The sequence below is a fragment of the Terrapene carolina genome, unplaced genomic scaffold (genome assembly GCF_002925995.2).
Source record: "Terrapene carolina triunguis isolate 2854851 unplaced genomic scaffold, T_m_triunguis-2.0 Scaffold231, whole genome shotgun sequence".
NCBI lineage: Eukaryota > Metazoa > Chordata > Testudines > Emydidae > Terrapene > Terrapene triunguis.
In genome coordinates this window covers 15,335,095-15,479,273 of record NW_020664582.1, presented here as the reverse complement: position 1 = coordinate 15,479,273, position 144,179 = coordinate 15,335,095, and the positions used below count along the sequence as shown (strand labels likewise).

At 39.4% G+C, this 144,179-nt stretch overlaps 4 protein-coding genes across 9 annotated transcripts in view; 2 read left to right on the top strand and 2 right to left on the bottom strand.

Annotated features, from left to right (window-relative positions):
* CLTC (clathrin heavy chain) overlaps nucleotides 1-32,921 on the top strand; it is a 54,544-nt gene extending 21,623 nt beyond the window's left edge. Inside the window, exons 3-33 of one of the 2 annotated variants that reach the window (XM_024211260.2) lie at nucleotides 1,383-1,651; nucleotides 2,141-2,302; nucleotides 3,443-3,556; nucleotides 4,059-4,232; nucleotides 6,647-6,844; nucleotides 7,912-8,112; nucleotides 9,293-9,445; nucleotides 9,999-10,121; nucleotides 10,600-10,737; nucleotides 11,304-11,468; nucleotides 11,619-11,799; nucleotides 13,888-14,051; nucleotides 15,943-16,068; nucleotides 16,830-16,972; nucleotides 17,489-17,723; nucleotides 18,520-18,642; nucleotides 18,766-18,911; nucleotides 19,191-19,374; nucleotides 19,927-20,119; nucleotides 20,730-20,887; nucleotides 21,239-21,403; nucleotides 21,590-21,697; nucleotides 21,856-22,023; nucleotides 22,396-22,545; nucleotides 23,003-23,134; nucleotides 23,327-23,437; nucleotides 23,708-23,878; nucleotides 24,179-24,400; nucleotides 25,967-25,987; nucleotides 29,561-29,636; nucleotides 31,472-32,921. In XM_024211260.2, coding sequence (XP_024067028.1) covers nucleotides 1,383-1,651; nucleotides 2,141-2,302; nucleotides 3,443-3,556; nucleotides 4,059-4,232; nucleotides 6,647-6,844; nucleotides 7,912-8,112; nucleotides 9,293-9,445; nucleotides 9,999-10,121; nucleotides 10,600-10,737; nucleotides 11,304-11,468; nucleotides 11,619-11,799; nucleotides 13,888-14,051; nucleotides 15,943-16,068; nucleotides 16,830-16,972; nucleotides 17,489-17,723; nucleotides 18,520-18,642; nucleotides 18,766-18,911; nucleotides 19,191-19,374; nucleotides 19,927-20,119; nucleotides 20,730-20,887; nucleotides 21,239-21,403; nucleotides 21,590-21,697; nucleotides 21,856-22,023; nucleotides 22,396-22,545; nucleotides 23,003-23,134; nucleotides 23,327-23,437; nucleotides 23,708-23,878; nucleotides 24,179-24,400; nucleotides 25,967-25,987; nucleotides 29,561-29,636; nucleotides 31,472-31,596 — 4,799 coding nt within the window. In that variant the 3' untranslated portion in view covers nucleotides 31,597-32,921. The remainder of the gene's footprint in view (nucleotides 1-1,382; nucleotides 1,652-2,140; nucleotides 2,303-3,442; nucleotides 3,557-4,058; nucleotides 4,233-6,646; nucleotides 6,845-7,911; nucleotides 8,113-9,292; nucleotides 9,446-9,998; nucleotides 10,122-10,599; nucleotides 10,738-11,303; nucleotides 11,469-11,618; nucleotides 11,800-13,887; nucleotides 14,052-15,942; nucleotides 16,069-16,829; nucleotides 16,973-17,488; nucleotides 17,724-18,519; nucleotides 18,643-18,765; nucleotides 18,912-19,190; nucleotides 19,375-19,926; nucleotides 20,120-20,729; nucleotides 20,888-21,238; nucleotides 21,404-21,589; nucleotides 21,698-21,855; nucleotides 22,024-22,395; nucleotides 22,546-23,002; nucleotides 23,135-23,326; nucleotides 23,438-23,707; nucleotides 23,879-24,178; nucleotides 24,401-25,966; nucleotides 25,988-29,560; nucleotides 29,637-31,471) is intronic. The other variant, XM_024211261.2, reaches the window with a different exon arrangement.
* Nucleotides 32,922-38,488: 5,567 nt separating this feature from the next.
* On the bottom strand, nucleotides 38,489-41,782 carry PTRH2 (peptidyl-tRNA hydrolase 2). The gene is made up of 2 exons (XM_024211246.2): nucleotides 41,607-41,782; nucleotides 38,489-39,170 (listed from the first exon to the last, which is right to left on the bottom strand). Exon 2 carries the CDS (start codon nucleotides 39,147-39,149, stop codon nucleotides 38,631-38,633), a length of 519 nt encoding a protein of 172 aa, XP_024067014.1. The 5' UTR covers nucleotides 39,150-39,170; nucleotides 41,607-41,782; the 3' UTR covers nucleotides 38,489-38,630.
* A 245-nt stretch (nucleotides 41,783-42,027) lies between these two features.
* VMP1 (vacuole membrane protein 1) lies at nucleotides 42,028-126,474 on the top strand. 4 transcript variants are annotated; one of them, XM_026656526.1, is made up of 13 exons: nucleotides 42,028-42,110; nucleotides 48,444-48,580; nucleotides 54,715-54,816; nucleotides 57,889-58,024; nucleotides 60,788-60,878; nucleotides 62,988-63,098; nucleotides 78,978-79,145; nucleotides 84,205-84,336; nucleotides 102,333-102,413; nucleotides 107,757-107,873; nucleotides 109,998-110,059; nucleotides 124,213-124,315; nucleotides 125,649-126,474. In XM_026656526.1, exons 3-13 carry the CDS (start codon nucleotides 54,741-54,743, stop codon nucleotides 125,790-125,792), a joined length of 1,221 nt encoding a protein of 406 aa, XP_026512311.1. In that variant the 5' UTR covers nucleotides 42,028-42,110; nucleotides 48,444-48,580; nucleotides 54,715-54,740; the 3' UTR covers nucleotides 125,793-126,474. The 4 variants fall into 4 exon arrangements, with proteins under 4 accessions (XP_026512311.1, XP_026512314.1, XP_026512313.1 ...); XM_026656529.2 differs by lacking the exon at nucleotides 42,028-42,110 and adding an exon at nucleotides 43,490-43,519; XM_026656528.1 differs by lacking the exon at nucleotides 42,028-42,110 and adding an exon at nucleotides 47,270-47,331.
* A 15,673-nt stretch (nucleotides 126,475-142,147) lies between these two features.
* The window catches only part of TUBD1 (tubulin delta 1), an 11,410-nt gene continuing 9,378 nt past the window's right edge, over nucleotides 142,148-144,179 (bottom strand). For both annotated transcript variants that reach the window (XM_026656581.1, XM_026656582.1), the window contains exons 8-9: nucleotides 144,006-144,179; nucleotides 142,148-142,427 (exon numbers count right to left, since the gene is read on the bottom strand). The exon at nucleotides 144,006-144,179 is cut by the window's right edge and continues 10 nt beyond it. In XM_026656581.1, the coding sequence (XP_026512366.1) occupies nucleotides 142,325-142,427; nucleotides 144,006-144,179 (277 nt within the window). In that variant the 3' untranslated portion in view covers nucleotides 142,148-142,324. The remainder of the gene's footprint in view (nucleotides 142,428-144,005) is intronic.

The following is a 144,179-nucleotide window of genomic DNA, read 5'->3' as shown; positions in this document are numbered from 1 at the left end:
ACTGTACTCTAGTTCCCTTACATTATCCCTTGTGTTAACTTTAATGCCCCATACTTGAAAAATAGCATTATGAAATGGTGCAAAACCAGAAAGACATGAGATTAGATGAACTGTAGTATCTCTAGCACAACACCAAACTTCTCATTATTTGCAGTTCAGATGCAGCATTCCTTAACCTCTATTTCCATCCTTGTATGCCTCGGAACATGGCTATCTTGTTAGCAGAGTGACTGTCAACCAAACCAAAATCTGTAGTAGACTGACACCCTGACCCATATGGGACTCCTTTCTTAACCTTTAACTCTGAGACCTAGTTTTGAAAGTATGCAACATAAACTTTTGACAGCTAGCTTTTAATAGCCACCAGTGCAAATAAAATAGCCTCTGTTTTGCATCTCTTACAATAAAGATCATATAAATGTGATTAGCTAGTCCTTCACTGATACATGTGTCTATTAATAACGGGAATAGCTTGAACTTTCTGCTCTCTACATTCCCCTAATATTAGCAACTAGCTGAGCCAGAATTTGTTTTTTGGCATGCCACTTCAAACTCTTTTTGTTCCCTTTTAAAAGTAGTAGTGATTCTTCAGCATATGCTACTGTAGAATGAATCTTAAGTAGTATTCTGGTGGCAGAAGAAATACAATGGGTGGCAGCGTCGTTATTTTGGACATGTGTATTTACCCTTCCATGTAATTCAAAACATTTGCCTTTCCCTATCCTCTGGAGCTTGCCTCAGTCCCTTGTTCTGGTTCTCCCCTCTACCCTCCCTGTCCCCTATGTAGTTTATATTCATCTCTGGTCTGTTGCAGCCAAAGATCCTTTGTTTTGTTAACCTGTTAGCTTACCAACTTATAAGTGTTTTGGTTAATGAAACAGAATTACAAACAAACCTGACAGAGCCCACTTTTTGACCCTTCCATCCTTGTGGTTTATTATACTTGAAACAGATGTGGACAGATTTTTTTGTTTTTGACACCTAACCAGTTTAGTGTACCTTTATACTTTCAAGAGCCATTCAACTGAATGTGTTCCTAAATATGTACATTTAAAAATTTGGTTTCCTAAAACTGAAATTGTTCAGAGGCTTTGTCACTTAATTAAAAAGCTGTTTCCACCATCTGTTCAAAATTGGTTAAGCAACAGCCAATTGAGAGGTCAGGGTTTTTTTGTACAGCCATGTGCAGTAATAACATAGCTTTAGAAATGTCTGGCTAATAGCTTAGCTGATCACTATGAATGTCATAGGCAAGTGCAGTACATTATGGCATCCTCCTAAGAGGAAGGCTAGATGCTAAGTCTAACTTCATAGTGCAGCTATCATGGTATTTGAAGGAGAGAACTGCTAACTCAGCTTATTGAATTGAACTTGTTTTTTAGCTGGGAAAACACTTCAAATCTTTAACATTGAGATGAAGAGTAAAATGAAGGCTCATACTATGACTGATGACGTTACCTTCTGGAAATGGATTTCGCTGAATACTGTTGCTCTTGTAACTGACAATGCAGTCTACCACTGGAGCATGGAGGGAGAATCTCAGCCTGTGAAAATGTTTGACCGACACTCTAGTCTTGCAGGCTGCCAGATCATCAACTATCGTACAGATGCTAAGCAGAAATGGTTACTTCTGACTGGCATATCTGCACAGGTACTTAATAGTTATTGATGACACCAGTCTGGAAGGCCAAAACTTGACTGACACCCTTTTTTGTAAGCTGCATAACTTCCCTCAGTGTGTAATGATATTCTGATTCCTCTATCTTGTTACAAAGACAACGAATAGTTGATTCTAGATACAACAAATTCTATGCTAAGGCCAAAGACCGTCTTAAGGTACCCCAAGTCTCAATTTAACTCTGAACAAACTTTATTTGGAGACTATATTTTTCTTCTACATCCAATGTTTTAGCTGGCCATTTCAGTTTTGTATCTGTCATCGTTCTAATGCAATGGATTTACTGTACAACTCAAATCTGATTAGCAAACAATTAACCAGTTTACAGAATCAAGATGCTGACTTAAGAACTCAAGCTAAACAAGATGACTTTGTTTTTCACACTACAATCTGCCAGTACTTAAGGTAGTATTGTGAGGGGGGGAATACTTTGTCACTAACTTCTCTTTACGTTTTGTTTAGCAAAATCGTGTTGTGGGAGCCATGCAGCTTTATTCTGTAGATAGAAAAGTGTCCCAGCCTATTGAGGGGCATGCAGCTAGTTTTGCTCAGTTCAAGATGGAAGGTAATGCTGAAGAATCTACTCTCTTCTGTTTTGCAGTAAGAGGTCAAGCTGGAGGCAAGGTAAGATCTGATTCTGGATGCTATCTACCTCATTTTGCTTTAGAATATTTAGCCTGGGAGTAAACGGGATTTCAAAAAGCAACCCTAGAGAGGTTAGACTATATAGTGCATACATCTATATACTTTCACTGAGTTTTAGTGTTTGCCTTTTCTCCTCTGTTTTGGAAGGAAGTACTTGCTTTATGTAGGAATCTTGTGGCTTTAAGTGATCTCTAGCCTCAAATACCTTTTTATATGCACATGCGTAAATCTTAAAACACTGCTCCTAGCAGAATCCCTACCAGAACCCTTGGGTAATTGCAGATGAGTCTCCAAATGGGTTATTAATGAATAAACCTATATACTGGGGGACATGAAAAACTTTAGTGATATGACTTGTTCAGATGTCCAAGTACCCAAAATTTGAACTGAGATAAGGTAAAAGTTCTGGTGCTTGACTTTGAAATGGACCTCAAACTTTTTTAGATGGCAGAGCTCTTCCTACTTATCCTCCTGATACTAGAAAGTGTGCACTTTTAATTCTTAACTTCAGAGGATTCCATTAGGAGCCAAACTTGGGTTCTCAAAACTATTTGGAATAGCAAATGAGAGTTCATGACTGGAACAGAATAAAGTGGAAAAGAAAACTTGTCTGAATGTTTGGCTTCTGGCTGACAATGATAATAAGCTGCATGTTTGTGTATTTTATCAACTACTTGAATTTCTGTGTGGAATGCTGTCAGATTGGAGGTATGTGTAGAAATACACAAGCTAACAGTTAAATGGCAACACAACTGAGTAGCTAATAATGGCTTTTCATAGCAATATTGGGAAGACAGTTTCACCCAGAGTGATGGAGGAACTTCTGATGGCCTCATGTATATGGGAAGACCTGTGGCTTAATGTGGTCTGTGAAGTAGCTAGATCACAGAAGCTTTTCCTTACAGTAAGATCAGGTGACTCAACATAGCATTCTTGCTCACACAATCTGAATTCTGTGTAAGCTTGATAATGAGGCTCATGTGGCCACAAACAAAGCACTTACGTCTGTTACCACTTTCTAATCTGACTACAGTGCCCAGTGAATTTGAGCAACCATGTAGCTATGCAATATTTCAGGAAATAGATAGGATTAATCAACCAATCTCATCTGTTGTACAGTTGCATATCATTGAAGTTGGCACACCACCAACAGGGAACCAACCATTTCCCAAGAAAGCAGTGGATGTCTTCTTTCCTCCTGAAGCACAGAATGACTTTCCTGTAGCAATGCAGGTATGGTAGATGTCCAAGACCAAGATGGAAGGATATGAGATTGAGACTCGGGGATATGGTAATATAGCAGGATGATAAATATATAGACACTCCTGTGCAGCTACAGAATCTGAGGTTTTGCAAAGAAAAATACATGTCCTAAAATCCAATAAATTTAGCTCAGCAGAGTTTATACTTTAAGTCTTTTCCCCCCCCCCCCCCCCGAAGCCTTAAACTTTGTAAGTTTTTAATTGCTGATTATCCTTTCCCCTTTATAGAACAAGTATCCAGCTATTTTGGTGTATGTAAGCCCAAATGACAATATGATAAATTAGATATTCTACTATGCTGTCAAGTGTGCACAAACTCACTCAAGCACAATTCAGTAAGAAACCATACAATCACTTTGTGCAATCAAAACAATTGTGCTCCTTCATGCTAACCATTGTAACATTACAACAAATTTGACTTTAAAGCAAGGTTTTAAATACACTGATTATTCAACCTTACTCTTGTCTTGCAGATTAGTGAAAAACATGATGTGGTGTTTCTGATAACAAAATACGGTTACATCCATTTGTATGACCTTGAAACTGGCACCTGCATCTACATGAATAGAATCAGTGGAGAAACCATATTTGTCACTGCACCTCATGAAGCAACCGCTGGAATTATAGGAGTTAACAGAAAGGGACAAGTAAGGAAATTCTGTTCCTAGAGCACTTGGCTAGGCTGTTCCAGCAAGACTAGAGTGGGAGGGGAATGGGAACAAGTGATAGTCATGATGCCTCACAAGTATCCTCTTCACATTTCTGTTCAAACACTCAGTCTTCTAGGAGAAACTTGCAATGTGTATACTGACTTAGTCATTTGAAGTGAAAGTGCCTCTCTCCTTCATGGAACAGTTTACAGGCTGGCCTCTAAATGAGATACTAGGTGATAACTGATCAGAGTTCATGAATGTTTGACTAGCATCAGGTTGTGTGTGGAGAGGGGTGTAGTTTTTGTTTTTGGGACCATGTTTAACATTACTGATATTCAAGTGCTCTACTTTTCATTATCGTGTCTAAATCTGCCTCTAGCAGCATACCTTTTTGGTAGGTGGGGGTGGGCAAGAGTTAAAGTTCATAGTGGTGTCACAGTGCAGAAATCTGCACCCCTTTTATGAAAAGGGGTGGAATTATGATGCCTGAACAGTGATCATTGGTGGCTCAAATCTTAAGTTCTGGTGCATAAAACAGGAAAGGCAGAAAATAGTTGTAATGTCTTAATTGGGAAGAATTGTCTATTAAAATAGACTTGAGTTTACCTGTATAGAAATTTTGTCTAACTTGTGCATAACTTCTGTTGTGTGGAAAGGCCTCTTGCTGGTATAAGAATCCCTTCATTCCACCTAGCTGAACTTTTTTTTTTTTTTTAAACAAGTGTAATTCAATATTTAAAGTAGAAAGGTAACCTGTGTCAATAGTTAACATGAGCTGCTGCCAGTGCTGTCCTTGAGAGTCCAGATCTTCTATAAAGGTGGTAAAATCTTACCACAAAACAAGGAATTTCTCTGCTGTAGATCAGGCTCTTTGGGGGAAAAACTTGCATAAATTCTTTCAGTTCAAAAGGGTAGTTAGTGCTGCATGCCTGCTATATGGCACTAAAATGCAGAAACTTAAGAACTCACTGTTTAAACATAAGGCAATAAACATGGTAGAATAGGATATCAGAGAATTCCTCAAACTTGATATCAGGGTTTGTAGAATTACTTGAGAATCTGTTTAATCCCACAATCCTACTTAGTATTCATAATTTCTCCCTCAGATTGTCTAATCTTTCCGTAAAATACTACTAGAAAAATTCTCCTGGAAGCAATGACTGGGGGAACTTTGGCCATTACAATGTCTGAATCCCAAATTGCTCTGTCCTTGTACATACTATCACATGATCTGCAGTGCTAGATGGAGAGTGCTTTCTAGTGAATGGGAAGAGCTTGTATCTGTGTAACTAGGAAAATCTAGTCTCTGTACATCTGTAACTATTAGTGTCACTATTTCCAGTTAGGGTTAGGTATAGAATGCAGATGCTGAAGAACATTTCTACATGTAAGAAGTAAAATTGATACTGATTTTGGTTTTGTGCCATAGTGGTGGTCTTTGCAGCCCTAGATATAGGTTTAATTTTTTTTCAGACTTTTATGCTAGGAATACTGTTTTAGGTGGCTTTCTGAACCCTTGAAAGGAATAGACAGTATGTCTGGTTATCTTGCAGATGAATAGAAGCAGTCTGAGTCTCTTCAGAGACTCAACTAATCATTCTGGCAAAGACACGTGATGGAGAATTTGAGGTCTCCTTCCCCTCCACACTTTTTTATATTTGCAGAACTATCTTAATTGGAGTAATATATGGGGTGGGCTAGCTTCTAAACTCTTGTGGATGAAGACTGAGGACATTCCCTTAAGGGTTTCTTATAGCATCTAATAGCAATAGAATTTTGGAAGGAGAGACTTGCTAACTAAGCAGTAATTCTGCAGTATTTCAGTGCTATGCATAAAGCAAACTATGGGTTCTGAACAGTAGGCTCTGTCTGGAAACCCTAGATCTTAATGTTTGGATAGGGAAACATCTTAAATTGACATTGCAGGCAACCAGCATATTCAACCTTGCAATTTCAGGAGACAACTCAGTTAAACTTTTGGAAAGTTATTAAACCCTAATTCACGTGTGTTACTCTCTAGAATTCTTTTGGGAATAAAAAAAAAAATTAATGAAATGAGATGGTAGGGACCTATTGGGTAACTTAGTGCCCATCCCTTTTGTCAGTGAAGGAATTGTTCCATGGTGCTGTCGAAGTCAACTGGTAGGACCAAGAAATGGGGCTTGGACTTCAGAGCTTGTCCTGCAGAAATAGCTTACCGCAGTGGTAAACGCTTCCTGATATTCAGCCTAAATATTCCTCTGCTTACTCCTACCTTCACTCTAAACAATTACTTTTTTTGTTGTGGCACTATTGAAAATGCTTGCAGAATGCATCTACTCTGAGCAGCTGGTATACCTTACCTTAATTGCAGCCTGAAGATGCACTGATTGTAAATATGTCCCTTTTTTCCTCTAAATCCAATTCAGGTGCTCTCAGTATGCGTAGAGGAAGAGAACATAATTCCTTACATCACTAATGTGCTGCAAAATCCTGACCTGGCTTTGCGAATGGCTGTCCGCAACAATCTGGCAGGAGCTGAGGAACTCTTTGCCCGAAAATTCAATGCACTGTTTGCCCAGGGAAACTACTCGGAGGCAGCAAAAGTGGCGGCAAATGCACCAAAGGTATAAAGTGTTGCTGAACAGATGTTTATCAAAGCTGGAAATGTACAGTTAAGCATGTTCTTAACCTTTGCAAGGTTAGGTCTTCATCTGAGATGTGCACTGAAGTCAGTGACTACTCACATGGGTAAGTGTTAGCAGGATCCACATTTTGCTCTTGGAAGTAGCACTACTGAAATGGCTTGAACAGGTGCGTTCACCAAAGCAATTTGCTAGGACAGACCTCTTCAGTGGATCTGTTCATACTGCAGCAGTGGACACAAATATAAAAAGTCAGGCCTTCAGCCAGACTAAATTGAAGGAACAAAGATAGGTGGGGAGAATAGTACAGGACAAGCATAGTAATCTGGATCAAAGTTGATATTGATTACAAAGTTTTTTATTTAAAAACAAATCTTGCAGGATTAGAGGGGCACTAGTTGGGTTTAAAGAAAAGGATTATGGGAGTAAGAGGAGCCTGGGTGTAAAATGAGATTGAGCTTGGGCATCTGAAGCTTTAGAGTGTTAAAGATAGGATAAGGGAGAAAACCAGCAGCAAAGAGAATATCCAGAGTCCACATGAAATCTGAAAAGTCAAAGGCTGAAGGCTCCTCATGACAGTAGCTGTTTGGACTCCTTTTTTTTTTTTTTTTTAACTACCTCTCCAGTGGTGTTCGTTCCTCTGGAGTCCAATAGTGCTTGCCATGCATACCGAACAGCTGCATTGCTTCTAGAACTTGAGGTGTTCTTTTTACTGTCCTAGTTATCAAGATAATAAATTTCTAACTAGATGTTAAAGGGATGTGTGCAGAACTGTCTCAAACTAAGGCTGAAACTTTATCTCTAATGTATCTTATGCCAGTTCTGGGCTGGTACCAGAGCATACACAAACAGTGTCACAACTGAAGAGTTAAGCTACAGGAGAAAATGCCACTCTTGTTAGTGTAGCTGCTAACCAGAGCAGGTGAAGAAATAGTTCTTATATATGCCAAGAATTGTCTGATCAGACAACATACAGTACTGAAAACTAATTTAAAAAGTCACTCAGTAATGGAGCTGGTGAATAAAATGCATCCTCTAACCTTTTTAAGGGAATCCTGCGTACTCCAGACACCATACGCCGGTTCCAGAGCGTTCAAGCACAGCCGGGTCAGACTTCTCCCTTGCTCCAGTACTTTGGAATTCTACTAGACCAAGGTCAGCTGAACAAATATGAATCCTTGGAACTCTGCAGGCCAGTGCTTCAGCAGGGACGCAAACAGCTTCTGGAGAAATGGTTAAAAGAGGATAAGGTAAAGCTGCAGTGCATGTGTGTGTGGTTTTTTTTTTTTTTGTTTTTTTTTTGTTTTTTTTTTTTTTAAATAAGTTGGGGTAATCTCTACTAGTAGCAGCCATGTCATGGCCACTGCAAGGACTAAGACCTGTATCCTGCACAAAAATCAGTAATGTGACTTATGTGCATTGCCATCTTTGAGAGAGATGTCTTGTAGTGGAATCACCATTTTTCTCCTTGAATATAGGATATAGACATAGCAAGTGTTTCAGTGTAAACAATACATCTCCGTGATGCTTTTACATTAATCTACTACCCACTGACAACAGTTCCTACTTCCCAAGACACACTCCCGCCTTGACTCAGCACTGTATGTGCGAAGAATATCATTTGTTAGGAGTGTCCCTTCAGAGACTTCTATCTTCCCTATTTCTGAGACTCTTTTTTTTTTTTTTTTTTTTTTTTTTTTTTTTTTTTTTTTTTTTTTTTATTATTATTCAAGGCCCTTGTCATGCTTACTGTGACTCATCCTGTGCTGTGGGCAGGGACACCTTCTCCCCTCCCCTCCCCAGCCACTCCTTAATTAGCTGGAGGGAGATGACACTAGCTAATGATGTAAGCCAGTCCTTCTCACAATGCTGAACAAGTACACTCTTGCCCCAATTTAGAACAACCAGAACAAGAATTTTAATACAGACTACTGGATTGTTGCCAGTGGACTCTAGTCTGACTCTATCAAACTGGGATTTTTATGTAAATCTCACTTAAGGTGGTGTTAACCAAACCTGGAGGATAGAGGGAATAAAATCCAAACAAAGGCAAACTGAAAAATGATCCAGTTTATGCTGAAGTAATAAAACAAGGATAAACAAGTGTCCCTTAATCTTATCGTAGGTTGAGATTTAAGGAATGTAGCCCATTGTATTGCTGCCACCACTACCTGAAATATTTTTGTAATGCTAAAACTTTGGCCCATGAACAATGACCAACTAGGATGCATTTTTCATAAAGCAACTTAGACTGTTAAGTCCACAGTTACTAGAAAATACTTTGACATCTTTTCAACCTGCTATATGTATATATGAAGATTGTTATCCCAGCATTGTACCATGAATGCTCTTTCTACCTAGAATATGTAGATCTAACTTTGAGTCTACATTTATTAAAATGTTATTTTTAACTATATTCTTTCTAAACAGTTGGAGTGTTCAGAGGAATTGGGAGATCTAGTGAAGTCTGTGGACCCTACATTGGCACTTAGTGTCTATCTAAGAGCTAATGTTCCTAACAAGGTCATTCAATGTTTTGCTGAAACAGGACAAGTCCAGAAGATTGTTCTATATGCTAAGAAGGTGAGGCTGTGCTAACTACATATAGATAACATTTGCAGTTGAAACTGTAAACCTTATTGAATTCAGGAGCACAAATTAGGGAAACTACTTCTGTTTAAGAAACAGACTACTTAAAGCAAAACTTCTGAAATATGCTAAATTAGCCACATTGGTTTTTTAAAAACTGTGCCACTATGATATAATTGTTTAATCTCATAGGATACCTATTTTTCCAGAACATTTAGCTACATATGAATATTGCATTCAAGACTATCATTTTAATTAGCTGAAAACTTACACTTTGGCCTACTTAAAAGGGGGTGTGTGGCACTCGAGTTAAAATCTTGATTGAGCCACTGACTGATCTTGGGTAATATCTCCATGCTTGTCTACCCATGTAGCTTTTTTACATTCCCCACACAGATCAGAAAAGTGCTTTGAGATATAAATGAAGAATCTGCACTCATTTGGATAAGAACTGATGCTTTCATGTAGCTGCTTCTTGGTTCTGTATCTGAGACTTTATTTAGCTTCTCTTGAAGCACTAACTCTCTATTGTGGCTACTTTTTACAGGTTGGATATACTCCAGACTGGATTTTCCTGCTGAGGAATGTAATGCGAATCAGCCCTGACCAAGGACAGCAGTTTGCTCAAATGCTAGTTCAGGATGAAGAACCCCTTGCGGATATCACACAAGTAATAACTTTAAATATCTTGAAAATCTTAAGACTGTTAAGCAAATGAGTTGGGATTCATGCCTACCACTTAAAGTTGCCTGTGGAAAAAGGGTATTAAATTGCCTCCTGAAGATGTGGCTTTTCAAAATTAAATTTTCTAACATTGAAAAACAATTTAAATTAAATAAGTAAACTAAGCTTGTTTCAGCAGTGTTTCCAAGGAAGTGATAACTCGGGTACCTGGCTCTGCCTTGTGAGGTTTCAAGCATAAGCTGTTTGCCTCCTCATGAGGACGAGAAAGTTCAGCTATCCTACGTACTTACAAGAACACAAGTCAAGTGCTTCCATTGACTGGGATAATACTAGTAAAATAAGCTAGATCTCATGACTGCATCTAAACTTTCATATTTAGAAGTAAACTTGTTCACTTCTTGAAATGGAACATTTTCACTTAAACTAGTACTGCAGTTCCAAAAAGTACACTTTTCCCCCCCCAGATTGTGGATGTTTTTATGGAGTACAACCTAATTCAGCAGTGTACTGCCTTCTTGCTGGATGCACTGAAGAATAACCGCCCTTCTGAGGGTCCCCTGCAAACACGTTTACTTGAGATGAACCTCATGCATGCACCTCAGGTATGTCCTATAGATGTCCTCAAACTGAAAGTTGAACAGGTTTTTGTATCTTGTAGCCAAACTTCCATCAGCATAGGTATGAAAAATGTTAGAAGACATTATAGTAGCTTCTGGGTTTCCACTTTTAGCTTAATGGCTGACTAGTTCTAGACAAAGTTACATTTTAAACTCCATGAAAATAGTATCTAATTATTTCAAAAGGGGGTTTTCGTTCCCTATTCTGTAGCTAGGATCTACATATTCCAGGTCTAACAACTTCCCTGTTTATACTGTGGTATAATATTAAATATCAAGTTAAGCCAACAACTTTTTGTCCCCCGCACTCCCAAAAAAATCTGGACCTGTCTCGAAAGTTCATGCCTAGAACCCTATAAACAACCCTGGCTCTAATTCTAGTATCCTAAGTGACCTCTTTAAAATAGTTATAGGATCTTCTGTAGTTTAGTTCAAGACTTCATTCTGATTTGGGGTAGTAAGTTGTTTTCCTGATGCGTCATATGCAGAATCTAATGTACAAACTCCAGAACTAGAATAAACCCAGTCTTGTTCTAACTGTCGTTTTATAGGTTGCAGATGCTATCTTGGGAAACCAGATGTTTACTCACTATGACCGGGCTCACATTGCACAGCTGTGTGAGAAAGCTGGCCTGCTGCAGAGAGCATTAGAACACTTCACTGACTTGTATGATATCAAGCGTGCAGTAGTTCACACTCATCTTCTCAACCCTGAGGTACAGAATCCAAAATCTTATATAGCTTTGGCTAGCTTACCTTTCAGGATCTTAAAATTATCTTTCAAATTGCAATATTTATGTAGCTTTAAAATTGGTACTTAATATTTTATATGGAGAATCTTTGTAATGATCTTTCTATCTCTCTAGTGGCTGGTGAATTATTTTGGCTCCCTATCAGTAGAAGACTCTCTGGAGTGTCTGCGTGCCATGCTTTCTGCTAACATTCGTCAAAACCTGCAGATTTGTGTTCAGGTAGCTTCAAAATACCATGAACAACTGTCAACACAGTCACTTATTGAGCTGTTTGAGTCTTTTAAGAGCTTTGAAGGTAAGATGCAATAGGAATACTTTGTTAAGCATTACTTCACTTTCTTAAACATAAAGATCTATTATATTGCAGATGTAATAGTCTGTATGCTAGTGTGTATAGGAGTGTTGAGTCCATTTGGCAACCTGATAGACATTAGAAAGTTTCACATTGTAGGGCTTGTCTGACCCTCCAAAAGCAACAGTTTGAGAAGTTGGACTAAATCTGCCATTTTGACTACTTCACTGTCCAGTTGCACTCCTGCCACGAAACTTCTCGGGTAAACTTTATTAAGTTAGGTAGATTCTTGGTGGAGGCCTTTAGAACAGGGACTGGTAAAAGGATCTCCATGGGGACAAGGGCAACGTGTGTCTCTGCATCAAACTTGTATACTTGAGAAGTAGCTGCCAGCTCTCCTACCTTTTTTATGCTTTTCTGAACTGTCTCTGCTGGTGGCTACTCCTATTTAGAGCTTAGTTCTGTATACTTGTATCTCCTCTACACTCACCCTCTTGTTGGTTGGTTTAGCCATTCCCAATTTATTTTTCAGCCCTTTGTGACTGAACTTTATCCACTTTCAGCATCTATACAGGGGGAAAAAATATCCTAAATGGCTTAGGTGGTACTGCAGATTTTGATTGGCATGTTGGCCTGTTCCAACTCCCAATGGACTATTGGGATCTGAAGTTGGGATAGGAATAGATGGAGACATTTTCCCTTGGAAAGCTTTTCTGCCTTTCCTTGTATAAGGGAACATCTTGCCTTTGCCATATAGGTGAACAGGGTTCCCTTTCAAAGCTGCTTTCTGTATAAAAAGCCTGTAAATAAACAGCATTGCCAAAAACTCACTATCAAGCATTGGCCTTTTGGCCATTTATTTCAGTGGGACTTCAGAAAAATGCTTGTTCAAGTGTTTATCTGACACAGCAGTTGCTTTACACATGTAATTGTTAAGTAACACTTGACCTTAATCCTATCTTTGTGTGGCCTGTAGTAGCTATCACCGCTCTGTTTTACACTGCATTTGAGGGCAGTCAAGTAAGGAGTGTTAACTGTTTGCATAGCAGGATCAAACTTTGTGCAAGAGACATTAGATACATGGCAAAACTGAGCTAGATGAATATTGCACACTTATAAATGTGTACCTACCAGGGAGCATCTTGGAAGCAGAGCTGCTTAATACTTTTCCAAAGTATGCCATGTATTCCATCCTCAACCACATGGGGAAATTAGAAATGGAAGTGAATGGCTGTTTCAGTTGGCATGCTTGGACCATGGTTCAGCTACAGCTTGAGTGTAGAGGACCAATGACAGACCAAAGTGAAGGAAGGAGTGACTCTTCCTGACCAGACTGGACTATAAATAATGCGTCTGACAAAGTGGGTATTCACCCACGAAAGCTTATGCTCCAATACATCTGTTAGTCTATGAGGCCTGGTCTACACTAACCCCCCAATTCGAACTAAGGTACGCAACTTCAGCTACGTGAATAACGTAGCTGAAGTCGACGTACCTTAGTTCAAACTTACCGCGGTCCAGACGCAGCAGGCAGGCTCCCCCGTCGACTCCGCGTACTCCTCTCGCTGAGCAGGATTACCGGAGTCGACGGCGAGCACTTCTGGGTTCAATTTATTGCGTCCAGACAAGATGCGATAAATCGAACCCAGAAGTTCAATTGCCTGCTGCCAAACCAGCGCATAAGTATAGACGTACCCTTAGGTGCCACAGACTTTGTTACTTTTTATAAATCTTCAGTTACTTGCCTGGAGCAGATGGACTTGTGTAACCTATGCCCTAGGGAGAGGGATTTGTGGCTTTGCTATTGCTTGCATTGCTCCAAAGAGCCTGATAAACTATCTTCTGTGCATGCTTTCTCTGTCACTGAAGAGATTACAGTACTGCACTTCAGCTACAATTCCACTTCTGTGTGTGGTGTTCCATTCACTGTTTAGCTTCTCCAGTTCAAATATGTCTACTTGGCCATCCCATGGCTACTCTGCTGCAGTCTGAGACTTAAGAGAAGTCCTTTGAGCAAACTGTATCGCATAATCAACATGATTTTTATTTGATATGAAGACCATTAATATGGAGTCTTTTGTTTCCCTTAAGGTCTATTTTATTTCTTGGGCTCAATTGTAAACTTCAGCCAGGACCCAGATGTTCACTTCAAATATATCCAAGCTGCATGCAAAACAGGGCAAATTAAAGAAGTGGAAAGAATCTGCAGAGAAAGCAACTGCTATGATCCAGAACGTGTTAAAAACTTCCTCAAGGTAAAGAGTCTGACTAGCACTACAGTATTTTCTATTTTGCAGCTGGATTGCTTGTTACTTAGTGGTGTACCCTAATGGGAGTAGATATCTTGAACAGACACTCTGGATTGCACAAAGTCCAAAACAGAGTTCTTAATCTGTTTCTAATATGGAGACCTTCTGTAATATAGGAAAGATGAATGCCGTTCCTCAGGCTGCATGTGCATCCATAAGTTAGCAGATATTATCTGTATTGGAGGATACTGCTGAGCCAGTCTGTGTTCCCTAGCATCTTAGAGGTGGACACATTGAATAAACAGTCTTAACTAGAACATATGATGCCAGCTTAATTTAATTACATGAGCTATGAGTGGAAAAAGTTCAGTCTCTCTCTTTTCACACTAATAAATGCTGTAATCTCCAATCCCACTTCAGTTTCTTACTACTACAGGATAGCCGTTCTGTGAAAGTAACTATTAGAGAATTAGTGGTATCCATAACCTGAAATCAGTAGAGCAAATCTTCAGCTTTGAGGATGGAAAGATACCATGTATGAAGTTGCCAACTGGCTACTGATTTTCATTGTTACACTGTCTATAGCCATGTCAGTCCATACGACTAGCTAAGGTTGTTTCTAAACAGACTTGCCAGAGAATCAGCCTTTATCTGGGAACATTTCCTGCCTTCACATTTTGTCCTGGTTGTATAGCCATTTAGTGGTGTGTGACAGCAAAATCTATTAGCATAATACACCTATTGCTACTTAACACTTCTCACATCTGTTGTGCAGAAAAACTGATTGATGTCCCAGAAAATAAACTTTAAGAGAAAAATGTTGCTGCTATTGGGGGAAGGTTTTTGTGTATATAACTCAGCAGGTCTTTCTATTGACAACAAATTATCCTCAATGAATGGTTACTGTGTCAACAAATTCCTGATGGAAGCTATTATTTTTTGTGCTGTTCCTTGTGTCTGTGGAATGTGCAGGACATGTACCAGGTAAATCCTTCCCCCCGCCCCCAAGATTAGGTCTCCCCATCTGTTAACTCCTTCAGTGTCAGTTTGTATGTAGAATTACATTCTGGGATGTGCATGTTAAACCACTTTCAGTAGCTGGGTCTGACAAGGTTGATTCTTCAGGGTACTCTAAATGTACAGTATTTGGCTCCCACTCTAGCTTAATTAGACCTTTTGCCAGATAATTTTGGGGCATTCATTCCCAAAGGTCTCTGGACATGCAGGCTACTGATGCACGCTCTTATTCATTTTATTTTATTTTGACCTCTGCAGTCACAAGTCAATGATTCAACAATGCAGCAGTTGGATAGGTTCTTAAGATAGATGTGACTCTGCACAGGTATCCTAGTTAAACTCAAACAGTGGTTTCCTTGGATACCAGAGATTCTTCAGATTAAGGTGTGAGGTGAGAAACAGGAGCTCAAATCATGCATATCTGGTTGTCTCTCACATGACTGAGACTATATCCTTAAAATGGTTTAGACTCCTATTGCGATCCCAGAGTGTGAATCCTGCACGCTGAACACCAGTGGCAGTTCACAAATGCTGAAGTATAGCTTAGGTTTGTAATACTCGTTGTCCTGTGTTGTAAAGCTGTTTTGTAGATGTGGGTGTGTCAAGGACCAGTGAGTGAAATTTCAGGTGGTTTTTTGCTCTAGGTATTATAAACAGGTGTAAACCTTGACAATTCACTATATGTGCATGAACTGGGAACAATAGTAACATGCTGTCAGGTAAATTAGTTTAGGAAACCAAAACCGCTGAGAGTTTACTGTTTTTAAATATCTCTGATCAGACTGGTCTCCTCAGACTTGCCTCATTTATTAACTCTCTCCAGTTTTAATGTAGTAACTCAGCTCTGTTCTTCTCTTTTTTTCTCCCCCCCTCTTTGCAGGAAGCAAAACTGACTGACCAGTTACCACTGATCATTGTATGTGATCGCTTTGACTTTGTCCATGACCTTGTGCTGTACTTGTATAGAAATAACCTCCAAAAATATATTGAGATTTATGTACAGAAGGTAAGAGCCAAATGTCCAGAGGGACTTAAGCCATTTGGACAGAAGCTTTTGATATGGTCTCATCCAGTTTCTTTTCGCAAGAACTGTCATGGCTACAAATGCATGCAATACCAACACCACAAAATTCATAATCTAAATCACTTCAAACAAATCCACTTCCAAGTTTGCTATCAGACTTAGAGGATGTTAACCATGTAACTTCCTTTGTGCTCTCAACAAATAGCTGTATTATCTTTATCTCCTATGTGATAAATTGGTTCTGCTTCTGGCCACCTTAATATTGAAAACAGACCCTTTTCTGGGAAGGAGGGTTCAACCTCCAAAATATTCTGACTTGACTCTTCATTATTAATTCCTTCTGTTTGTACAACAAACCATTCCCCCTCCATGAAAGCTAATATAGCTGCTGCATTTGAGGGGAATACCACAATAGCCTAAAACACTTTTCTTTCCCCCATAAGAATGAGAATAGCACATTACATAGTTCACATACTTAGCCCTGTTGCTGAAGTCTGAGGAAGTTGTAAGTTCTTGCCAATCTTCACATGATTGAGGCAGATACTATGGATTTCTCAACCGGTCATAGTCTTCAGGAGCTTGTCTGAGTCCAGGCAGGGAAAATGGAGCAGGCCCACTTGAAGTTGAACAATATTCTAGCAATTCTCATACATATAAATGGATTCTCAGGGAAGGAAGATGCAATACCTCCATGGTTTGGTACTCCAATTTGTCACTTTAGTAAAGTGTTCTTGTTGCCCTAGGTGAATCCAAGCCGTCTGCCTGTTGTCATCGGGGGATTGCTTGATGTGGATTGCTCTGAAGATGTGATAAAGAACTTGATTCTTGTTGTGAGAGGTCAATTCTCCACTGATGAGCTTGTTGCAGAAGTAGAAAAAAGAAACAGGTATCCAACTCCACAAATAACAATCTCTGTACATGGTTTTGAATTAGAGCTAATGTTTCTGTTCCCTCAGAATAAACTTTATCAATTTCTGATTGGTTAAAGTCTAGGGCCTAACAAACTATCTGAAAAGGGGGAAAGGGTTTAGACCTTCATTAGGCTACTGCACTTACAGTGATTTAAATTATAAAAGACAAATTATAGCCTTGTGACAAGTTTCTCCCTTAGCTTCCAGTAGTGTCCTGTATGGGACACTGGGTGAGCTAATGGAAAAATAGATAATCTTTAATTGTAGACTCTTGAGGTACATCTGGATGCTTTGATGGCATTGCAATTAACTTAATGGAAGTGGCTTTGGTTTTTGGCATTCAACGAACTTGATAGCTTTCAATAAAGAAAACTAGAGATAAATACTCATCCTCCTACCATTGTGTGTAATGCCTTCAGGAAGAAACTGGGGAGGTCTCTGGGTTGGTAGATCCTGCAGGCTTGTTAATAAAACTAATATATTTGTTCTAGGCTAAAATTGCTACTTCCATGGTTAGAAGCAAGAATTCATGAGGGTTGTGAGGAACCTGCTACTCATAATGCACTGGCCAAAATCTACATAGACAGCAACAACAACCCAGAAAGATTTCTGCGTGAGAATCCCTACTATGACAGCCGTGTTGTGGGGAAGTACTGTGAGAAGAGAGACCCTCATTTGGCATGTGTGGCTTATGAGCGTGGGCAGTGCGACTTGGAGCTTATTAATGTGCGTATATCCAGTGAGTTCAGGAAAATGGGGTGGAATCACCCACAAAGTATAAAACTACTTGAGTGATCTTGAAGAGATTTTATGCATTACTGCAACAAACTTCTGCTTTTGCAGCTAAAGTTACAAGTGGGAATTAACTGGCATAAATATAGCACCATGAACTTTAAAAAAAATTTTTTTTTTTAAAAAGGCATGTCCCTGTTAGTCAGATTACTTTTTCATCTAAAGGAAACTCTTCCAAGGATCTGATCCAAATTTGAAAGCCGTGAGACTCCTTTGAATTACCACAGTGACAGTGTGTTGTGGAAAGTCCTCAGATTTCTGGTGTAAATCTTGAAATGAGCTTTACTTACTGCCAAATTCACACCACATAATTAGAAGTTAACTTGTTGGTCTCCCCAGTCCCAAGATTTGGAGATTGAGAAAGTGCTTGTCAGTGTCTCCTAAGTACACCTCTACCTCGATATAATGCTGTCCCCGGGAGCCAAAAAAATCTTACTGCATTATAGGTGAAACCATGTTATATCAAACTTGCTTTGATCCACCGGAGTGCACAGCCCTGCCCCGCCCCCCCCGGAGCACTGCTTTACTGTGTTATATCCAAATTTGTGTTATATCAGGTTGCGTTATATTGAGGTAGCGGTGTATGTTTCACCCTGGCTTAGCGCAGGGGGCTGGACTAGATGACCTCTGAGGTCCCTTCCATCCTTAGATTTCTATGAATCTATTAAATTAAAATTTGCTTTAAGTAATTTCAGATGACTTCACTTATCTACCTTTTTTCTCATTTTAGGTATGCAATGAAAACTCCCTCTTCAAGAGCCTCTCACGTTACTTAGTTCGCCGTAAGGATCCTGAATTGTGGGGGAGTGTACTGCTGGAAAGCAATCCTTACAGAAGACCACTTATTGACCAGGTATAGTCTCCCTCAAACTTCCTACTACTTGTAACATAATGACGGAACAAGCTATAATTGAAGGTGAAATATTCGCAACTTGCTGACTATAGCTTCTCCATGGCTTGATTCTTCTATCTATAGGTTGTGCAGACTGCACTGTCTGAGACGCAGGACCCCGAAGAAGTGTCTGTTACTGTAAAAGCTTTCATGACTGCTGATCTTCCCAATGAGCTCATTGAACTGCTGGAGAAAATAGTTCTTGATAACTCTGTGTTCAGTGAACACAGGTGGGTAAAAAGTTCTAAGCCATACATAGGAAGCTACAACAAACTTCACTGAAGCCATCTAGCTCTGTGCTAGGGCTTGCTGCAGTAAAATTCCAGCTGCTTTGGGGAGTAAACCTTAATTTTAGGTTCACTCTTTGGTTTGGGGATGAGAGTTTAGGATGGTGAAGTCCTTGGATTTGAGTTTCATACAGTATTCACCTCTCTAACAATAGCCAGTGATTTTAATCAGTGAAATAACTGACTCAGCACTCATTAATAGCCTTGTCTATTTCTTACTAGGAACCTGCAAAACCTCCTCATTCTCACAGCTATTAAAGCTGATCGTACTCGTGTTATGGAATATATCAACCGTCTGGATAATTATGATGCTCCAGATATTGCTAACATTGCTATCAGTAATGAGCTTTTTGAGGAGGCTTTTGCCATCTTCAGGAAATTTGATGTCAACACTTCAGCTGTGCAGGTATCATAAATTCTAGTCTGATTCTCCAATTAGGAAATCTTTAAGCTCTTGAGACAGCATAAAAGCCTGAATGGTGGAGTGTGCTTCTGGCTCTGATGTGCATCTTTTTTGAAGTGGACTACCAGCAGTAGCATCCCCTTCCAAAGATGACAGGACAGTCACCTTCCTATTGCTTCCTGGCTTATCTAGTGGTTTTTTCCCCCCTCTTTCCATCCCAGCCCCCACTGACATTTGGTCTCAACTTTGATTATACAAGCCTTGAGTGGTGAAATCAGAGCTACACAGCTGAGTTTAGACTTTAGCCATATTCTACTTGTGCATTCTTAGGCTTGCCCCTTCAGCTTCTTGAAGGTGGAAGAGAAGTTAGCAGTTCTTGGGAGAGTCGTGCTGAGCATTAGCGAGACTGGCTCTCAAAGAACCAACAAAAAAACTTGATTACTCCCTGGTCTAAAGAAAAAAACAAACTAATGTGTTGAGTGCAACCGTTAGTTGTCTGGAAACCTAAGATTAACTTTCTGTACTGATGGTGACGGACGTGCATCATTTTCTCAGGTATTGATTGAACACATTGGAAACCTGGATCGTGCCTATGAATTTGCTGAACGCTGCAATGAGCCTGCTGTGTGGAGTCAGCTTGCTAAAGCCCAGCTTCAGAAAGGGATGGTAAAGGAAGCAATTGACTCCTACATTAAAGCAGATGATCCTTCCTCCTACATGGAAGTTGTTCAAGCTGCTAATGCTAGCGGTAGGATTTCCAGTTTTTTCTAGTCTAACTGAATCTTCTGTGCTGTTCTCATATGTTCAGATACCTGAAGTTTAACCAAAGCATGTCAGCCGTTTTAGTCATTTAAATGACACTACAGTCTATTATGGGTAGCTCTAAATTCTGCTGAACTAGAGAAATGTGTTCCATCTTGTGTATGTCTTGTATCTCAGAATACTAAAATGATCAAAGGTCAAAACTCAGGTTGACAGTATCATCAAATGAGTATATATCACTGCTAGCTGCTCTGCAGTTTTTACTGCCCTCTCCTGGTCAGCTGTTCTGGCTGCAGAGTTAAATTTTCCCCAGGCTTCTGAATTCTGTGCAGTGAGAACTGCTTTTAACAACTCTAATAATAGTAAAGTAAAATGCAAGTTAACTGATAGAGCTTTAAATGTTTCCTGTTTTCAAGGGGGAAACAATTAACTCAGATCATCTTTACTTTAGCCAGGACCAAGGTGTTTGCTACCTGCAGAAATTCATTGTAAAACTAACTTAACAGAGCAAACTTCCAGTCCTGTTTGTTCTCTTAAACTATAGGTGATTCAATCATGAAAAGTTACCATTTTTAATTTGAAGTTTCTTTACCTAGGGAACTGGGAAGAGCTGGTGAAATACTTACAGATGGCACGCAAAAAAGCGCGGGAGTCCTATGTGGAGACAGAACTCATTTTTGCTCTTGCTAAAACAAATCGTCTAGCTGAGCTGGAAGAATTCATAAATGGACCTAATAATGCTCACATACAGCAAGTGAGTTTCTACTCTTGGTTCCCTAGCTGTCATAGTAATAGGATTTTGGGGTTCAGCCAACAAAAATGCCAAGCTTTGGCCTGCCAAGAATTTATTGGGTTTAATGTAATTGACTTCTTCTTCAAGAAGTCTAAAAAATACAAATAACTTGAGGCAGAGCTGACTTTTGTCTAATAGCTTTAGACATGACTAGCGAATGGCTAGAACTTGCTCAGACTTGGGGATGGATCTAACTTGAGAAGTATCTCCTTAAAATAAAATCCATTTGTCACTAATATATAAATTCTATTCATATTATAGTATAGGTACTTGTGGCTTGTTTAGAAGGCTAATGTTTCAACTTAATCTTAGGTTGGTGATCGCTGCTATGATGAGAAGATGTACGATGCTGCTAAGCTATTGTATAACAACGTGTCAAACTTTGGCCGTTTGGCATCCACATTGGTTCACCTAGGTGAATACCAAGCAGCTGTTGATGGTGCTCGGAAAGCAAACAGCACTCGAACATGGAAAGAGGTAAATTACCCTGTTTTAAGAGTTCAGCTCAGTAAAATATCAAAGGAGGTTGCCTCTGAGATCTCACTGATAGGTATATTAGGATTTAAGAAACACTATGTTGACAAGACTCTTCAGTATACAATTGCATAGAGCTGTGCTTTTCATAAACGGGACAAAACTTTATTGTTATCCCCTGAATTTCAGGTTTGCTTTGCATGTGTTGATGGGAAAGAGTTCCGTCTAGCCCAGATGTGTGGACTTCATATCGTAGTGCATGCAGATGAATTGGAAGAGCTCATCAACTATTACCAGGTAATGAAGAGAACATGTACTAGATACTCCTGATTCTAATGCTACTGAAAGCATCAACCAACATACCTACACAGATGCTATTGTAACTCAGTGTTACAGGATCACCTTTGCTTCAAACTTGCTACAGCTGGTCTTTAACTGCACCTGTCTTTTTTAAGGATCGTGGATACTTTGAAGAGCTGATCACTATGTTGGAAGCAGCACTGGGACTTGAGCGTGCCCACATGGGAATGTTTACAGAGCTAGCAATTCTCTACTCCAAATTCAAGCCCCAGAAGATGAGGGAGCACTTGGAACTATTCTGGTCCAGAGTCAACATTCCCAAGGTAACAGTCTTGAAACTATGTGAGGTGTCTTTAAGCCGTTCTGGATAGCATGTAGAACAGTTAGTTGCATAAAAAGAAACTAAAGTAAATTTTAATAAAATTACAAGATTTTCACACTTAATAATAAAACCACCTAGTCAATTAAGCTTCAACACTAATGAAATACCAGGATGAAAGTAAATCAGTGCTCTGAAGTTAAGTGATGGATTTCAAAGCTGAAAGAGTGCTGAAAGCTATTGATGACAGACCACAGGTCGAAAACCACTAGCCTGTTACGCAGGAGGTCAGACTAGATTATCATAATGGCCCCTTATGGCCTTAATTTATTTGATCTATTAAATTTGTATTTAAACACTTAAATTCTGTGTACAGGTGCTAAGAGCTGCAGAACAAGCCCATCTTTGGGCAGAGCTGGTGTTCTTGTATGATAAATATGAAGAGTACGATAATGCCATCATCACAATGATGAATCACCCAACAGATGCATGGAAAGAAGGACAATTCAAAGATATCATCACCAAGGTACTGCCTGATCCTGTGAGAAATGCCTCTTTTAAAGACAACACCATTCTGCATGTTTTATTTGTGTTCTAGCTAATGGTCTCCAGATTAGAAACTATCCTAGCTTAAAAACTACTAGTTTCAGCATAACTTTTTTCTCTACATCACTATGTTAAGCTTATGTCAGGGACCCTGGATATATGGTAAAATGCCAAGTAGACTTACAATGCCACAAATGACTGATTGGATTACCCTTTGAAGATTTATATTTAATCAAATATAACAGAAAATAGAGTACACTGAGCAAATCTGAAATCTCTAAAGCAAAATTTCTTAATGCTGGTAGGCATGTTTCAGGTAACTTAAGCATCTTATTTTCATTAGAGGTAATGAACCAGAAAAACCCATGCAGAAATATATAAACTCCATAGAACAAGTATGTAAAGATCTATTAAATGATCCTCTCTGCTGTCTCTAGGTGGCCAATGTGGAGCTGTATTATAAAGCAATCCAGTTTTATTTGGAATTTAAACCCCTGTTGCTCAATGATTTGCTGATGGTGCTGTCTCCCCGGCTGGATCATACACGTGCTGTAAACTTCTTCAGTAAGGTAATTGGTTTTTATTTTCCTATAATTATGAAAGACTTTACAAGTGGAGATAAAGCATTTGGCTACGTTTAAAGGTTTGTGACGCCAATTGAGTAAATGACAGTGAATGTTTGTCGCAGATATATCTACAAGCTTATAGTGTGCTATGCTGCTATATTCAGGATTCTCATGTCAAAACTTCTTCTCTTAAAGGCTAAACAGCTTCCACTTGTTAAACCCTACTTGCGCTCAGTTCAAAACCACAACAACAAATCAGTGAATGAGTCTCTGAATAATCTCTTCATTATAGAAGAAGACTATCAGGTAGGCTTTTTAAAATTTTGTGCCCTTGTTGTTTAAAACACCTTTCTTTAATGCATGCTAATTGGTACAGATAATGAACTGGTATAACTATGCATCCACTAACTGCAATAACAAAGACTGCAGGATTACTTAAGATCTGAAAATCGACTCAAGTTTGAGCAAAGGAACTCTGCAAACAGCTCAGGTGTTATCTAAAACATAAATTGATTGACCCTTTCTGGAATGCACTTAAGCACTGAGGTTTCAATGACTAATTCTATTCCAATTCAGGCTCTTAGGACATCTATAGATGCCTATGACAACTTTGACAACATCTCCCTTGCTCAGCGTTTGGAGAAGCACGAGCTGATTGAGTTCAGAAGAATTGCTGCATATCTCTTTAAAGGCAACAATCGCTGGAAACAGAGTGTAGAACTTTGCAAGAAAGACAGACTATACAAGGTGACAGACTGGAAAATGTAACATTAAAGCTATGCAGACTGATGTTCACAGCTTACTTTAATATCAGTGATCCTACCCCCTCTGGTGGTGGTGCTATAATGTACTTAAGCTGGTTTTGCATCTTGGAAGCCTAAATCCCCAAGATCAAGTGGTATGGTTGGGTGGGTGTAGGTTTTTTTTTTTTTTTTTTTTAATGGCTCATTACTGCTTTGACCAAACTTGGTATGCCTAGCACAGTTCCTGCTCCAGTGTGTTAGGTGTGACTTTTTTTAATGAGAGGTTCTCTTGTCCTTTTTATAGGATGCAATGCAATATGCTTCAGAATCCAAAGATACAGAGTTAGCAGAAGAATTGCTGCAGTGGTTCTTGCAGGAAGAAAAGAGAGAATGTTTTGGAGCTTGTCTCTTCACCTGTTATGACCTTCTAAGGCCAGATGTTGTCTTGGAAACTGCATGGAGGCACAACATCATGGACTTTGCCATGCCCTACTTTATTCAGGTCATGAAGGAGTATTTGACCAAGGTAAGAGCTATTTCTGTTGGTTGAGACTGTTTTCACCTGCCACGAACATTGGCTTTGTCAAATGTCTGTCTTGACTTATGTTCACTCTTCTTTTCAGTTCATCCGGGGGGCAGGGAGCTTCACTTTAAAGTCCTACCTGCTAGGAAAAATGAAACATCCACACATAGTTCCCTAGCTACCAGTTAGAAGAACCTGCATCTGTAATAATTCTCTGCTCAATACAAAGATAATGTGATGCTTGCTCCAAAACTTTCTCCTTGTCGAATGGTTCTTAACCCTAGACTATATGGAAGTCTGGAAACTACTCATGTATTATGGGTTAGCATGCCCAGGTTTAAAAATAAAAAGGCAGTTAAGTTGACCAGAGTATTAGAACAAGATGTTTTATAGATACTCTTGAATCTACACATGTCTGCCATGCTCTTAAGTGGAAAAACAATGTTTTGGATAGCTCAGCAATTACTTGAATAGTCAAAGGATACAATTTGTCATTCTATTTCAATTCACTGTAATCCTCTCAATCTAGACTCATTTTGGGGTGGAATCTCTGGAAATTTAAGTGTTATGAAGCAGACTACTTGAAGGTATATTCAAGGACATGTATGGGTCTAGTTCCATAAGACACTCAACTCTAGTTTTAACTAGCCTCTTTTCACTCTTGCTTGCTCTTTTTGTTTTGAAAGATCCTTTATTTTCAGGATGCTTTCCTTCTAGCAAAACTCTCCAGATAAATCTGACAGACTATATAGGAATTTTTTTCCTCTGGGGCTTTACGTATGTATAAACCTCCAGAAAAAGTCATAAGCTATTTAACTGTAGCACCTGTCTGTTCTTAGTGTTTTCAATTCCAGTGTCACCGGACTCTTCTTGGACAACTTCAGCTACGCTGACTTTGCTGAGCATTTCTTTTGTCAATCACTTTCCATCCATCTTATTCTTTGGACTCCCTAATTTTTATGATAAAGCTTCTGCAGCTAGGGACTTCTAGGTAATCTTATTTTGAGTAATAAAACAAGTAATGCATATTTTGTTGCACAGAGGATTTGCCTGTTAATGTTCAAAGGGATATTTTTTTTTTTTTTTTATGGCTGTTCTAGAGCCACTTGTTGCAGAGTCAAACTAGTGCAGAGAATTTTTGGCAGAAAGCAACTGGTGTTAGTGCTTTAGAAACCACTTTTTCAAGTGTATCCTATTGGTGGTTATGGGATACTTTGACATCTGTCCTAACTAATATCAATGTTACCTTTTTTTGAGTGTGCTAGTCTTGAATTAGAACTTTTAGTGCATATATATTAAACCTCTAGTATAAATGGTGTAAAAGGATTTACCTTATTGTATTCTTAGTTTGACTTATCAGTCAATAAGCACTAGTAACCAATACAAACCACAGTTGGCTTTCTGAAGCCGATACTTCTAGTGTTTCATTTGTTTTTACACTTTTTTTTCCCTCTTGTATCTATCAATTAACTGTTTCTTCCCTGATTCTTATGTTGCTAATTCTACCGTTATATGCTACATATGGAATTTGGTTTTTTTTCTAAGCTGCACTTCTGAATTCCTTTGCAGGTTGATGCAATAAAGGAAAAGGTGAAAGTTGATTCTTTTCCATCTTTAAGTCTGGAGGACTAAGTCTAAAGAAACTGCATGAGTTTTTTTTTCCTTCCTACCTTTACTACACTGCTGCTACTGCTTTTTTCCCAACAATATCTCACTAAAGCCTCTGCAAATTGTTAAAACTACAATAGTTAGAACTGTAGGACAAAAGTAGATATACTTGCTACTAATCAGCTAATAGACTCCCTTCAGGAAGGGCAGAAGGCTGATCAGTTGGATCACAGTCCAAGTACTAATTTAAAGATACTAATGTTGACCAATACTGTGCAGAAGAAATTGACTGACTGTACAAACAGCAGGAATTGACAATAGCTACTTTCTCTACAAAAAGCAGTAACTAAAGCTATTCCAACTCTAGCCAGAGACTCTAGTTTAACACTGAAGTTGTGTACATTCTGTAGCAGCAATTTTTGCAAACTTATAAGGACTGTGATCCAATCTGATCTATTGATTCTTACTAATGTGTGTGCTGACAGTAGGCAGAATAGATACTAGCTGCTTCAGAAGAGACTTTTCCTCATGTTTTTCTTCAGGTTTCCAGTTCTTATGGTGCTAGTCTGTTTCCATGCAGTAACTTAAACCTTAAGCTACTGTATCAAGTCTTGTTTTTACCCTTCCCCCTCCTAGTGACCTCACTTTTGCTCAGCTACAAGCAAAGACTGCCTTCAGGGCTCTTCAGCTTTTTAAAAAAACCAACCTCTTGCTACCTTTCTAAAAAAACCCTTGTAACAAGTGGTAGTGCTAAAACTTGAACTCTTCTGATGCCTCTCTGGCACTTGCCTATTGCTGCTCAATTATGCCCAGCTTGAGGGCAGATTCCAAAGTTTCTGTCCATCTGTTTTCTGTACCCTATATCCACTCCCAATTTTCCATGGAACATGAGCCATGCTGGCATAGTTTGTGTAAAATTTGTCTGTCAAACGTGGTTGGGCAAAGGGCAAGCAAGCTTATGTAAGGGCTTGAAGACTAATTCAGTGCAAACTACCTTCTGCTGTGTTTATACATCCATCTTAGTCACCACTGGAACTCAAGGCTAACCTGAGTAAAATGCATCACGTAAGGTCCTTCAGCAGCTAGTAAGTGAGGCAGTAAGAAAGCGTGTGTGTGGAAAAAAGGTAATTGAACTGCAGTGTCTGCATTATTAAACAGAGCATGTACAACAGTCATTGCAATTACATCCCACTATTCCTGGAGCTACAAAGCATTGCTGTGGGCTGCGTGTGGTTTTTTGGGGGGAGCCTGTATGGCAGTCATCTTCAGATCTCACTACTTGCTTCAGTACTCTTGCCTCTTTTTCATGCACACATAACACCAAAATAACATTGAACGCATGTTACTACTTTTCCTCTGCAGCTTATTGCAGTCTTTGTGGAAAAGCCTTTTTAATGCAATTTTATTACTTTACTAAAGCAGTGTAACAGGGCACTGAACCCAGTGATGCTTAATCAAGTGGTGTATAAGGATCACTGTCTTCAGACCTTTAACAAGCTCGTGTTCATTATTAAGTTCCATGTTTTTTAAGGAGGCATCTAAACCAGGTCAGATAAAGGAAAGGCAAACATTAGAGACTTCAAACAGAATATTCTGGGCTAGGGGTTAGCCAAATCTATGGAAACCTGAAACTTTCTGCTTAGCTGTTGCTGCTGCTCCAATATCCCACTGTCCTATGCAGCGCCTATCTGGATCTATGCTTGAGCATTCCAATACTCCCAGCTATTCTAGTTAATCCCATTTTATTCTTGAAACAGACTTAATGTTGAGTGCAATTTTTTAATGGCGTTCTTTCTCTTGTGAATCTAACTTGACAAACAACTTTCTTCAGTGAGGTGTTTTGCTAACTTCTCAAACAAGATTCTGCTACTCACCCCGATCGATGTTTGAGTGAAAGATGCTACAACTCTCAAATGCCAATACTTGTATTTCTGAAATCTATTTTATGCATGAACTGTGCCCTGATAACTGGGTCACAAGTGAATATGTGGATTCATAAAACCATTAGACTCCATAATGTAGCTAATTTTCTCTGGATGAAGGACAGCTTGCTTCAGAATGTTTACAACCAATGCTAGTTCTGTGTGCTCAGTTTGGCAACACTTTTTAAATGCTCTCATGGACATCTGGCATGGTTCAAACAAAGATGCATCCAAGTTTTGGAGTACCAACTAGGGAAGTGACCTCCTCAGAACTCTGTTTAATATCAAGGACAAAAATGTGATCTCTTCTAAAGATGTCAGATTTGACATCTGTGGGTTGTGTTCCTTTGAGTTGTCAATACTTAAGGAGGAAACTACTGGCACTATGACACCACCTTAGCATAACTCCAAATAGTAACTTTCATAGATAAGTGTTCTACATCTTAGGATACCGAAGATGAAGTTGAAGTCTGTCTGTCTGTCTCTGGTAGCTATTATGACTGTGTAGCAGCTAGATGACTCTTAATAAAGTGGTGTGGAATAGTTAAATATAAGCCACTTCCCATTACAAAGCTATAGTTTCTATTCAGAGGTGGGGGTTGGGGGGGAGGGGGAGAGGAGGAAGGCTAGCCAACTAATAACAAAAATACACTAAGATCTAATGTGCACCTAACCAGTCTTCAATAGCCCTAACATGATCAGGCTGGAAACACTGTTTTTTGCCCCAAATATTTCTCTGATCCACACATCTGACTTAGTCTAGCCTCATGTGCAAATACAATGGGAGCTGGGCATTTATGCACCTAGGCTCTGGTACTCTGCTCTCTGTGCAGCGTGGTTCTGAAGAACTTGCCCCATAGTTTGACTTTGCTTTTTAAGTCTCTATCCATTCCCTATATCTGAAGTTAGAAACTGCATGAGTGAACAGACTGACTTTTCCCTAGGGCTGTTAGTGAAACTAACCTCTTGATGCTCAAGTGAAATGTCAGATGCTGTTGTGGATAGATAGTTTATGAATACCTATCAACAGTATTCTGTGCCCTTGTAAGAATTTTCTCTTAAATAGAAATTCTAGACCTGGAGACGTTTGTCTAGTTCAAGGGTTTATTTGTTGTGAATGAGAACTGATAATCATCCGGTTGCTGCACACTCTTGTTGAAGTGTGGTACCAAATGTGTGTGCACCAAGTTGAACAATCTTATGTTGTCGTCACAATAGATTGACAAACTTTCTCTCTACGTTCTAAAGCTGCTGGAGCACTAAAATGACTCCAGTGAACTTTCCTTACATCATTTTAAATATGGTCAAGGATTTAAAAAAATAATTAATAATAATAAAAAAACCCCAACTAATTGGTTTCCCCAGGCTGGGGAAAACTTGCATGCCAAATTCCAGCCTGGTGTGAGCTTTTACAGCTGTCCTGTAAATACTTCAAGGGGGCTTTCTCATGGAAATGCTGAGGACAGACTTGACTGCAGCAGTATCAACATTGCTGCTTGAATTTGTAAGCAGTGGTCTTTTCTTGAGGGTGGTTAATGTACGTGAAGGCTTTTCCACGTCTCTGCCAGAAAATAAGTATCACTTCTCTCTAGAGAAAGGTGGTGGTTTAATTTTTGGGCCTTCATATTTCCAGGTGGATAAACTGGATGCCTCAGAGTCGCTGAGAAAGGAAGAGGAGCAAGCTACAGAAACACAACCTATTGTTTATGGTAACCTTTCTTTTGATTCACTTATCACTATTAGTAATCAGTGCATTAATGTCCAGATATACAATTATGCACTAAATATTGGTATTGATATTCCTTCCAAAGTTCAATGCATTACCCTGACAACCCATTTCTCCCTACCCATATCTAAAGAAATAGCCCTGAAACTGGGAAGCTTCTGCTAATTAAGCAGGATGGTGTTGGTTTGAGACTGTAGTCTGACCAGCAGTATCTAAATTCTACATTAACTCTGCCAAGTCTGCTTTGAAAGGAATCCAGCAGTTTGTGGTGCTTCACTGCCCTTGTAGGAGGCTGGCTGAAGATTGTATAGCCCTCTCTTAAATCGCACATACCCCAACCAAAGGTAAATATTAATCATACTCCACAGGATTAGAAATCTGGAGAAATACATGCTTATTCAGCTTCATTCCACACCTGTCTTCCCCTTTAGTGCCCCCCTTCACTCTTTCCATATTTTAGCTAATCCCCTAGCTGAATCCACCCAAACTAAAAGAAAAACCTAACAATTGCCACCTTAACATTTTTAACTTTGTATTCTAGCATAGCATCCTCCCATGTGTGTAGGTATTCTTAATTGTAAGCCTTTTGGGCAAGGGAATGTTTGCTCCTCTGTATAGTGCCTTGCACAATGGGGTCCTATTTTTGCTTGGTCCTTGAGCACTACCATATGATTAAACTTTTGTGAAGCAAAATAGAACACAAGTATCAAGAGATTTTTGTTCTGCTATGGAAAGGTTGACTAATCAGACTCTGATCTGTGGCAATACCTATAGACCGTCTTGGGTGGACTTCTACATAGACACACATACAATTAATACCTAAACTTGCATTAAAATGCAGAAAGCAATTGAGGTAGGTGAAGGGCTAATGTGCATAATCACTGGCACTGTGCATAAATAAATATGTAAGTCTGTGATGGAAAGTAACTTTCAAGTAAACTTCTCAAATGTTTATGAAAAAGGGGATAAACAGTATAGCTTTTTTTATACTGAGCACCTATGAAAGCCTGTACTTCCCTCTGTTTTAGTAGAAAATCAGTGTTGCATAACTACTTTGTCGAGAGAATCTAGGCAGGAACAGTTCTGTGACCAGAATACTGAGCTACTGTGAGTATCTAGAAGATGCCTCAAAGTCCCTAGAGTATACAGTATTGCCTTCCTCGCTATTTAGTTGGTTTGTCAGTAAAATTGACAAAGTGGGAGTACACAGAAGGCTGTTACAGCACTTGGGTGTACATTTTAGGCTGGGGCCTGATTGTGGTGAGCCACTATATAAACGGTCCATGACCTAAAGAATGCATAATCAAGCCTAATCCAAACTGATCGGGGATTAGAGGGACTGGATTAGGACATTGTGTAGGCTAAGGTGGATAAACAGCTCACTGAATCATAGGAAAGTAAACTTACTTTCCATTCCATCTCCTGCAGTAGATGCTACAAGTAGCTTCTAAAAACTAAAGCAAAGCATCTAAATCCATGTACTTCCTTAGATCTTTAGAGGAAAGATCCTTTAAACATGGCTGCTTCTAGAAAAGATGCTGATAGCTCCTTTCTATAAGCTAGCAGAACATAAAACTCAAAGGCAATGGAAGGTAGATTACCAAGGACTCTGCAAAATGTTGAGGTGGTCACAAATAGCCTGATCTCTATGGGTAATCTCATTTCCCTAAATGTATTTTACCAGCATTATTGTAAATAATGAATTATTGTACATCTTTTCTACAGTTCCTGGGAAAGAAAGTAGAAATGAGGCAAACTTTAGTAGCTAGAGCAGACTGAAATACTTATAAACAATCATTTTGCTCTTCCCATTTTCAGGTCAGCCACAACTAATGTTGACAGCAGGACCCAGTGTTGCAGTTCCCCCACAAGCACCTTTTGGCTATGGCTACACCGCACCTCCATATGGGCAACCTCAGCCTGGTTTCGGGTACACCATGTAAAGTGCAGTGCAAATCAAGCCGGAGCTAGCATATTTTCTTACTGAAATTCCACCGTCCCTCCCAGCTTCAACTCAAACAGGGAAAAGCAAGCATTTTGCCTTGTGTTCTGGTAACCTTTATTTCATGAAGGACTATGGTTTTCTAGCGCAAACTGTTTGGATCACACCTATGTTGAATCTTTTTTCACATTCCATGTCATTTAGATTTTACTTTAAAAGGGGAATAGCTTAAATGTTTTTGTTCAAGTGGGCTTTCTTTTTTGCAGGACTGCTTCTTAACATTAAAACAGGCTGTTGCGGAGATTCCAATTTGCACTCTGTAGTGTTAAGAAACTCTAATATTGAATCTTGCGTTTAGTGTATGTGAGCAGCTTACGATATGTACTGTCTATCTAAATGCATTTGTCTCATTGTATATTCAAAGAAAATGCTAAAGCAGAGATTTGTATTTGAACGTGCAAGACTGCCGATGACAGACAACACTAATCAGCATATCCTACTCTGGATTGCATAGCTCTTAAAATGATTTAAAAATGCGTATGGACAACCTTGCCTGATCTTTAAACATGAGTAAAATTTCCCTTAACCTATGCAGGTTTTCCAGTTTTGCTTATAGAAAACGCTAGTGTTTTGCTCACTCCATATGTAACAGATGACCTTACGTTTGTGCTGTATCCTGTGCTTTTTTTGTGGGATCATTCCATTCGGGAACAGAGCACCATGATTCCAATCTGTGTATTTACTAACCCTGCCCTGAGGTTTGTGTATGTTGGATATTGTGGTGTTTTAGATCACTGTTTTGAGTGTACAGAAGAGAGAATTCAAACAAAATATTGCTGTTCAGTTTTGTCTGTGCAATTTGAAATTACTTAAATTTAAAAATAAATTACTGGACTGTGGACATCCTGTATAGTGGTAGTTTCACTTCTGTATCTTTCTCTTCAAAACTAACAATCTCCGGAATAGTTGGTCTCAATGGTTCACTTGGTGTCAGGGGCCCAAGTTCAGACAGCATTCCTAGGTTAAGGGAGGAGCCATCATCTTAGCAAAACAAATTGAGAATGGAGACTATTGGAAAGTGTCTTGCACTGATGGATTATGCAGTAAATATGTATTAATGCTTTTCCTATAGCGAGGACTATACCAGACAGTTGAAAATAGCACTTTTCAAAAATTGGCTACATGTGGTCAGCTACAGCATATTGACTGGGAGATACTTTAAGGTTGTAGTCTGTTTCAGTTAAATTGACAAAGATCATGTTTTAGGTATGTTAAGTTGCCTTAATATATTTAGCTTCAAATAAAATTGACTTAAATGTTTGACAATGCTGAATACTGTCATATTTGAGTATGCAATTTAATGCATCTGTTGCTAGAGGCACTGATACCCATACCAAATCAACTCATGAAAACTTAGCATTTCTGTTTCAGCTATAGCACAATCTTAATATCATAGTTGCTGGTTATGAATTTTGTTAAAACCAACTTCTGCTGAAAGGAACTTTAAATCTAAGTGTGCGCCACTCATTATCACTTTCATTTTGATGAATCAGGTCTGTCACTTTAAGACTAAGTTACAATATGCTCTACAGTATAGCTCTTGAGTCTATCTGAAAATTGGGCTGCTGCATTCTGCACCAGTTTATCCATTAAGGAGTGGTTCAGTGGTGGCATGTCAGCAGTACTCCATAATCTGTATCTACTTCTTTGGTTTCTAAATTGCATTTAAGGTGGTTGTGATGTATAAGCACCGCATGCATTGTCTTGCTGCTTGAGACAACTTCTTTCCTAATGCCATACTGTCACAGTTCCATCTACTTATCACAGCTGAGCACCCTCTGTTTGGAGTAGAGGAGCTGGCAGTACAGCATTCTCTGAAAGGGATCCTCAGCTCTGGAATTGGCTTTTCTAGTCCAAAATGGCCTAAATCTTGACCTGTGGAGTGCTAAGCCATGTTTACATAGGCTGCTGTGGAGGTGGGTCTTTGCCAGAAATGTATGGGTGAGAAGAGTTTGCCTGCAGAGCACCAGTCTAATTTTGTATTTAATTTATGGCAGGGGGGCACCAAGAGGCTTGGTTGGATCCCCTTATCTAAAATGTACAGATGAGCTAATTTGCCAAAGCTGGAAGCTTGCCCAACTAATGTACATCTGTGCTCAAAATAAATTACTCTGGCTAGATAGCTGTAAATGATCAGACTCAATTAGTGGAGCTGTAAAGCTAGACTGCTTCAAATTGTCATGACAAATCAGACCATGTCCCAAGGGTTTGGGTAGCCTTTCTTAACTCTAGGTGATCGTGAAGAGCAGAGCAAGTAATGAAAGAGTAAACTTGTACCCATTTTTTGGTGTAGATGTGTTTTACTTCACTAGGTTTTAAGATAACCCTATCTGACTGGGAGGGGAACTAACTCTTTCTCTCTTCCTGTTTGGGCCATGTGGTGAGGGCATGATATTAAAGCTTGGTTCTGCTGCTTTAATCTGATTGAAACTCTACCTTACTATGTAAATCTGAGGCTAGATAAACTTACTCTTGAGCTACCACCAGGGGATACATGAGAAAATTGGTTTTAAAAAAGTGTTTCAGCCTGGGGCTTTTCAGAAAGAGAACCACCTAGGGTGACCAGATGTCCTGATTTTTATAGGGACAGTCCTGATTTTTGGATCTTTTTCTTATATAGGCTCCTATTACACCCCCCCCCACCCCCATCCTGATTTTTCACATTTGTTGTCTGGTCACCCTAGAACCACCACCCAGAACACAGCTTATACATTTAGTTGCACTCTTGAAGTGGAAGGAAACTGTTAAACTAATTCTCTAAGATTACTATTGCATGTTAAAACTAGCCACTAGTAACTGGGGAACATAGTTATGGTACTTCATAACTATGGCCTACAGTCCAGCAATGGGAACTACAGGCTTTCCCAAAACTGTCCCAGTGTTATACATGTATTTACTGATTCTGCTTTGTTTCATTGGTTTGTATGTCTTGTAACTGCCCTATAGGAGTCTACTCCAAGGTTTCTTATTACTGTTGTGGTAATAGGACCCACTCAGCCAGGTGCTTTGTACATTCTGTTGTGAACAAGGTTACATCTGAACACCAGGACTGCAATAAACTGAGGCTGAACTAACCCCTCCCTTCCACTGTGGTCTCTAATGCACTGCTGCAGAACCATACAGTAAATTTATCCAGCTTACCCCTGTTAAATGGACATGGCAACAATGAAAATCATGATTAAACTAGCTGATCCAGTTCCTATTCACTTGCAATAGGTATCTAGACCTTTAGAAGAAAAAGCTTCAGTTTCTAAACTGCTGTTACATTTAGCTACATTATTTGAGTGAGTCAAAGAACCACCACATCAATATTTTGTGCCAAGACCGGTTCATGGATAAAGCACATGTGCCTGTAAAACATGAACTGAATAGACAATTATGCCATGGGTGAGGGAGTGGAGAGACCACCCTCTAACAAGAATGGATATGCCTGTACAAGAGAAACTTACCTTAGTACCTTCCATGGAAGGTACTAAGGTAATCTCCAACTCCAGTTTTTAAAGCTATGTTTAACTTATTGCTAAGCAAACTAAAACCTTCACATCACAATATAAAATTAACTTACTTGCAGTTTTCATGCTATTATGGTTTCTGGCCTCTGGTAACAACTAAAACTCTCTACTTAAATTAGACAATTGGAAGAATTCAGGTTGTCTCATAGCTCTCTTGTGAGAGAAGCTGTGCAAGTTCTTTACCAGCTGTAGGGTCAGTTACACTTGAGGGGCTGGGTGTCTTTCTAGTTTGATATCTGAAATAAGCATTTATTGGCTTTGAAGTACTGTTAATCAAAGATAATTTAACCATTCCTGCCTCTGGCATAGGCACACCTACATAGCTTTACCTGTCACTTCTCAACCAGACTTGAGCTTTACCTGAACAAGGCTGTCTACTAGTGTCTTTTTAGACTTTGTATCCACACCAGCTGCTCTTCAGCCATAACTTACTTGCAGATTTAGAGCTGAAGCCACCAAAGATGAGAAGAGCTGCTCTATAGTCAAAATATACACACACTAAACAGGAAGGAGCTTGTGTTCTGGGGGCTTCTCTAAGTGGCCCCTTTCTACATTTTAGTGAGGACAATGGTCCTAATATTAGCAATCATAACAGCAGCCTAGACAGACTATATTAGATAAGGGGATCAAGGCCCAGTTTAGAGCTGAAATTTATTCACAAGCTGACTCAAACAGGTATTTGGATATTTTTCTTCCTCTCTCTACCCATGAAAAGCGAATGCTGCTTCAACCAAATTAACGTGGGGTAAGAGGAATGCTGCAAGTTCTTGGCTCCTACAATGCTATAATCTTAACACATTAGCTCTATGAACTACTAGGCAACTCTCATTAGGCACTGCTGCTTTGTGAAAGAGCACATGCAGAGTTATGTTCTGTCCCTCTGAGTTCAACATGAAGGGAAGTTCCAGCAAATTATCCCTAATCTAAGTAGGGAAGGCTTTTGTGACCACATCAGGGAGTCTCCCTGTGCACAAAGCAGTGACTGCCAAGTAATACCAAGTTCTTATAGCACTTTTTAGTGGTAGATCTCAAAGCACTTTCCCCAAGTCAATATTACTTTCCCCATTTTACAAATTGGAACCTGAAGCTCAGAGGAAGTGACTTGCCCAAGCTTATTTACCTGAGCTGGGACTAGAACCCACGTCTCCTGAGGGTTCAGTAGTCTATTCAGTATGCCACACAGCTCTGATTGGTTAACTCCTCCCACTTATTGTAGCTACTTGTATGGACCTTGTGGTAATAGTTGAGCACCTCAAACAATAAATCACCACCCCAATAAGTTAGGAAATAGCTCTGAGGCTTAGATCAATGCCTTAAGTACAAATTTATCATCTACCTTTGCAATATAGCCTTGTGTTCAATGCCTCCTTAAGTTCTGTGCTTGCAGAATTATAGTCCAGTTTCTGAATATCAGGACCCTAAAGTCCACCTGCAAGTCACTTAAGGTTTTCCTTAAACCCACACCAATTACCTTTTGTGTTGGCTAGGTTGAATTTAAGCCATGCATTTCCCCATCCAGAGCAACCTCCTAAGAGCCCCTTTGTCACATGCTGCAGGGGATACGGCACAGGGATGGGGACTCAGGAGCCAGCTCCTATTCTCACCTCTGCCACTAATTTAGAAAGTGATTGGCCTAAACTCACCCACTGTCTCATTTTCCCCCTGCCACCCTTCTTATTTAGATTACTTTTAGAAAGCACTGCTGTGCTTCCTCCCCCCCCCCAAGAGACTTTTAAACAACAAGCAATTACCTTAACTCTCCCCCAAGACCTCACATTCAAGAATTAATTTAACCACTAAAGGGCAGTTTTTCCAGTGACCACAGCTTTGTCATGAAAACTATGATCAATTACAACACAGGTTGCTGCTCTAGCACTAGCAGCATGGTTAACTCTCACCCAAAATTCAACTTTTTTTTAGTGTAGATCCAGCAGAATGCCTTTTGCTCTATTTTATGGGGCTGTGTTCTACCTTATGCTACAACTTGACCAGCTAAAGGTGTTACTCTTAACCTGCACCAGGAAAAAGTCACAGATTGGTTTTAGTTAGCTAAATCCAGCCTACACATGACCACTTTTCCTAATAAAAAGGAAACCAAAAGAATGAAACCAGTCAAAAATAATCCTCACCAAAGGGGGAAATGGGGTGCAAGGTACATCAACCCCCCAGGTATTTTCATGTTAATTTCAGTTTAGCACTGATACAAGGAAAAGTGGAGAGAGGCTTATCCTAGTTGGCACTGTTCCAATTTCCTTTCAGAGTACTATTACACAAACCAACCAGCAGGGGGTAGTGCAATAACATGGCTTGCACCCTCCATCAAGGGCCACCTGTTGCTTTTCACTATTGTTTCTTAAAGGCAAGGATAGAATGCTGCAATTGGAGTTAAGCTTCAGTCTTATTTGATTACACGATGTTGCATCAGTTGATTTATTGCATAAATGTTTCATGTAGAGACAGTTGCTAATGTGGTAAGTTATGGTTTCAGAGCTCTGCTGTTATTTCATCTCCCCAAGTGCATGCCTCAAACTATTAAGGGAGCTATTTTCCAGATATTCTTCTAAAACATTTAATTTGCAATTAACCCTGGTGGCACAGGGCAAGCTAAAACACAACACCCAGATATTGGATGGGGGGGGGGGGAGGAATCAGTGACATCATACCTATTCCAACATGCTAGTCTACAAGGAAATTAGAACCCATCCTTTTTTCAGCTGCCTTGTATGTGGAACTGGGAAGAGAACCTGACTGTTTAAGTACCTTAGTAGCATAGGAAACAAACTCTGCTGAATTGGTCTCAGAACTTTTCTTCATTCTGTTTTACTGAGCTTAAAGTCAAGCTCCTAATGAGTTACCACCATCCAACATTGCTTGGCACTCTTCTAAAGAATAGTGTGGTTAGGCTTGCTCTTTCAGCATGGGTAGTGACATCTTATTCACCTACCATTTCCCCTGCAAATTCTGTTGGATACTGGATTCTTCCCTTTCTGTCTTGGAGTGTTGTTGCATGCTATTTAACAGGTGTTGTATTTCATGCTAGAGATGGTTGAAATGGTTGCTGTACATAGCTTATTTTTATAACCTAAAATACCACCTAACAGTGTTACATATGTTACAGTTCCAGGGTTACCGCACTTCTGCAGTCTCCTCAAAGGTATCATTTTAGGTCTCAGGCATTTAGCTGCCATCTGTTTGGTTCAGGACTTGTGTTCCTCTCCCTCCAAAGGAGAATTTTAGGATTGCTCTTCCTTTGCAATTCATTGTGCTTATCCCAGCAGTTAAATATTTAAAAAAAACAAAAAGTGACCATACTAGGCAAGAAAAGGTCAAAAGATAGACATGCTTTTTATTTTTACTCAAGCAGAACCATAGAAATGAAAACATAGCTTGGATTTTATCCCCATTACTACTTTGGTGCTGAAGTATACAATTGCTCCAATAAAACTCAGGCTTGTTCTCCATCTTAGAAGAGTTTGAGATGGCCAGAAACTTTATCCACTACATCAGCTGGTCCTGGTCCGATACCTAGTACAGTCCGGGAGCCTGGTGCTATCTGAGTACGACCTGCATCTTGGATTATACTCACAGTTAGTCCCAGCTGTTTAGCATCAACAAGGAGTTGAACTAGGGACTCTTCATTAGGGGCTTTGAGAACCACTTTTGGCTGTCCACAATACTCCCACTGTTTAAGCAGCTCAGGATTTCTTCGTTGAACTTGCTTGTAGGCAGAAACTGCAGCATGAGAACACTGTGCTGCTACTTTACCCTTTCCCATCTTTAAGTCATTACGGACTATCAGCACCATCTTGTATTCTCCAGACTCTCCCATGATACTGGCTTCGTTCCCCAGCTCATTTGCAAACAGAGGCATTTTGGCTTTGGATGGTCTAAAGAATCGCCCGCGCATGCCCCAGCCCACGCATACTCCACATGCGACTCCTGCAATTACGCTGAGGACACCCGGTTTAAAGAGAGAATCCATAGTAGCAGATTGGGAGATTGACTAAAACAAAAGAGATGTTAAGATTAGCTTAATAAAACATATCCTTTCATTTTATATTACACCTTTCATTGGAGCACCACCATACAGCACGGGACGGTGTAGTTATCAGAACGCAGGTCTCCTGAATCCTAGTCCCCACTGCTTCCTATTAGAGGATACTCATCCAGGTGAGAATGTTTAACTCATGTTAACATTTTACAATATCTTAAGGTTTTGGTTTTTTTTAGCTTTCTGGAATCATGACCAATTCTTTATCATTGAGAAACAAAGGGATATTCGTAAGTGGAGAATCTATTCCATTTTCACGTACTATGAGATTGGGAACTTCTGTTCTCCCTATCTACCTCCTCTACTCACACATCAACAAAAGTGTTATGTTCTGATTGCAAAAATCCTCATTGCTGATGAGGCACAAGCCAGAAGGAACTCAGATCAACTTCTGGATTCCATGTGGCATTTATAGAGCTGGTAATTAGGAAAAAAGTTTACTTGCATATACTCAGTAAATATTTACAGAACAGATTGGAGCTGGTGCTAGTGAGATAAACATGAAACCATATTATGCCTCTTTTCTGATCTCTGGAGATGCCCAGCATCCATAACCATAATTTAAACTAACGAGAGCTGCAGTGCTCAGCACCTCTGAACGTTAGGTCATTGTGGGCACGTTCTTGGGAGTGTAGGGAAGCCTCACGGTAGTATGATGCTATGTGGTTCATATACAGCAAATTCTAGTGTCACAGTTCAGTGGCTACCAGACATGAACTATGTTTTGCTTTTGCTTTGTGGCAACAATGTTGAATGGAGCAGTCCTCCCCAGGAAATGCATTGTTAGAAATTCTGCAGCCAAAATTTTGCTTACTTGAGGAAATGTAAAAAAACACCAAAAATCAACTGTATCTGAGGCTTAGGGGAAGAGGGATAGCTCAGTGGTTTGAGCATTGGCCTCCTAAACCCCAGGTTGTGAGTTCAATCCTTGAGGGAGCCATTTAGGGATCGGAGGCAAAAATCTGTCTGGGGATGGGTCCTGCTTTGAGCAAGGGGTTGGACTAGATGACCTCCTGAGGGCCCTTCCAATCCTGACATTCTATGATTCATGGCCAGAAAGCATTATTTGCTTTAGTAGCCAAAGGGGAGAAGCTGCAACAGACTATAAAGATCTGGGAAGTAGGAACAAGTGCTAACTGTAGCACAGTTTTATAGTGAGGTCATGTTTCTTGCTCCATGGAGGATTACATATAACCAGAATCACTCTCTGCACTTTATGATCCAGTGTCACAATTTGAGATATTTTGTTCTCCTTCAATATAAGAAAAGTTTCTCTCTATCCAGTGCGTTATGTGCTTTGTGTGTACAGTTTCCCCACAGTCCAGACCATGCTCTATAAACAGATCTAGTGATTAGAGAAAGAACAGCTAGCTAGTCCCTACCTGTCCTGGGGCACCACGCTGTGCCCCAGAAGTGGCCAGCAGGTCCGGCTCCTAGCTGGGGGGCCATAGCAGTCCATGCGCTGCCCCCATCGCAAGCACCGGCTCTGCGGCAAATGGGAGCTGGGGGGCGGTGCCTGCAGGTGAGAGCAGCACGTGCTGTGAAGCCTCCTGTCCCCCCCGCAGGAGCTGGACCTGCTGGCTGTTTCCAGGGCGCAGTGTGTTGCCCCAGGACAGGCAGGCAGCCTGCCTTAGCCCTGATGCGTTGCTGACCAGGAGCCACCTGAGGTAAGCCTGAGCCCACCCAAACCCAGAGCCCCCTGCTGCAGCCGAGGCCACACCCCCAGCTCAGAGCCCCCTCCCATACTCTGAACCCCTTATCCCTAGCCCAGAGCCCTCACCCCCCCTGCACCCCAAACCCCTGCCTCAACCCACAGACCCTGCTTGCACTCCGAATCCCTCAGCCCCACACCCGAGCCTGGAGCCCCCTCTCGTGCCCCATCCCCCAACCTGGAGCCCCCTCCTGCACCCCAAACACCCCCAGCCCAGAGCCCTCAACCCTCCCACACCCCCAATCCCTCAGTCCCAGCCTGGAGCCCCCTCCTGCACCCCAAATCCCTCAGCCCCAGAGCCCGCATTCCCAGCTGGAGCCCTCACCCCCACCCCCTGCCAGGAACTCCCTTCCCGCACCCTGATACCCTCATTTCTGGCCCCACCCCAGAGCTCACACGCCAACCCCCTACCCCAGCCCAGTGAGGGTGGGGGAGAGCGAGCCACCGAGGCAGCGGGAATGTAGTAAGTGGGGGTCGGTGCCTCGGGAAAGGGGCGTGGCTCGGGTTTTCGGTTTTGTGCCAATAGAAGTTAGCAACTCATCTCCTAGTGTCTCACAGGCCCCTGCGGACCAGGGTCCCCAGCCTACGTGGGCCCCCTCGGTACAGCCTGTCAGTGTCTCATGCCCCCACACACGCTGGGGAGATGCCGGGGCCGCCCCCCCAGAAAGGGGCCTTACCTGGAGGGAGGCCGCTCTGCTCCACTTCCCGTCCAGGCCCAGCGCCCCCGGGGCGAGGGAACAGGAAGCTGTATCACCTCACCTGAGACCCGCCTCCCGCTCGCACCAACGAGGCCGCTGCTACCTACCCACCACGCGCGAGCCTAAGGCGCTTCCGGCCACTTTCCCCCAGCAGCCGTCGCCCGCCTATGACGTCACGCCCTCACGTCTCAATCGCAAATTATTTTAATCCGGGATGTAGCACATCGTTGAAACGTCATCAACGGCCAACGGGAAGGAAACTGAAAAATAAAGGGGGGGAAAAAAAACCGAGCACGAATTTTCCGGCCTGAGCGGAAGTAATGTGAGAGGACAACTTCCGGGAGGCGCGCAGGAAGTGATGAGATCAGCGGTCACTTCCGGTAGGTGGAGTGGGCGAGAATTGCCCGCCTCCCCCAGTTCTGTGTTGGCTCGCGCCCAGCAGGAGCCGGAGACGCCGGGTGGAGAAGCCGCAGCTGGAGCAGGGTGAGTGCGGGCCCCCGGCGGCCCCTGGAGCAGAGATCCCCGCCCCGCAATAAGACTCCCCCCGCGTGTCCTGCCTCAGCCGCGGCGTCCCCCGGCTCTGAGCCTGCAGCGGGGACCCCTCATGCCCTGCCCCGTTCCCTGAGGCAGGAGGATCCGTCCCCCCTCCCCGGGGCCAGCCCTTCTTCCTACGGGGGTCACCCTGGAGCAGGGAGCCTTCCTCGGCTCCTCTCCCCCCTGTCCCATCACTGAGCATCTCCAGGCGGGAGCCTCATGGGCGGGGAGCGGGGGGCAGGTAACCCTGCCAGGCGAGCCGAGCCCATGTGCTGTTTTCCCAGCAGAATCCTATGTGATCGTGCGACACTTTATCTGCAAGCTAAGTCCGGTCAGCCCGGCAGGAGGCTGTGGTGAGGACTGGAAACTGGCTAATAGCCCGTGAACAGAGAGCGATGCTCAACGGCAGTCAGTGGAGCCAGGGCAGGTGTGTGTGTCTGTGCTGTATTAGGTCTGTCCTTCACTAACGTCTTCATTAATAACTTGGCAGGAGCGAAGGGTCCACTAATGAAATTTGCAGCTAATACTACATTGAGAGGCTAGAGACGTGTTAAAGAGGATCTGGATACGTAGGCAAGAAATAACAGCAAAATAGGCTTCTTCTTGGAATTGAGGGGAAGGAAAGTAACTGTCAGTGTGAACATTCAATGGGAGGCAGAAACCTGAAGAGAGACTAAGGGGGAGAGTGAACTGCAAACTAGAGATCAGTTTGGAGTGACATATGACAGCCAAAACAGGACATCATAGTACTAGGCTGCACGGGCATAATATCATAGTGCAGGGAGCAGGGAGGCTCCATATGGCTCTTGTGTAATGGCTGGTTACATTACCAGAGAGAGTGGAAAATTGTAGGGAGCTCTAAGAAGAGCAACAAAAATGATTGAGGCTGTAGGGATTGACTCATAAGGAAAATATTAAAAGAGCTAATTCTTCATAGCTTGACTAAGAGATGAGTAAGGTTAGGGACATAACAGCCTATGAATATTTAAAGAGTGCCACATTGGGAGTATGACTAGAAGCAATGGGAGAAAAAAATAGGCTGAAATACGGTGAAAACTCCTGCTAGTGAGCTGTGTTGCTGCGGAACAGTCCGCCAACGGACATGGGAGTCCCATTGCTTATGACATTTCAAACCAGATTGGACAGAACTCTGGAAATTGTAGAAAAGAGAATCCTTGTATTGGCCCCAGGGGGAATGACTGATGACACAATAAGTAATTTCTCTTTCTAGCTGTTAAGAGTCTCTGTTCCCTAACTACCCCTTCACCGGGGATTCGCCTTCCTCACCCTCCAGCAGCAGCAGCATTACCCACAGCACCATCTTCAGCAGTAAATGCCACCCTACCTATTGTACCCAGGTAATAGTCTATTCCCTTTGGCTAGTGACCAGTGTTGGACTTGTATTTTGGACCCAGACTCTTAGCTCTCATTCTCTCTCACCAGAGCCAATGTCATTTAGTGATTATGGCAGGGTATGGGGCATTAGGACTCCTGCATTATCTTCCAGCTCTGCCACTGACAGTTTGTGTGACTTTAGACAAGTTGCCTGATTTTGACAAAAAGTAGTCTGTATGATTACTTCGGCAGCGACTACTGTTTGCGCATGAAACGGAGTAATTGTGAGCACAAACTGCCAGTTATCTGATCTGTACTATCCTTGATTTACAGACAGGGGAAACTGAACTTCGGTAAGAGGTGTCACAGTGAGAGAACTGGAAATACCACCGTCATATACAGTATATTGTACATGCAGTTCTTTTTCAGAATCTAGTTATCTTCTGTGCCTCAGTAGGCTAATCTATAATCTAAGAAAATAACACTTGCTTATCAAATGGGTTTGCTGGTTTAATTAACTTTAGTTATGTGCTCTGAGCATCTTGGAGGGAAGGTAGTGCAAAGGAACAAAGTAATATTACTTAAATTATATTAAGCCCATCTAGGCATTTGCTCTTTGCCTTTACTTTCTCCTTTGGGCTTTTGATCATCTAAAATCATTACAGTCTTGATGGTGTGATTCCACACTCTGCAAGACTGTGAAATGTTAATAAGTCCTGTTAGGGGTTGTAAACCTTCATCCTGTCACAACGGTCACAAATGTCAGATCTTTCTGATGCATGAATTTGCCCCACTGGAAAAATTCACATTAATGGCAGTCCTCTCCCTTTCAACATCATGTTGCTTTTGCTGCTTGAGAATATTTTTTTTTTATTCCATGATAATCATTGTAACTCTTGGTTATGTAATTACTTCAGCTAACTTTTATAGGATACAGCGTTTGGAAAAACATGTTGTGCAATAGGAAATGTCATCTTCTCTCAGCACCATCTATTAATTTGGACTGAGCTTTGTATTCTCCCTTTAGCAGTTGAAGTTGGCAGTTCTGCGCATTGTCTGTGAGCAGGGTTAGGAGCAGGAGAGTCAGTCTCCAGTTCTTAAATGGGGAATGGCAGTGGGAAAGGAGAGCAGATGGAAAGAAAGTACTGCCCTCTTAACTACTGACACTTCCGTGATTAAATCCTGTACTGACAAACTTTTTTTTTTGCTGTGGGATACTTCCTGTATTTTAGTCCATCTTAATCACAGTTTTTAATCAGATCTCCCAAACGCTTAATACTGTTGAAAAAGAGTAGCATCTAATTATTGAATATTTATGGCTCAGTTTACATGGCTTTAATGTGTATAGGAAAAATAGCACATTGTGGAAAGTGCTTGTAAAAATATATACTGCTGTGTTTTAGAGACTTAATATCTTGCTGCCCCTAGTAAACAGATGTTTTTTTTGCTTTCTGGGTTAACCCATTCTCTACTTCAATTCAGACCAAACCTGCCATTTGGCTTTATTTTAGACCTGTGTTAACAGTAATGCTGGACTGGAAGAAGCCAACCTTGGTGTTACTACCCCTATTCACCTGGAAAATGATTGCCGTTTGTCTTCCATCGTTCAGGGAACTGAGATTTTGAATTGGCTTCTCAGTTCTTGTCCCCAGATTGTCAGCCTCCCAGTGAGTGTGGTATTAGTGGCCATATCTTTTGGTATATGGATGTGACAGGAGACAACTTGTTACCTGGGAGGTAAAATTCTAATTCTTTCTGCAACCCGAGGATAAATGCTTCTGCTGAGTCAGGTCCCAGTGTTAGCTGGCTAGACTTTGGATGTTTCAGGGATGTGAAGGGCATGCCTTTCAAGTTGGCTGACTCATTCGTCAGTAGCAGCAGCTCTAGTATAACTATTATTTTTTTCCTAATTAAATTAATTTCTTAGCATCCCCTGCTGAAGAACCGTCTTCAAGGGATACTGTTCCCCTACTGGGAGGGCCAGAATTCACGTGTGTGACACAACTGGTGTTGCTGGGGTACTGCTGTCCAGTCATGTATGTCCTAATTGCAGATGCTCATGTTTTGAAAGATGTAGTTTGGTGTGTGGGAATCATGCAGAGCAGGTGAATGGAGAGACAAAGTCCCCAGTGGCAGCTGTAGAGTATTGCAGTCAGTGTTTCCCATTAAGTCCACTAGGAACCTCTTTTCTCCCTTTCAGATTTGAATAACCAGGGTATGTGGTTCCACATACAGAAGAGGCACTTTCTAATTTTAATGACCAGGCAGGCTTGGGCATCCACTTCCTGGGACCAAGTGTCATCCTCTGATTAGAAAACAGGGTAGAGTCAAATCAGCTACACCTCTACCCCGATATAACGCGACCCGATATAACACAAATTCGGATATAACGCGGTAAAGCAGCGCTCCGAGGGGGCAGGGCTGCGCACTCCGGTGAATCAAAGCAAGTTCGATATAACGCGGTTTCACCTGTAACGCGGTAAGATTTTTTGGCTCCCGAGGACCGCGTTGTATCGGGGTAGAGGTGTATAAAAACCTTCTGCTCTACCAGCCAGTGGTTGGGGGTCAGAGGTTGTGAAGCTCAAGGCTGCTATTGTGCCAGGACTACAGTGTTGCCCATTCACTCTAACTGTAGCCTTGCTGTCTGTTTGCTCACCCACAGTTAATTCCCACTGACATTCCCTTTTGGCACTAAACTTATTTCTACCTTGTGACCATCTCATTTCCTGTCTCTGTTTGTATTATAAGTCTATGGAAGCTGGTGATAGTCTGCTTGGCTGCTGTAGTCTAAACTTTTCTAATGCATTGTTGACTATTGTGTTAGAGCTGTATTAAAAGCACTAACGTTTGCAGGTGGCCCTGCATGAACTGCTTTGTGCTTCTTAACATTGGGGTTAGGTAAAGCGATGTACCCGTCTAACCACTTAAAAATGGGGTTATGTTCTTTTTTGAAGATTTCTCTCTAGTCTGTCATGTCTTGCTCAGAATCCAATATTTGTCCTCATATCAGTCTTTTCAAATCATTAATTCTGCCCAAGGGGCCGTTCAAACCTTGCCCCAGTTGGGCTGTATGGATGAGCGAAACTGTGACCCTTAGTCCAGTCTGTCCTCCCGAGTCACAGAGCATCCTCATGGCATTGATTGGATGTTGTGTGTAATACTTACCACTTAGTCTCTGTTTATTAGGTACAATAGTATTTCACAGTACTTTCCAGACACTAGCTTAATGTGGTAGAGGAAGAGCTTGTTGTCTTAGTGTGTTCTGGTTCAAAATCAGCCGGGGTGTAACAGTTTTTCCAGTGATATTTTGATATGTAACGGGCTTAAAGAAGCATGTTCTGGTCACATTGTTAAAGCACAGGGTATTGGAGTTGTACAGGAACTTGGCTGCAATACTTATTATGAGGTCTTTGAGGATCCCCTCACATCTCCCTTCCTAGGGGCATACATCACCCTCTCTCTTTGGAGGGTTAGAAGTGGTTTCGTCCTCAACCTATCAGTGCCATTCAGAGCACTGTCTGTGTCAGCCCAGAGGAGTTCATTAAAAAGTAATTCAGGGAACTGGCTCCCTGCTTCATGATCCACCCCTAGGTTAGGCATCTTGTCTCCTGTCAGCTTACAGAGTGAGGACTCTGACCTGTGATCTCTGTCGTGGCAGCATGCGGTGGTGCAGCTCTAGACTGCTGGGCCAGCCAATTCACTTGCTGCGTGGAAAAACATGGATGGCAAAAACTCAACCTGAAGCACTTTGAAAGGGAGTAAGAATTCATTCATTTGTGAGGAGGAAGTGAGCCTGGCTATAAAAATGCAACTTTTAAAATTTCTACTAAAAAAGGTGAATAAAATGGGTTTATGTTCTGAGTGTGTTGAGTTCCTGTCTGCTCCTTAACATGGAATAAAGCCAAGTTCTTGCTTTTCTAATGGTAGAATTAAATTAAACCTCCTTATTTACATTTTTTCCATTCTGAAATTCACTAGGAAAATGTGAAATTACAAAACTGTGAGGATACTGGTTATAAAGTGATGTCTGTCCCCAGTTTGGAAAATGGTATAGAATTCAGTGATATTAACATTCCCTTTAATTATTCTAAATCAATTACTTTTAAAATTGTTTTTAAAGGAAATAACTTTTTAAAAATGACTTCTGGGTGTTTTAGAGAAGGACAGGCAGAATTTCCCAAATAAGCACCACTGAAGAGAACTTGTACAGCCTCAGTGGCTTGCGTTTTGGCTATTAATATTTATACAATATAGATAAAAAGGACTAATGCAAATATGCATCACTCAGGTACTCACATTGTTCCTGATCTTCCATTTGGAGCTGCACAGATAGACCATTTTAACCCATGCAGAGCCTTGTTGAAGTCAGTGAGGCTCCTCACCAGCACAAATGTTCAGTCCACGTGGATCTGATTGCAGGATCCGAGCTTTTAATAACTTGAAAAGAGAAATGTGTGGCATCCACTAAAATTGGAGGGCTATGAGCACTTCAGATTAATTCTTTTTAAAAGGCATCCCAAAGTCTTGTTGAAAAGATGAAAATGTTAGCTGTTGGGGGTTTTTTTAGATGACTAGAAATTGGAAAGTAGGTCTGGTGAACAGAGGCATGACCCATTAAATGGAAGCCTGTGGTCTTTAAATTACTTGTCCTTTCCTTTGTGGGATTAAACAGTTTTAGCTGGAAGAGCGTTTTAGTACTGGAATATATGCACTCATATCAAAGTAACCTATTATAGATAGATCTATGGAGATTTTGAATGCCTTTAAGATGTGTCCTAATTTTTTATTTTAATTGAATTGCTCCCCTTGAGTTTTCAAAGGATTAAAACATTTCTAGTTGTTACTTTTTATATTTTCTGTGGGCTTTTGGGAGAGTTATTAACGGTCAGATTATGAATTGTGTCTGTTTTATATCATGTGATGAGCTGGCAATATCTTCCTCTATAGGGAGCAGAAGATCTGGGAGAAGAGCACTTACTTTGGTCTTGAATGTCTGCCGAGCTGACAAGATAGTAGACTGTCCCATTGGCTTAATACACAGAAGAGGAGGAAAAGATCTGAAATACTGTACAGGAAGCTAAAAGGTATATTAATGTTTCATTTGCAGGCTGGTTTTTGTTCTTTACTGGCAGAAATTCATTCATGAACAGATAATTCATGACTATCTAGTGGAGGAAAGTGTGTCCTTATTTTGATAAGAACCAAGGCATTGTCAATCTAGCCTTCATTAAGGGCTTGTCCACACATACAATTCTGCAGCAGTGCATCTGCCCCGCTCAGTGAAGACGCTGATGGGAAGAGTTCTCCCTTCGGTGTAGGCACTCCATCTCCCCGAGAGGTGGTAGCTGTGTGGAGAGGAGAAGCCCTCTTGTTGACATAGTGCTGTATATACCAGGAATTAGGTCGGTATAACTACGTTGCTCCGGAGTGTGGATTTTCCCCACCCCAGAGCGACATAGTTATATGGACATGAGTTGGCAGTGTAGACCAAGCCTACATTGTTGCCTCTGGATTAGTAATGAGAGTGGTGGAGAGAGGCAATTAAATCTAAAGTAAAAAGAAACCTTTGTTTTAGATCACTGTCTCTGCTCTCCTCGGTGTGTCTGTGTCCTGGGCCCTGTTGTATTTACTTTACTGTGGAAAGAATGGACTTTAATGTTTAATTGGTCATTTGGTGTTGTGAAAAGGGAAATGTTAGCCCTTAGTGGACAGAGAAACTCGCAACTGGTCATTTGTTAAGTGCCTTCCGACTATTTTGTGTTCTATGAGCAGGATTTTAGTGGCCTGTCATGCTTGAGAACTGCAGTAAGTTATGTTAGGCAGTGTTATGAAAGTGAGTCAGAACTGGATGGCTATCTTTTAGTGAAGATGTTTCAAGGGGCCTTGTCAAGTTGATGCTAATAGCATTTGCCTTTAGGGTTGTTTCACATCTGTTCCAAAACAGTGTCAAATATCTGTAGACTTCTAGTGGCTACAGTCTAGTTCTCCTGTGATAAATCACATTGTTCATGTTTAAGGCTGCGATTCTTTCACAGAGGTCACGGAAGTCATGGATTCCATGACCTCCGTGACTTCTGCAGTGGCTGGTGTGGCTGACTTCAGGGTTGCCAGAGCAGCTGGGCCATCTGCTCGGGTGCCCCATGGCTAGCCGCACTGGCCGCTGCTGGAGCAACCCCAGGGCCAGCTGCACCAGCTGCTGCTTGGGAGACCCCAGGCAGCTGGTCCCGGGGATTGCGGGAATAGCATCCGGTGTGGCTGGCTCTAGGGAGTGCTCTGGGGACCGCTCGAGCAGCAGCAGTCCCAGGGTGTCTGGAGTAGTGGCCCCGGGGTGTCTGGAGGCCGTCCAGAGAGCAATCCCTGGGACCAGCAGCTGGGGGGCAGTAAACCCCCAGCACAGGCCCTCCCAGAGCAGCGGGGCACCAGAAATAGAGATTTAGTCATGGGTATTTTTGGTAGAAGTCATGGACAGGTTATGGGTGGTGAATTTTTATTTATTGCCTGTGACCTGTCCATGACTTTTACCAAAAATACCCATGACTAAACCTTAGCCTTATTCAGGTTTTGTCACGTCTGTAGAGTTATTTCAATTATAAGTGGAAGAGCAGGGGGCTTTTTGTGTCTTTTAAAAACGTGTCTAAAATTGTAGTTTTACATCACATAGCTTTTCTCACATTGGTCTGTAGTTACTTGCAGTTTAAATTTACACTTAATATTTGTGTGATGGTGACGCCCGCTGTACACACATCCTATAGTGACAGAAGGGGTTTTTCCATCACTGTAGCAAATTCATCCCCTCGAGAGGCAGTAGCTAGGTCAATGAAGAATTCTTTACAGGGGTTAGGTCGACTTAACTAACCCTGAGTGAGGTAGCTAGGTTGACCTAAGTTTTAGGTGTAGACCAGGCCGAAGAGTTGGACTTTTAAAGACCTGTATGCTGCCCAGCCCTGGGATAAGGATTAATGTGCTAATTTTGGGTTATTGGTCCTAATGAGGTCTTGGCCTTGGACTTACCCTGTATTGTCTTTGAAAACCATGAAGTTGTTAAAACAGTTTAACTTGTTTCCCTGGTATTTAAACATAACGGGGAAGAGCTCTTCCAAAAATCTTAAGGTGCAGTGATTAAGAGGAAATAAGGGATTCTCAAGAAGCACTTGTTTACCTCTTGCAGTGCACTGTTCGCTCCCCCAGACTGGAGACCAAAGTACGTCTCCTGTATGATTTTCAGTCACTGTGAGTTGGAAGATGAAGATACCTTAATGAGTTCCTGAGTGAATGGAACATCTCCAGGCTGGTATTTTTGGAGATTAGCTCCAGGGCAGGGCATTCCAGCAGGCCCCTCACAATACTGAAAGGAAAGATTTTATACACCAGCCTGACTCTGCTTTAAGTACAGTTGACTGGAATTCTAAATCAGGAGTTTTAGTTTGGTTTTATTTTGACACCACAATAGTTTGTTGTTACGAATTATTTGTAATTTTACTGCATAGTAACAGCCACCGTTGTTATGAGCCTTTTGTTGTTGTTGACAAAGTAACACTTTGACTAGCAGTAATTGTCTTTGTGATGAAAAATGTTATGAATCACACTAAAGCTGAATAGAGTATTGTGGGGCTGGGTGGGCAGCTCGCCAAGAACCTTTTGTGAGCGAATCCCAGGATTGCTCTAGCACACACAGTGTAAGTAGCTCCGATGCAAAACTAAAGGAAAGTTGCCTTCTTTAACCTCTTACTTTGAATTATTTACTCCACTATTTGCCGGTCACTGCGTTATATTAGGCTGCTTTCTGTCTAGATATGGAATGCATTTCCTTTTCAGTGCTCATAAGAGGTGAGGGTCTGATTCAGTGCTGGGGCTTAACTTGCTCACCGCACACACACATGCACCTCTTCTGTAGATAGATCTGAGCGGACTGTCCTCAGGTGTAGCCTTACCTTTTCTCTTTGTTCTGGGTGAGGCATCACAGCGTTATTCATTAAATACTTGGCAAAAGATCATAGAGGATGCTCCGCAACATATGAAGGGTTTTAGGTGGACACCAGTAAACCAGGGGCCACTGTCCATCTCTGGCCCCAATCATACAGGTAATACAGTAATTAAACTCCATGACAGGATCGGTGTGTCTGTTAGGCCTCAAACAGATTAAAATGTCTAAAAGCTAAACTTGCTTTACTTTCTGCATGTGCATCCTTCCACTTTTTAATCACAGCGAGATGTTTGTATATTTGAGTGTGTATGAATTAAGTAAAACAAAAATAACTTTTGAATTTAAAAAAAAACCTGGGCAAAGTTTGTTAACTGCACCACAGTCAGACCTGCAGCGTGAAAAGCACTAAACTCCCTACTTCTCAACCCACGTTCTTAAACTTGCTGCATGGGCCCTTTATAGTTTTGCCATAGAGTAAATGTACTTGGGGCCTTCTTAATGATTATATAATTTACAGACGTTTGCTAGGAGATTATTTATGTGCTTTACTGGAAACACTAATTTGTGTATTTGAGGTAACATTATACAAAGCTAATCCCTTTCCAAGCATATAAGGTAAGATTTGCTCTGTTAGCTGGATTTGTATAGTACTGAGCCTCTAAGCTCCTGGGAGCTGTAGATTTTTCCTGCCTTTAAAGTGTTTAATGGACAGCAGTGGAATTCAGCTCATTAAGCATTGGAGAATTGCATGGAAACTAGATTGTAGCATCAAACCTGACTGAGCACTTTGTATTTATATTGCACTAGCTCCATTTTATTGAAACATAATTAAGCAGAGTGTACAGACAAATCTTTCCCCACTGTCATCTGTTTAAAACTCTCCTATCTTGGAGGCTAAAACTGCGCAAAAGAAAGAATTAAACTAAAATAAAGAATAAATAGATCTTATGTTGGCTACATTTGAGTCATGCATAGTGCCTGTTGAATTTTGCTGATCCCAGAGATGAGCAGGCTTTCAACTTGGCTCTCAAAAACTACTTCCCTAAGGAAATGGTATCTGTATAATCATCAGTAAATGCAACTGTGGTCCTCCAATTTCACTATTTCCCTTTGCAGCCCCAAGCCTCGTAAATCTCTCTTGCATAGCCAGTTAATAAATGTGGTCACTAGAAATGATACAATCTGCCACTTCGTGGAATTGCTGCCCTGCTGGAATCAGGAGATGGTCAAACATTTGTCCCTGTGTCACATAGCCACACCCATGCCATGTTCTGATTTGTATTGGTGCAATTCCACTGCAGGCAATGGGGTTATGCTAGTGTAAAACTGGTGTGGGTGACAAATCGGGAGAGTCTCTGTCTGCTCTGGTAGCAGTTCTGAGAACATCCTTGAACTAAGGATTCTCATGTGACAGCATAGCTATGTTGTAAAGCTGCTGCTGTACCATTTCAGCCCTGTGTGATCCTTAGGGCATGGCAGGTTTTGCAGCCTCTCAGATATCTATCATTCTACAAAAGGAAGCTTTTGCAAGGTCACATTGTTTTGTCTGCTATTGGTTTAGTCCTTTTGGAACCCTTTAGCATTTGACTAAACAGTTTCTATTTGCAAAACAACTAGAACAGTTTTACTAATTTGTTTAAACACTATGTTGCTCTTGCTCAATTGTTAATTATGGGAAAATATTTCTTGGTGGAAAGACTGCATGAGTGATTACTGACATTTGGCTGATTTTGTTCGTAAAGCGTAGATCTTTGTGCAGGGAAATAGGGTATTTAGTTAAAGGGATAACAACTTAAAAATCACACTTCCACCTGAAAATGTTTTGCCAGCTAGTGTAACAAGTAACACACGAGACTCCTACAATTGAAAGAGATTAAACTATAATATAGATAAAAAGGGAAGGAAGAATAACTTGGTGCATTTGCCAGCACTTTTGTGTGTAGTCAGTTTCTTCTGTTTGTGTGGGATTTCTTACACAGCAACAATGTTGTGAAAAACATTTGTTAAAATAGTAAAATGAGATTTGTAAAACTACAAAAGTCAGGAAGGGACATTTGGGCCAAGTCCTAGTATCTGAAACATATTTCAACTTATTTTTTAAATTGACTAGTTTTAAAGTTGCTGCTTCCCCTTAAACTGAAGGGAGAACCTCTCATTCCTGCACTGCTGAGTGTCCACTTGTTGTTTTTCCATGTTTGTAACATAAAGGAAAGGAAAAATAAATATTTGTCTTGAAAACTATTTTCATTTCCTACCAATGTGCAGTTTATGTAACTATCATTTTAATAGTCTCCTCTTCCTTCTGACATGAGAAGCCTATCAAAAACTGTAAATCTTATTTTGTCAACCAAGAGAAACTTAATGCAAAGAAGATGTTTTAGCTTCCTAGAGTATTTCTTCCAAAACAAGTTTTGAGAGACTATTTTAAGATGCAAGAGTTAAATTTTAAAGTAGGGAACTTCACAGGGTTGTGGGGGGTGTTTTGTTTGTTTGTTGCATAAGAACTGTCAGCTGGTCAGTAGAAAATCTCTGTTGCAACATTATATTTCAGGCTGTCCTCCCACATGTTGCACCACTTATCCTCATGAATAGGGAAGAACGTAGCTGGTTGTTAAAATTCTTTAAGGATGAAAAGATGTAGACAAAAGGAATGAGCAAATAATGGAGGAAATGTATAATTTTCAGATCGCTTTAGAAGGAGGCAGATTTAGAGCATGCTTTTACTGTTTTTTTTTTTATTTTAGATTGTGCTTTAGCAAACAAGGGACAAATCTATATCCTAGTTCTTGAATTAGATTATTTTTATTAAGGATGTGAACTATTTTGGTGGCTTGTTGCATGCATGATTATCTCGTGGGCATGTGCCATCATGTGGTCCGATCTAGTTTCTGGTGTGAAGAACATTGAGAATATGGAAATATGGTTTCAGTAAGTATTTCAGAATTAATATAAGTAGGGTTTTTCAAGTTACAACTTGGCTTTGTAATTTGGTCAACTGCAAAGCAAGCTGGTCATTATCTGTCTGAGCTCCAGCAGCTGTAGTGGTGTCCCTACTTTCTGTGTTCACCACACTTCCGTTTTGAACTCACATGTGTCCCATTAAAGGAAGCTAGTGCTTAAATTAACTGAAATTTGTTTTCAGTGACAACTCATGGAACCAGCAAAAATGGGGTGGCTTGGACGTTGGCACACTGATGCAGGATCTCTCCTTTTCATCCTCAGAATAAGTAATAAATGGAATCTTGTCTGTTATGAGTAATCATTATACTTACACTTTTTTCTGGTTGCTATTAGATCCTCATAAGTGACTGATCTATGAAATGGCAGAGAATGGAACAGATTGTGACCAGAGACGCATAGGAATGATCAAAGAACAGCACAATGGGAACTTTACAGGTAGGCTGAAAATGGCTGTTCCTCCTCCAGTCCAGTCAATCTGGTACCTGCAATTACCCTCACAGACTCTGAGGGAATATGTGGGTTGGGAAACTTAGCCCAAGTAGAACTGAGGGGGAGACTGACCTAGAAATATACTGCCTAAACCAATTCTGTATCCTTACCATGCACAGATCCTATTGACTTGAATGAGTGTATGCTTTAGGGCTGCAGCATCAGGTGCTAATTTAAAAAAAAAAAAAATATTTTGGCAGGTATTTGGGTTTAGAAAGCATTCCAAGCAACCCAACCCTTTGACACCAGAGTCTGAACTCGAACATTGAAAAATCTACCCTACTTTGGGAGAAACCCAAATTTTAATTTCCGAAAGAGCCCTTCTGTAAACTATAGTTTGCCATTTGCTAAAGATGAATTACTGACAAAACAATTAGCTTCTCTTGGTTACTCTTTGCAGGTGTGTTTCTGTCAGTAGGCCATTTCTTTCAACTAACATAGAACTAATGCTTAGATCATAGGATCTTATCTTTTCATAAATAACCTGTTGGCTGCTTTGTGCTGTATTTCATTAAAATGATCATAATCTTATCTTGTTTCCATCAGCTTCATATGGTTTGTATGTGTCAGTTCATGCCCCTATGCAGTTTAACATTCTGGTTCTTTCTCTTTCCTTATCTACCTTGTCTCTAGTCGCTGATCACTGTATATGTATACTCTGGTCTTCACCATTCTGAAACCAGTGGGTGCCAGTGCCATCTCTGTTTGCTTTGTGTCTCTTCTTTCTGTTTTTCTTAGGTGGAATAATCTCCCTCTATGTTTATATCATTAGTTTTTGTGGGTTTTTTTCCAAATTTCTTCAAACCACTCATTTATTGCTCTTTAATCAATTGTTCTATTCCTCCTCACACTGATTTCTATTGCGAAGTTTGTGGTCTTTTATTGGTATTTGTTCATAGTCTGTCCTGTAGCACTTTTAATAACTGTGAAGCGTCTTTGTTAAAGATGTTCTGTGAAATGGGAGAGAATGGAACAGATTCTGGAACCGAAAATATAGCACTATTCAAAGAGGGGGTGGATATTTGTATGGATAACAAGATAAAAAGATACAAAGCTTTTTATATTAAAGTTTTAGAAGGGACACACAACCTCATGCTTCAGCGGCTTAAACCAGCCTTTAACTAGTAGGTGTTGGAAAGAGACTCCCCTGGAAGGCAAGTTATTCCGCATCTGCCTACTATAGGGTTTCTTGCACATCCCTCTGAAACATCTGGTGCTGGCTACTGTCAGAGACAAGATACAGGACTAGATGGAACCTGTATCTGATCCAATATGCAATTCATGTGTGAAATAAACTGTATCAGAGGCTATCTTATAAAGCAACATGGACCAGTGTCTAAAACACAGGACTGGAAGTCAAGTGACTTTGATTTCTAGTCCCGATTATGCCGTATGGCCATGGACTAGCCTCTCTATCTACCTCACAGAAGTGTGAGATTTACTAGTTAATGTGTGTAAAATACTCTGAACTTATAAAGCACTATATAAATATTTTACTTTATTAGATGCACAAAACAATAGAAAAATCATTGTTAGTTGGAATATGAGGGTAACCAATCTATATCTTGGTTTGCTTCGTAATCTGCCTGTTTACTTCAGTGCACACATGAGCTTCTGAGTGAACAAAATTCCAATTCTTCTGACAAGCTTAGCAAAATCCTTGATTTACACGGTCTTGGACAAGTCATCCTGATCCAAAGTAGTTAGTTTTTATTAGCGTTTATGGTACTCTCGATAACTGCACTAAATACTGCCCATAAAAATCCTTCCATTCTTGTTCTCTAACTTTTATTGGGTAACACCAGGGATTGTTAAACCATGTGCAGTGTTTAGTCTTATAACTGAATTACTGTAATGAAACTTCTCTTCACATTTATAATGTCTAAGTTGGCTAAAGACAGCAGTTCAAACAAAAAAGTGTGCTCTCTAGATGGGATCCCTATTTTTCAGTGGATTCACTTTGTCTGGGTGATAGAGCGGATGGGCCTTTGTAAGTAACCATTCAAGCATGGCCTGAAGTTCTTTGCACAATGTATGATGTTCTTCTCCGATTACACAGTGGCCAGCAGACAAAACTGCGTAAAGAGCACATGCAATTCAATCCAATTTGATTGGAAATAGTTATGGAAGGGGACCAAATTAAAAAGTTCAAGATAAAATTTGGCTCCTGCAATGGGAATGGATATTGGCTGAATGTAGCCAGGTATGGAGGCAAGTAGTGTCGTCTCTTGCATAGAGACTTACAAATCCTAAGTTCCTTGCAGCCCAGGTCGGCACATTTCTTGTTTAAATATTTTCATGGCCATCAAACTCTGGAGCAATGGGTCAGCTGAGTGGGGGAATCATGAGCCTTCCTTTGCTGTAGGTCACTTCACATGCATAGAGCCCCTGGAGCAGGGCCGGCTTCAGGCACCCGCCGAGCAAGCTCATGCTTGGGGCGATAGATTCTACGGGGCGGCATTCCACCCAATCCTAGGGCGGCACGGCCGCTTTTTTTTGTGTTTGTTTTGTTCGCCGATCCGGCTGCCCTGTAGGGGGCGGAGGAGGGGAGCGCCCTGCTGGGAGCGGGCTGCGCGCTCCGTCTGCCCCAGCCAGTGCCAGGTCTCTAGCAAGCCCTGCAGGGTAGCCCACATCCTTCCCTCCCCGCCGACCGGAGCGGCGCGGAGCCCTCCCGGCAGGCGGCGCGGTGGTTGGGGCCACATGGTGAGTGCCCTGCTGAAGCCCTGGCCGCCCCCCTTCTCTCTCGCCCCCCTCTTACTCCCCCTCCCCCCCCGCTAGCTGGGGCAGGTCTGCAGCGCAGGGAGTCCCCCTGCACCCTGGCTCCGGCTTCCCCGCAGGTGTTGTTGTTTTTTTCCTGCTTTGCCGCTCCAGCTGCGCTGCAGGAGGAGGAGATGCTGCTGTGAGCACAAGTGTTAATTTCCTAGAGAAGTTAAAAATATCATGGAACTTTTGGTTGAAGTGGAATGTGAACTGTCAGTTTGTCGATGTATTAACTCTTCCATCCATCTTCATTTCCAGACCCCTCTTTGCCATGTGAACGGAAGCGAAGGGACCGAGAAGAGAGGCAAAATATTGTGCTCTGGAGACAACCGCTCATTACCTTGCAGTATTTTTTCCTGGAAACCATAATAAACTTGAAGGAATGGACCATAAAGTAAAGATCACCTTTAATTTCCACTTCTAAGCTCTGTGGGGAAACTCATGCTTTGATTCAGTAGATAATTGTGGCATCTCACATTCCATGATGATTCGTGGTTATAAATCTGTTTCAAAGAAAAATACTCTTTTTTTATTTTAAACAAACCATATTCCCAACTGCTCACCAAAACTTGTGTGTAAATTACATTGATATCAAACTCCAAATTGCCTTGATAGATAGAAAAGAATCAGAGTCTTTATTTCTGAAAAATTGAATATCCTTCTTTGAAATGACAAGATAGTGCTTAAGGACCCTGACGGCATGAACTATTGTATTAATGACTGCATCTAGACGGGAGCTCAGATTTTATTATTATATGCCTTAGAAACTCATTAAGGGATATTATTAACTCCCTATCAGGGCAAAGTTCAAGATTCCCTGGCACTTGTACTGATGTGTATGAAACTAGAGAGGACTTTGCTTTTAACCGACGTGTTCCCTTCCACAGTAAGAAATAATCTATAGTGGTGCTGTCTCTAAACCATTATTTGCAAACGGTAGGTTGAATAGACTCTCGCCATGATTAGGATTGTTACCCCCAACCTGCCTAACATCCCTTCCTAATGGGGAGGTATAGAGTTAAGTTTCTTACTGTACTAAACATTTGTATTAGAGAAGGATAAATATGAATAAAATTATCAAGGGAGAACAGCATTAATAACAAGCCATCCTAGCATGTTGATAATTAATGGCTTGTGTTCAGATATGAGCCTAGGATCATTTTCCAGCCCAGTAGGTATGCTCTGATGTGGTCTTGGGTAATGTTAGTAGTGCCGTTGTTAGAATGCCCCTTACTGAGGGCTTGTCTTTATGGTGACTTAGTGCTTGACAGGCTTGGATGTGAATCTACAGTGCACCAGCCTTCTGTGTACATCAAAGCACACTGTGAAATTCTAGTGCACGGCTGCAGGGTCTACGTGGCCACAGCACAGCAGGCTGGTGTGCATAGATTCACATCTCGACTTGCTGTGCATCAAGTCTCTGTATAGACAAGATCTTTAGTCAGTTGAGCATGGTGATAACAAGCTGCATTCACCCACTTTCCAGGCCAGAAGCAGAGTGCTGATGTATGGGGCCCATTCAGAGGATTGAGTAACTAAAATGCTGATCTTCTGAAATGACCCATGTGAAAAATAGTTTTTGGCTTATGTAGTGTATTCCTAAAAAATATCCTCTTGCACTTCTTGCTTTCTTTCCGTGTCCTTGGGCTTGTTCCTTTTGAGAACTGTTTTTCCATGTCCCGTGTTATACATTTGTGACAGCTGTTTATTTAAAATTTTTTATCAAGTTACTAAAGTACACCCTAGAAAATAACATTTGAGTTGATATTTTATCCAATTTGATTGTTACACAAGTTTAAAATATAGAAAGCCAGGTATCTGTCTTACATCTTGTATTGTAACACAGCAATATTTTGGACACTAACATTATGCAGTATTCACAGAAAATAACTTTCCTGATTCTGCTTTAACATATTAACAGACACAAATTCAGATTGTCCTATGCTGGGTTATACTATATTGTTGTTAAATGGTGCTTTAAAGGGTGACTGTCAATCTAAGAATTGCACTTCTGTCTGAATTCTTAACCTATTGTTACAAGTAACACCAAATATTTCTGTAATTGAAAGAGATTAGTGAGTTTTTACCGTGTTTAATTATGCATTTGAGTGCATTGTGTTTAGTCAGTTTCACTGTTTCCCCTATATGGTGATTCCCCCCTGTTGATTGGGTGGGATTCGCACACTGCAGCAGGGGAGAAAAACGTCATATAAGGGCAGATGTGGTTGTAAAAACACAAAAATTGGCAGGGGATTAGTGTGATACCTGAAACTTTAACTAACTATTTTAAAATGTACTCAATTGCAGTTGATGGTGTTATTTTAAAAACGTGATGAAACAGCAAATTAAAATTTCCGTAATATGGCATTAAGTGAGAGTGTAATTGTTAGATTGGCAAGAAAAGTATAAAATAAATGATCTCTCCTTAACCAGCTGTGCACAGCCAAGCACGAGGAACAGTTTTATTGCAGCCTTGTAAAGCTAGATAGACACAAAAGCCAAAGTAGCTGGATCTCAAATTACATAAAGAAATATTTCTCCCCTTCCGCCTCCAGTGATAATTTCCTTACACTTGATAATTAACTGGAAGGTTTTCACATTTAATTTTTCTGAGCTGCAACAAGAGACCTTTTCAAGGTTTAATTTCAACAGATTAAGAGAGAACCCAAATAGTTATAAGGCTACCCTTTCTAATGCCACTTTGGCCTACTGGTCAGAGCATATGACTCAGCGTTAGGAGTTTTAGGTTCTATTCCCAGCTCTCCCACTGACTTACTGTGACCTTGGCCAAGTTACTTAACTACTTTGTACCTTGCTTTACCCCTCAGTAAAACTGATAATACGGCAGTACCAGTTATCTTGGGTGTCAAGGCTTAATGTTTGTAGAACATGGAGTTAATTGGATGAAAAATGCTTTCAGTTTGTATAATAGAACTCTTTTATTCCGGTTCCAAGTGAAATCAGATTCCCATTAAAGCATCAAGACTTCTCAGTTCTTTTAAGAGAGCTTTGACCTATATCTTAAAATAACAAATTTGTCAGGCTGCCTTTTTACCCTTTTGATGCACCCCAACAAAGCTGTTCTACAATGACATAGAGGTGGCTTTGCAATGCATGGAGAAATATGAATGACCCTAATTGTAATTTGTCTTTTAAGATTGTGGCATCGCCGAAGTATCGTGGTGTCTTTTTTGCTGCTGCTTGCAGTGCTTACAGCTGCGTATTATATAGAAGGAACACATCAACAGGTATGCAGTTCATCCAAGTTCTTTTCTTGTGTGGCTGGCACTTCCTGTCTTTCCTATCAAAACATACACTGAGGGGATTGAATAATGTCATACAGGAATGGTAATGCATCTACCTGAGCGTTCATTTTATGCAGCTGTTAATTCCCCCTGTAGTTGCACTCCCTTCTGCCACATAGCAAATGAATCATAGATGGTAAAGATAGGGAAGACCTATCAGATCATTCAGTCCACCTCTCTGTAGCCACATGTATTCTACTTGTCATCCATCTCTGAATAAGTAACTCTGTCCGAGGCTGCAGTGCCGCTCCACATCTGCTTTTCAGAGTGTTCAGCACTGTGCTCTGCTGTCAGGAAAAGTAAGGCTAAATGGGACCATAATCTACCAAAATGTCAGGGCTCCCAGGTAGATTGTTTCTTCCTTCTCGCAGAGGATTCTCCAAACCATCTGGGATGGTCTTTACTCTCCGGAAATAGAATAATCTAATGGACTGAGCATGGGGGTGGGAGTCAGGAGCTCCTGAGTTCAAATCCTAGCGCTGTTACTCCCAGTTCCTTTAAAATGGATTTAATACCGACCTGCCTCTCAGGGGACTTTTGATACTTTTGCATTGATGCAAAAATGTAAACCCTTATAGAAATGTAAGGCTGGGAGGAAGGCAATACCAAGTCTCCGATTTTGTCCTGTGGGAGACAGCCCTGTCAGCCCAGCCCTGCAAAGGAGATGGCTGGCTGGAAGCCATCAGCTGTCCCTTTTTGTTGCTCGGACTCTCTCTTCCATGCAGCCCTTTCAGATTCCAAAAATCTTGCCTAAATCCACCTCCACCTGCTTCCCCATTCAAAAATTTGACTGGCCACCTGTGGTGCTTGCAACATGTGCAGCAAGAGTCCTAACTCCCACACCAGATCTTTTATGTAGTAACCCAGCACAATAACTTTTCTGATTTGTAATTGAATCCCTTGGTATAGTTTTGCGAGACCTAAGAATAGGTCAGCCCAATGAGTCATGTACATGGGGAGGAATCTTATGCCGTTTTGAAGCATTAAAGTACATTTCATTCTGCCAAACTGTTAGGCTAACTGCCTTTTAGGTGCTTTTACAGGCATAGTGAGACCCTCACCTTTGCTATGTAAATGTTTGGTGGTGCTAGAGAAATGACCCTTTGCATTTCAGCTGGGTTTTGATTCCCAACCTCAGCCAGGAGATCCAACTGCTGCCATTTTCGATTGGTGGTGTTCCCCTTTCGCTGACTGGCGTTCAATATTGAAAATGGCTTCTAGTGCTTGTTTTCTCCCATCCTCTGATGTGACTCATCTTGTTCTTATCCTTGACCTAGAAAATCAAGAGTCTGTTACATTGCAGAACTCCTACACTTGCTGTTCTGTTTTTAACACAGGCACACTTTTATTTAAATCCAGAGGCTAATAGAGTAATCACTTAGAATTCCCCTTCCAAGTGTTCTCTTACCATTGCTTTTATTAAGAAAATATAGAAACACTCAAACTCAGCCCATGTAGATAGTGACTAAGTCACTACCATCTGGCTGTTTGGCCTCTGAAATGAGTTGGTGGCTCAGTCCAGTATCTGCTTCACAAAAACTGCATTTGGTAGTAGCTGGCAATTTTGTCAGTTTAGAGTTCAACTGAACTCCCATTTCACCACTAGGTGGCTCTGACAGATTAGGATTGAGGTAGTTCGGCAGAGCATCTTGAGGAAGTTTACACTGCTTCCGTACCTGTTCTGTGGATAACTATGGAACCTTAGTTTCCTGATTATCCATCACATAACCTTTCACAGGCACTGTGTTCCCAACAAGTCTTTTGCTTTATCATGCAGACGTTAATGATGGCTGGAATTGAATTACAACTATACCATTGAGTACACTCACTAGTATCCTCTTTGGACCATTGCCGTTTACATATAACATCTTTAACCCTAGCTGTACCTTACATAGATCAGCCTGTTTTGAAAACTGTCTAGAATTCCAGTTCGGTCATTTTGACACTGATAAATTAACTTAAGCACTTAGGAAGAGCAATTGCACCTTTCTTTCCTCCTCCATGAGAATTCACTCATCCTGTTTTTCTTTTGTGATTTTTCTTGTTTTTCAGTATGTGCAGTATACGGAGAAAAAATTCTTGTGGTGTGCCTACTGGGTAGGCTTAGGCATTCTGTCCTCTGTTGGACTCGGAACAGGTCTTCATACCTTTCTACTCTATTTGGTAAGAAACCTATAACTATATTTGCTTTCCAATCATGCTATTCCTTTTTATAAAGTGCTTTGAGATCTGTGGATGAAAAGTGCTATATATGAGCTAGGTGTTGTATACTTGTGGACTTTAAAAAAATTCATCCTTGCTGTTGAGTCTCTGTGATGTTATCTTTGTTAAATGGTGTTTTGTAACCCTGTTCTGTTGTCTGTATGCTATATCTCAGATTGAACTCTTGGTGAGATCCTGCAGTTGAAGATTGTCTTTACCTTGCAGAATTGGACCCGTAATTTGTAATAATAATTTTCAATGCTATCTGCACTAATTAATGCACTTAAATAAGCAAGGAAGTTTTCTAGTATGAAGTAGCTGTGACAGATGGAAAATGGGGTCTGGACTGGGCTTTTTAGGATGCTTGGGGGGGTTTTGGTAGATCAAAATGTTAATTTTCCTAGCTGAAGCTTCCGAAACGTGCAGTAAATTATTCTTATAGCTCAGTCCACAGTAATTCTGTTTTATAAATAATAACAAGATACAGGAAAAACATGTCTAGATACCGCACTAAATTAACCTCTAAATCTCTCTGAAGAAAACCACATTGTGTTGTTTATCTCAACTTCATTACCTCGAAAAGTCAGGAAAGTTTTGGGCCATTGGGTTAGTTGTTTGATTACGAAACAACTGTCGTGGTTTTAAAAAAGGCTTCATGGCTGCAAAAAAATAATTAAAACCATTTTGTGCATCCAACCCCATGTTGTACTTGGAACAGTTACTGATGGTTTAATTTTAGGATAGCTTTAATCATGAACAATAACACACAAAACATTTCGGGAAACAGGAGAACTCTTGTTGTTTTCCATGCAATAGAGCAATGCCGCTCAGACTGGAAGACTGCTGTGTAGGATGCATTCACTTGAGCATTAGGGATGTGTGTGCATCATAACTGCTTTCCTAAAGTCTTTCTCGGGAGCAGAAACGGGGAGACATAACTATCATCTTCACTCTGAATTAAGGTAAAAAGAGGTTGTGAAGGTTACTCGGTTGTTAATTTGAGTTATATGTAATGTTTTAATACACTCTGGCTGTGGTTTACTTTATTTTTCCCCTCTGTAAAATGGAGAGATTAGTAAAGAGGAATGTGTGTGGAAATGTAAATAAAAAAGAGGTTATATTTTTATCAGCAAGTGCAGGATAATTGTCCATCCCGCACTTAAAAAACAACACACATTTCCATTGTTTGCAGGGGGAAGTTTAAAGCATAGGGCTCCATGTGCAGACTGTTGTTGACAGTAGAAGAGAGTGCATGGAAAATGAGCTCTCAGGATTTCTGTTGAGAATCCTGCCTAGATTTTCTACTGTAAAAATCTTCTGCTCTGACTAGAAAATAGTAGCTTTTCTCTGCTTACAGGCTGGAAGAGACTGGAATGTCTTTTGTATTGTGATAGCACCCAAAAGCCCTATGAATTATCAGGGCTGCATTGGAAGACATGGCTCCTTGCTCCAGTGAGCTGACAGCATATTGGTAAAACTGTAACTGAATAGGACTGTTGGGAAAACTGGACAATATGGACATTTACCCCACTGTGCATGAGAGCATTAATCCTAGGCTATATATATTGCTAGTTCTGTGAAGTGTGAAAAGTCACGTAGCCGCCAAGCATGCCTGAAATCTGAGAGGGTCATTTCATCAACTTGTAACACAGTGGAGAGTTTATAGGGGCTAGAAAGAAACATGGGAGATGCAGCGTTACTGAAGAGCTCCACCATAAGGTACAGTGAATAGCCTTTTTATATCTATAATAAAGGAGAGTTCATATGTATTTTATTTCCTTTAAAATAGAAAAGCAAATGAAACAGGGCAGTGTTCTACTTACATTTGCCTGTTTGAAGCAGGATACATGAACTGAGAGTTGTGTGGTTTGCTTAATTTTTGTCGAGTCATTAACCTGCCTTAACTGTGTCTGCAGAGTGAATGAGTGAACAGCTATCCTAACACAACATAAAATAACATTGTGTAGGCAGAGAAGCTTGGATTAATGCTGGTTTAGTGAAAGTACTTATTGCGGACTTGTAAGATCCTTCTGTCAATAAAGCTGCCTTCAAGGGCACATCATCTGCCTGCCTAAGTTAAATCAGACATTCATACTAAGCGGGCACAAATCTATGGTTGTCAAACTCTCAACTCCATTGAAAATTGATAAAGAAAAATAGGCTTTATCTTTTGTCTGAAGCATCTTACTTTGGAGGCGAGTGTAGCAATTGCAAATGAGGGGCTATTTTCTCTCTGAACTGCCAGATACAGTGTGGGCAGATGTTAAGTTTCTTCTATGAAGTTCTTACAATGTCTTATTTGTGATTCTCATCCTCTTGTCTTAGCCTTGCATTTCTCTTGAGCAGATAATGCCAAATATGGTGGATTTTGTATTGCAAATGTGAATACTAGGATAAGACCCACCAAACGCTTCCATTTGTGCTCCTAATTCAAGATCTTAACCCCTGTCTTTATTATCTCCACCTCCTAGTTGCCATTCAAACTCTGGCCAGCTTCTGATAATCCATCTACCATAGTGAGTCCATTGAGCGCAGGGGTTCTCAAACTGGGGGTTGGGACCCCTCAGGGGGTCACGAGGTTATTACATGGGGGGTTGCAAGCTGTCAGCCTCCACCCCAAACCCCGCTTTGCCTCCAGCATTTATAATGGCATTAAATATATAAAAAAGTGTTTTTAATTTATAAGTGTGGGGGGGGGTTGCATTCAGAGGCTTGCTATGTGAAAGGGGTCACCAGTTCAAAAGTTTGAGAACCACTGATTTAGCGTAACTCAAAGCACTGACTTGTTGAAAATTTACACGTTAGTATGGAATTAAATAACAGATGTTGACTCCAATTTGAGACATTACTTGAGAGAAGCAGAAAGTTGAACTAGCATAGTAGAAGACTCCATGATTGGGGACTAGGTTCTCTTTGAAAATGCATTTCCACAGTACAGTTAAACACTTGGGAGAACTGGAGACATCCACATACTGGTGTTGTGTGCCAACATATGAACCTGTGTGGATTGTGAGTCAGATGACCTTAACGTAAATTCAACAGTCATACCAGAAAACAGCAACATCTAAACACAGATCTTTCAATGTAAAAGAACAGACAAAATAGACTGCTCTGAATAACTAGAGGGAATTTATTATAGGGTATTAAAATTCAATAGGTGTGTAACACAATTAACTTAAGTGCATTCATACAGGAAAAATGTGTGTGCTGTTTACATACTCTCTGGATAAATTGAGCAGAGAAGCAATTTCCCATTATATGGAGGGAATGCTATAAGTTGTCCTAGGCCTGGTCTACGCCGCCGCTTAAGTCGATGTGAATTACATCACTCAGGAGTGTGAAAAAAATCATCCCCCCCCCCCCCCCGAGTGACGTAGCTGGCATCAGCCTAACACAGTGTCTACACCACACTGTGTTTGCAGGAGATGCTGTTCCGCCGACTTACCTTCCGCCTCTCGGGGAGATGGCGTACAGAAGCTGACAGGAAAGCACTCTGCCATCGACTTATCGTGTCTTCACCTGACCCACTAAATCAATGTTGTTGCATCGATCACAGCAGTGCCGATTTTGCGTGCCAGTGTAGACAAGTCCCTAGTGGTAAATAGGTAGAGGAAGCATAGATGCTGTTTCTTTCCTCCTTCCATATACACTTATAGAAAATATTGTGCGAACACAAGAGGTCCCAATGATGACTGTTCTGTGGACCGTTAACTTGTGATTTTCTCACTTCTTGAGTGTTCTCAACCATGGTGTCACTTAGTTGCATTAACTCAGTTATGTGCAGTAGTGTTGGTCCTGCAGTCACTAGGTGCACTACAAATGTAAAAACACAAATCTGTAATGTATGTAGGCTTGGCAGAAATTGATTTTTAGTTTTATAATTTTGACAGATAATATTGATGTCAATTTAAATGTTCACAGTTGCACAAAATTATGGTGGGTGGTGAGACAATAATTATTTAATGACAGTAAATGTTGAGATTCAAAAAGTTAAAGCTTTATACCATTAAAACACTGTCAACATCACATGTCAAAAAATACTAATTAAATATCCTTAAATCAAACTCTAATTCTCAAGCATCATTTTTCTTTTTTGCCAATCTGTAAATTTCTGATATAAGCTATGGAAATATTTGTCATCTGTTCGTGTGTATGGTGAAATGTACATTTACGGACACTTACCAATAAAAATATAATCCTTAATGACTTTCCAGAATTTGTACCCTACATCAAAGGAAACACAAAATACTAACTTGTGACTGCTAGGTGCAACTGCAGAGTTTAATGGAAGTCTTGCAGAAGAGCAGTATAAATTATGAGTCCAGGTGAAAATAGGTGTATTCAGAAGTTCTCCAACTCATCATACAGTTATATTAGGTCTCTCAAACTGGTTCATTTAGCTGTCCAATATATCAGATTTTTTTAAATAATCCACAAGCACTCTAGATAAAAGATTGTGTTCATTGTACATTCTCCTTTGTTATTAATATATGTTCACCTCCCATTTTTAACATACTCATTTAAACCATATCTAACAATAAATTTACTTGTGTACACTTCATGAGCAGGTAAAAGGATTTCTGCTTTGATACCATTGATGAAAACATTTCAAAATGATGTAAAAATCAAATCAGGCCTCTGTGACTTGATTTGTTGGGAGTGGAGAGTAGAGCAGCAGTAAAGTGTTTTTTAAATTACTCATAATTAATTGCTCATACCAAATCTGAATGCACAGTGAGATTGTTGAAAATGCAATTACATGATTAGATAATAGTGCTGTCAGACTGACCCATGTTCTTCTGAGCGTTTGTTGCTACTTGCAATAACGTCTTCGCTATTAAGTACCGACTTCTGGGAAGTGCTAGCATATATCATATATGATACAGGTGCATCTTTTTAAAATACATAGCCCTATATTTGATATGTACAATTATAGTAATAGCAGAAAAACTATGCACAAGCAAACTGTTAGCTTGGCAAATAATTCAGTAGAATTGTGTGCAGTAGATCCAATATGTGTATGACCCTGGATGTTTGCTCTCTCTGGCCTAGTTGGGTATTTTCCAAGTGTTAAAACAATGATTTGTCTAGATCCTTCAGAGGATCTCAATCCAGCTACTCGTCCTGCCCATCCACAGAGAGGTAGATCATAATATCAGAAGGTAAAAGAGCATGGAGGGTGGCAGTCCTGCATGAAGGGGTAGGTATTAAAATCTAAAGTAATCTCTACTTTAGGGGTGGTTTACTGTCAGTAAGGGACTGTGGTTAGTATCAATTCAAATCTGATTGCTTGTATTTAGGTTTTGTTGCTCTTTGACTACTAGAGGGATCTTATTGAGTGTGCCTGAGTGTCAATGTGTAATATTTAAATGTTATTCTTACACTTAATTGCCATTTACTAGTTGCCTTGAGGAACTTCCTTGACGTTAGACTGTATCTAAAATTGCTTCTCTGGATTGGTGTCTAGTTTCATGCTGTTTCTGTTTTTTTTATCCAGTGAAAAATACAACATTTTAACTGGACTTTTGGGAAACAACGCTCACCGTTGCCACTAAGTGTCACTCTGAGCACAAGGTTGGAATGGAATACGGCTTTAAAATATAGTATGGAAGAATACTACATGATTCTTCCGATAAATCTTCATTCTGACACTTTTCAAAACAAGTCTGCTGGCTCAATTTCCTTAAGACATTGTTTTTCTTACATCTCTTTTGAAAATAACATTTTAAAAATAGAAATTGACATGTAGCTCTGTAGGGATACAAAATCTATTTGGCCACTAATTCAGACATTTTTTCCATCGGCCCACTGCTTCTTTCTACGGTCAAAAATAACTTCTCACAAATTGCTGGCATTTTCAAACAGAAACAGAATGAATCACCTAGTTACCAGAAGAGCAGATGACCAAAGGTAGCTAGGCATATGCAAGGAATTTATATCACTTAAGGAGGTCTCTTTGCTGTTACAAAAAGTAATGAATGAGCTGCCAGTTGAACTTGTGACCATATGATTGGTTTGCAGTGCATACTTTAATAATGATTGACGCTAGGTGGAGCACTTGTTTGAAGTATTGCTTGCAAATGCTGTGTAGTGTTCAGCAAATCCCCTTGCCTCGTGACTTGGTTTCAGTTCATCTCTGGCACAGAAATTGCAAAAGTAGATGAAACTGAGACAAACAGAAAACAATTTCAGAATTATTGCTCATTTTAAAAAAACCTGTGCAGAAACAAAAGGTCAGTGGCCTCGTGGAGCTGATAATTTGTTTTCTGTCCTAACATTGATGGCTAAAAGTGGAAGTGAATCCCTTACGGATCAGATATGTGGGGAGGGAGAAACACTTTCAGCTGTTGGAGTTACGTGATATTTGTAAAAATGAATTTGTATGTCTAATTACCACTAGAGCCAAGCAGAGCAACTGTTGAATAGGTTTTCATTGATAGTCCTGGTATGAAATAGAACAAACAGGAAATATAAGAGTGTAATGAGAACCTCCAGGCCTCACCCACAGTGGCAGAATACAGGAATGCATTGTGTGTGGATGATGGAAGGGACGTTAAATTCTTCAAAGCTTTCATATCTGGGGTTAGTCTCTGTAACGAAACCTCAGTGAAAAATCTTGTAATAAAAGAAAGGAAGTGACATTGCAGTAACTGCCGTCCACTACAAGTGATAAAAACAGTCTTATGAAGACAGAAGATGAATTAAATATGTTGTATCCTCCTTACAACTAAGTGGGCACAGAAGGAGTGTGTTTGGATTCCTTCTAGGTTGGAGATTAGTTCATTTTTGTGCTCAAATCAGTTCTGGGGTTTGTTTGATTGGGCCAGGAGCTCACAAGCTGTTCTTCCATGAGCTCAGCAGCTTGGAACTGAAAAAAGACCCATTTGATCTGACCTAAATGTCAGGTAATTCAGTATGGGATCTGCTGACTTAAAATCCAAACATCTTGTCCAATAATCACTGGCTAATTAACTTGTACAAATACTATTGCCAACCCCAATCATTCATAAACCATGTCAGGCCCTCTGAAGTCATGAGGTTGCCTTTAAATCATGAAATTTTAAACAACAAATATGGGGGTTCTTATTTTGCCTCTCGGTTTTGGGCCTTTAGGGTATAGTCAGGTCATGGTAGTTGTTTTTTTTTTTTTAGTCTACATGGCAGGAAAATCTTATTTTTCTTAAATGAAATCTGCAATTTCTTTGTAATCATCAAACTCCAGGAGCTGGGCTTTTAAGAACACCGAATATCCCAAGACTCATGGTAAAATTGCAAGAGCTGGTAACACTGGAGATGGGTTTTGTCCAGTTGTGTGGTAATTTTGTGAAGTGGTCACACTATTTCCGAGAATCACCGAACTTGTTTTCATTTCTGCCCTGTGCTGGGATTGGAACAAAGTTACTATTTGGTAATGTTGCAAACCCCATGCACTCACCTGCCTTTCCAGCCTTTGATGGGCAGAACAAATATTTTTAAAAGCTGCCAGAACGGCAGCCTCCATTTTGTTGTTCATGTATAAAATGTTGCTATTAAATTATTGACTGGGAGACTCTGCCTTTTACTGATTCTCCACTACTTTGCACGGAGTCTTACCCTTCTCATATGGATCCTTCAAAATTAATGTTAGTAATTAGAAGATTGATGGGTTCCATGTGTGTAGAAAAATGTGAGAAACAAACAAAGAGCTTGCTTCTTTAGCAAGATGGGGAATGTGTTTTCTTTCCCCCCTGCGTGTAATTCTTCTAGTTGAAGAAAGTGTCCATTTCCAGTTTGCATCATTCTTCAGTTTGCATGTCGGCTTACAAGCCTAGAACAAACTAAACAAGGGTCAGTTCTGTCCTGTCCAATATCTGGGATCAGATTACCGTTGTTGACCGGGTAAGGTAGTTGAAAGAAAAATGTGTGTTGAACACAGAACATGATTCAAAAATATATTGAAATGGAGCCTGTTTGTATGAGGATTGTTCGTTACTCTGTTTCTGTCTCATTTGTTTCCTTCATGCCTTTAAAACCAACTTCCTTTAGCTGTCCTAAGCTATTTACAATGAACTGAAACATCCTGGAACACATGGATGAATATGGAGCTTAGAAAATTAATTCTATCTATCACTGTTTGATGGGAACTCCTCGTTAATTTCCACATGGGCTGTATTCTCCTTGATGCTGGAAGCATTTAGACTAAAAACACAACTATGGATTGCAAGAGTCCTAGTGGATTAAACTGTGCAGTGCTACCAATTTAGTTGGGTAAATTTCTTATGCTAATTTTCTTAAGTCTTTTCTCCAGGTGAAATCTTATTTATTTTAAGGGTGCCTGTCATAAAATGTGAGTCTTGTGGGACAAACCATGCTAATGTTTATCTGTCCGTATTAATCGTAAATATATACAGAGCAGGGAACTGAATTCTGAGCGATCATAGAAGTGTTGTGTGTGTCTTCCCAATGGTGTTTAAACTGGTCATACATCAGAATCTAGATATCTTTTCTGAAGCCTGAATAACATTTGAATCATTATAATAAACCTCTTGCATGAAGTGAAGCAATATACTAGGGAATGGCTTCCTGGCACTTAGTCTTTAAATGTCTATGAGATGTTAGTGTAGTGGTGGCACTTAAACAATATTGAACATTTTAGCCAGCAGAGGTGACTTGGAGTTATATCCAGCGAGGGAGGAGAGTAGATGCTTGGCATGATATTTTGATCTTTCAAAGATTGACAAGCTGCATATTTCAAACTCTCTTATGAAAACAAGTTTTGTTTTTATTTACTCAGGTTTTTTCCGCATTGTGCCTGCAATTCAAACTGCTTTGCTGGGAGACCCTACAATAATAAACCTAGTGTATTGTGTTTTCCCAGTCATGCACACATCCTGTTATTTGTTCTGTTCCCATATGCAGATTTGAATTTTGTATGTTTCATGTTGCTCTTTGCTCACAAGAACAGGGCAGAGAGAAGGCAAAACATAACACAGCAAACCATGATACAGCTGGAAAGGCTGAGTAGGCTTTAACACCGTCAGTTTGAATTGCTATTGTAATGTGCTCTTCACTGATCATAAAAATATATCCCTGGTTAAAGGAGGAAAGTGGGAGACTGCAGACCTCAGGACAGATGGGTGTCGAGGGAGGACAGGAGCAGAGTATTAACCCTCACACTTCCTACCTTGCCTCACATTTCAATTCTGCCCATATGGGACCAGAAATCTGCTTGTAACTGCTACTGTGGGGGCAGAAGGGTGTTCTGGGTGGCATCTTTAATTTCCAATAAGTATTCCTGTAAAATGGCTGTATTTTGTTTACTATCACACCAAAGCCGGCGTTTCTCCTGGAAGTAACACCGTGGCTATGCTGCACGTTGAACGGCACCACATGCATCATCCCCTGGTGACTCTTGCTCAGTTGTATTTGGAGCTTGTTGTTCATCATCTGGGATTTCCATTAGCCATGCTCTGAGGGGAAAGACTTTACTGAGGTGGGAATAGAAAAGTGCTAAATTAAATTTCTAGGTTCCCGATGTAAAATTAGTGCAAATATGGGAATACAAAATTAGTACATCAAAGCTAGCCCAAACGATTTGGAAGGCTAAAGAAGCTCCAAGCTGAGAAAACTACTTTGTTCTTAACTCCCGCTTTACAGCTTGCATTGCAACTCAGATAATATGTGAAATCAGTAGGCATTCTTGGGCCCTAGTGATATGTGGATAGACTGGGTTGATTTCAGAAGAGGGAGGGAAAAAAACTTCCCAGAGTCAGAAATCTGCATGTGCTCATAATCTGTACTTATTAGATGAATATGGACTAGCAACCTCTCTGATTCCAAGCTGTTGCAGTTGGGGGTGAAAATGCCTTGCCTTATTAGCCAACTATCTCCGTGCCAATTTTCCCTTTTAGTCACATCTGAAATGAACAGTTTTCTGTGTGTTTAGCTGCCCGCCAGTCCTGAAGATAAAAGGTGCTGTAACTTAGTCTTGCTTTCCTGAGAGGTGTAATGACTTAGTAGATAAGTATGAGATGAGTCGCAGGCTGTGGCAAAGCTAGCCGGCTGTTTCCCATGAGAAACTAGCTCTTGTTTTTCTTATTTATCTTAAATCAAATATAGAATGACACATTTTCCCCTTTTAGTGTAAGGGTTGAGCCTTGTACCAAGTATTAAAAATTCCATATCCAAGGAAGAAAACAAGTTTCTATCCCACCAGAATGCGTTCAAGATAATCCCCCACCTCTGTGGAAGTTGTATAACTTTTCCTTGTCATAAAATATTTTTAAATATCTAGTCTAAAATTCTATCTTCTTTAATATAAAATGTTAAAATTAGAGCTAGATGTACTTGTGGGGCTAGCATCATTTCAACAATATGAATGATCTGTAAAGGGAGAGCTGAGAAAACCACATTTGATATACAGTTTGATGCTCCATAATTTTGTTCATAGCATAGATACCAAAGTGATAAGTAACATAGAAATACCATAGATTTTTGATACTCACTTCCCCTTACCTTAAAGACTTTCTGATATAATGTACGTGCTGACATTTTTGAGGATGTTATTTGACTTTTTTATCTTGAAATACATATCCTTAATTTTTATTTCCCCCCCTTCTTTTTTTCTTTGAGTGAGAAGGTAGTAAAAAAATCTGTACTAATTGCTTCTACTTAAATATATTTTGTACCTATTAAGAAATCTGCGTTTCTGGAGACTTTAAATGTTGCCTTCCAAAATAACTTACTACCCTAGAATAACAATAGGTAGATTCTAACTCTGGTGATTGATCAAAGCATTGAACTAAAAATAAATCTAGGGCTCCAAATGTATCCGTGGGTTCAAATAAAGCTCCCTTTTATAACAAATCAGGGCTTTTTAGATAGCAATTCCTCTGAATTACTTTTGCCAAAAATAGATTTGTATCAAGTCCTTACTGCTGACCACCCCTTGTCTCATTTGATTTATAAATTGCACAAAAATTTCTAACAAATCACATTCCAGTCTAACCACAGGCTCCTGTTGGTCGTTGTAAGCGTGTGGAGAGCAAATGTTTCTCCCCCGAATCAGCAGAAGATTACTGACTCCAACGTTTTTGCCCCTGTCAGTGCTTGCCCCTGCATTTAAAAAGAAGAAGGGTTGGGGCGGGGGGGGAGAGGAGAAAATTGGTGATTAGATATTACTTAACTTGACATTTTAATGATTCTTCTAGCTTCTTTGACAAACAATGCCTTTACTAAACCTACCAATTTTGCAGTTGTTTATTTAGTGTAATAGGGATTGGAGTGATTTTAAAATGTATGTCCATTTAAAGGTGGACCTAAAATTAGACTCAAGCAGCAGGTATTTCTTAATAGGTTACAATAAATTGACCCACCATAAAAATTAACTCAAACTTTGGAAAAGCCATTAATGCCTTTTTAAAAAAAGAAAATTTGGTAAGCAAACATGGGTACGTGTGTGAGATAAAGGTCAAAAACTGTGACTGAGGATTAATATTTAGACTCCAAGAGCAAAAAGAAAACACTTGAAGAAAATAGTCTGGTATTTTCAAAGGACCTAGAGGCACTGCCCATTCTAATTGCATTGAAAGCCAATGAGAATTGGGTACCAACTCCCATTTGTGTCTTTGAAAATCACCCCACCCACATAGTTTGACTATCGTTATTGCTAAATATAAAATAAAATGGCACCTGTCTTTGTTGCAACATTTATCATATGATCATACCACAGCTCTTGCCCTGTCGGGACAACATTTCTAGTCCAGTGGTGGGCAACCTGCGGCCACTGGGAGCTGCGGGCAGCCATGCCTGCGGACAGTCAGTGTAAACAAACTGTCTCATGGCCCACCAGTGGATTACCCTGACAGGCTGCAGGTTGCCCACCACTGAGTTAGAGATTCAAGGGGAGATTATGGACTTGTGGACCAAGGCATTGTACATTCATAATGGAGGCTCAGTTCTTGAGAATAGATTCTGTATGTTGGCTTTGCAGGTCTGAACTGGAACAAAAGCACATATCCGAAATATCACATGCAGTCTGCCAAACCATGGTATGTTGTCCAGTTGACTTTACTTAAAGCAGCAGAGCTCAGCTACTTTAAGTAAAAGGCACAAGATTGTTTTGTCTCTCTTACATGGCTAGTTCTGAATTTGAATACTCCACACTTGATCATCATTCTAAATGAACCTTTTACATTTTACTTCTTATTCCAGTTAAAATGTGGTTTCTGTGGGATCCATAATTTTAACTTTTTTTCCATTATAGAATTGTTTGCATTTCAGTGGAAGAGTTGTGCTAAATTGGTTTAGCCATCAGGTGGCTGGAGGGATGTTTTCAGCTCTATTCTGAAATGTATTTTTCCATTAGCTGCTTCTTGCTTTAGGATTTTTCCTTTTGCAGACTTCAGTTGTTGAAACTATTAGAGCTGGGTTAATAGGAAGATGTGTATTTGAGACAATTAAGGCACTCAAGAGATGGCAACACTTGTTAAAAGTTCTGAGGGAACCTAGGCTATTAATTGTGGCAAGTTGTTAAACAGTGAATAGGGGTTATGTGTGTGGGTGGTTTGCTTTTATAACAATTATCCTTAGCAGACCCCCCCATTACATTTTCTTTGTCTTCACTTGCTGTGCTCTAAGTTAAAATGTAGGCTTCTCCAGGCAGGGACCTATCTTAAATTGTCCGCCAGCCTTCATTTCAAAATCTCGGCCTTCGAGATAGTGGTAATTTCACTTATGGAACTTTGGCAGAGGGCATTACTGTGCTGGCAATTGTACTTTTTTTCTTATACTGCTATAAGATTGAAACTAACCGGTTCTGCACTTGCAGTCTTTCATCACAGCTGGCCACAGTTACATTATACTGTGGTATGTCTTCCAAATTTTGTGGAACTGAAAATTGTACTTCTTGATTCACACACCATATCTCTGACAACCTTGGCAATGAATTTGCCCTTACCCTCAAGAGACCATGAGCAATGGCACTTGACTTTGGGGTTTTCCTCCATGCAAATTTCCAGCTGAGGAGAATTATGTTGCAGATTTGAATAGCTGGAGCTTACAGCTTGAGGCACAAGGCCTTAAAAGGTCTTTTAATGCATGAAGCTATCTGGGTATAGGAGGAAAAAAATCAAGAGTCCTTGAAATTTTAGGGCATATCAAGGAAGGGATGATCTTATGATTGTCACTGGTTGAGGACTCAAGATCTAGATTCAGTTCCCAGCTCTGCAACTGACTTGCTGTTTGACCTTGGAAAAGTCACTTAATCTTTTCTGGTGTTGGTTCTCCATGTATAAAAAGGGGATACTTTCTTTGTCTTTCCCTTTGTCTTTCTTGTCTGTTTAGATTGTAAACTCTTTGGGGCAGGGACTGTCTCTTACTATGGATACATACAGGGTCCAGCCTAAGAGACCTCCAGACAGTACTGCAATACAGATAATTAGTAATTTTTCAGCCGTCTGCAGTGTCTTTGCCCTACAGAATCAGAACAATTATTTGGTATTTAACAGGTCTGAATCTGCTCTCCCATTGGCTTTACTTCAGTGCAATTCCTTTGATGGAATTGCTCCTAATTTACCGTGAAATCAGAACTATAACTTTATTTAAATAATAACAGAAAGTAGTTCAAGTTAGTGCCTATTGAGCGTTAGGTCAGTCTCCCAACAAAAGAACAAGGAGAGGTACAGGTAAAAGAATTGGCGTGACAGCAAAGTGGGAATTTTCTTACTTGTTACAGTGGTCTAGAACTGAATAGCCTCTGACTGATAGCCAAAGTTACCAATTGAAAATTAAAATAGACCAGATATTTTCTCAGTGGGCCTTTCCCACTATTTCATATACCTAAAATAATTTGCTACATATACTAAATTTTGTAATTCCATTGTTCCAGTCGGTTCAGAGAAACTGCTAATATTGACAAGAGTGAACCCAATGAAAAACCACCTCCCAATGTCTAGAAAAGAATTCAGTAAGCTGCTCATTCTCATAGATATTTAAGGTCAGAGTGATCTTCTACTCTGACTTCTTTGCCTAACACAGCCCATAAAATTTCACCCAGTAATTCCTGCAACAAGCCCATAAACTCTCCTAAATAGTCCCTGGTCTCTGTATTAAAATCAATTTTAAAATACCGTGTAAAGGGAAATAGAGCTGCCCAAGCAGTAGGTGTGCATCAAGAGCTTTCCTTTCCCATTATCATTACATTCACAGATTTATTCGTTGCATAATAAATGTAATTTTGATTTGATTTTTGTACTGTGATTCCCTGCTGCTCTAATAGACCATGACTCACTTGAGGAAGAAACACAGAGGAAAATTGTTGACAGAATATCTCCCAAAATGATGACAAAAACCCACCATGTAATTAATAGCAGAAGCTAAAGACTGAGCAATACTTGCTGTGTATGTAAACGCAATTGATTATGAATTTATTCTGGTAAGGCTAAGACTTTGGGTGAAATTAAGTTATTTTTATTAAAACAGATTTTTTGCAAACTTTCTAAACAGTTTATACAGTTTAAGCATGTTGCTGAAACACAGATGTTGGAAGGTGATTTTTAAGCTCATTCTTTGTTTTGAAACGCCTGATGTCCAGCATAACGATAAATCTGAACTATTTGCACAGGTTTATAGTAATGTTACTATTTTATAGTCCTACAATGGCAGTTTGTTCCATTATTTAACTGTATTGCACTTCAGTTCTTGTACACATTTGAAGCCATCTGTACCTGAGGTCTGGTCTCAATAAAACACGTTTGTAACCTTTAATAGAAGGCAGAGTCCGTGAGTCAACTTAATTCTATTAATAATGATACTTGGCACTTGCACAACAGTTGAGCTTTAAAGCGCTTTACAAACAATCTTCTGAGCACCTCAGTCAGCCCGTTCCCATTTTACACATTGGAAACTGAAGCAGAAAGACTGTGACTTGCACAAGGGATGGCTGACGTACTAATTGATGTCTTAAGAAAAGAGTGGAGAGAAGGGGAGGAACACCTCAAAATACCGTCAAGCCCAACTAGGCGCAAAACCTAGGTTTTGTAAAACTACTGAAACTTTACAAAACTTCAGGTTTTGTAAAACTGAAATCAGTAGAAATACTTTGATGGGATCTTTTTTAAAATATTTGAAATAATGACATTTTTGTTGTTGTTGTTAGTATGTAAGGATTCCTTTTCAGTATTTGTATCTCAAACATTGCTGCTCTGTGCCAATGCATGAGAAACGAAAAGACTACTCAGCTTCTTTATTAATTGCTCGTGTGGAATGAAATGGGGAAAAAAAAATTGGTTACAAGTATACTTTGATTTTTTTTTTTTTTAAAGTTCTTCCAGTTTTAAGTATCCAGTAACACAGGCAAGGAAACATGTATTTGAACTTCATAGTCTCTTAAAACTGAAACCGGAGCACTTTAGGTCTTCTCATGTTTGGAGTTGGAGGTTTATTTACAGTGGAGTCGCATCATAGGCGCATTTAACTTGCGCGATTTTAACTATACACGCTCGGCAAGACAAAAAAAAAAAGAGAAAAATAACAATTTAAATACTGTACCTGTAGTGCGGGCGATTTCGCCTACCATTCCACTCAATGAGCATTTGACTATACGTGATTTTCGCCTTACGCGCTGACTTCAGAACCTAACCCCCGCGTAAGAAGCGACTCCCCTGTACTTACATGCATCGGAAGGCTAAGACCATTGTATACAACATTATATACTATATCTGTCAAGTGTGGAAGTCCATTTCCTGTATGCATTTTGTGTCCTGATAGGTTTCCTATTAGCAATATTATTTAAGGTAAAGCTAACTCTTGTTTAATGCACACAAAATGTACTGAAATGTTCTTGTCTGATATATTTTTCAGGGTCCACACATAGCATCAGTTACACTTGCTGCGTATGAATGTAACTCAGTTAATTTTCCTGAACCACCGTACCCTGATCAAATTATCTGTCCTGATGAGGAGGGGATTGAAGGATCCATCTCTTTATGGACCATAATCTCAAAAGTCAGGCTAGAGGCCTGCATGTGGGTAAGGTTTAACTTATATAATTTTACCTAAAACAAACAAAGCAATGCTGGCTTTTGCTGACGGCAGTAACATGTAACTATTCACGTTGGAGGCATGATTTGCTGATTCACTTTAGATGTCTGTATTAGATCTGAACATCTTCAAAATGTATTAAACAGAAGCACTTGAAAATGATTGGGTCAATTATCAGCTCCAGGATTGGAGTAAAGTTGGGGAAAGAAAAAAATCTTCTATTTTGTTATAAGAATTTCTTCTGTAGAGTCCTATAAAAATCACCTCTGTTTCCAAAGAGTAACTGTTTTTTCTAGGTACTTTAGGAGAAAATGCATGACATTTTTGAGAAACTCAGTGCAAAAGACAAGTTTTTTGAAAGATTCATTTCCCCAGCTGCGCTTGCAGATTAAGGGCTGAATCCTGCAAGCAGTGAGGCAAGGGAGTGACTTCACTCTCATGAATACTCCCTTCGAAGTCCATGGGCATGTTCAAGTGAATGAAGTTATTCATCTGTGTTGGAAGGATCAGGTCCTAATGTTGTAGCAGATGCCCTGATCTTGGGGTTGCATCAGTTTTCTGTTGAGTTGCATGTAGCCTGTTCACATGTTACGCATTGAAATTAAAAATCCATGTTTTCCCGATGAAAACATTCACTTATAAGTAGGGTGACCAGACAACAAATGTGAAAAATTGGGATGGGGATGGAGGGTAATAGGAGTCTATATCCGAAAAAGACCCCAAAATTGGGACTGTCCCTATAAAATCAGGACATCTGGTCACCCTACTTATAAGGCAAAAAAGAAAAAAAAGTTAGCTGCTAAACACTGAAGCACACTCTTAGGACAGGGATTTAGTGAGGTGGATGTGGGTGCTTGTCACTGGAAATGTACTCTAATCTTACTTTAGTGTTCACTTCTTAGACTTTTTAAAATTTGTTTATTGAAGAATATTGGTCAGCTAAGATGTTTTTTCCCATAAAATATAAACTATTTTGAACTGAAACTTACACAAACACATCTGTTATGAACTGCTTTTATGCCAAGAGGCTTCATTTTATCACTGATGACTTCCTGTTCTGACCGTTGGTTTAATTATTAAATACTTGGTTCTCCAATTCAGAGTGGGGGATGGAATAGGATCCCTGTAGTATATATCTAATCTTTTCTATCTTGTTTCTGGAAGCCTTTCAGGTGTGAAAATAACCCATAATAGACTTTATATTTTGGTTATTACAGTTTTAAAACTTGTCAGTGACCCTATCTCCAACAAAGAAGTTATATGTAGATCATCATTACAGGTATATAAGTACAGTGTAAAAATACTTACAAAAAATCTTACAAGGAAAGAACTGCAAACTCCCAGCCCTCTCAAAAACAAATACAATATACATTTTTACTGTTTCCTTTTGCTAACTAGAGAGCAAAATTGCATAAATGTTTTAATGTTCGAAAAATAAGTAGAGTTATCTGAAAATCTTCCACAAACAAGCATCTATAAGACAGTAAGTTCAGGATCTCTTTAATTTTTCCCCACTGCTCTACATCATAATCTTCATGAAGTTGGAGCAATAAGAATATCATTTAAAATGAAGTTCTAGGGTTGCAAGGAAAACGTAGCTCAAGATAAATGTGCTTGCTGCACATCTTTGTTAATGTATAAAATTACTGACCTAACTGAAAATTAAGTCGCTTAGACAGAAATGTACACACAGTTGCATGCCTTGCAACTGATTGATTGTACCCTCTCTTGAGACGAGAGAGAGAACAAGAGGTACCTTCTCAGGCCTTCCTTTGTGCTGCTTGCTGGTTCAGACCAGGGGAATTACAAGACTATCTGAGCAAGTCAAAATGTTTTGTGTAATCTCCATTTTCTTCCTACCCTCCAAATATATTGTCAGCTACCTTTTTATTGAACTTTGTCTGTGGTAGATTTCCTCATGGGAGCATCTTCAATCTGCCACTGGTGTCTACTATAATGTTATGCTTTCTTGGACTGTTTCATGAGTACCTAAACATTGCTTATTAATTTCCTGTAGGTCAAATCAAATTGGCAGCTGTGCTGCTGCTTCCATGGTTTTGCTTTTGTCTTTACTCCAGTTTGCTTTTATAGAAACCACTGAAGAATTCTTGGTCCTATCACTGTTAAAGCCAACATCCTTTTATGTGGAACACAATACTAAATTCCTGAAAAGGAAGTAAATGGACTGACGATTTTAGTAACTTAAAATCTGACACACAAATAGCAATATTAATTTTTCTCCTTGCAAACTGAAACCAAGAATAGTAGGTTGAATTTTTTATTAGTGTCTGATTATGGGAAACTAACTCATGAAAACTAAAATGTTATGAACTACCAAGTTCTAGTAATCTCTAAAATCTGAAATTGTCAATAAAGCTGTTTAAAATTCAAACACAAAGGGCTATTAGAGGGAGCCTTTTGCATTGTCTAATTCTTAGGTTCCCCGGCTCATTGGGTGAGCAGGGACCGGAAGTGTTGCTGACAGCATCCTGGTGCCCAATGAGGGAGTGAAGCAACATTACTAAACCCTAATTTCCTTTAGACAATTAGAGTGTAACCATGTGGAGTGGATCCTGGCCTATCCTCTTTGATCAAAAGGTGACAATCAGTATAAAATGGGCCTCACCAGTCCTGGCTTGCAGAAGGTGTTTTGAAAGGGCTTTCAGCCTGCTGGGGGATAGGCCAATTTTCAGAGCCTTCCACCTCACAGAAGCTAGGAATTGAATAGCACCTTAAATGTGTTGCATCTCTTTTGTGTTTTTGATTAGAAATTATCTGAAAAGGTAAAAATGTATAATCTCTCAGGATTGGCAGAACAGGCAGTCTGTGTCTTGACCAGGATAAAGTTTAAAAGAATCTTTCTAGATGACTAGTTTCCCATTTTAACTGTATGTATTTGTGCAAAAGAATATTGATTAGCATTTGCCTTTCTAATTCCTTGTTGATCTAGGGGAACTCTAAGCAAATATCAGATGGAAATTTTAACAGTAAGAGTAAACAGCCATGTTTGCAAAAGGTAGTATAGTTGGTTTGGATTACTTAAATGCTTCCTTTTTTACATATTAAGGCAATCTCTCTTGAGTAGACATGGAATCATATGATCTCGTTGTACTTTCGAGATGTTTTGTAACAAAGACCTTGTGATTTAACCAGGGGTGAAAGTAACTTAGAGGTCTGAGCAGGGGGCGTGGCCTCAACGGAAGAGGCATGACCTCAATGGGAAGAGGCGGGGCCTTTAAATACCCGGGCCCTTTAAATCAAGTTTTAAAGGTCCAGGGGCTCCAGCTGTGGCTGGGAGCCCTGGGGCCTTTAAATCACCCCCAGAGCTACAGCTGCAGAGGCAGCTGGGAGCCCCAGGGCTCAGGGGCAATTTAAAGGGCCCGGGGTTCCGGCCGCCGCTACCGCAGCGGAGCCCCTGGCCCTTTAAATCACAACCGGAGCCCTGCCGCCGCTACCCCCGGGCTCCAGCAGCGGGGCTTGGGAGGCGATTTAAAGGGCCCAGGGCTCTGGCCGCTGCAGGGAGCCCCAGGCCCTTTAAATCACCGCTGGAGCCCTGCCGCCGCTACCACAGGGCTCCGGCAGCGGGGCTCGGGCGGCGATTTAAAGGGCCCGGGGTTCCCCGCAGCAGCCGGAGCCCCGGGTCCTTTAAATCACCGCCGGATCACTGCCGCCACTACCCCAGGGCTCGGGCGGCGATTTAATGGGCCCGGGGCTCTGGCCGCTTTAAATCGCCAGTGCCGGTACGCTGTATCGGACCATACTGGCTTACTTTCACCTCTGGATTTAACCAATTTAAGCAAAGTTCATTTCTAGTACACACATGTGAACCTTTCCTTCATTAACAAAATGAAGCCAAGCAAATTGGCACATAGTTGTGAAGCAAACATTACTTCTGTTGTTCTTGCATCACCTTGAGAACATAATCCCAAATTATTTTTTCTGAAAAATAGCTATAACTCTTTCCAAGCTTAGCTTTCCATGTATCAGAAATAGACAGGCTAACGATGTTTTGGTGATGTCGTATTCATGCAAATTTGTTACACATGTGGACAAAAGGAAGACAAACATTTGAGGATGTGTGTGTATACACTACACAAACAGGGAGTTTGAGTTTGGGTAATAGTACAACTAATGTATTTTTATAGTGTTTAAAATCAACCTGTTGATTTAGAATATACAAAGCAGCTGGGATTCTCCCCTACATACAGTTGCTTCCAGAATATGAACAAAGGAAACTGAAGGGCTTTATGCTGCTTTAAAGGAATATAAAAGCATTTGTCACTTGCTAATGGTTCTTAGTAAGAAGGGACATCTGCGTGTGGCTAAGGTTTAGCACTTTTCCAACAAAGCGCCCAACTATTGTGCTATTACCTGTTCTATGTTTTAAACCATTTGCATTTAATCCAAGTTCCTGTTTCATTATCCTCTGTTTATCCGTATGTCTAATACTGATTTTTAAAAAAAACTAAAGCTTTATTTACCCACAAGGCTGAAATGAGTCATTTGATGTCCCGAGAAAACCAATCATTTTCCTGGAGTGTAAAGGCAACCCTACTCTGATTCTTATTTCTCTTGGCTTTCTTGACCCCATTTTGTGGACAGATAAAATACTAGATAAGTTACGGTCTGCTCAGCGATATTTTCATTTGCTCAAACTGTAGTAGAACTTGAGGCAATGTTTTCCAATTAACAAGTGTGCCAAGTCTCAGGACCGACAATTCAACTATATTACAACTCTACAGAATTATAGTTTGGGTGGGGGGGAGAATGCATGTGGCTAAACTAAGAGAGGGAAAAATGTAGTTTCTCAGGGTAACTTAGATAACATTTGAAGCTGGGAGAACTTTGTGTAGCGGGTAACAATAATAAGCTTCCATTGGAAACAAGTGACTCCTGCAGTTCTGGTGGGATAAACCTTATATGTATTTGTGACTCTTATTATGAGTATTTTTTTTAACTTTCCAAGAAAAATTGTGAACATCAGTTGAGCTATTTTAAAGAGCTCTAATCAAGAACAATAAAATTAAAATCATTATTCTCTTCCCAGGGTGCTGGCACAGCTATTGGAGAGCTGCCTCCTTATTTCATGGCCAGAGCAGCCCGACTCTCTGGTGCTGAACCTGATGATGAAGAGTATCAGGAATTTGAGGAGATGCTGGAACATGCAGAGGCTGCACAAGTAAGAACACCGCAAAACATTAGAATGCGTTTAATTATCACAAAACACAGCAAGATTAAGATGCAGCGGACAACAGTTCCACTGAAACAAACATGCAAGAAAGCAGCCAATGTGACTTTGTGAGGGGCTGCCCATAAGTTAGAAAAGAACCTGCACTGGATACAGAGACATGTGGAGAAAACCAAACAAGAATTTATAGTCCGTTAAGGCCGGGATATGTTAATGTAGACAAAAAAATTAAGGCAAACAATGGCTTTTACAAATACAAAAAAGTTCTACAAATATAGCAAAGGAAGTATTAGAGGGAAGGTGAGGCCCACTAATAAACGATGTAGGAGTCATTAAACCAACTGTGATTATGAAATAGCTGAACTGCCAAACTGTTTCTTAAATCTCTCTTAACTAGGAGATAATCGCCAGCCAACTTGTTTTCACTGGATAATACTCACCTGCCTTGCCACTAGCCGTTTGTGCTGCCAGTGTCTTGGCCGATTTAACAACCTGAGGAAACATATTCTTCCTGATGTTGAAAAGCAACCAAGCTGCTTTGAATCTTTTTGTTCTTAGCCTTTTTCAATTCAGTTTTATTGATAGATATATTACAACTTGCATTGCCCCATATTAGATCTTAATCGACTGTTAAAAGCTTTCTGTTCAGGTCAGCAGTCTGTGTGTGCCTTAGTTCAGAAATTATTTAGTTTCTAAATGTACAATTCTGGGGGGGGAAATTTCTCAAAAATGTCTTGCTGCTGAATTTCTCCTTTGTATTCTGCTTCCTTTTTACTCCTGTTTGTCTACTAAACCACTAGGTGGAAGTGGGTCACGATAGATTTTTATATGAAGGAATCAAGCTAATGCTATCTACTATGCACAGGAAAAGAGTTTACACTGCTTTCTCTTTGACCAACCCTTTACTGTAGCAAAAAAACAAAAAAAAACCACCCAGTCTTGACTTTTAAGAAGTATAAATGTTTCTTACCCTCTCTTTTGATAAGTTATTGCATGCAGGAAAAAATAGTCCAAAGAGAGAGAGCATTTGGATAAACCCGAGAATCTCTGAAAAATATTCTTCTGAAAACAGCCTTAGGTTTCCTTGGACTTGTCTGCAAACATTAATTCTAGTCTAATAATGTTAATGATAGTATTTAATGCTATCTAACTTGCCAGCACTTCAGGACAAGCACCTCATCTTAATACCTATTCAGGAAAATGCCTAACACATTGGCACTAGATAAATAATGATAGTAAATTAAGAGATCCATCTTTTATAGGCATATGGCCAAAAATTCACCTATTTTGACTTTTGCCCCATTGCTAGGTGTTAATTTTACAAACCAATCCTTGATCTATATACATATTTAAAAAATCCCAGCAAAACACAAAGCCAGTCAAATACATGACTCGGAACTGAACTACTGTCTGTATTTATTTAGTGTGACTCTCCCAGCAAGTTATGTGTGATTTTTAAAGTTCTAGGTGCAGCCAAGATTCGTTTCCAAAATGCATGGTAGGATTCTTGAGTACAAAACCTTTGCTAGTGAGAACCTTGTCAAGATAGACCAAAAATACCCTTAACTACAATGACTGTGTGATTGGTGAACAAATGAAATTGTGTCGTTCGTTGAGAATAAATAACATTGTATTTATTTGCACTTTGATTTCATTTTCTCAGCAATTGAGTTTGGATTGAAGCACATTGTTTTGAGGATGACATTTCTTAAAACTTCACTTGCAGTTTGATTCCTATAAGACACTCCAGCGTGAGGCTATGACAATCTGATTAAATTGTAGTACGGTTATAAAACTAATAGTTCAGTATTTAAGATTGGACGGTATTTTCCACTCACTAATATGACTTCCTTTGTGCTTTTGGCTTTCTATCATGTTTTTGTTAGATGTCTGAGAGAGGCACGCATGAATGTCTCATCCTATGGCCTTGAGCAAATCCTGGCATCATTTGCAAAAGTGAAGCTTTGTCGTTATTTGCACTGCACAATCACTACTTCATGTGCAGTTTAAAGTCTCCTTATAATTGCTGAATAGCAATGTTTTTGTTACCTAAATCCGCTTGCCTCACTATCCAATTCTGATCCTCAATGCCCAAGGGTATAGAGAACATGGCAATCTGATGCCAATGGAAAACTACAAATGTTTGGCGCCATTTAACACTGAAAGGAATCCTTTCAATAGAAAGGCCTCTCTCCTCCCCCCCTTATCTGGGAGGTGTGAAAATAGGTGTGTTGTATTAGAGAATAGCTTCCTCCTTTAGTTCTAATGAGCTGCTATGGCTGCATACAAAGCAGAGCCAAATTGCTTGGCATTTTGCATGTTTTGTATGTTTTTTTTATTTAGAAAATTTGTCACTACTGTTTCTGAGAAATACCATTGTTTTTGCTAAACAGATGAGGATACTTGTGGCATTCTGTCAAGTAATATCCAGTCTGTGTTATTGACAGAAGAGAAAAAAAATGTTCTCTGTGGATTTTAAAAAAGACTAAAGGGAAATAAAATGATTTAAAATGGGTTATACAGTATGATGGGTTAGACCAATCATTCTGTTAAAATTTGCATAGGGGAAGAATATTGTCTCCCTAAAGTTAAAGAACGTATTTGAGCAGGTTTTCTTTCATAAACTGTCAATCCAAGTGACCTGGCTCCTTGAGTCACTTTTTGAGAGAAACCATGAGCTGGCTGATGTGTAACTTTCTGTTTTTGTATTTTTCCATTAATATATTTAGAAAAAGCCCCTCATCTTAATGGAACACCACTTCTTCTTTTTTGTTTGTCAGTTACAGTTAGTGTAAGTTAACTAAAGAGAGCTTCATATCTTCTATTGCTTCATATGTCGCCTTTTATTCTGCTTGGTCGTTTTGTTGGCAGTACTGTAATTCTGCCTTGGCTAATCAGGATTGCTTTTTCATGGAACGCTACAGTAAATGCAAAGCACGGTTGGCTGTATAACTAAACTAAACTAACTTGGCCTGTGATACGGTAAATATTTCCTCTATATATTATGAATTTTATTTTTTATAGAATTTTAATAGTGATTTTTCCAATGGCTGTCACTTCTGTTCTGTCCAGTTAAGTGCCAGTGTCCTGAAATTTTCTATCAGAGCTCCCCACTCTAAAGATGAGGAATATCACTAGTGAAACCTTTCAAACCAACCTCTCAATTAGGGGAAGTTGAATCTACTACTCAGTGCTGGAGCAGCGCATGGGCAATAACACAGTGCAAATGTAACTGTACAGTTTCTTATAGATACTTTTTGTCTCTGTTTTTGCCAGTATGATAGTTACTGATTATAAAGTATTTTCTGACGTCTGCATCTCTTTCTGTATCATACCTAGCAACTTAAACGCTGATGAAGTTTGTGGTGAAAACAAAGCTTAATGCAACTTAATACAACTCTATGAAAGTACTGAATGCGTGGGCCCTTGCTATATCATGCTGCTTTCTACTAAGAGGAGAACATGACTAAAGGGGGCCTGAAAGCTAATGAAATCTTCTTTGTGCATCTGATCGTTAGTGACTTTGTGTGTTTGGATTCATATTTAAGTGGCATATTCTTTAAGGACTAATGATTTACACTTTGAGTGCTTGGGCTTTGCTTCTGTGCACTGCTGCTTGAGCCAAGTTTCCCTGTAAAAAATATTTTCTAGTTGCCTGTGTTACTATCGGTTACTTGCTGTTTGTTTACTTTCCAAATTATGTTCTGGCTTCCTTTAAAGAATACAAACTTGAAAAAGGGTTAATACCATATAAACCCTGAGATAAAACAGGACTCATTGTAAATGATTGAGTGCCATCTGTGCACTGAGCATCAGCCGTTGCTGGGACCTGTTTTTGTCTCCACTGAACCTTTACTGGTTGTGGTTTGTCTGGCCATCACATGACTTCTCTGAAAATTCCCCCTCCCCTCCATTTCCAGTAAACTGTTTGAACAGGAGTGACTCAGAGTGAAACCAGCTTCCCTGTAACCACAGGGCCTGTTAAAGAATTTGTCAACGTGGACTCTAGAGGGTTTGCATTAAACTTCGCTGTAACTGCTTTGGTTTGTATTGCGTCAGGAGTTCCATAGAACAACTTCCTGCCTGAAGAGTATGTTGCTTGTCTGCAATGAGTTAAACTGATGAACTCTAAGTTACTGGCCAGTAGACATGTGTTAAACCCATCTTTCTAGCATTTCTTCAAGGCTTTGTGCCTTGAGTTGGATTGCTTTTCCACACCTTAATGTAGAGTTTCTCGTTTCCGAAATAAGAGTGCAAAGTACACCACCACACCCAGCCATGGTTGCTTTGAGGACGGGAGCACTGTATGTTCTGACACAGCACTGTGACTTCACTCACATGGCATGAATAAGTCGAAATGTTATGTAATTACCAAAGTAGACCTGGTCTATGATTAAATTAAATTTTGATCTGTTTCTTGGGTAAAACAAAATTAACCATCATGTTCAGATATGACTTCTCTAAAAGGCTTCCTTGGTTGCCAGCTTGTTGGATTGAAAGGTTATTTTGTTGCCTTGGTTTTTTACAAGACATTTTAGTGCTTAAAATAGTGCATGGGGAGTTGTAAAGAAAATGGAAGAGCAGCAAGAACAGTACAGTGGAAATCTTGACATTTTTCCTTCCCAGAAAGTATTTGTTTGGACCCAATTCCAAATGCCATTCTTCATCTTTCTTTTAGGCTTCCAATCGCCCCCTTCCCTCATCAGCTTCCTTTCTTTCTTAATTGTGCTGTACAAGAAAGAGATTGTCAGTGTTTGGTCTAGGCTTCCTAATGGGTGGCCACCAGGAGGCTTGTCTGCACATTGTGCATTCCTGAAGTTTGATGCATGCATTTGTTAATACATGTATGGGAGTTTTTTTAACCCTTTCACCTTGGGCCAGAATTAAAAATATAACTTCACACTGATCTAACTCTGGTGAAGCTTCCCCTTAAAAATAGAAACTTTCTGTGAGATACAGGGCTTTATAGTGAGCTAAGAGTGAAATTATTTTTCACTGGAGAAAGAACCTACTAAATAGCAGTATGGTCTTTAGTATCAACTTTGAGATGAATGTTAGATTGTTCTGGGCTTTGTAAAGGATCAGTGAAAACTTTGAGTTTGGAAACCATATTAAAGAGGACTTCCCAAGAAAAAGGGGCAATGAAGGGTTAATATAGCCAGACTGTTGACAATAGAAGCTATGAGTAATAACATAAGCCTTTTTTCTTGCTTGATTTCTTTGGTTATAGGCAATAAATACAGCAGTCTTGTGCTGGCATTGTTCTATTCATTTGCACACCTGTTTACAGATAAGGAAAAAATAACCAGTAGGAAGCATTAGGTTACCTTTGTTTAAACTAATTTAAAGATGTCTTTTCAGTTTTCTCTTTGAAATGCCCTTTGCAAAATGTAGTAGAGACTCTATGCACTAAAACTTCTTTACATGCTTCTATGTTTTTTAAATCTGGAACATGCAAATGAATAGCTTCCTAATACAAAGTCACCAAGTTAGAAATCTTGATCACCTTGAAATGGCCTGGCCCACTATCAACATTGAAAGCAGAAATTAGTCCAGTTACAAATCTCATGTTATTTTGCAATAAAAGCCCATCATGCCAAAAAGAGTCCAATGTGTGTTTCTGATGTTGTGAGCTGCTATCATATAGCAATTGTGAATGAGCAGTTAGTTTGAACTCCACCCTTGAATGTTCATGGGGAATTCATGTTGCTGTCACTGAGCGTTCCATGTACGTATCTAAAGACACAATTTGTCCTTATAGTATGTCCTTGATTGTATAGTACTGCAGTCTCAGATGAGATTAATTCTCCTTATGTTCTCTGCAGAATAATCAGTAACTTCTGCATAAATCTCCGAATCTTAGTTTGCATTTTCTGGGAAGCTGGTATCCAGTCAGAAATTTCTGATCATGATCTCTGTTCCTCTTTAATTCAGCTGTATAAGCTGGCTGTCTCCCTTACTTCATCCCTTATCTTATCTTCCTTTAGGACTCCCCTCTAATTTCAATCAGGTTCATCCCAAACCTTTAGTTACCATTTTGTATGTGGATTGTATTTGGGAAAACATGCTGCGCCTCAGAAAAGGAGCTTCTAAAAGATGGTTTGGATTATAAAAGCTTCAAGCAAGTTCATTTTTCTGCTCCTTTCCAGACGAGGGACTGTTCTGTCAAATGGAAGAACACCCCAATGTTCAGTGTATAGGATAGAGATCAAAAGGAGATGCTTGAAGTACCACCCAGCCCTTCCCCCCCCCCCCCCCCCCCCCGTAGGAGCCTGCAATAAATAATAGAGATTAATTCTTGTGTCATCAAGAAAATGGCTACATTTTTTTCTTGTTCCAAACACTGTTTAAATCCTTACCCTTGTAGGAGAGTGGTATGCAGACCACTTCTCTTTAAGTCATCTGGCAGCCGTGTCTGCTTCCCATGAATAAAAAGTGGCAAGATATGCTGAGCTCTGTACATCCTCTGCCGATTAGGCTTATTGGGGGAGCCCTTGCATGTAGGGAGGCTGGGAGGCTGTGTAATAGGTTGTTTGCCTGTTTTTAATAATTTAAGTGTCTTTGTTGCTTGTGTTTTTGTTTTGATTTTTTTGTTTGTTTGTTTGTTTTCCTGATTTAGAGTTCCTTGTAAAGGGACAAAATATGTATTTTGAATGCTGGTGATTTTTTTTTATTATTTGGATTTGTCTGGGGACGAAATAGCATTGCATACTATGCTCATCCGGTTATCCAAAATTGCTTCCTTCCTTATTGTGGGCGTTCAGGGGTAGGTAATCAATCTCACTGCATTCCAGACACAAAGAGCCTTTGTTACAATAACTAGATCTTGCTCAAATCCTGTATTCTTTATTTTTTTATTTTATTTTTTAAATTTGGATAGGACCAGACTTTCAGGATGTCCTACTGCTGCTAGTTACACCAGCATGCTAGATCAGCTGCCCGTGGCCATGGGAATCTGATTGTAGCCTTGGTATGGATGAACCCTTAATTTGATGCTATATAATGGTGTTTGAGCAGCCTCCATCTTGTCAGCAGTATCAATAGACAATATTGATGTAAGCCCATTCAGAGAGGAAAGGGACAGAATAGGGTTTGGGGGTCACTGCCTAATGTGTGGGAATGAGTCTGGCAGATTTTCTATACTTCCCTGTTCTTTACTAGTAGAGCAGTAGCGACCAACTTAACACTGATCTGACTCTTCCTTGTCCAGAACAGTGGCCTGGCTGCCTTCTTTACCATGTGACAAATAGAGAAAAAATGCTTAGTTGTCTTCCATGGAACAAATTCCAGGATCCACACACTGCCAGATCTCTCGCAAGAAGTGAACCTCTGGAATAACTGGGTATAGACCCCATGTACCCTTAATTCCTTGATGAGTGAAATAATACTAAATTGTATGTAATATCTGTATAGCACTTTGAAAATGTAAAGTGCTAGGTGCTGAAGTGGGTAATGCTCCAGCACCGGTCTGAGATGGGGAGCAGAGCACACTGAGGACTGGGGATGTGGTAAAACATGCTAGTGTACTAGAGGACAGATCTGATAAGACTCTGAAACGACATGCTTCTTCCTCTTCCCTTAAACTGTTTCCTTTAATTGTGTTTCATTCTTTGCATAATTTCTTTCTGTTGAAATGAAACAGTAGAACTTTTTTTTTTTTAATTCACAAATGAGAGAGCGTCAGATCCAGCTGGAGAGAAGTGCCAGAGCTCAGTTTGTGAGAGTTCCCACTCGCTTTGAGCTCTGACCTAAACACATTCAGCCCCATGGATCATTGCCATAGAACTGGTGCTGGATTGCTGTTATCTTGAGGCTTGTAAGGCAGGCTTTGGAGATACTATGGATTTTGGTGTTCTAAGAATTTGTTCTGGCTGTTCACAAGTACATTTGCTAGTCCTTATCCCAAGATGCTTGGTGGATAGGGGAAATTATTCCAAGCCTTTCCTACTCCAAGATGGACAGAGTAATGAAGAAAATTAGAAAGCCTCTTATTTATGCCAAAGAGTCTAATTAAAACAGAACTCTTTATTCTCTTGCTACTATGCTTAGGCAGTTAGCAGTAAATTGTGTAGCATGCATTTCACTGATCAACCTAGATCCGCAGATTTTAGTGAGAGCTCTTATTTTTCAAACAAGGGGTTTACTGTTGGTAAGGGTCCTATTTCTGCTCAAATGCAGGTTTAAAATAACAAATATATTGTCGTGGCCATTACAAGGAAAACCTCATTTCATTATGTTCTGGCCTTTTCTACCTAGCTACCTATCTGTCTAGTTATATGTGGCCTTCATCACTATAATGTCTGAGAGCCTGCACCGTAACAGTATTAGCATCCTCTGAGATACTCTCAGCCCCTTTTCTTTTTAGTAGTCACCTTCAAAACTCTTGTGCTGTAAGGGCAATAAGGCTAATTGTGTTTCTCATTAGAGAACTTCCCCCTCCCCCCCTTTCTGTAAGGGGTGGGAACTGAGTTTATTACTTTCTCTCTTCATATGTGACGCACCAAAATTAAGCCTTGTTCCATCATCCTGAGTGAATTGACAGTATCATCACATAATGGGGAAGCTACATGAAAGGCATTAATGTGAGCAGATTTGCTGGTGGAAATGCATTGATATATTTCTTAAGAGACACACCCAGGTCTTGTGTTCCTCCAAACCTTTGTCACATTTTGACATAGATAGTTTTATATGTTAGTAGCTTGTTGGCCATTTATTACTGTTTTATTACTTAATTGTTTCTTTGATCTCCTTCAACATCATGTACTGAGTGTCCTTTTCCTGATCAGTAGGCTGATATTGCAATTTAGTTGCCATATGTATATTCTTGCTAGTTGGGATTTGCATCTATACAGTATCTACTGCATGGTCACCCTCTTCTAAAAATAGTCTCAGTAAATTCTATGAAATCTTAGTTATTGTGTAACTCCCCACTTCCGTGACCATATCTGTCCTTTCATTATAGCTTATAACCAGGTGTTGTAGTGTGCCTATTTTAGTTAGGCCAAAGTCCTCTTTCATTACCAGTCATTCTAGTTTACCTAGTAGCTTCTTACATTGGTATATAGAAATTGATCCTTTTTGTTTTGTCTATGTGCCCATTTTTATTTGGGCTCCTTAGTATGATTACTCTGTTCCTTTTTAGAATTTACCTCTGTTCTAAACCTGTACTCTTCTCTAGGTACTTACATGGCTTTCATCACCTTAGTACCCAAGAGTCTCCTGTTCAGCCAGAATTTCTGTTCTCTCCTTCACTGTACAATTGTATTAAGGCATCCCTAGCAGGTGCCTTTGTCCAGGTTCAGTGCTTTTTGCACCTTTCAGGTTTCCCTTAATTTCTAGTTTAAATAATCCTCCAAAACCTTGTTAATTTTCTGTTCCAGCAGTCTGGCTCCATGTCTGTTAAATGGATCCCATCCCTCTTGTACAGGTTCCCCCTTTCCGTAAAGAGTTCCTTTTGTGATAAATAAGTTTAAGCCTCTCCTCTTTTCACCATTTTCTCACCCAGATTCTGAACGTTCCCCCATCTCGTTGTCCCTTTACATAGAACTGGAAGTATTTCAGAGACGCCTACAATAGAGGACCTGGACGAAAGCTGCCTTCCTAGTAAATTAAATGTAGCTTCCAGTATCATTCTCCTGCGCTTTACTGCATCATTGATACCATGTGTACAAGGACTAGAATCCCCCTCCCTAGCACTTACTGGAATTTTTTTTTTAGATGGGTCATGAGATCTGCCACCTTCACACCTGGCAGGTGAGTCACAAACTGTTTTTATGGTCACCAGATAACCAGCTATTGATATTTCTAATGATAGGTCGTTCATTCACCAGGGCCTGTGCATCTCACAACAGTATTCTGAACTCCTGGACTCAACTCCTTGGCGTTTGAGGAAGAATCAGCTGCCTCTACCTCTATTGGAAGCTGGGTCCCAGACGAGGACTTTGACCTTCCATTCCATTTTATCTCTCTCCCACTGTGAGACTGGCTTCCTCACTTGAAGGATTGAGGCAAGCAGCTTGGAGATGGCCCCACTCCATGGTGTGCCTATTTCCTGTCTTTTTAATAAGTCTCTCCCTCTCTTACTCCAGTTTAGCAACTCTGACCTTAAGCGGCTGCCCATGGGGTCTGGAAACTATGAGCTCTCTTCATCAGCTGCATTACATACTCAATTTGGCCACAAGATGAGTAGTTCTATATTCTTCAGTCTGTACAGTACATGGGGGCAGGCAGCCTGTACACTATACTCTGCTGCTGATCTTCTATTTCCATAATTCAATGGGATTTTTAGTTTGCGAGCATGTATTGGTTTGAACAGAATCTTTATTAGAAGCTCCGTAGCTTAGTTAATTTAACAGATTTCCTTTGCAGTAGTCCATTAACTAATTAAGCTGCCTATTCCCACTCAATCTAAACTCCCTACTCCTCATCGGTGCCTCTCCTCTCTCTTTGGCCCTTTTAGGAAGTCCATAGTGTGTACACATGAATTGGCAATGTGGCAGTTTGATACCATGTTGGATAGATCCATTTTTGTCACTTTAAATCTCTTTTATAACTTCCCTCCCAAAATGCAAAAGAATGGTGCAAGTATTAGATAGATTATTGACCTGCTACTGGCTGAATTTTGTAATCATTACACAAGCAAAATTTCCATTGAAGGTAGTGAGAATCTTGCCTGCCTCAGAACTGTAATACTAGACTCTGGTTTACATAGGCCATCCTTTTATTCTTATAAATTCCCAATATTAATATTCTACTCTGTGTTCTCTGATACCTGGTGTTCTTGTGTGTATTTGCACACTAATCTTTTTAGTTGTGTGTTGGGAATTGGGTTTGTAATGTGCACCATTGGCTGCCTTTGGGAGTTCATCACTTTGCAGATAAAAACAGGGACCAGTTTCAACATTTTAGGTCTAGATTATGATGAACTAATCAGTAGACATGGTAGCTGCTGTGCTGTTTTCTTGGCTTGTATATGCTGTAATATATGAACCTATAGCTAGCACTTTGAATGCTCTTGCATTTAGGAACATCTTATTCCGATGAGTTAATAATCCCTCTCTGTCCACTGAAATTCTAGAGTTCATTGCCTAACCACAAATGGTCTTTATTTCATAAATTCTGTTTGATTCCATTGTGTTAGAATAGAAAGCCTGAAGAAACAAAATGTTGTGAAGCTCATTTTTAACATACCTCCGATTTTTAAATGAAAAAGGAGCTCTGTCTTTGTAGGCAGCACTTAAGACATCAAGAATTTTTAATTTTAATAATCCATAACAGTAATTTCATATGTTGTCTCTTTAGGAAGAATGTACTCCTCCTTTAGATGGTTTTTATCATATCTTGCACCATGTAAATTAATTTTAAACTTCTGGCAAGTAATGAACATTACAACCCAACTAGAAATCAAACCTTGGAGGTCTATGCACTCCTGCGTAGAACTGCCCTTCATGTGAGTTACACACTCATACTGAGAGGCGAGGAAGCTGGGTCAACACTGGGATAGGTCATGAAATCGCACCCCTGTAGTGCACATGGCCGCACCATGTGGACACGTGCTTAGAAATGCTTAGATGGGCAGATAGATGCACTTGTGCTGGGTCAAAATGGGAGTGCCAATTTAAGGAATTGTTTTCAAAAAGTATTCTTCCTTATAGATGTCTGTGGATCTCTTGTGTGTATTAGATAGCTATACAGGAGAGTCTCATCTTACACAGGGGTTCCGTTCCGTGGTTAGCGCGTAAAGCGAAAACCGCATATAGTCAAAATTACATTGAGTTGAATGGCGGGCGGAATTGCCCGCACTACAGGTACAGCATTAAAATTGTTCTCTTTTTTGTTTTTTGCTTTTGCCGACTGCGTAAAGCTGAAATTGCGCATGTTAAATGCGCGTAAGATGCGACAGACCTGTATTCAAATATTAATGAACCATCCTCTGGTCCTGCTATTCTTTCCTGCTCTTTTTAATTGACTTGTCTTGTGGAAGCCATAGCTCGAAAACAGAGCCTACAGTGCTAGCACCACGGCGGCAGTTTTTCTGCTGGACACAAGTGAATGGCAAGTCGTGTGCAAATTTGTGAAAGGGAGGCGTATTCACCTTATCTCAATACTCTGCACGACTCATTGCAACTCTCAGTATGTTGGAAGATCTAGTTCTCTGCAGTGTTACACGGTTACCATAGGCCCAGTCTTGTAGTCCATTGAGGGACTACGCCTTATTCCCATGAATAGTCCCATTGAAGCTTTAGGGACTGCTCATGTAAGGGTTACTGGCTGCAGCCCCATATTGTTAATGTTCAGAGCTCTTTAGTAACTTTCAGTTAGCTATCTGCCATGGGGCTGTGAACTGGATGAGTCTCACTCTGCTTTAAAGGTTAAGAAAAACATAGTTGCCTAAATTTTGGCCATTTCACATTCTGAAACTCAAACCAATCTGTCCTTTAAGATTCATTAATTACTATTTTGTGTACACATTTGTATATACAAAATCTGAATCAATATCAGGAAGTGATTTATGCTGCTGGAAATGCATCTACTTAGCTAATACATTGATGAGAATCCTTTAAAGTCCAGTATAATTTTGTCCTTCTCGTAAAAGCAAGGAAACACTCAAAATGAAGGAAGGAAGGGAGGAAATGTGACTACAAATTTTGTAAAAATGGAAACAAAACAAGTCATGGGAATGAAGCGAGGCCTTGCAGATGAGGCACAGAATTACTTTATGTACAATTTGATGAACAGTGATTTTTTTTATAGTGGCAAATGGTCTATGTTAAGATATACACAAAGCAGTGCCATAGGGTTGTGAGCTGGATCCTCTTGGTAAAGCTTGCTGAGAAGCAAAAGGTTTGGTTGTTTTTTAATTTTCCCTTGATTTTGTTTGCCTGCAATTTGCAATAACAAAATGTTAGCATCAATAAATTGTACTTTAGTAAGTCACGTTTTCACAAAAGATCTGAAGCAAAACTTTTTAAACTGCCAACTGAGACCTGTGATTCAGTATTTCAACATTGTCTATTTTCTGATGATGCTTATTTCCATTCCAGTTCTTGTGATCTGATGATTAACCCAGTGAAGTAATATATAATCATTTAACCTTCCCTTGCCTGTCTTGCAGTAGTCACAGGAAATCTATTCCCAAACCAAAAAAACAAATCTTCTTTGATAGCAACATAGTGAGTAAAAAAAATTACTGTAATGTTAGGGTGAATGAATCATAGTAGCGGAGAAGAGAGGAGAGGAAAGTCTAGATTCTTTAATTTTGGGGGAATATGTTTTGCCTGTAAGTAGTTGAACTTTATGTATTTCTTTATTTTAAAGTAAGAAATAGATTAATTATATGAGAGTTAATTGTTTTATTAAACACTAAAGAATATATTGGAAAAGAAGCTTTTCCCAACATCAGTCTTTTCTCTTGTGCGCTTGTATTGTGAAATAGGTAAAAGTTGTGAAACTGATGATTGTAGTGTCTGAGAAATGAAACTTATGAGGGGTTTTTTATTATTGCAGATGTTCTAAAAAATTGACAAATTAAATTTGCGGAAGGAATAAAGTTTTCTGCATTTGTTTCCATTAAAATAAACTGCTAAACAGTGCAACTGCATAACTTTATAGTGATTCTAACCTGTCTATTGCTGTCCAATATACTTATGTAGCTGTGATTTTATTTTAGTTTGGAGTAAAGTACAAAATGTACAGACCATAAACAGATAAAATTAGTTTAATTTTTTTCAACTTAAAATAGTGCTGTCTTTTTAAGTTTTATTTTAAACATAATGAAAAAAACAGGAGAAAGAGAGAGAATCTTAAACTGAAAATAGTTGTCATGAAAAGTAAATAACTAAAGTTGTCTATAACATGGAATATTTTACTGTTACTACTGAAAAAAGGCTTTAAAAAAAGAATAAAATTAGTTTTTTACAATTGTCCTTAATTTTTGTAAATCACGTTTTCTGAAATGGAAAATGTTTGTTCCTCTCTGGAAGAAAATATTTTAATTTAAGGCAGACTTTTCACTTTTTGAATTGTAGGTGATTGTATTAGATTACAAACATCTTTTAAAGCATAAGCATTTACTTTTTAAAAGGAAAATTAAAGTAAAATGTTAATTTATATTTATGCTGCTTAGCATAGACTCAAAATCTATCTGTAATTTAGTTATATTATAATTATGTTCTATAAATGTTTTGCTAAATGTTACCTCATAGCTCTTTTGCTAGAGGGTTTGTTTCAAATTCTAACTCATAAACATATAATAGTAAAAATTAAATGCAGTCTACTTCCGTTGTAATATAGCACATACCTGTTTGAGTAACTGGATTTTAATGTCTTATAAAATTAGTTTAAAGATGTATTAAATCTAGTTTAATACAATACTGTGTAAAAACTTTAATTGGTTTAAAGTACAAATGTCACTTTAATTCCATGAACATTGTGAAACAGTTGGCAAAATAGGAACTGAAAGTGTCATGCTCATATCCAGTATTGTTATAAAATACCTAGAGCATCCTCTGATGAAATTCCTATGCAGAAGGCAGCATTTTCTTTAGTTTATCCTTTCAACAAAGATGGAAATTCTTTTTTTTTGAAGTAAAATTGCCTTTTTTAACTATACCTTAATAGGCTTTTTCCAACATAAATGAAATTGCCAGCAGGTACGCTTTTAAAACAGTATTTCCACGTTGATCTTCAATAGGCCATTGGAATGGCTGTTTTTTTCCTTAATTTGTGTTGCTCTTAACGACTTTTATTGGTGGCTGTGTGATCATACTGAAATTTTAAAAGGGTCTCATTTCCTCTCTGCTCATCACGCCTAACTCATGTTAACTTTAGTGGAAGTTGTGTGTGTACTGAGCAAATGAGATCCTTACATGTATCACTTCTCTTACAAGTGGTTATACATTACACTGTTTCATATTTGTTTTCAATTCAGAAATAATTTTGAAGAAATTTTAGTATGAGAAGCAGCCACCCAGACTAACCAAGAGCAACGTATTTGACATATGAAAAGTTTTGGGCTATCCTACTTCACAGATCAATTCTTATTTACAACCACAACTTTTAACTGGTGACTAAAATGTAGGTATATTTTTGTAATTATTGCATAACAAGCTGCTTTCTTTAATGCCTAGAATTTTCCTGGTTGCTTTATCCAGAAAGTCTGGCAACACAAAATCCCTTCACATAATTTCTTATAAATGCAAAAATAGAAGATAAAATGGTGGAAAGCATTGATAATCCTGCGGTAGCTTCTCAGTTTATCTAAAAGGCAAGATGGTACCATGAAATGTCTCAAATATGCATTTCCATATAATTTAGTATAATAAACTGCTTCTTCACAGACTCTTTTTTTCTTGGGAAGAGAGTTCAAAGCTTAAAGATGAGAGAGTAAAAAATATGCAACATTTATAGATACTTTCCCAAATTTAAATTTTTAGTCCCAGTCCCAATAAAGTCACTGGGAGTCTTAAGATTGGAGCAGGAATGGGCACTTGTTTGTAACCTACATGTGGTTTCAATAGCCTGTAAACTTAAAGTAGAAAACAAATTGGAAGGAGTTTTAAATATAACTATTTTATCCTATTTTATTTGTCAATAGAATATGTAAGATAGTGGGTTATGAGATGGTATATAAGAGATGTTATTACTATTCATATAGCAAAATTTCCCACTAGAGTATCATAGAATAGAATATCGGATGGGCACATTTTAAAAAATCCACATAAACACTAAATGTCCCATTATCGGAGATATAAAAATCCCACTTCTTCATTTTTCTATTTTCTTTAATTTATAGTATTTATTTTAATTTTTGCTAGTCCTAATTTGGAAGTGTTCTAAAAACAGTAGTTTAAAACAGAAAATTTCAATGATCGCTCTTTCTACAAGAACAGAATTTCTAAATGGAGAACTTTTTTCAGAGTATAAAACCCACATTAAGTACAGTTGTAGTCAGATTTTAACAGTGACATAATTGTGTTTAAACAGAAAAACACGTAGGTTAGAACAATAAGCTTTTCACAGTCAGGCAGGTATCTTTAAACCTAAAATTACCATTCCAACCCAAAGAATTCAGTTAATTACTAAGAATCCTCCAAATTTGTTGATTAAAAAGTGCCTTAATGAATGGGTATTATTTTACTGTAGTTTGGAGAAAAGATGCAATGTTATAGAAAAGATCTTTATAATAAAGGTGACCAATAATGGAATAAATATTAAGTTGCTTAGATATTTAATTTTTTTACTTCAAAAATGTGTGCACGTGTGAATCGCATCCATTTGCTTACTGCTGTTGTTCATGAAAAATATTTGCTGTTTATATGTGTTAGCTTACGGTTCTGAAGGTTCTGTTATAATAATGAGAATAAGTTTTAAAAATGCATAGGTTGAATTACATTAGCGGCGGGGTGAGTGTGTGTGTTAATAATCAGATTGTTAGGCAAGATGCTTGCTATGAAAGAAGGTTGTGTCTAACAATCTTTGTAACAGAATATAAAAACATATATAATATCTTACTTTTGACAAAATCAGGTTATTTTATTAATGTGAACTCCCCCAATTTTAAGCACCCTAATATCAAAGTATTCCCATTTTATATTGTACAGTTTGTTCCAAGCCTGAATAGATGTCTTTGCACATGGATCCACTTAAACAGACCTGTTTTTATTTGAATAACAATTGTATATTCCAGCAGGTTTCTGTTTTACTTCCTACATTTAAATGGAATTAATTTACCACTGTCGGATTACATTTTATAGTAGCTTTGATTTTAAAATAGCCATTTTACTGTCTATTTGATAAAGCGACAGACACTCTAAAGTTTATTATGTCAAATGTTTCTCTGACTTTAAAAATCAGAAAGTAAACAGCACATTAAGTGACAAAGCTATTGTGTTTTAAGTGACTAAAATCCGTATTTTACAGTCTTATTAGTGATAATTGTAGCCATGTTGGTTCCAGGATCTTAGAGACAGGATGGATGAGGTAATATCTTTTATCGGACCAACTTCTGTTGGTGAAAGAGACAAGCTTTTGAGCTAAACAGAGCTCCATTCCAGTGCATTCTTAAATTAATTCCATTCTTAATTAAATCCATTCTTAAGAGCTCTGTGTAGCTCAAAAGCTTCTCTTTCACCAACAGAAGTTGGTCCGATAAAAGATATTACCTCACCCACCTTGTCTTTTTATTAGTGATAAAGCATTTAGATAGAACAGAACTGTTCACCACTATCATTTTTATAGACTTTAGTCATTTAAATGCATTATGGCACAGTTCACAGAAATATATTTTGGGGGTAGGCTACATGCGGTTAGAATGGCTCTGATGCAGAGGGACTATAGGCTTAACATTGACATGATCACCTTCTTCATTGCTTTTTAAATCTCGGGTGAAATCCTAGCTCCAATAAGATCCATAAGAGTTTTGCCATTAACTTTGATGGGGCCTCAGAATCTCAATTGTTGTAGCAACCAGGAGTACATGTTGTTGGAGACCCTGGTTTGAGAGTGTCTTTCCACAGTGGTAGAGACGTGAGGTATTATGGAAATACTGTGTGCTAACCTCACCTTCTGAAAGTACCCTCTACCATCTGTGAGACACTGATGATGGCCTTGCAGGGATTAACCTCTTCTGCGTGTATGAGAAGTAGTGCAGTAGTGGCAGCAGCAACTCAAGGGTGTGGAAGGAAAAATATACTAGGAGGGATTATTCTGTAATGGAGTAATCTTTACCTATGTTACATAGTTTGGAAGAGTTATGTTTGCAGGAAACTGTAAATGTTCAGAATTTCAACTTGGCTAAACATGATGAATGTTTGGTTCACTGACGTGTCAAATTTGCGTTCTTGTCTTAACAGCTCTCTAATTACTCACTTGTAAAATACAAACCCTAGAGGACAGGTTTGAGAATATGAAATTATATGCTGTATAGTGCTTAGAGATGCTTTCATTTCATTTCCATCCTTATTAATGCCCTGCTTCCTTGTTTACAGGACTTTGCCTCCCGAGCTAAACTGGCCGTCCAGAACCTGGTGCAGAAGGTTGGATTCTTTGGCATTTTGGCCTGTGCTTCAGTAAGTTCATTCCAATAAAAAAGTTTGGGGAGTGTGGGGGCGGGGAAGTGTCATAGAAATGTGAATAATGTGTGTGGAATTTATTACTTACCTGCAGTGAAATAACACTAAATTGCCCATGGCTTGGTCTGGTTTTTAGCAACCCAATTTTAATCTTCACGTTCATCAAACAAGAGCTGTTCTCCATGTTAGGGGAATGGAGTGTTGGGGTGGTAACTATTATTTGTGGAAGCACGTAGGAGCTGCAGTCATGGACCAGAACCCATTGCGCTAGGCTTGTTGCTATCCACAAGATGCGGTGGTTAGTTATATGGTAAAGCTTTTTACAGTGAAACCAGATCATACTGTGATGTTGCTGCTTCCTAAGAATTGGAAAGATTTATGGTCCCGTGTGCCTCATATTAACGTTTTCAGCAGAGTAAACGAAGTTATCTTTAAAAGCAAGTTAAATGCCCATAAACTTCTACTTCATAACAGGCAGCAGACTCTGTATTAATCTGTATCGGTCTTGTCTAATGCAAGAACGTGCCATGTTGCCCACTATCCTGTGACTAGGGAGTAAGCAGGCCTGCTGTTCCTATCCTGGTTCCGTAGTGAGTGAACCAGTTCTAATTTCTGGGGGATTAGTCATAAAGAACCTGTATCCTGGTTTGTTATGACGGGTTCAGGCACTACCCGGGGTCCTGATAAAACCTTGTTTTCATTTCTGTAGATGTCTATGACGTACCTGGGCTAATAGTTCTCCGCACTTCTACATTTTCAACAAGAAGCAGGAATAGAAACATCCCCCAAAAACATAAAACTGTCTATACAAAACACAACCAGATTAAAATAGTCACCCACAGCGATTTCCCAAAATGTGTCCACAAGACATTCCCTCAGCTCACCCTACCCTAAGGAGCCTGAGAGAGCAAATGGTCTTCTAAACCAGGGAGCTGTTGGTTCAAGCACCTCCGCTAATGGCTATAGTGATGCCCTTACACGGGGAAGCAAAAGTAGCAATGTCTCACACCTTGTAGGGTTTTAATCCAGCACCTTAAAATTCACTCTGAAAGCAAACTGGAAGCTGTTAGGGCGACAGGATTTTTTTTCCTCCCTGCTGTTGCTGACAGATGTGATTATTGGTGGGGGTGCATTGCATATCCCAGTTGGGACCTGTTGCCATCCTTCTGCACCCCCTGTGAGCCTAGCTTCTTTATTAGCTTCCAGAACTTTAGAGGTGGCGAATAATATTCTTTGTAATAGTTAGGGCCCTTACATTTACTTGCAAAGATCAATCTGATTACAGTTTCTGGCATGGCCCTCATCATGTAGCTGGCAAACTCCTTCCAGTTTGTTAAGCAGTCAATTATTTTTTGTCAAGGTCCAAATTTCTTCATCCAGGTATAGTCAAGGGCCAGACTCCAGAGAAAATAATACAAAAAAACCCCACCAATAATAAGTAAGTAAAAAGATATAGGGGTCCGTTCAAAAGTATCTGGCAGTCCAGATTTAGCATGCAGTCCATCTATTGACTATCCCTGGTGTAGATCTAGATCACTGAGCTGAATTATACTCTATAAATCTCTCAAATTAGTAAGCCTTTAGACTGCACCATTGTCAGGCCTGACTCATCATTCTGCAGTCACTATCTCGTGAGACGTTACTGAATAGACTAATTTGTCTGCTTTGTTTGATGAGAAAAAACATTTAAAAATGGTAGAGATGACTTATCGGAGCAGTTGGACTGGGTGAAATGTGGATATCGGGAAAACAGGAGAATATGTAAACATGTGGGGAGGATGTTACTTAGTAATGGTTTTGCTTAATGTTCAGTCATTTTCTTAGTGTGATGCGGTAATACCAGCTTAGGTGCATTATATCTTACATGTGAGTTAGCCTGTCAGCTCTGTCTGCTGCTGAATAGTATGCTACACCTCTACCCCGATATAACGCTGTTCTCGGAGCCAAAAAAATCTTACCGCGTTCTAGGTGAAATCACGTTATATCGCACTTGCTTTGATCCGCCGGAGCGCGCAGCCCTGCCCCCCCCGGAGCGCTGCTTTACCGCGTTCTATCTGAATTCGTGTTATATCTGGTCGCGTTATATTGGGGTAGAGGTATTTTTGTTTTCATGCATGCGGAAATTCTGGATGACTCTAGTGTACACTAAGGGGTGAATTCCTTTTTAAAATGTAATTTTTGAATTTTGCTTATGAAAACATTACAAAGACAGCATGATACGAACTTCTCGTGGGCAATGCTTCAAGGAAGACACTGGACAATTCTAGGGAGGCATGCGTTGTTGCCTTTGTTGACCAAAATCATTGCGCACAACAGAGACTCCTTGCATTCTTTCATTCCCACCACAGGCTCCCTGTGTGCCATCTTCTCATCCCTCTCTATTTCAGGGACTCCCTGAATCTCCCCATGCCAGGGGCTCTGTGTCTCCCCCCTCGCCCTGCCTTGCCACATGCAAGGGGCTCTGTGTGCATTTCCCTTTCTCCCCATCATTCTTACTACTTTTGTTTTTTGGCTGGGCAATAAGCCACTCAGGGTCTTAACATTGTAAACTATATTGGGAAGATAGGCAGAGTTGAGATGGAGGTGTGTGTGTGGTGGTGGTGGGGGGCATTGTGCAGCGTTCCAAAATTATCACATTAGAGACTCACTCAACTCCATATTTGTGTCCAAAGCCTCACAAGCTCAGCCAGCAGGGCTGATTGGCCGCAGTTTTATTCAATGGCAATTTGAGATGAATCATTGCCACTGTCCTGAACATAATTCCTGCAGTTCCTATCTTGAGGAAGCTGCAGCCACCTGGCCATAAATAGTATTTGCCCAGTGTTCCCAAGTTGTTCTGTTGTTGGACAGGACTGTGCTCACAGTTGGGCAAACCTTGGGGAGTCTGACAGTCTTCACTAGGGGAAAAAAGCATGGTTTTAATCTGTTTGTTAATTTGTAACCCTAGTATGGACAACACAATCTGTAGCTTTAACACCTAGAATAAACCTCAACCAGCTGACGTCTGTTAAAACTATAAATTACCTTGTCTGTATTAGAATTTTAACACATTAGCTAACGCATGTTAAAAACACACACATTTTCCTAGTGAAGACTAGGACAAAGCAGAATTATCCTAGCCTCTGATATCTGCTATCCCTACCTAACCTCCAAGAACTACCCACCATTGGATTCCATGAATAGCAATTTATTTGGCATCCTATCAACTAACTAGCCCTTTACCACTACTTTGAGCCCAGATAGCTTGTCTAGATCTGTGAGGGCTCTCCAGTTTATGAACAGAATGGCAAAAGCAGCCCTAAGAGATCCCTATGGTAGGCCAGTGAGAATTTCACATCCTGTGGTTAGCTTTTTCTGGCGTCCCTCCATACTCATTTTGGGTATGTCTAGATTAGGATAAAAGGAGTGTTAAGACAGCACATGTTAGCAACATATTTTAACACCCTAACGTAGGCAGGGTCAACTTGTATTTTAACAGGTGTTAGCTGGTTGAGAGGAACCCTAGGTTCCCCCTAGTTAATGCACGTTCAGATACAACTTGCCCCATCTATGCTATGGTTTTCGTGTAGGGCTGTCAAACGGTTAAAAGAAATAATCACAATTAATCGCAGTTTTAATCTACAAATGTAGATTTTTTTTTTACATAACTGCATGCAAAAAAACAAAACAATGTAAAACTTTAGAGCCGACAAGTCCACTCAGTCCTCCTCCTTGTTCAGCTAATTGCTAAGACAAACAAGTTTGTTTACATTTACAGGAGATAATGCTGCCCACTTCTTATGTACGATGTCACCTGAAAGTGAGAACAGGCGTTTGCATGGCACCATTGTAAGATTTTTGTGTGTCAGATAGGCTAAACATTTGTATACCCATCCATGCTTCAACTTGTAGGCACTAAAGTCAATAATAATAATTTTACATTTGTAAGCTTCACTTTCACGATAGAGATTGCACTACCATACTTGTATGAGGTGAATTGAAAAATATTATTTCTTGTTTCTTTTTTACAGTATTTAAATATTTGTAATAAAAATTAATGTAAAATTAGCACTGCACACTGTATTCTGTATTGTAACTGAAATTGATATATTTGAAAATGTAGAAAAACATCCAAAAATATTTATAATAAATTTAAATTGGTATTCTATTATTATTTAACAGTGCGATTAAGACTGCAATTAATTGTGACTTTTTTTAATCTAGTTAATTTGTTTTGCGTTAATCACTTGCATTAACTGCGATTGACAGCCTTGTTTTCATGTAATAGTTACAATGTATTGGGTAATGTGATTTTTTTTTTTTTTAAAACACCTTATCAACTAGTGTAGACTTGTTTTGTGAGAGCAATACATCTCTAGACTAGGTAAATCCAGTTAGTAGCTTTCTATAAGTAAGATGGTCATTAGTGTGGTCAAGATGCAGCTTAAGCAAAGATGGGCATGAATGGATACCATTTGATGTGTCTTGCCTTCCTAGGAAAGTGATGAGTGCGCATATGAACTTATAATTAAACTTGGAATTACTAGTCTGTAGCAACCTGTTAAATGTTAACCATATAAATTAAAACTTGAAATCTTAAATGTCAGTTTTATAGCTCTCTCAGTCTCTAATTTGCCTATATTTATTTGTTCACGTAACAAAACAGGGAAAGCACAAATACTGTGGGAAAATAGCAGTGTAATGCACTGCTACTGTAAGCAAAACATCCTTGTGTGTTTACTCACATCTGACAGATGCAGTGTGCTGCATGTTAAGTATCAAGTCTTGGAATTGGTTGGTCTTTTCTTAGTATTATGATCCCTTCTCTAAAATGTTCTTGAAATTAAATACAAATTCAAGGAAAGAGTTTAACAATAAAGAAATTCTTTAATTTTTAATGAAATACTTTTGTTCTTTAAAGAAATATCTTTGCTTTTTAACAGAGTACATATGACTATAAATACCAGAGTTTTTATGCCTTTCAGATAGAAATTATTGCAGATCATTTTGCGCACTGACTCACACGAGCAACGTGCTTGTCAGGGAGAGAATTTGATATATCACTCAAACTGCTCGCTGTGTTTTCTATGCTTTTCATATGGAAAAATGGAAAACGTCTGTTACTCTTTTATCCTCAGATTAAAAGAATAGCAGTCAGAGTGGAATTGTCTGGGACACTGTCTAGCTGAAGCTTAACGATTTAAGTTATGGGCTATAACATTTTTGTGTGTTTTAAGGCACGATTTTGGGATGGTTTTGAGAAAGGGGGAGGAGTTCATTTTTCAAAGTTTGAGATATTATTAAGTAAAGTGAATTTAATGTTGAATTCTGGTTCTTTTTTCTTTCCCTTATACTTCATAGATTCCAAATCCTCTGTTTGACCTGGCAGGAATAACATGTGGCCACTTTCTGGTTCCCTTTTGGACCTTCTTTGGCGCAACCCTAATTGGGAAAGCAATAATTAAAATGCACATCCAGGCAAGTACATGTTACACCTCTTATAAAACACCGGGAGGATTTGTTTTAAGTATGAATTGCACCATTATCTCTGCAGTATTTCAGTGAGCTGTGATGACCCCTTCCTGACTTACTGTGATGGAAATTCATTTGGTGCAACAGATTTAAAATAAAAGTTCTGTTAGGGTTACTGTACTCAAAACTTGGGCAACTAAATCATCTATGGCTATAAACTAATAAACTCACCGCCTACACCACTCAGGAAATTGGTGGTTAGCCAAGTTATTTACCTAGGGTTTTTACAAGATGGAAAAGGCTTCATACTCATAATGAACTTACCTTTTTGGTAACACACACACACGTTCATTTTCAGAGAGCACTGGAATGAGCGTTTATCAGTCAGGAAGTATTTTTAAATGTTCACTTTCACTTGAGTTAAAGTTTTAAAGAAAATCCCAATACTTTCATCCCACTGATGCATGGTCTCTGCTGAAGCCAACCTGGGGGCATGTGTTTGGACACCTTGGCCATTATTTTCAAAAGTCACTGGTGATTGAGACACTTCAAAGGGGACTGATTTTCAGAGAACAGGTACTTAATATTTTCTGAAAATGGAGCCCTTTCAATGTATGTTAAATTGGGCACCCAAAATCACTAGTCGCTTCTGAAAATTTTGATGCTAGCTTTTAAAGTAACTGGAGGAGCTTCTCACCATTCTGTTCAATGCAAGATAAATTGGTATTGTATTCAGTTACATTGTAGTTATTGGTGATGCTACAGTTGGATATATGATGTGTCTCCAACTATGTCACCTGCTTTGTAATCTGTGGGAAGTAATTACTAAGATTTTTTTTTTAATCTGTACAGTGAAATTAATTTGAAGAGAGTTTGCTATTCTCCATTGCTTTGCAGTATAATTTCCAGTGATCTACACTGGATAGTGAAAACAACAAATATTCCCAGTTCCTTGTGCACTTATTTGGTAAACCCTTTCACGTCATAAATGTGTTTAGCTATTAAAACTACATTTTGTGTATTGTCTTCTTTCAAGCAGGTTGTGCAATAATCTGGATTTTGTAGTGATCTTGCTGTAAATTGGAATTTTAGGAAATGCAGTGGTCGTGGAAGAGAGTTATAATAAAATCGGAGAGAAAGCCAGGGGGTCCATAAGCATTGCCATTTTATAGTTGCATTTAATTGGCCCTTTTAATCTGGACCATCGAATCAAAGTTTTATTAATTTCCTTATTCAGAGTCCAGTTAATTCACTTCTCATCAGATCATACATACACTGTAGTGGAGATTGGATAAACACTATGTATCATCTCACCTACAATCTGTAAAAGGGCAAGCTATCAAATCTGACAGAAATGGGATTAACAATGGCTACATTAACAGAACTTTAACTGTAGCAAGTAGAGTAATACAATTGTCATGAGGCTTTGGATTTATCATGTAGGGCATTTATCTACTTACGGTCACCTTTCTGTCACTGAAATACATTCTTATTTTAAATTTTTAACTTTCAGTATCTAGGGCAATCGTCTCAACCAGGTCACTGCCTCTAAAGGGAGAAATAGTCTAATTTTCAAAGACAAATTTGGATACCCATGGTCTCATTTATTTTGTCCATAACTTGGTAGGTCTTTGTTCCTTACATGGCCCTTCTAGGGGATAAGGTCTTGGAACCAAAAAGATTCACTATCTTTCACTTCCATGAAATTTTGAATTTTATCTACCCAAATGTATGTTTATAATGGGGACATAAATTTGTCTTTCTGCACAGAGATGAGTGGTTTTTATTCATGAAAACACTGATGGAGTTGTGACCTTGAGCTTCTGGGAATTTAGGTTTAGGGAGGATGTGAAATGGTTAGCAACACAGGCTGGAAAAACATTGCAAGAAATTAAATGTATGAGGAAATAGAATAACAGTTTAAAAGTAACTAGCACTTATCTGTTCTGCCTCTTTCATTGAAAAGGATGATATTGAAAAACAATGACGCTGAAAGAAAAGTTGAGGGAAAATTATCTGTAAGTGCAGAAGAAGCCATTTAATTGGAAAGGAACATAAGTTGTTGTACTCCATTGTCCTTGCTTCCCTTTTGATTAAACATTTCTCTAACTGATGTTTTCCTTCCTACAGAAACTTTTCGTTATTATAACATTCAGCAAACATATAGTGGAGCAGATGGTGTCCCTAATTGGGTGAGTAATTCTATAACTGACTAATACCTTCAGTGTTTGAGTGGAAAAATACTAAGGAGTCCAATCTAGTATGCTGAAAGTCAACTTTCTGCTAGAGGAGGCAATGCTTTACTCTCAAGAAGTGCAAGCTTTGGCCAGCAAAGCTGGTTTAGATCTTATTTGAGCTGTCATTTCTTATCCCAAAGGTTTCAACTACCTCAAGCGAAATCCTAACAGTTTGGATGGATGTAGTATGTACATAGCATGTTCTTCTTATGAATTAATGACAGTGCTAGCTGAAGATCTGCAGTATAATCTGGTGGCTTTCTGTGATGATCTATTGTGACTCCCTATTAGAACTGTCACTACTTGCAATACATGGTGTTCACATGTAGCTAAAGGTGGAGGCCCTTAGAAGAGACATTCCATATATTTTATTATATGAAATACCTTATAAAATCTTAGGATGAAAACCTGGGAATAGCATTGTAATCTTCTCTATTACAAACTTTTTTTTTCATTAGAGAAAGTTGCAAGCTGTTCAGGGATAAACTGTTCCTATTTTGAGAAAATACCTGTCTTTTTCCAGACTAGTGTGTTTCTTAGGAAATGATTCAGACTTCATTTAAGATAAGATTTGATTTAAAATGTCAGGGGAGTAGAGCAAGAATACATGTAATTCCCAGTTTAAAAAAAAAAAAAGATAATTTAAAATACAATGTATGACTGTATTGGCATGATGGGATTTAATACTGATTGAAAAGTATATTTAATCAAGCGCTGAGTTTCACCATATCACTTGGGAGATTTACCCATTCAGTCAAAAATGCTGTATAATTTCAAGAGCCCAAGTCAATCTGAACATCCCTTATTGGCAATCTAACAAATATGTTCCCAACACAGCCTCTCCCAATACACAGCATTAAGCAGTGTATAAAACTACTTGAATACAAACAAAATATGCAGTTAATTTGTCTCAATATACGTGACTTAGTGCAAATCATCCTGTATTGCATCACTAAATTGTGCTTAACTGTTCACAAGAAACATTTGTGTGATCAAAGACAAATGTTGCAGACTTTTTTTAATACATTGTTCAGACCGCTCAGACGTTAGAAGAGGTGGTTTTCATTTTTATTAAACAGTGGTTTAAATACAGTATTTCATCTGATGTCTGATATACATCAGGTGTTAACAATCTGATTTAAAAATCAATTCTAAAGATGAGTTTTTACTTGTTCCTTAAGGACTTTCACTCACTTTTGAGGTCACATGATTGATAGCCAGGACTTTTTTTGTTGTCTAATAGTTAACTACTTTTTAGATATATAAAAAAAATTAATCTCAAGAAGAGTTTCTGGATAGGAATGTCTGGAAATAATTGCTATTTAAATATGTAAACTTGAAGTAGTAATGTTATACAAAGAAATAGGATTGTCTGATGCAACATTCTTGGGCACTTCACTGATGGAACAGATCTGATTTTATTGCTTCCGGAGTTTCTCATTAGGAGTCTGGATTGTAACAAACTTCAAAATGAATGTTTTGTTTTTAATATTCCTTTAAAAAAATGCTACTGGTTAGAAATCATTAATTGTCTTTTTGACATTAGCCACTCGAAGCTGATTTGCTTTTTATCTTTGATCAACACTACTGCTGAATAAGGTATATTTCCAAAGACTTCCTCAAATGCAATCTTTGGGCCAAAGCTAGTTTTTTCTTACTTCATCTGTCTTGGAGATAGTTTTTCATCAAATTACTTTTGAACATATTCACAAGATTTCTGCTGGATTCAGATTTTTATTAGACAGTTGATGTCAGAATTCAAAAATGTTCTTGGGAGACAGTAAGTTTTTTGGAATGTCCCAGTATCCTTGACTTTTCTCAAAAACAGTCTGCTAGCATTACCTCATCAATTTCTCTCTAGAGTAGTATATAAAGCACTTAAGCAACAGCTTGCATTAGAAGTTCTTAATCATTATTAAGTACAAAGAGAATAGTCAATGATCAGTAACATTAACCTTTTTAATCACATTTATTCCATTAGTTTGACTTGAGATAGTTTGTAGTTCTGAGGTGTTGCCTTTTGCAAAACAGTGTCTAACCAGAAACATTTTTTTTTAAGAAAATTGATGTACAGGATCACCAAAGCCTAGATGGAAGATTAAGTTTAACTGTAAGGAGAGAATTATTAATGTCCTTGAAATTGTTGCGATTTTGTGCACTAGACCATATTCTCTTTGATAAATAGATGAGTCTTAATCTTTAATGAAAAACAGAGCTGTGTGCAATTCTTTTCCTTAGGATTGCAATTGTTTACTGATATTACCAGAGTATGTGTTCATTATATCCTGAACTTGCAAAACCATTCCTTTAATACTGTTCAGGGTGCTTTGGTTTCACAATGTTATTGTGTAGAAAGTTTTTCTTACAGACAACCTACCCAAACACTTCAGAATTAAAAACAATTACATAAATCAAAAGCTGAAAGATACTGAGAGGTTTAGCAAGGGAAAATGTTGTCAACCAAGTTTTGAAATAAAATGGAGAAGTCTGAGGCACAAAGACCTAAGGGCTAGTCTACACTTAAGGGTTATTTTGGATTAAGATAGGGTGTGAATTCAAAGTGCAGTAGCTGTTCCCCATGTGAACACTTGTATTTTGGAAGAAGAATGCCTTTTTCCAGTTTAGCTTAATCTACTTCCAAAGTGGTATTAATTTAAATCAGAAAAAGGTGCTCTTATTCGGAAAGGAGAGCATCCACATGGAGAGCTGTTCTGGAATAGCTGTTCTGTTCTGGTCAGCGTCCCCATGTAGGCAAGGATAACTGGCAGCAACAACAGAGAAAATGGCTATCACACCAACTGAGCCAGGTTCTGTGGAGGAGCACCCAGATAAGGAGGACGGTGCTAGCTGAAGAGGATAGAGAATAAGAGAGAGCCCTAAGAAGTTGGAGCAAGATCACAGAGGATTTTAAGCACCAGGGCTAGTTTTTAAGAAAATCAAGGAGTTAGATTATTTGTGTTATTGTAGAAGCACCACTCATGGCCTAGGACCTCATTGTGCTAGGTGCTGTACAAACACAAAAGAAAATGTCAGTCCTTTCCCCAGAAAGATTCCGTCTCAATGAATGGGGAGCCAGTTAAGTTGTTTTAGGATGGGGGATAGTGTACTTGTACTTGGTTGTATGTGCAAGAAGGTGGGCACCAGTATTCTGCACATGCTGGAGTCTGGATTGCTGCTGAAATTCCAACTGAGGTCTGAGCTGAGAAAAGGCAGAAGGCCGTTGAAAGATTGGCTGGGGGAGCCTCAGATCACTCAACTACCAAAGCTTTCGGCAAATAATTTGGAGGTTGCAATGTTGATGTTTAGAGAGGACATGTTTTTGCTGGGTGTCTTACAGATGCAAAGTGAGGAATGGAGGATGCAGTCAAGGGGGCAAGATGATGTATTAACTATTACTTTTGTATTCTCTGACTTAGAGGAGGTTAGCTTACTAAGCAGCCATGTTACATACTTTTTGTACTAGTTTTAGGCCACAATTAACCAATTTTAAAATTGTTTAATTAGTAGCTAGCTTGTGGGTTTTCTTTTTTTATCTTTCGATGTAATTGTTTTACCTACAGCTGCAGGAATGTTTATGAAGTCACTGAGCATATTGCTTTTAAACATGATCGCATTTGACTTTGAAGTGGTGATTTCAAATGGGCACTAGGAATTCCCAGAAAGCTACTAAAGCTCAAAATCAACCATACAAAGAACTTTGGCAAGCTGTAACATTGCTGAATGATTTATCAGAAAGAAAAGTCCACTCTTTGGTTTTATCCTGCTGTTAAGGAGTTGCTCTTGCTTAGTGATCAAAAAAGAGGACAGAAGAAAAAACTTTATATGTGTTCTAGGTTCCTGCTGGGAGTTCTGAGCTCTAGCATAGTGCTGTGTAATGTTAAATGGCTGCCAAGTTTCACCCCAGAAGTAGCTGCACTTTCATAATAAGTGAAGTTTTTATTACATATATAGATCGTAAAACCTGTTGTAAAAACACTTCAGCATCCTTCAGGAACCCCATGCAAATGATCCTCATTGGACCTTGCCAGTAGGAAGCTCTTTCCAAGCTCAGGCAGCAAATGTTGTCATCATAGTCCTGCTGCCTAAACAGTACGAGAGACGTGGCCTCTCTTCTTTTCACAGGAATGTACAATATATGTTCCTATGATGTTCAGGATAAGATATGGACAATGTTTGAGCTGGGGAAATACGTACACCTGCTCCATTTGACAGTCACATCTCCCCTCTAAAAATAGTGCCTGAAGAAAGTAATTGTTAATTAGTTGCAAAAGACAGACACAAAGTGAGGTCTGTTCAGTCAGTGATATTTATGCAAAAATGTAGACTGTAGCACTCCTATGGAGTTTAAGGGCTAAATTGTCAATGCCATGCCCTGCAGATTAGATTTGTAACTCCCATTAATGCAACAGCAAAGTCTGAGTCAGAAGACATAGGTCTGAAAATCTAACCCGAAGTATCAAATATTTCTTCTGAGCAATTTCTCAATCTAGGATTTCACCTGGGCCAATTTTCGATGCTTTAAAGCCACACAGGCCAGTTGGAATTTGACTAGTTTGCACTAGTAATTAAACAGCTTACATGAAACCAGCCTCTATTCATACTTGAATCACTGACTTTATGAACTAATGGTGTGCCGCTCCTTGTTACGTTACAATTCACAACGCAACCCATTGACTCAGCAGCAAAGTAGTCGTAATTGACTCTTGTGACTTTATCTGTAAAGGGCATTGTGCTTTCCTCTTGACACACATTTTCCTCCAAAAATGTGTCAGAAAACGTCAGCCACCCAAAAGGTTTTAATTTTTTCCTTTTAAGTTTTCCCAAAAAAAAAAAAAAAAATTTTTTTTTTTTTTTTTTTTTTTTAGATTAGCAATGGGGACAATGATAGTTAATTTATAGTGTAGCCTTCTCTATCTTTTCATGCAGAATAGTTTAGCTTTGTGATTTATCCTCCTCAGTGTGCAAAGCGAAGTTCTTTAGCAGCTTGGGGACCCCAACAATATAATTTGGAACAGTGAGCATCAAACTGGCAGAATCCACATCATTTTGATTTTAACGGAATGTGGTCTGAGGAGCAAGATCTAATTTACAAATCACATGTCCTGTCTTTATATGGACCTTTGTTTTACATAAATAACTCAGCACTAATATAGTGCAAGAAGTCCTGCTGAATTGGCACCAGAATTAAAGTATATATTAAATAATTGCTTCTAATTTGCATTTTAGACTAAGACTTGCTATTTATTAAAATTCCGTTGAAAATAATCCAAAATGGCTGAGAATTTAGCAATGACTTTATTTAAAGTCTCCTGAGGTAGAAATGCTTTTGGAAGCTTACAACATTACACCTGACATTTCTTGGTGCAGTAAATCAATGGTTTTCCTCCCACAAGTATATCAGAAACCTGTGGGATTGTGCCTTTATAATACAGTTGTGTACACAATGGGGAAACTGGCACAAAAAAGGTTTTAATAGCTTGAAAGGGACACAGATGTTAATGAAATTTGAGATGTTTTGATGTTAAAACCTTTAGATGGATCATAATAGAATTAAGAGTTTATTTGAATAGGGCTTGTAGGATTTAAATCTGAACTAGCAAGTGAATGTTTGAAAGCTGTAGTTTTGCTTTTTAAAGGTACAACTCTGATTTTTCTTGCCCTCACATAGAAGAAATATTTCTTTACAAATAACAATATCCAACAGATTTGAAATCTAATAGAAACTGCAATGACAGCTCTGTTAAAGTTAGTTAGTGTTTAACATACCAAAAATAAAAATCTCTCAAGGTGAGATGTTGTTCATAACATTTAGGTCACTTGTGTATTTGAGGCCGTCCCAGATAAATTAGATCACATTTAAGGCAACTTTAATTTCATGGTCACACAAGTATTTTATTTGAAGATTATTCCTAATAATGTTTCAGATTAAATCAAAATGAAAACGTGAAACAGCTCCTTAACCCCAGCTCTGCTCCCCTTGACCATAAACCAGATTTATTTAATTAAATATCACCAGTTTCATTCTCCAATTTTAAAATAATACAGATGACTTATCTTTATTTCCCCAAACGTTTTAAAACCCAAGGCGGCACTGATATAAATTAAAGCCAGTGGCTCTGCCCTCAGTTTTAGAAGTCAGGTCTCTTTAAGCCAGAGGCACCTTGGGAGTGAGTCCAGATTTGTTGCAGTGTAATCTATCATGGTTGAGTCAGGCAAGGAGTCTGAGGTCCATTCTGACTCACCACGAATTGTGTCCTGGTATTGGTTGAGCCTCAGGGAAATGGATGGTTTAAATACTGTGAGAATCTTTATCAGCACAGGAAATGACAGCTCATTAAAATACTAACCGTTAAGCCTGTTTAGATCACTGTCTGGAAAAAAAAATTAACCATTTGAAGGTTCAGATAACTTGCCAGAAGGTGGTGTACTTTTTGGATGGTGAGGGAAGCATGCAAATCAGTCAGCTTTACTTACTAGTCCAGTGGCACTCAAAATATATCCTTTCGAACCTGTTTGTTGGGGGGGTTATAACCGAGGCATAAAACTCTTGTTGAGAAAATTTAGACCATACAAAACCATAACATCTTGAGCTCTTTTAAGGAAGACACAACACAAAATGTCTAATTGTGGCTATTTTAGTGAATGCCTCATTCCTCTTGTGCAGCAATGTAAAGAGTAAAACATATGGCTTCCTAGGTATCTTCTGTGTCCTTTGGGGAAAACCTAGAAAGAAATGTGAAAATCTGAACAGAGCAACTCAAAGCTGGGTATATTAGGAGTTGTACGTGATATACAGTAAAACTTTTCTTTAGCTTTCCACAATTGTGTGGAAGTTGAAGGCCATTGCTCTGTCTGCCATTGCAAGTTTGATCAACAAGCAGAACCAGTCTTCCTCAGAGCCACAGATAATGGAGGAGAGCCCAGAGCAGTGAATTCCCTTCATTACATTAAACTTTTGACTCTCTGTCACCACTGGTGTCAAGTATCAGGAGGTAGCCGTGTTAGTCTGTATCTACAAAAACAACAAGGAGTCTGGTGGCACCTTAAAGACTAACAGATTTATTTGGGCATAAGCTGCATCCGAAGAAGTGAGGTTTTTACTCACGAAAGCTTATGCCCAAATAAATCTGTTAGTCTTTAAGGTGCCACCAGACTCCTTGTTGTTTTTGTCACCACTGAACATTTCTTTTTTGTAGGGGCAGAGAAGCAATCTGGTCGTAGGCTAAGTTTACTTTATTAGTGAAATCAGAATATGTTCATGGCTCATGTTGACAAAAAGCAGAAGGATTTTTGGTGACAAAAGGAGAAAAAAATCCATTTAAAAAAAGCCCCCTGATGTGATCATGACATGATCTTCTATCTGTTTGGTGTTTCAGGTAGCCCAAGGGTAGGGACAGAGTGACCAGTTCAAAAACTCTTCCCACAGCTATGGTGAACATATGCTTCCCGACTCAGAATTGGGCTCTACAGGTGTTAATCTGGTCTCTACAGTTTATCACCCACAAAGGCAACATATGGTTGAATAGAGCCAAAGGGCCAGGTTAGTAAGAGGTGTGTTCACAAACTTGCACACAGACATTCATTCATTCATTCTCTCTCTCTCTCTCTCTCTCTCGGAAACCCTGTAGAAAATTGATTTGAAGGAGAGTCTCACATGGGCAATCCATTGTGATTAAGCTGGGCAGGTATTTACTTGACTCGGGCTCTAGATTTATTTAAAACAGTACTTTACTATAGGTGTGCTACTTCTGGCCAAAATCGTAGGACCTCTGACGTGTTAACCAGAATGTGATGTAGGGTCCTTTTTCCTATGAACAGTTAATTCTTACAAACACTGTCTCTTCTTGAACAAGCACAGTGCCTGTGTGTTTAGTAGCCATGTAATCTGGACAAGCCCAGTCCTTATATTAGCAGCGAGTCTTTCCAGCTTAATGGAAAAGGTGAATTTTTAAAGAGAACATTCACAAAATGTGACTTCTGACTCGGGCTTACATCACTTTTAATAGAGGTTTTGATCTGTTTAAGTCTGGCAGCCTGGCTGATAGTTTGTATAGTGTATTTAGCATTCTGGTTTAAACTATTTTTCCCCTTCAGACTATTTCCATGATAAAACTGACATGCGTATATTCAGACTTTGAGCGCTTGTCATTTCTTACTGAGCACAGCCCAGAATTTAATTCCTGTTGTTCAGTACATTTCTCTAATGGGGTATGAAATTAATGTAAGTTGCTAATGTCCTGATTCAGCAAAGCACGTAAGCACATGCACAAAGTTAAGCAATTTCTTCTTAAGTGATTTGCTTTTGAGTTCTGTCGAAAATTGGTTATCTTTCATTAATGCTTCCAGTGCTACATACATCTCTGAAGATGTCCGCGCAGTGTGCAGAGGCGGTCAAAAAAGCAAACAGGATGTTAGGGATCATTAAAAAGGGGATAGAGAATAAGACTGAGAATATATTATTGCCCTTATATAAATCGATGGTACGCCCACATCTCGAATACTGCGTACAGATGTGGTCTCCTCATCTAAAAAAAGATATACTGGCACTAGAAAAGGGCAACTAAAATGATTAAGGGTTTGGAACGGGTCCCATATGAGGAAAGATTAAAGCGGCTAGGACTCTTCAGCTTGGCAAAGAGGAGACTAAGGGGGGATATGATAGAGGTATATAAAATCATGAGTGATGTGGAGAAAGTGGATAAGGAAAAGTTATTTACTTATTCCCATAATACAAGAACTAGGGGTCACCAAATGAAATTAATAGGCAGCAGGTTTAAAACAAATACAAGGAAGTTCTTCTTCACGCAGCACACAGTCAACTTGTGGAAGTCCTTACCTGAGGAGGTTGTGAAGGCTAGGACTATAACAGCGTTTAAAAGAGAACTGGATAAATTCATGGTGGTTAAGTCCATTAATGGCTATTAGCCAGGATGGGTAAGGAATGGTATCCCTAGCCTCTGATTGTCAGAGGATGGAGATGGATGGCAGGAGAGAGATCACTTGATCATTGCCTGTTGGTCCACTCCCTCTGGGGCACCTGGCATTGGCCACTGTCGGTAGACAGGATACTGGGCTAGATGGACCTTTGGTCTGACCCGGTACGGCCGTTCTTATGTTCTAATGTAACAGGTGTGGTGTACTAAAATTGCACCTTCAGTGCTACCCAGTGTACCTATTTACATTGAGGCTCCTATTCTGCAGAAATTTATAAATTTGAGTTAATTTACACATGTGCCTAAGTGTTAGTAGAATTAAGCCCATAGATTCTAAACTCTCTGGCCTTTTCTGTAAAGCACTAGTACAATGTTAGCACAATAGAAGTACAGAAAAGGATTACCCAGTTACCTCAAACGTTGACAAAATTAAATAGTTATTTTTGATGTTCAAAAACTATTTTTAAAGAAAATTTTAATGACATTTCAGTAAATACAATCATAAAACAGTACAGGGTACCTATAGTGCAAGAGGTATAATGAGTAAAAGCTAGTAAAATTAAAGTATACAATTAATAATGAAGCTTATCATAAAAAAACTGAATTGTAATATTGCTGAAAGTTTTTTATTATGTTGCAACTTTGGGTGTGGCAGGATTTTATATTGTGTGTGTTCTTAAATACCAGTGAAAAAGTACTGTTAACACTTTTCAAATGGTATTCACAGATTCTAAAAGAGGGAGCATGGTTGCCATCTAGTCTGGCCTTCTGCAGAACTGAGGCCACAGAATTTACCCAAAATAATTCCTGTTTGAACTACAGTATATCTTTTTAGAAGAACATTGTCTTGATTTAAAAATTCTCAGTGATGAAGAATCCATCACAGATCCTTGATAAATCATTAATTTTTTTGGTGCATCTCTTCCAAGCAGTTGATTTTTGGTGAGAAAAATCTACTTCTAACTAGGGTGACCATATGTCCCGTTTTTATAGGGACAGTCCCATTTTTGGGGGATTTTTTTCTTATATAGGCTCCTGTTACCCCCCACACCCTGTCCCGTTTTTTCACAGTTGCTATTTGGTCACCCTACTTCTAACCCAAAGAGATTCAGGCTACGATTTCTGCTGAAATCATAAGCACCATTTCATTATCACCATCATACATTTGGTATCTGGAGTTTTGTAGAGACAGTGATTTTTGTTTTAAGCAAAAAAAAATATATATATATATATATATATATAGCGACAGAGAGAGAAAGTTGCAGTGTGTAGTGCCTTTGACATATCGGTTTTGATTACTATAATATGCAAATAAGTTATCAGTGAATTCCAAGTGTATTGGTAACTAGAACAGAAATGTGTGTTCCAAACTGTTCAATTAAAATAACCAATTTTTCACAATTCTTTAAGAGAAATTTTTAACTCCATTCAGCTGATACTGACAAATTCTCTTCAATCAGTAATATTTTTCTAAAAAAGGCTAAGCTCTTTAATGCAGGATCACCCAAAGTGTATCATGAAGCTTCCAAGATTTGTAAAGTTTTGTTCCGTTGAAAAATTTGCAAATCAGTTTTTCAGATGAATATCCGACAACATGATATTTAACACAGGTAAATGAAAATAAGAAATATTTTTAAGCTAATTGTAGCTTCCAGTTAAACAGAAGTGATTCACAGTTCCTCAAGAAACATTCAGATTTAGTATAGGATTGCTACAAAGTAAAATAAAAAGTACAATTTCAGGTTATGCAAATAGGCCATATTTTATTCTGAAATCTCTCATTCTGAATCCAAATTGAGAGAGATTATTTTTGCAAGCAAGATAAAATCTAAAAATATTTTCTAACGCTTAATATAAAAATAAAGCCAACCTCACTGACTTGCATCAATGTCAGGGATGCAATGCAAATTAATGAATTCTGCAAATTTGTGAATAAATATAGTAAAGGAGAATACTTCATGGAATGTTCTTTGCTCACTACTTATGACAATTATCACTGCTTTTGATGTTTCATAATGTCTTAGTGAATGATCTTTCTATTTAAACAAAAATTAAGGCCATACATCAGTTCACTACCCGTGTTGCTAAATCTTTGAAAGGTAGGGAGTTTTTTGTTTGTGTGCAGATTATAAAGTGTATTGATGAACAAAGTTCTATTGTACATTTAGGTCCTTGATTTCTTATCCCATTGACTTTTATTATTATTATTACTCTTATTTCTTTTAAAAGACCACAGGCTTTCCTCTGTTAACTATGGAAGCTGAGAGAATCTGAACAGAATGGTAGATGGGGGTAGCTTGAAGCCATTTTACTGTTGGAGGGGATATCTTCCACCACCTTCCTTTATTCAGCCAGTTGTGCAATAATGTATGCGGTTTGCATTTAGAAAGCTGGAACCACAATTCTCTTCCGAAGCTACATCTTAAACCCACTGCTGAGTGGCGCAGAACTGTGATGCAAAATGCTGTCGCTTCTGCAGTCACAACTGCATCCAGCAAATGGGCAGAATTCTTGAAACTGATGCTGAAATCTAGTCTATGGCTGTTGAGTTAGTGGGTTGACATACTTTCCTAAAGAACCATTAGGAATGGGAGAGCTGTGGTTTGTAATTAAAATGCATTTGATCAATTGCTAACTTTCAAAATGTATATACCCTGCAACTGAAATTGGGTTCTGGACATTCAGTAAAATGTCTCTTCAGAATAGGGTGTGAGGAAATGGTCAGAGAATTAGTACTGCTTAAATGGCTGGGTTTTACTGGACGATTACAGAAATAATCAAAACTAGAGGTTTTAACCACTAAAGGGTAAGAAAAATTTCTAGTATTGCGAATATAAATGTATACGCTTGCTACTTTCTACATTTCACTCTAGCAAAAATGTATACAACACACATTTATTTGGCAACTGTGTGTATAAGTATAAATATGCCATAAAATATTGTTAATTGTTCAATTATGCAGGATCTAGTTTAGGGTTCCCATGGTCCTTGTATGCATGGCCCAAAGGTCCATAAAATATCTTAATGAAGTTCCGTCATAAAGCGAACTTCAATCATCATTCACCATTATAAAAAGTTGTGCAGAATGCTTTAAATGAAAGAATTGTTTTAAAACATACTCTTGATGTATCAGGAGGCAATGCCATAATCTGAGCCCTGTGAACCTCCTAATTTTCATTTCACTGCTGTGATAGTCATTATAATTTGGAGACTGAGTAGATGAGGGTTTTTTTTTAAACAAAGGGCTTGGACAACTACTTAGTTCAACTCTCATCATTTAAACATTTCTATTTTAAAATTCATGTAAAGTTTTAAAAGTGAAATATTACCTTTCAGTAGCTTTTTCCTTTTGGCGTATGTGTCATTTATTTAAAAAAAAAAAAAAAAAAAAAAGTACCCCTGAGATGGTTTTAAAACAGTGACTCGTACTGACCAACGAGTCATTCGGGAGAACTTCTGCCGCAAACTAGCAGCTGGGCCCTTACTGGAGTTTTCTCAAGAACTGGAAATAGCTTGTAAAAGCTGCTATACCCTTACATAAAATACATGGATATATATTTACAGTCGCCTTGCAAAATTTTTAGGAAAATTTACCAGCCCAGCCACAAAATGTATTCACCAGTTTATCCATGTTGATGAGGAATCACTGAAGATTTTTTTTAAACTTGGCATTCAGTAAAATTGCTTGCCCCAGGCTAGTGGAGCAAATCTAATTAGAAAGGCTGATAGTGAGCTATTTGTACTTCTCGGATTCTGTGGATTTACTAAAATTCTAAATGTTAGAAAGCCATTGTCCTCCTTTTTAACTTGTTTTATTTACCCAGGAAAATGTAATCTGTCTAGTGAAAAGGAGTGAATTGTAATGCAGTGTACTAAATAAATGCCATTTAATCTGGGAAGTGCTCTTTTCCCCCTTTTTAAAGCACACTAAATGATTTTGAAAATCAGATGGGGCATGTCTGCATTGGGGACATTTTATTAAAAAAAATCCCACTGGTTTTCACTGAGATCCCTAGTGTAGAGAAGAAGGGTCCAGCCGTAGGAACTTTGTCACCACTGATGGGAAGTTGCCATAATGTACACAAAAGCTTAAGGTATCTCTCATGGGTAATTCTAAAGCACCCAGAACCATGTATTTAGGAGCAAGTAGGTCCCTATGGGAGAGAAGATACAGCTCCTGACTTATATTACTGTTGACTGGTATGGTCTGCAATGGTTAGATAGTGGATACAAAAAATGATACTGATTCATTTTGAGTAGCCTCAAGTTACAATTTTAAAAATGCTCTGGCATCTGCAGAATGAAATTTGGTAGCTACTTTGCTAAGCCTGTCCAGCTTAGTATTTCCAGCTCTTTATAGATGGGAGAAGGCCCTGAGTACATAAACTTATCAGTGATCCTTATTACAGTCATCTGAGAACAAGGTGTTTAGTAACATACTGTAGTTTCTATGCAAGTCATCTGCCATAAAACATGGAGTGAATCAGAACAAGGTTCATAGTTCCTTCTTTGTTCCTTTGTTAATCACTGACTAGTGGGAGGTGCCTTTAGAATTTGCTAATGCATTCTTTTTGGATAAGGATGACGCACAGATTGTCCTAATAAGGACTTAGTTTGAGAAAGGTGCCGCCTTCTTTGAGAAGATAGGGGCAAGTCATAGGGCGGGCAGTTTCTTTTTTAACTGAGGGATGACACAAGCACAAGTCATTTCCTTATTAATCGGTTCAAACCAGTTCTTACAGGAACTGCTGGTGATAAATGTGGGACTTCTGAGAAGTCATTCATTTTATTCTCAGCCGTGCATCAGTGCACAGCCTTAGCTGAACTTCTGCCTGGCTTTGAGGAAGTAGTGGAGCATTTAGCTCTCAGTGTTACCTCTGAGTTTATTATCAATCTGCTGTGAAATCCTTTTCTTTTTTTTTTTACCCCCTTTTTTTTCTCTTTGAGAGTTTGGGGGACCCACTTGTCCCTCTTCTTCAGATGAACTGATAACACACACTGTATTGTTTGCGTCTCCCAATTATCCCATGCGGGGTGATGCCTTCTGATGGATGGCTCTAATCCGAACTTTGTTCCTTTTGAGCCAGAGTGGTAAGTTTAAAAAAACAAATAAATTGTTTTCTTGTTTTTTCTCTCCAAATTTTGTCTCGTTCTCTGGAATGAAATTTGCACCAGTGCTGTCCCAAGTATAGGTCCCTCGCTTCAGAAGCCGTTTCAAGAGTACTTGGAAGCTCAGCGAATTAAACTTCACCACAAATCTGACAATGGAGTGCCACAGGTAAGAATTCCACCCACTACCTCTTTTCCTTTCTTCTTCTTTGCTACCCCTTGACTCCTTACCCATTTTATCTGATTAAGTTTTGATTCTAGTTTTCAAAAACCTGCAAATCTCAAAGGAGATAAGGCTTTGAATCGATTTTAAAAACAAGCTGAGAAGATCAGAGGAAAAACTGTATTTGTACTACATAGAACTGGGTCAGACATTCTATCCATCTGGGAGTAAGCTAGGCAGCTAAGCAAAGCTGGTGGTTTGTCCTGACTTTCTATTCATTTCTTTTGGTACAAGAGGCAAGCTATTAAAGACAGAAAAGTTCACTTTACATGTACAATTATGGGTAAAGAATTCCCCCCACCATCAAATATTACTAAAGCGTCTAGGATTTGAATTTCCTTTTTTCTTGTTAGCTACTTAACCCTACTCCCCCCCTCAAAAAAAATAACCAACCAACCAAAACACATCTTGATGGTCAAAGAGAAAATATTAGGAAAATACAAGAAGTGGGGGCCTTTTCATGCAAAAATCTTTAAATACATGTCCCACAGCTTTAGATATAAAAGGATTAATTAACACCTAAATTTTAGACATGATATTTTTAGGGCAACTAAGATATCGATATACAGAAATTATTAACCTTACATTTTAAGTTCTAAACCCTTTGTTTCTATAAACATTTGCTTTCCTAGTTCTTAACAGAAAAAGAAGGGTAATTAAGGGAAGATCAGTCTGGAATAACTAGGCGGAAGCATGTTCTGCCCTTTGAAGTAATCTCTGTGCAGTGCATTGCTGCCCTCCTTTGACCAAAGTAGAAAGTAGAAAAAAGCACCGGACTGGAGAACACTGCAGAAGCATGATTTTTTTAGTCCATCGCATTAACTTCCAGCTACATAACTTGAAATAGCTTCCAATTAGTATCAAACATGCTGTAGGCAGGTCAGTAAAAACTGACTGTTAACCAGTGACTGTATTGTACTTTCTGCAAATGACTAGGAATCACATCAGGCTTTGCTAATCCTGAACTTTGAGACGCCAACAAAAAGAAACAAAATCATGGACAATAAATCACTTATCGACTCGCCCACCAGAAATGATCAGTTGCCCATCAGTGATGTGGCAGCACCTTTCATGCTGGCTTTAAAAGACCAAAGTTAGCTTTACAAAGAAGCCTGCAGGGATCCTGTTAGTTTGTGCTTGTTCCTGTTGTAGTTTGATAAATTATGCAGAATCCTGAGATGATTAGATTCTTTCCCTTCAGCTAGGAGGAGGAGAAATCTTTTGTATTCTGCTAATCTGAATTTTTTCCCCTTGTTCTGTTGTTTTTTGTTTTTTGCAGGGGGAGAACTGGTTATCATGGATGTTTGAAAAACTTGTGATCGTCATGGTTTGCTATTTCATCTTGTCTATAATAAACTCCATGGCCCAAAGCTATGCCAAACGAGTGCAGCAGAAGATGTACTCTGAGGAAAAGACAAAATAAGCTGGGTAAAACCCATTGAAATGGGCTTTAGCAGACATGCAAGTGACAGGTCTTACCATATGTTAAAAATCGGCATTATTCAAAACAGGGAAACACTTTTTAAAATCATCAATTTTCCAACTGTAACAAGTTCGTAATTATTTTCTTTTGAAAGTAATTCACTATTAGAGAATAACTTTCATTTACAAACGTATGTATGTTAAGGTAATGTATATACTCTCTTTAATTCAGTCTGAGTTGTACTTTCTGGGGTGGCACGTGTGATGCTAGACTAATGTTGAACATGAATGCTTTCCATTCAAGTTAATTCCAAAATTGATGATTTAATACTTAGCACAACTCCAGATTTCCTGATTAACTTGCAGCCTGGCCTAAAAGTAACAATTTTCTTTTGAAGGATGGCTGTCATGGCTCATAATTTCAAGGTCATTGAAATGTATGTAAATGATAGTAGACTGGGTAACATTCTTGCATGTCCCTCATGGTAATACGAGTCCATCTGAGTTCTCAGAAATGCGGTCACATCGCACATGCTCTCAGTTGAAAAGCCGCCCTTGCCAACTTCATAATGGTGTAAGCAGAGATGGCTGATATCAAACTGGTGCAGTTCACTTTTTTATTCTGTATATTTAGAATGAAGTCAAGATAAAACTTTATAAAGTCATCTTTGATCATTCCAGAATTTCTTGTGTCAGTCTTTTTAAGCTGTTTCTTTCCTTCAACACCTTTGGTATACTCGGTTTCTCTTTAGTTTCTTTATTAAGTCTATGTCCAGTTTATTGCATGCTTACTAATCCTTCCTGTACAGTAAGCACAGAAACCTTTTGTTAATTTTTCTCGAACTTCTTGCTCAGCAGAAGGAAGTAGAAAGCATGTATTGAGCACCTTGCAGTATGGTATGATTTATTTATTTAAGTAGGCTAGTTGAATGACGTTACTAATTTTTTTTATCATATCACTCTAGATGTTTGCTTAATGTCAGGAATACAGATTTATAGCGCCATGAGTGCTGCAGGAAAAAAGTTGGGGAAGCGTAAAAATCAGAAATTAAGACACGTTTGGTGTAAAACACAGGAATGGTAATTAATAACCGTAATAAAGAACATTAAAGTATACTTTAAAAATATCCCAATATTTATTATTGTTACAAATCAGTGTGTGTGAAATTAACTTGTATTGAAGGGGTAGACTTGTTCTTTTCTTAGTAAATAGGTGACCATTCCACTGCTACTGTGTATATACAACGCTTCTCTAATAGTCCCTGAACTAGTAGGAATGTAGTTTTGTTTTAATTTATAAGAAAATTAAAATAAGTTGACTTGTTTAATCAGACATTCTTAAATGGTGGTACATGGATTCTATTTAGGCTAGAACTGGATCAATACCTATTAAATTAGATGCCTCTAACCATTAGAGTAGGGCAGCTATCGAGCAAGGCGCAGTAAACGTGCATTTTGTTCTGCCTGAATGTTCACTTGTGTTGCCTACCGTCGTGACATCTCCATGGCTGTACCATCCTGTCGGATAGCTTATCAGACTGATGTTGACTGTTGGATCTCATGGCAACAACAGTCGGTAGGCTGTCTGACATTTTGGTATCTTTCATCTGACCGTTTGCTCATCCATCTCAAATTCTGTTTTTCATTGAACATCAACAGGCATATAAGTGTTTAAAGTTTAGAACGCAAATGATTTTAAATGTAAATGTGTCATAACTATTTTTCTTAAAATATAGCACTCTGCATAAGAAACACCTTAAATTACATTGCAAGGTGTGTGAGATTTGTAACGTTTTTGCTTTTGTGTGCATCATACATAACTTTAAACAAACTGTGACAGTGTTACTTGAATGCATGAAGAGAATTTTATATAGACTTCTCTAAACATTGCTTCCGATCTAAAAATCTCAGCGGGACATTTTCAAAGGCACAAAGGGCCCCACTCCTGTTTGTGCCTGGAGATTTAAAAAAGAACAAAATGTAGCAACAAATTCATATGACTAATTATACATGCATAAAATCACGACTATTTGATATTTCATAGCAATGGTTTAAATCAGCCAAAACTTAAATTATGCAATTTTTGGTTAGTTATGGGTTATATTCAACAGCTTTGAGGCATTTATTTTATTTTTCCCACAACATATTTTGACTTAGGAAAACATTGTGGTTTGCCATTTGTACCACTTTATTTAGTAGCAGCTTTGTTTTGTTCAGATCTAACATCTACCAAATATATGGGGCACTATTCTCATTTACACCAAAGCCGTTTTACACCACTCTGGCAGTGGAAAGGGCCCTAAGAGTACATTTAATTTAGGCCTACTTTAAGGTCCCTTCATGGTACCAGAGTGAGATGAAAGGATCTTGTGTAACTAAGAATCTGGCCCTAGATCTTTGTCTCACAGCATGTCTTCAGATGATTTCTCAAACACACTTTTAGTTGCCTCTTTTATCCAAAGTCTTTACATTGACTCTGCCTAGAGAATAATAACCAAACCAATTGCAAGCTTTCCCCCGTGTGTATATATAGATTACTCTGCAAGCCACATTTATATGTGCCCATCCTGATGAACTGTGCTGTAATTCTGAAAGCTTTCTAAAGTTCATCTTTTATCTGATATTTAGAGAATGGATTGAACACTATACCTGCTTCTTTCTTATCAGACACTGGATGGTGATCCTTTAATACTTAATACAAGGTAAAAAATAAAGATTTTCAAATTGATGTCTTCATGTTTGCTCAAATAAAAATAAATATCTCTAAGTGGTATAGTGTTTCCTTTTGTTTCATTTCAGCTGAATAGAGCCCATGTTGTATATTTAGCCTTTTCATGTTATCCTGTCCCAACACAGACATTCAGTGATGAACATGATTCAAGAAGAGATTTCACAACTGCATGACAAATTCAAAGGGAATTCCAAAGCCTTTAACGCTGTACGTGGAAATGGGGTTTGGTCTTGCAAAAAAAACAAGATTCCTATTGTTTCTATGGTTTTCAAATGACATAGATGTTCAATATTAAAGGAGAAAATTATCCATTTAGAACTTAGCTGAATTACATTTAATGACGAAATATTGATAGGTAATTTCTTAGTTGTCAGACACGTATGCACTTTGTTACAGTACTAAAGGTGTACTATGTGCATATACTATTATCCTTCTTGCAGTGATGAGTAAAGTTTCCTTATTTTCTCTGCGCTCTCATTGTTCTTATGTGCCTTGATACTTACTTTTCATGCACATATTTTCCTTGTACCGTTGAGGAACACACAGCAATGAGCTATTAGCAGCCCTAGCAGTGGCAATTAATGTTTTGGTTTAACCGGGCTTTGAAAGGGAAAACTGCAAGATGAAACAGATTACCAGTCACAAGTGTAAAATGTGGCTAAATCACTAATTTCACATGTCCACTGTAAATATGAAATAATAAAGCAATTAGTCGACCTAATTATCAAGACAGGTAGATCAGAGCTGAAATCACAGCAAGGATTTCAACAGATCCTCCTCTTTGATCCTCCAGGCCTTGCCAAATGTCTAGTCTAGACTGGCTTAGAGGCTCTCAAAGAAAACCATCTGTGATGGGAATTATAGGCAAGTTCTGTACTTCCCCCATCACCCATGAAAATAGCTGTAGAAATTGCCTGTTCCCTGTCTCACTGACTAGCTGTGAACCACCTGTCTTGATATGTTGCACTGTTCCTTATTGGAATTATCATTAAAATGGCTGCCCTAGGGATTATGCAGCTGCCCAGTTCGTATTAATGGAGATGTTTAACCAACATCAGATGTTCCTGAATACTAGTCTATAGTATCCTTTCTTAATGTCCATATTGGACCTAATTTTTAAATTGGTCTCAGTCCAGCCTCAGTCTCTTTGCAAGTACAAATCATTGCAGGCACAAATAGCAGTTAGACATCTCCCTGATTAACAAGCACAATTGAAAGTATAAATACTTGTGCCCATCATTGACTGCAGGTGCAAAAATAAAGGACGGTGATTATGTCTATTCCTCAGAGGCAACCATAAAAATTGCAGTTTTCCTTGAAGTACATAGTTAAAAATACCTTTTAATATCAGCAATATGCTAAAAGGGTGAAATTATCCATATGCATGAAAGTAACTACTCCCAGCTCCCACAGGGATGCAGTAATAAGTGTGTGAAAAGTGAAAGAGAACAATAACCAATGTTATCTGCTAGGCTCTGATCCGCCTCACTGACAACAGACTAGCCTAGGTGGTAAGGGTTTTAATTGCTGGGACGTTGGGGAGGGGGGTTCCTGATAGCTTCTTCAGTAAGTTTTGAATGGGATAAACACTTTCCGTGTCATAAGACGTGCTACGCTAGCACAGTCAGAACCATATAACAGGCAAAGTTTGCATATGCTCTTGCAGGCTCATTTTAAATGCGATTATGCAAAATATATTTGAGCCTGCTGCAGTGCGCTCCTCTAATGGAAGAGCTGGAGGGCACAGTATGCCAACAATGCATTCCTTCCTCTTTCACCCACTTCACTTTTTACTGTGCCACACGGTTGGTGAAAATGCCCATGAAAAAAAGCTTTATTAAAGGCAACCAAGCAATGTATTTTGCTAGACTTGTCTTGGGGGATGAAGGAAGAGGATGTAACGTAGGCTGGAGTTTTCAAAGGAGCCTAAGGGTGTTAGCTGCCCAACTGCCATTGAATTTAGGTTCTTCTGAAAACCCCAGACCTAATATTTAGGATGCTGCCCAAACACAAAAACTGCTTAATCAAAGCTACAGTCCTAAAGTGGGTCTAGCTTCATCCTGGTGCTTGTATTGTATTTCCAGTAACAATGCATGCAGTATGAAGTCAAGCATCTGGAATAGTCTTATTGCTGCATACTCAGCAAAATGTTATTGCAGTCAAAATGTTGTGCATTTATCTGTGTTAATTCAGACTAAACAGGCTTTGTAGCTGTGAAGTCATTCAGCCCGCTCACTGCTTGTGCTGTGCGGCTGGTGAACTGTTGAAAAAAAGAAAGCGCTCTGAAGTTTTAATGCTCTAAAATGAATCTAAACATGTAAATAGATTTTTTTTTAAATGTAGTTAATTGGCCTGAACCTTATTTTAGTCTGTTTTAAGCTAACACTGGTCTTTACTATGCATGATTCTTATCATTCACTGAATGACTAAGAACTTTGAACAGGTTAACATTAAAACCAAAGGGCAGCGTTCTCTAAACATCACTTACACAAGATATTAAATATAAACAACTTGCTATTATAAATGAATCAGCATTTCAGGGGAGTGACACTTGGGTTTAATTGTTGTTCCTGTAACTTCCTGAGAAATATGAACTAGGTTGCCCAAGCAGTTCTTAACGAGTGTGTTACCTGCCATTTCCAACTGAAAGGAAAGAGGCAGGTCTTGTCATTTCAGTGTATTGTTCCCTGTTTTGATAAACTCCCCTACAGCCACACCATTCTCTTAATGGCCCCCAACCTGCCCTCAGTGTATGCAGGACGTGTTAGTTCCGATCTTTGGGCCAGTGGTATTGAGGTGTTTCACCTAGACAGTCATACTAAAAATCCCCCTGTTAAACCGTTTGTCCTCTTCCCTTTGCCTTGACAGAGTGTGTTGCTTTCAGACATTGTTACTGCATGGAGCTTTATACCAGTCTGTAAACTGCCTTATTTAGAGAGAAGACGTAGCCGTGGATCTAAACAAAGTTTTTGAGATCCCAGTTATATAAACACTTTTTGGTGGCGATTTGTCTGTTAGATTGGTTTTAAGACCGCCTAGAAGTCTGTGCTGTAAGCAGCACTATACTGTAGCTGAACATCTGTCAAATTGCCAAGGGCCTTGCTGCTCTACAGTGATAGGGACTCTGTCAGGAATAAAGCCTGCTGCTTTATTAGCAAGAGTTGTCCATGGAATCGTTCTCACTCAAGTGCTTTTCCCAAGGTCTGGCCCTGGGCTGTCCCAGGACTCCAGGATTCCTTAAGCCACATTCTGTGTAGGCCCCAGCCTCCACAGTGGAATGGGGTAACTACTAATTATGCTATTGCCTCTTCAGGTGCTTTCCCTGAGCAGAGAATTGGGCTTCATCAATTGCTCTAAAGAAAAAGTGACAATAATCAAATTATTGCAAATGTGGACAACTTACTAGGTGTATCTGAGCAGCCCTGATCCTATGGAGGTGTCTGTACAGAATTAGCATTTTCCACAGTCAGTAACCAAAAACTGCCCACTCACGTGGTATTACAAACAAAGCAACTAGGGCAGGGAAAAGGCTACTAGATCACCTACTACATTTCCCCTATTAATGCAGCATTACCCAAATAACCTCCCCCCAGTGAAATGCTCCCCTAGAACTAACCATTACAGCTATGGTGCAGAGCTGGGAACCTGGGTTCTATTCCTGCCACTGACTCTGACCTGAGGGTACGTTGCTCTCTCTCTGCCAAAAACCATTCCGTCTCCATGTCAGTCATTCTCAGCCTTTCCCTTTCTCTGGGTCCTTATTACTGAAGATATTTGCATAAAAACAGCCTCTTGGTTTCAGAGGCTTGTTTCCTGCTGCTTATTCCTCATCTAAGTCCTATTGACCTTTGCTTGCGACATCACCACTGGTTGCTATGGAACTTATTTTATATATTGCATAAGAGGGACTCCAGGTGGGGAAACGAGCAACAGGAAGAGATGAATTCTAAAGAAATCCAGAGCCAGTTTATTACTCAGAGCTTCGCCTAAAAAGGTCAATGAAAAAAAAAAAGGGGGACGCTTATCTAAGCAGCCTTGCTTAGAATCAGCATTCGTTGGTGCAGCAGGTGATCTTTAATCTGGTACCTCCCTTAAGCATTTTATATAGGGCTGAACTGCCTGTGTAATTACCGTATATACACACACTACATTGACTATTGACCAATACAGTTGCTGTTGTCAGGAGTTAGAAGACGGCGACTAGTGCCCACAAATGGCTGCAGCATTTTTAGGTGAAGCCATAGTGTGAACATTTTCCAGGCCCTTTTATGGAGGCCTACTTTAGGCCTGGTTCTGGGAAGGGCATTGGCCGCAGGCGAAGCTTCAAGAGAGGCTAAATGAAAACTGGAATTGCTTAGCTTTCAGTCACTATTCAATGGGCCAAATCCCTGCAGTTCATACTTGAGCAAAACTGTGACCTTCGGTGGCATTTTTGCCTGGAGTAAGGACTTCAGGATTTGACTCAAGATGATAAAAAGCCCCTGGCTTTCTTGGTGGAGAGAGATCTTACAATCTGTATCTGTATCTTATTTTTGTTGCCCAGAAGTCCATGATAATGCTTTGCACTTGCCAGCTGTTTGGTCCATAATGACCAAGTGCTCTGCAAAGGTGGGTGTTACCCCCTGCTTTACAAATGGGGAAATTAAGACATAATGAGGGTCAGTGAGTTGTCCAACTTCATATACCAGTAACAGGTTTGCAATCCGGGCCTCGCAAGTCAGTCTTATAGATTCATAGATTCTAGGACTGGAAGGGACCTCGAGAGGTCATCGAGTCCAGTCCCCTGCCCGCATGGCAGGACCAAATACTGTCTAGACCATCCCTGATAGACATTTATCTAACCTACTCTTAAATATCTCCAGAGATGGAGATTCCACAACCTCCCTAGGCAATTTATTCCAGTGTTTAACCACCCTGACAGTTAGGAACTTTTTCCTAATGTCCAACCTAGACCTCCCTTGCTGCAGTTTAAGCCCATTGCTTCTTGTTCTATCCTCAGAGGCTAAGGTGAACAAGTTTTCTCCCTCCTCCTTATGACACCCTTTTAGATACCTGAAAACTGCTATCATGTCCCCTCTCAGTCTTCTCTTTTCCAAACTAAACAAACCCAATTCTTTCAGCCTTCCCTCATAGGTCATGTTCTCAAGACCTTTAATCATTCTTATTGCTCTTCTCTGGACCCTTTCCAATTTCTCCACATCTTTCTTGAAATGCGGTGCCCAGAACTGGACACAATACTCCAGCTGAGGCCTAACCAGAGCAGAGTAGAGCGGAAGAATGACTTCTCGTGTCTTGCTCACAACACACCTGTTAATACATCCCAGAATCACGTTTGCTTTTTTTGCAACAGCATCACACTGTTGACTCATATTTAGCTTGTGGTCCACTATAACCCCTAGATCCCTTTCTGCCGTACTCCTTCCTAGACAGTCTCTTCCCATTTTGTATGTGTGAAACTGATTTTTTCTTCCTAAGTGGAGCACTTTGCATTTGTCTTTGTTAAACTTCATCCTGTTTAACTCAGACCATTTCTCCAATTTGTCCAGATCATTTTGAATTATGACCCTGTCCTCCAAAGCAGTTGCAATCCCTCCCAGTTTGGTATCATCCGCAAACTTAATAATCGTACTTTCTATACCAATATCTAAGTCGTTAATGAAGATATTGAACAGAGCCGGTCCCAAAACAGACCCCTGCGGAACCCCACTCGTTATGCCTTTCCAGCAGGATTGGGAACCATTAATAACAACTCTCTGAGTACGGTTATCCAGCCAGTTATGCACCCACCTTATAGTAGCCCCATCTAAATTGTATTTGCCTAGTTTGTCGATAAGAATATCATGCGAGACCATATCAAATGCCTTACTAAAGTCTAGGTATACCACATCCACAGCTTCTCCCTTATCCACAAGACTCGTTATCCTATCGAAGAAAGCTATCAGATTGGTTTGACATGATTTGTTCTTTAACAATTTGTTCGGTGGCATTTTTGCCTGGAGTAAGGACTTCAGGATTTGACTCAAGATGATAAAAAGCCCCTGGATGATAAAAAGCCCCGAGTCTTGTGCTGCTTCTCTTCCTCCCCCCACCAATCATTTATTTCTGTAAAATGGTGATAGAGATACTGACCTCCTTTGTAAAGTGCTTGAAGATGTACAGATGAGAAGAGCTAGCTATTATTTTACAAGAGCCATAATTTCAGCTTTTTCCCTGGGATTATAACAATCCATTTTTTCTACGGTTTTCCTGGCATTATTTTCTGTTGTGTACTTTGCTCTCCTAGGTCCGAATGACTGCCTCTGTCTGAGCAGCCCCTTGGCTCAGTGACCTCGGCCTCGACGGACCCCTTTTGACTTCAGCATGGCTCAGCTCAGGCCCAGAAGTCTACCTGTGTGGAAGTAAGATTGGGGCCATCATTTGTAATGTCATCAGAATATCTCCAGACCATTAAAAATACAGCAGTAGACCGTGGGTCAAATTCTTTTTATATACAACAATACTCTGAAATGAAAATACTGGATTGGTGGAGGGAACTACCCGGCCTTGTGTGTAACAGAACTCAGTGGAAATATTCAGACTTAGCAGGTGCAGAAGAATCAAATATTTCCTTTTGGGATAAGGATGTTTAGTTGAATTTACATAAATCAATTGCATATATTAGCATTCTGGTTTTTCACCTAAAATCCAGTAAAGAAACGAGAAGTTGTTACCTTACGCTGTTGAACTACTGAGTAATATAGTCACTTTCTAGATAATGTAGCAGTTACAACATAGGCAGAACTACAAGCTTGAACTGCCCAGAGAGTGGGAAAACCCCACTGGTTTTTCCCTTGCGAGTTGCAAGATACAAATGACAATGATAGTCCAGCAATGAGTGATGTTGCGTGTAACTCGGCTGTGTATTCTTGAGCTCAGATACTGTACTGACCGGTTTGGAGAGCAGTGGCTCTGAACTATTGCCCAAGTCTCACCATACTTACTCAGAGTGTTATAACGATTCTGCAGCTGCCTTTGCCAAACACAAAATACAAAGAGTCAGTATTTTATTACACCTTCTGCGGGGTGTGGGAGAAGGGCTGCTTTCCACTTGGCTCCTCTGGCGGGGTTCTGCTTACATGCGCCACAAAATGATCTATTACATATTGAAGTTTGCTGGGCAAAAGATCAAATTAACTCATGCCATCTGACCACAATTACACCATTCGCAAGCAGATGAAGTGTATTTTTGTGAATCTGTGTATAAACACTATACTGTGCATGTAATCTAATATGTATAAAGAAATATTTAGAGGAGACCACAGAATAGAATTTACACCTTTAAATGTGCAAATAATATATCAATAGAATAGAGTTTGTGTTTCCTGATGCATGTAAATATGGAACAAAAACTCTTGAAGAGCAAGTGAGGTTCAAACAAGAAACTGTCAGTGTCTGGTGTGTGATGATTTAGAGCAGCTTTCTGCTGTATTTTGTATTTTTGAATCATTAACTAGTTTGTTCTTCTAGTTAATTCTACCACTCATCAAAGTCAGTATCTTATACACAAGGAATTTTAGGCTAGAGGAGGCCCAAGAAACCTTTATCACTTTTTTTTCTGCTGTTTGTTTATATCTTGTGATACAATTTAACTTTTTTTTTTAAGCAGGCCTATTCCTGTAACCCTAACTCACATGAATGGTCCCATTGACTTAAGTGGAACTCCTTCTGTGAGTAAGCCCCACTTAAATGAATAAGGTTTAGAAGATCAAGCAGCATTTTGAACTAGGTGTACATACAGCCGCCTGCGGTTTTGTTTTACGTTAATTACTCTCTCTGAGGGAGGAATCACTGTCTAGAATCCCTCAGCTTTGACAGGACTATGGAGTTAAGTTCAGGCTACCTCTTCCATTTGTTAGAATCATAGAATATCAGGGTTGGAAGGGACCTCAGGAGGTCATCTAGTCCAACCCGCTGCTCAAAGCAGGGCCAATCCCCAGACAGATTTTTGCCCCAGATCCCTAAATGGCCCCTTCAAGGATTGAACTCACAACCCGGGGTTTATCAGGCCAATGCTCAAACCACTAGCTCGATAACGCTGGAGCATCTGCAATACCTGTTCCCATCACAACTTCACAAGGTTGCCTGTGTCTCCTGTTTCATTAAACTGGGGCAGTTTCTGTAAACTCTGTGACTATCTCAGATCCTATTTTCATCATTTACCCTTTCCTCCATGTAACAGGCTGCTTGAAACACCACACCCTTTTTGCAGCTATGTAGCCTGCTGGGGAAGGGTTAAATGGGCTGTGCTGACTCACTAAGCCTGGTGACTCATTACCCCACCCAGATATAGGGGAAATGGCTGTCTAGAGGATTATAAAGCCAGAAGGGGGTATTGTGATAATCTAATCCGACCTAAAAAGGAGACTGTCTACAGCTGCAGTGCTGGACTGAGCCATGGGGGGCATGTAGGCAGAGCGAACCTGGAGTAGGAATCTTAGGAGCAGCCAAATCCGGAAAGGAGCCTGACACTGAACTTTGTTGTATTGCTAAGGCTGTGTATGGACTGTGCTTTGAGAGCAGTTTGGGAAAGGCACCAGCTCATGCTCAATTTCTTTAATATATTTATATCTCAAAAATCAGTTCCATGTATTATTTCAAATGTGGCTTTTGCACTGTATTGCAATAACTAGCTGATTTTTATATTCAGACCTTGACTTACGGATCCCAGATGATTTGTTGTTAACTTTGGACAGGAAGTTTTTAAAGTGGTATCCAAAACTCACGGACTTCTCTAGAACACCGACTTTGACTTGTGAGTGTGCTTTCTTTCATGGATTTGATGCCTGGTTTCATAAGACTTCTTCCAGCTACACTGGATTTTATAAAAACTAATACTCAGGCTCCTTGTATCGGAGTTTCATTAGCTGATTGTAACACATTGCTTCCTTCTTCCTGGTTAACTAATTGCTCTCCTTGATCTTTAACTGCTTTCACTAAATTATCCTCTGCATTCAAGGCCCAACACAGTCAAGTTGTGCAGACTACGCCTTCTGCAATACTCCACTACGGAGGTTCTCTTGTGGATGAATGTATACTGATAGCCAGGTAGATTATGTCCATAGCCACTTCAAGGCTTTGTCACTCCCTCAAACAATTTCATGCTTTCATTCTGCTTTTAACAGGTGAATTTTTGATGCTGCTGAAAAGCACCAGACTGGTGGGACCAAAGTAAAGTTCCCTTATTCACCAAATAGGTCAGCAACACTCAACCTCAGCAGAAGCTACCTTCTGCCAACCAATCAGTCTGCCTCAACATTCACGTGGAGGGGCACTGGGCAAATGAGTAGTGCAGGCATTATGCTCCATTCCTTGGCCTCTTTCCAATAGATTTATTGTAACAGTGTCATCTCTGGTAGTTTCTGCGATGTGGATACTTGTCCATGACTCCTAGAATGAGGCCTTCAGTTAATGAGCTTGTGGGGACTGCTGAATCAAGCCACTTATTTTATTTAATTACATGAAGGTTAAAGGCCCCATCCAAGGTTCTGGCTTACCCTACATAATTAATCTTCACAGTAAAATAAGGGGGACTGCTGAGGCTGCTCGACTAATATAATTTCAAACAATAATAAAAATCACACGTCATCCAGCTCCTCTAACTCTCAGCTCACTCTTCCCAAAGGCCCTGGGGAAATAGAGGGGCCATGCGGCGTGCCAGAAAAGTAGGTCCATTTTGGAATGGGACGAGGGTGCTGAATCCAGAGTCACTGTCCCTGCTAAAGAGGATGAGCCTAGAGATGAAACAGGATCCCAACCAATTATCAATTTCTTGTGCTAAGCAATGAAAATAATGGTGACTGCTGGTGCAAAAGCTTACACTTCCATTCTCCCCTCAAATTTTTCTCACAGCCTCAAGGCCATTTTTGCTGGCATGAAACTTGTTTTCTGAACGTTCGTTATTTTGGTCACTGGGTGCCATCCTGTCATGTTACTGCAAAGAGGTGTGTTCCTTGCTGGAATTGGCAATGTTTTGCCCTGAATCCTATTTGTGAGCAAGTTTTGTCAGGCATCCTCATAAAGCAAAGATTAATAGGTGGGTTCTTCTCTGCCTTTGAGCTACTGAATCTGTCCTCTTTGTTTTTCAATCATCGCTGATTCGCTGTAATTGCAGCTCTACCTTTCTACCTGTATTTGGAATTTCCTGCTTTTTCCCCAGCACTGAAATCACACCTTAGATGGCTGTTACATTTCCTGATCTAGCAACAATCTCCTAATTCTGAAATTGAAAAATTGTCAAGTCAAATTCCACAGACAAAATGGATCAGTTACGTCCATGCTCGGAAAAATAAGCATGCAGAAGAGAAACAAAGGGATGACAGTCATGCAGTAAGGAATATCTGCTTACTTGTTGAGGTAGCAGCAAGATCTCTCTCCGATTCCAAGGAGGTTTATCTACTAAAGATTTTATCTTGTTTCACCATGTTCTCTAGAACTATAGGTTGGGTCATGTGTTCCTGGAACTTCCAGTCTTCAGCCATCAAATTTCTTGGTTACGTATTGTCAGCTCTGATAGGAGAACGACTTCTTTTTCTGATACTTCAGCAGTGCTCTTTTAAAACACTGAGGCAAAAGAATTCCTACTATGTTGCTAACAACAAGAGGGGAAAAAATTCCGTTCTCTGTATTGTCTTTTCCTGACCCTTTGTTCCTTGAATAGTTTGTGGTGTTTATCTTAACCTCTTGTGCAATCTTTCCTTCTGAAGAAGTTCCAGTCTCTTGAGTAAAAATAAGCAAGTGAGAGACTTTCAAGAAGGGTTTAAAAACAAAACAAACCCACCAAACAAACCTTTTTATTCAAGTTAGCAACCCAGCAGCTAGGAAACAACAAAGTCATTTTTACAGAGAAGTATTTTTCTTTATCAAGAAATTCTAATTTAAAAATCCCCAAAACAACTTGGAAAAAAAAATCAGTGTAAAAACAAATATTAGCCTCTAAGCTTGTTTCAAGAACATGCTTGGCTATTAGAATGATGGGTGTCTTTTCACTGACTTCAGGGGGAGTTGAATGGGCCTTAAACCAGGAACCAGAGTGGCTAAGTAAAGACTGGCTAAGAAAAAGCAAGTGAGAGAGGATGAGTTTGATTGGATTCCTTGCTAGGTGTCTGGAGGAAAAATCCTATGATGCAATGTTGTGACATCTCTTGGACAGAAAAAAATGTAAATGCATTAGTGTGAGAACAGTAGTGGTAGGTTTACTACTACTGCAACAACAAATCCAGGGCTGCCATCCCATGAAATGTTAAGGCTTTAGCTGTAAAATTCCCTAAATCCAGATATGAAACTCTAGCATGAATATTATTTACAGAGCTAGTTTTAGTGCATAACACAAAGGAATTAAGATCAGTCTCCGAATTCACTCCTAATTCACACAAAATAAGGGATGAGCCTAATAAGCTTCATGTTGCCAATAGACAGCGGAATTTTCTCCTTTACTGGGAAGAGGCTGGGGAAAGACGTGTCTGTCTTAGAGTTCAACCTCAACGCCCCAGCAGCTAGCCCCATGTTTGCCAGAATCATTTGGGGCTTGCCCTGAAACGGCTAACACTGGTTCAACAATTAGCTACCGTGATATTCCAGCAATAGTGAATTTAGCCCCAGTACTGGCTCAGTCTCATAACAATCAATTACTCACTTATTCAACCCTCAGCAAGAAGACTCATGAACTCTACCAGTTCCTTCTTCCTGAAAGGCCAGAACTACCAGAACAGCTGCTCCCAGGGGGTCTCAGTGCTACTGTTCCCAGGCTAAACTGAAGAATGCAGAGGTGTGTAAACCAGTGAAGGCAGTAAGGGGAAACAGGATGACAGCAGGCACTTTGCAAGTTGATCTATGGCCCAGGTGAGTCACAAGATCACTTCTGCATCTGGGACTGCCCCTACGTTAGACTTCATGTGAAAGATATTTTCTGGACCTAAAATAACTCTCTAACCATGCTGACAAACCAAAAACTCTCTCTAGGGAGTGAGGGAAGAGAGAGTTCAAGGGTGTCTCTAAAAGAGATCAACCTTTCTATATTTAAACTCAATAGTCAGCTATCTGTGTATGTGTGTGTGAGAGAGAGAGAGAGAGAGAGAGAATATATATAAAAATGAGCTGTAACACATTTACCACCACAGTATGTGCTTGCTCACATATTAATTGGACTACAAGGCAATCAGGACCTAAGGGAAAGTTTTTTGTATGAATCTACTGAACTATCTTAAGGGAAGACTTCTCGAGATTGAATTTTATGGTGTGACCACTGAAAGGGGGGCTATTTGTAATGAAGAACCTGGTGTATTTAGGTAGAAAAACAAAAACTGGAGGATAAGAAATACAAAGGAAACAACAAAATGAAAATGGCTCCAGTCAGCAAAGGAGGAGGAAGTCTATGTGATTTAGTACAAAAGAAATACATTTATCTTTCCCAGTGTAATATTTTACCATATGAAAACCTTCCACCTCCTATCTTGTGCAACAAGGAAAACAAAAAACAAAACAAGGAACAACCAGGGCTGAAAGGTCATAAATCTGCCCTAATTCCAGTGTATGTGCTGCTGCTGTACCCTGCACGCGATTGCAGCAGCTTTCCTATTCAATTAGTCCACAGGGTGAACATTTGGAGGCTCTAGCTTGACAATGGCACCACCTTGTGGTTGTGGAAAACTCAGTCTAAAGTCCAACACATTTCTAAGGGGGATTTTTGAAGTTACCCACCATTCTGGGAGGGCCCTGCGTCTGTGGAATCTGCAGCATGACCTTGCTCTAGAATCTTTCATTTATCAAAGCTACTTCTGCCCTCATTGTGGAAAGAAAAAAATGTTATAAACAGAGCCCAGATATAAATGGTTGCCGTGAATCCCTCAATCTGCAACAGTAGCTGAGACAGCTGAACTGCTCGGTTCTTCTCAAGGGATTGTTAATTCTGAACCATAAAGACTGATAACCTAAATGTGGCACATTGGACAATATAGAGACAGCAGAAAATAAATGGAATTTATCATAATCAGCAAAGTCTCCTTAGAGTAACTTTATCATTCACTTTCATATGAATTAAGAACCTCAATTTAAAAAAAAAACAAAAAACAAAAACTTTAAATAAAGATGCTGCAGAATCTCCAGTCTGTCATACTGGAGTGCCACAGTGATCGGGGGGCGTGCCGCAGAATTGAACACCAGCTTGCTGCACCGCAAATGGGGCTTTAGTGCATATTAGCAAATAAGTAATGGTAAATTATGCTTAGCTATTTTTATTAGTACTACTTTGATAATGGGTATTTTGGTGGCTATTGGTAAAACACACGTAGGCTAAGTATTAGAATGTAAAGTTTAAAGTGAAAGATCAAATTGTATTAGTACTGTAACTAACAGCATCCTTCAGTCCTACTATACCATGACAGTTAATATTAATTCAGGTGCTAGATTTCAACCTGAAAAAAAATTCAGGCTATGGAAATTCTTCAGGAAAAATATGCACGGCCAGGGGGAGAAGGAGTAGAAGTTAGGGGGCTTCAAATCAGAGTAAATTAAGGAGAATGTACTGAAAAATAAAACGTTTTTATTAAATATTCAATGTATAAATTCATTATATACAAAATACACTTGTCTGTATGGGAGACAAGGAATATATTCAGTCCTGACGTAAATTACTATTCCATCAACAACAAAAAGAGCATTTACACTCCTGTACCTCCCTTAGCCACTTCAACTTGGGGAAGCTGACACAGAAAGCCTTTCAGTGTGTACTCCCTCTGACAAAGCCCTATTTGTAAGTAGTTGAAAAATCAAAGGCTGGCATAACTAGAGATAACCTGTTCCAGAGTTGTGAAGCAGTCCAGAAAGTCCTCCTCTTCGATCCCAAACTTAGTGTACTGGTGAACATAAGCTCTGAGGGGGCAAAGAGTTTGGGTAAACAACCGAGAACTAGACAGCAAAACATTACAAATCATTGGTCCCTAAAAATCTGACACCTAGTACAGCATCAGACTGAGCTGGTTGTAATGAGCTGTTTCCACCCCTGTAAACCAGAACTGAATTGTTTGTTTGGACTCTTATTGTGTAATTCATACTGGATAGTACAACATAATCCAGTTCTAATAGTGTTTATAGCCTCAGGTATGCTGCTTTAAAGGAACAATACAATTTCAAGTTCAATGGCTGGCTTTTGGGGAAATGCAAAGAGCATTTTCTGGCTTGTTTCTGAATCTCAGCAGAGCCACTAAAAGCAATTATTGTACTTGGAGGCAGCAGTTTACTCATTTATGATGAGCAAAGTGTCAAGTAGTCTTTGCGGGACAAACTTAAAACTGCTGTTTGTTGCATGAGTTTAACAGATGATACATTGAGGAACAAAACCATTCAGCTCTTCTTCACACAGATCGTGTGGCTAATTCCCACATTTACTGGACACTTGCCCTCTGACGCCCAATAATCTTGGCCTCATGTGATGAAAGAAAAGAGGCCATTATTCTTTGAGTTAAAGTCTGGTTTTAAGGAAAAGTAAACCTCAGGGGTCAGAGCCTTTATAAACATAGCAACGCCCAAAATGTTTTTGAACCAAGCCAGGAATCTTACTGTTTCCTGGAATAAGCAGTAAGTCTGGGTACAACCTAGAAACCGTGTGATCAGTAAAAGAGTTTGTATCTATTCGTTTTAGAATGGATAGTCTGGAATGGACAAGTAACTCTGGGGTTTTTTTAGTGCTGGTGAAAGTGCCAACTTGACTACACTGGAAACGGTCCTATTTACCAAACCGATACTACATAGGTAGTGCAAGCTGCCCCCCACCGCTCTGCCACGGTGCCTCAACCCTAGAGTTGGTTCCTCCAGAATCGACGTAACAGCCTCCATGATCATTCAAGTTCCTCTGCAGAGACTGCTGGGGGAAAAAGGCAATTGTGCCATGGAGAAATGGTTCCAGGCCACCCACCATTTAACAAAGGTAAGGGAATAGCCACTGGCCGGACTTAGCGTTACTGTCTTTGAGTGCCCTGCAAAAAAAATTTGTTCTGGCAAGTTTTCTCTGAAATGAATTTGGTTTAATGTTCTAGGAAATCAGCCACGTAGCACCGGTTCCTCTTAAGTTGTTTTGATCAGTGGGAGCTTTGTTCCTCCTCTTTGCAGGAATGGATGTACTCCTATATGTATGTATTGTGCTCATATTTTACAGCAGGGTTGATCAGCAACTTGCACTCACTTACAGCCTGGCTTGGATTTGAATCTGTGACGCAGAGGCTTCTATACCCCAATCTCCCAAGAACATTATTTGGAAAACTACCACCATATTTACACACACTCTGTAATGAAGGTATCACTGTTTCTTTTACTGTTAAGGGACACCTTTTTATCCCAAATCAGAATGATCTGTGAAGCATTTTAAACTGAGACGTGTGTTTGCAACTATTTACTTCCAATGAAAACACTGAAAAGTCTAAATGAAAAACTAACCGTCTTATTTTCACTTACTTGGAAGCAAACATATTCCAAGCTTTCCCCACAATGTTGTCCATAAGCTTCAGCAGGAACTGGCTGTTGCTGACCAAAGAAGCAGATTTTTCATACTTGTTAAAGGCTCTTGGTGTTTTCCATATAGTAAAGGCCTCTTGAGGGTTTAGCCAGGATGTATACAATGCTGGATCT

What these genes read in the sequence shown, in the direction of transcription:
- VMP1 (XM_026656526.1), top strand. Translation starts at nt 54,741, where the DNA reads ATGGCAGAGAATGGAACAGATTGTGACCAGAGACGCATAGGAATGATC. An exon ending in TAGAAGGAACACATCAACAG is followed by an intron (nt 60,879 to 62,987) that starts GTATGCAGTTCA and finishes CTTGTTTTTCAG; the next exon opens with TATGTGCAGTATACGGAGAA. An exon ending in CAGATGGTGTCCCTAATTGG is followed by an intron (nt 110,060 to 124,212) that starts GTGAGTAATTCT and finishes AATTTGCACCAG; the next exon opens with TGCTGTCCCAAGTATAGGTC.
- PTRH2 (XM_024211246.2), bottom strand. Translation starts at nt 39,149, where the DNA reads ATGGATTCTCTCTTTAAACCGGGTGTCCTCAGCGTAATTGCAGGAGTC.